The sequence below is a fragment of the Pteronotus mesoamericanus genome, unplaced genomic scaffold (assembly GCF_021234165.1).
Source record: "Pteronotus mesoamericanus isolate MK-2021 breed Mesoamerican mustached bat unplaced genomic scaffold, CSHL_Meso_final contig_65, whole genome shotgun sequence".
NCBI lineage: Eukaryota > Metazoa > Chordata > Mammalia > Chiroptera > Mormoopidae > Pteronotus > Pteronotus mesoamericanus.
The window spans coordinates 2,046,867-2,158,830 of record NW_026555228.1 but is presented as its reverse complement, the minus strand read 5'-3'; the positions used below and the strand labels follow the sequence as shown (position 1 = coordinate 2,158,830).

At 56.9% G+C, this 111,964-nt stretch overlaps 1 protein-coding gene across 2 annotated transcripts; it reads right to left on the bottom strand.

Moving 5' to 3' along the window:
• Positions 1-6,616: 6,616 nt before the first annotated feature.
• On the bottom strand, positions 6,617-111,604 carry SHROOM2 (shroom family member 2). Of its 2 annotated transcripts, none has more exons than XM_054581041.1 (11): positions 111,440-111,604; positions 61,110-61,261; positions 49,027-49,158; positions 43,918-46,228; positions 42,306-42,403; positions 19,739-20,110; positions 19,280-19,642; positions 16,064-16,591; positions 14,563-14,734; positions 10,757-11,029; positions 6,617-9,169 (listed from the first exon to the last, which is right to left on the bottom strand). In XM_054581041.1, exons 1-11 carry the CDS (start codon positions 111,602-111,604, stop codon positions 8,903-8,905), a joined length of 4,833 nt encoding a protein of 1,610 aa, XP_054437016.1. In that variant the 3' UTR covers positions 6,617-8,902. The 2 variants fall into 2 exon arrangements, with proteins under 2 accessions (XP_054437016.1, XP_054437017.1); XM_054581042.1 differs by having other exon boundaries at positions 19,280-19,644; positions 19,756-20,110.
• Between the last annotated feature and the right edge of the window lie 360 nt (positions 111,605-111,964).

Below are 111,964 nucleotides of genomic sequence, written 5' to 3'. Positions count from 1 at the left end.
CTCTGTGCCAAGTTAGAAAGACATTTGAACTGGGCTAGAGGGATTACGGACTTTTTAAGCTATTTGCATTGTGAACAATTGCGTGCACACAGAAAAGCGCACAAAATCTAAGTGTACAACAAATACTCCACGGATTTCGAAGGGTACTGTCACGCCGATCTAGATGTCCCAAACATCTGTGGGTCACTTACATACCAGCTGCAAGCTACATGTATCGAGCATTTTAAAATCCTTTAAGAAAATTTTGAAATAAGGAGGCCTGGTGACGTGAAAGGAAAGCCATTTTGTGGGTGTGACACTGTTTGCTCCAGGGCAGGACCACCCCAGAGAATCGTAAAGACAAGACGCTGTTCTGCTGTGGTGCGCAGACACCCACAGAGCATTTTTCGCCCACCCGGGCACGTTTCTACCCCTGCTGCACTGCGTTTCCTTTGTCAAAACAGCTTCATTGACACACAATCCACACATAGGAAAGCCAGCATTTGCACGTGTGCAATTCGGTGGTTTCTGCATAATCACAAGACTAGGCAACCGTCAGCAGAAGCAGCGAAAGCAGGGACTCAAAACAGGTATTTGCACACCCGTGTTCATAGCAGCGTTATTCACAATAGCCGAGAAGCGGGGACCTCCCCCTACGGTCCATCAAAAGATATAGGGGACAGAAAATGTGGTCTGTTTACACAGGGAGGAGTATTCAGCCATGAAAAGGAAGGAAATGGTCATACACGCCATGGCATGGGCAGACGAGGACGAGATTCTGTGGAGTGAGATAAGGCAGCAACACAGAGACAAATACGGTCTCACTCCTCCTACGTGAGGTGACCAGACCAAAGTCAGAGAGACAGAACGCAACAACGGTTGCCCGGGGCCGGGGAGGGGGCTGGGGAGGGGGCATTCGATGGGGACAGAATTTCCATTTGGGAAGAGGAGCAAGTTCTGGGGACGGCGGTAGCCGATCACTGTGAAGGTCCTGAATAACAGTCACCTGCGTGCTTTAAAAAATGGTCCATTTTTGTTACACCTGTTTTACCACACAGCACACACCGCGAGGGCGGCCACTGACCCAGGACCCATCTCCCAGCAGGTGGGCGCCTGAGCGGGAGGGCGCCTCGCCTGTGGGGCCAGCCCTACCTCTCCGGCAGGTCCTCCCCGCTGCCTCCTGGCTGTGGGCAGATCCGCTCCGCAGCCCCCCGGCTCGGACCTGGCACACGGCGCCGGGGACCGCTCCGCAGCCTTCTGGCCCGTTACCGCATTCCACCGCCCATTGTCCGCACCTTCCAGGTTCTCAGTTGCTAGGTCCCAAGGCCATGACAGCAGCCGCGCTGGTCGATGGCCACACTCCTGCCTTCTGCTCTCCACCGTGCCCCGGCCTGGTCTGTCGGCTTTCCAGGGCAGAGGGAGGCCCAGCGACAGCCCCGGAGTCCTTTCAGGGTCTGCTTGACCTGCTCCCTGTCTTCCCATCACGCTCTCTTTCCGCAGAAATGGTCTGTCACGTATCAGCTGGGTGTCATGACCGCTGAAAAAGCGCGAGGGCCGCGCGTCCATGCAGGCGTCAGCGGAAGTGGCACCCCACGGGGGACGTGCAGTGAGGCAAGACCAGGGGCGGGCGGCACGGGAGGAGAAGCACCCTTCACGTGCGGTGCACGACCTGCTGGTTGACTCTTGGGTCACCGCATTCTCGGAACGCGGTGCGCGTTTGCTAGGTAGGAGGGCCTGTCAGAGAACGCGACACGGTGACAAGCTGGCCTGCTAATCCTGGGGACAGTGGCAAAGGGGGTTTTTACAAGAAACGAGGCTGCCAAAGAGGCCCATGGGGTCAGCTAGACCGCCCTCAGGACTCCATTTTATACAGGGGTCCAAGTTCCCCCGGCATCTTCTGCTTGTACTTTCTAGGATGAGGAAGTCATTCTAAGCAAATGCATGGAGATGCGTACAGAAAGGGACATAAAAAAACACAACCCCATGAACTTCCCAACTGAGGTTACCACGGGGACAAACAGAAAAAGAACCTAAAAAACCCGTTTAGAGAACCCATTCGGCAAACCATTTTCTATCTTTATAATGATGTATGACACAGGAGTTCAGCGTTACATTGAAGAATAATTTGCGGGGGGAGGGGGAGTTTTTAACCATGTTAATAAAAAGCAGCTTTCAAAAATATGATATCATATAATCCTGTTTCTTAAAAAAAAAAAAAGGAAGGGCGAAGGAGGGAGGAAGGGAGGGAGGGGGTGGGGAGAGCAAAAGACGGCGGCGAGAGCAGATCCGTGATGCATCGCATCGCATCGCGGGGCCGCGGGGCCGCGGGGCCGCGGGGCCCCGGGCCCCGCACCCTGGAGTCTCAGCGCCCTCACCTGATGGAGTGAAAACAGCCACGGCTGGGAGGCATGGCGGAGCGCCCGTGCAGGGCCTGAGAGGCGTCACTGCCCCGAGTGGGAGCTGGCGCTGCTCTGGGGCTGCGGGCAGCGCACAGCACGCAGCGGGCAAGGTGGGGCTGCAGGAGAGGGCTCGGGGTTGCGGCAGGAGGAGACCGGCCGTCGAATGCCGGCTGCGTTGTCACCGGTAGGTGGCTCCACGCAGAGAGTCCGCGATGCCCAGTATGTGCCTGGCATACAACTGTGGGATAAATACATGACTCGTTCTGGACACACATGCACAAGCATGTGTGTGTGCATGTTTTCTATCATGCCCGAAGTGTATTTGGATAAAAATGTACACAAGGTTAAGTGTAAAGGCCACGGTCTTACATGCAGACAGACATGGGGCACCTCCCTCCACCTGGGTCGGGGCCAGGAGCCCCTTGTGCTCAACACCCAGGGCCCCACGTGGACACCAGGATTTGCCACCCTTGGAACCGTGTCTGTCAAGATATGCTGGCATTTGAGGTGTTAAATCTGTAAATGCTGGGTGGGCGCGCTCCAAGCTCAAATGTGTTTGGGAAGCCCCGAAGGGAAAGGTTAAAATAGAGTCCTCACCAGACGACATGTTTATTGACTTTGGAGAGTGGGAAAGGGAGGGAGACAGAGAGAGAAGGCCGATGCGGAAGAGAAACAGTAATTGGTGGCCTCCCATACGTGCCCCAACCGGGGATTGAATTCGCAACCCAGGCTCATGCCCTGACTAGGAATGAAACCCATGACCTTTCGGTTCACAGGATGACACTTCAACCAACCGAGCCACCCAGCTGGGGAAGATGGGGTTCTTCACAGCAGGTTTCCTGGGCAACCCTCCCATGCTCTGAAAACCCCTTGGAGAGAAATACAGTAAGTCATCAACAGGTTCTCAGAAACGGCAACTCTGAGCAAAAGAACGTCTAACAAAACCCATTTCCCCAACTGCCACCGGCTGGACATAGACAAAAGTTCCTACAACATAGTTCTGGTCACAAAAATATCACCGAACTTCTAAACAAAGAGCCCAAACACTCCTAAATGACACCCTGAAATAAATGGCCGCTCCCCACGCACATTGAAGAAAGGTAAGTAAATACGAGCACAGGAATGATTTTTGGTTTTCCAACCCCCTGATGCCAGGTGAGGACTGGGGTGGCCACAGCCCCTTGCAGCAGCTCAGGGCGTCGGGCGGGACCCCCCTGGACAGCTGCCCTCTCTTCGCAGGGCGCCTCACCCCCACAATGACTGCGACCAGGCACACAGCACATGGCGCCACGGGCATGGCTCTGGGATGACCAGAGAAAACCCACACAGACGGGGGAAGACAGCAGCTCGGCGCACAGACCACGGACTGTTTAATCTCATTAACGCTATAATGAAACAACGTCATTTGAGGACCTGCCCCACACAGGCTCACGGGCCCTGGGATTAGAAATACGCCCAAGCCTGACCCACACTATGTGATGAGTCACACTTCACGGGATTCTCCTGTTGCTAAAATACTGGAACTCTTTTTTAAAGATTTTTTAAATTTATTTTTAGAGCGAGGGGAAGGTAGGGAGAGAGAGAGAGAAACATTGATGTTAGAGAGAAATGTCAGTCGGCTACCTCCCTCGCGGGCTACCTCCTTCACGTGCCGCGACAGGCGACCCAAGGCCACAACCCAGGCACGGGCCCTGACCAGGAATCGAACCGGCGACCTCTCGCTTTGCAGGATGACGAGCCACACCAGCCAGGCCGTAGTGGAACTCTGCTTTCAAGCTCCTCGGAAGATCCCAGGTGACCACGCTAGAGTTATGACGGTATTGGAGAAAGGACTCTTTGCAAGAGGCCAAAAGAAGTGTCGTTAAAACAGAAAAAAAACCAAACTTTTTTAAACTTTTCATTCTGACATAATTTCAGACATCCAAAAGAAGTTGCCAAAAGCGCAAAGACCTCCACACGTTCTTCCCCCAGGCTTCCCAAGTAGAAAGAACGTACATGACCCCAGGACAATGGCTAAAACCCACACGTTAAGGCCGCCACAGTGGCGGGACCCACAGGCCTGATTCTGATCACCCATCACCTGGTGCCGCCCTTCTGCCCGGGACTCGGCCGGGAGCAGGTGTCCCACAGCTGGCAGACGCCTCCGTTTCCTCCCATTTTGAACTGCACTTTGCTTTCTCTGCCATCGCCTTGGCCCCCTTCAAGAGAACCAGCCAGTTTTTGTTTTTAAAGAACTGACCTCACTTGGGGTTTGTGTGATGTATTCTTGGCGAGATCGTCCCCGCACGGAGCGCCTAGGTCCAGGGTCCCTGTCTCATTCCTGGGGCCGCCAAGTGTGCTGACGCCGCCTCTTAGCGTGGCTGCGTCACGCTGTTCGGTTGAGGCTTATACTCGGGTTTAAACTGGCCGTGGGTTTACAGGGCAGCTCCCAGGCTTCAGCTCTGGGGCCACTCGCAGCCTGGTCCTTCCCAGGTCCTGGCAGGGCCAGCGATGTGCGGGCGCCACCCTATGCTTTGGGGAAACGTTCCAGAGACAGTGACGTCACGCCTTCGCCTACATCCCGTCTCGTCTCCCCCCGCCCCCGCCGACTTCTCCCTCGCCCTCTCTCCCTCGCCCTCTCTCCGTGGCGCTAGAACCGCCACGGCACTTCAGGGTGGGGCGGAGGCGTCGCAGAGTGCAGAGAACACAGCCGGCCAGGGTTCGGGGGCACGGTTCTGCAGGTCCCTGTGCGTGCGGGGACGGTAGGGGGAAAGACGCAGAATGTAACAGAATAAACACACGGGGGCCTGGTTTCCTCTCTTTCAATGGGATGTGCAGAAACGGACTCTGTGCTGGGGAGGGGCGGGCCCGACCGGCAACAGCACAGCAAGCGGGACTCAACGTGGAGCAGGCGACGAGTCTGCACGTCCTACACGGGCCCCCATCCCCAGCTTGGCGGGTCCCAAACAAGTGTGACGGCCCACGCCCCAGCGCAGACGACCCTCCCTCAGCCCGAGCACGCAGGGGCTCGGGGACAGCACCCTGCACAGCGCTGTCCATGGGTCATGGGACGCGGGGCCACAGGACTGTGCAGCCCAACGTCACAGCCCTTGGGACTAAGCCGATCCCTTCGGAACTGAAAGAAGCCGAGCTCAGGTGGCCTTGCTGAGCCAAAACCAGCACAAAAATGTGTGTGTTCTCTGTCCACTACTTAAATATGTAATTTGCATTCATTTCTTCCCATTCTAAAAAGGCACTCTTCTCCCTAATGTTGAATGATTTTTATTAAAAAGAATCCGTGCCTCTCCACCACGTAAGCTTTGGGCCCCACAGACACGCTCTGTAGCAAGCACTTCTAACCGCCCCCCGAAACAAGGGCAGCCACCCTCTCTCGGGAGGGCAGGGCGTCCGGGGGCAGGGCAACCCAGGCTGCATGCCGAAATGGAAGGATACAGGCTTACACTTTCTGGCCTGGTTCTGAGCGCCTGCTCACATAGCAGCTTGCGAGATCTCAGCATAGCTCTTCTCCAAATACAAACGGGGAGACTGAGGTTTGGCAAGGCGAAGCCACAAAGGACGGAGGAGACTCTGCCCCAGGAACTTGGGTTCCGGGTCAGGATCCTTTCCTCCGCCCGGTACGAGCAGGCCCGTGCGCAGGATGGAGGCTATGGATGCCCCTACTTCCTCCCTGCAGCCGCCTTTGGCCATGTGACTGGACAGTTCCTTGCATGAAACGGGTTCAGCCCATCCCGCCCCTTCGGGCCTCGGGCTCGGCAGGGGACGTGCTTCGGCTATGGAAGCTCAACAGGTGCGGTGTGACGGGAGCAGAGGCCTGAAAGGCACCTCTGTCCCTAGTCCTGTTTCCGTGTGTAGCTGCCACTGACATGTCCCGGCCAGGAGACAGATGCCAGGCACCTGTGGGGCAGAACATGCTGACTTACACATTCACAAGCTCAGGCAGCACTTCGCCCGGGACGCTGACCTCACAGCTGGTCATTACACAGCATCCCTGTGGCAACAGGTCACCTACGTCACCCTTGTGCCTGATGCTTCCAGACAGCGCACAGATCGGCCTTACGTATCAACTGACATCCACAGAGACACACGGGTCATCCATCCTACACTCACTCCATGGTTAGGGATCCGCCCACTGGGGAGGGCTTTCCGAGGGTTCAACCATGCGGTCGTCACGTCAGTAAATCAGAGACACGTGCCACGCACGCTGAGACACTATTTATTTCGTTAGAGTCAAGCAGGACGATGTGTTTTGAGGTACGTGTCGGGCGTGACACCTGTACACATTTTCCACAGTGAACCGCAGGCGCTGGGCCTGCCTGAAATGAGAGCATTCAACAGCGGAGCGGTAACACAGGCTCGGGAGGCTGCCCCCGGCCCCCCACCCCCGAGAACACCAAGGGCCAACAGTAGCACCAGACGGGTTTTCTAGGCAACAACATAGCTCTATACAATGGGACGTATATACATGGACTCGCTGGAATGTTTGGGTCCCCGCTACCCGGACACAGAGGAGGCTGCAAACAGGGGAACACCACTACATATTGCTACATGTGAGAAAGTGCTCGGGAGACATCAACGGCGGGGTACAGACACACACATCCTGTTATTCACATTGGACCAATACATCATCAAAACCAGCACAATACTGTAGCAGAGGGGAAGGAATCACAGATAAAACTTGTCTAAATTAAAAACCAAACACACGGAGACACGTGTGGTCGTCTCCCCGGGGAGGGAGGCGGAGGGAGGCCCGCTCCACGGGCAGGTTGTTCAAGACATGGAGCTCAACTCAGTAGGAATGACGACGTGGGAAAAGGCGTTTGTCTTTCCGGAGCAGATCGGCTGCCCGAGAGGGGCTTATTGCCTGCGCAAGCAGAGCTCACGCGTTCGGACCCCTCTGTGCAGCACAAGGACATCGGCACAGCCGTCCGGCTCACCCTCCCTGGCTCCTGGAGCACGGACGAGCGTCCTAAGACTTTGCCGTGTGAGTGTGCGTGTTGATAAGGCGGTGGTCCCTCCTGACCAAGAGACATCTCCCCTGCTGCAGGCAAACTCCTTTTATGGCAGTAAGGGCAGTTGGGTCCTGACACAATCCCTCCCTCCAGCAAATGTCCAAATGTGGCCTTGCTATGAACTCAGCCGACGGGCTCTCCCACCACGAGCCATGCATGTGATGACACGGGCATCCGTGAAAACACGCACCGGCTCTACAATGATTTAGGGAAAAGCCGGTACGTTATAGTCAAGCCGTTGGCGGTTCCCCATCCTTCTCCTGCGCTTACTTGCCAGGCAGATCCTCTTTGGTGAACTCTTTTGCCCACTTTTCCACGGGGCTGTTTTTATCTGACAGTAGCCTTTTACAGAGTTCTCTACATATTCTGGAGATAGCTCCTTTCTCTCGTCTATGATTTGCCAATATTTTCTGCCAGCCTGTGACGTGTCAACTAGAAATTGACAGCATTGACGGCGTTTAAAAAAAAAAAAAAAGGGAATAGACTCTCCTTAGAGTCTTGCCGTTTCAACCCATAAAGAGGGCACAGAGCCTGTAAAGTCGGTGGCTGAGTGGAACAGTCAACGGGACCTTGGAAAGCTGGAGGCAGCGTCCTTCCAGGAAGCGGATGGGAGCCTTCACCGCCTGCTGGCCGATTTCGAGAGGCAAAAACAGGAAAGTAGGCAGTTACCCTAAACAACCATATGCACACCAAATAAGCATTCTGGGGAACAAGGAATTTAAGAACGATCCCATCGGTCTCGTGAGACAAATATCTAGCAAGCACAAGACAACCAGACACACGTTTCACGCTGCAGGAAAACATCCGCCCCGTGCCGCCAGGGCCAGTGAACTTGAAGGCATCTGCTCTGTGCACGTGTGTTACAGCATGCTCACAATTCCCGCTGCGAGCTTAGGATGAAGGAACCCAGCAGACAGGTTATGCATTTCACAGTTGGTTTTTAACCATGTGGGAAGTCATTCACCTTTACAAAACGTTAATAAATTATCATCATCATCATCACGGTGTTTGCTAGGTCGGGGGACATCATTACATAACAGAGACAGTGAATGCGAACGCCGTTGGAGGGACGCGGGTCAAACAGGGCGGCCCATGGCGCGGACGGGTCACAAGAGGAGACGTGGGCCGGGGTGTGGCCTCTTGGGCACCCTGCGGGCCCACTCAGTTGCTTCCCGCCGGGCTGGTTCAGCCGCTGCGACAGGAGGCAGGACCCAGGGACCCCTGCCGAGGCCCCCTTCCCTGCGCTGCAGGCGTGGAGCCCAAGGTCTCCTGCCCCGCAGCCCGGTGCCGCGCCTGTTCCCCTGAGGAGGAGAGCGGAGGACAGGGGGCCCCGCGGCTCAGCCTTCACAAGGGAAACCAGCGACGTCCACACAGCCGCCCAGACCCGCGCCGGAGCCGTTGCTGTCCTCACAGCCGTTCCGCGACGAGAAGGCTCCGGCCTCGGGACGGAGAGGCAGGCCGGGGCTCCACCGGCACCCCGGGGACCGCGGCGCCGAGGCGCCGGGGACGAGCCCGTCACTTGCCCCTGTCGGGCTGCAGGCTGTCCACCAAGCACCTGAGCTGCTCCTCGCCGAGGTGGATCTTGTCCTCCAGCTCCCGCTGCTCGATGATGAGGGCCGCCTTCATCTTCACGAAGTACTCGTAGTCCGCCAGGCTCTCGTCGCTCAGGTAGCTGGCCAGGATGTCCAGCACCACGCGCTCCCTGCGGTCCAAGTTCTCCTTCAGCTCCTTGGCGTCCTCGTGTTGCTGGATGAGGACCCGCTGCTTCTCCAGCAGCGATGGCTGTGGGCAGAAGGACACACGGGCTGGGAAGGGCGGGGTGAAAGCAGGGCCAACCCCAGGCTGCTGCCACGCGGCCCCGCCGGGCTCCGCACGGAGTTCCAGGGAATGTGCTCAGAGCGAGCGCAGGGGGCGGCAGCCCCACCGGGCCCCACCCTGCTCTCGGACCTCTCCCACCGGCTCGGCTCCCCATGGCTACCGGAGACCGCCCCCGCCCGCCCAAGAGTGAGCGAGACTCTAAAAACGACAGAATTCAGACACGCACCGAAGGTGCAGAGGATGCAGGGATCCTACCTGAGTCCAGGGCCTTCCCGTGAGGCTACGGTGGCAAAAGGAATAGATTGTAATGAAATCCCAGGACAGGATTTCTAAACGCTCCGGCAGGAGAAGCCGCCTGCGGGCAGCCTTGCAGTCAGGATGCAGGAGGGAGCGGGGCACCGAACAGCAGGCTCAGGGCTGCTGGGGGCGGGGAGATTCTCTCCCTCCTTACAAGGGTCCTGCTCTGGGCACACAGACGACCCCATTCCCAAATCGGGGCACTCACGCTCACCCTCTGGGCCCACAGAACACGTGCCTCGGTCCCCTACGGCCCCCAAGGTTCATGAGCGCAGACAAAGGAAGCCATGGATGCAATTCCAATGTCAGCGGTGGGTGGGGGTGGGAGGCGGGGAGGAGTCCTAGGAATTCTGTCCTCAGTGTGACTTTCCTGTTTTCCCTTGGCTGGTACATAGGCTCGCTGCCACCTGGCCACTTTGCGGCTGGGCTGCGGACGGTTCGCCGCGGCCCCGTGCCAGCGCCCAGGAGGTGGGCGCGCTTCGCAGCACCCGACACAGCAGGCGCCCGGTGAGGGCCAGGTGTTCTCGTGCCAACAGACGTGGCTCCGGCCGTGCAGCTTCGGGGCAGTGCCCCCGACCACACGCCGGGCCACGGCGCGCCGCCCTCTCCTTCCCTAGGGACATCTGCACCTCAGGTCCTCGCGAAACAAAGGTGCCATGTACTAAGATGGAAAGAGGAGAGGCCATGCCAATGAACTCCAAGCCGAAAGGAAGGAGGTTGTAATGGATCCTAAAAATGCAGTTCAGGCTAAAACAGAGTGGGCTCCCCGGTGACTAAACGCCGCAGACAACATGCAGACGACTTCATGGGTGTGCCCGAGAGCTCACTGCCTATCTGGAGACAAGGAGAAAGCGTTCTAAAACCTCACTCCGCGTCTCCTAACTCGTTGGCCCGTCTGTCCCTGAAAACCCGGGCGGCCAAGCCCACACGGAGGGGCTCGTGGGATCCCGGCCACATCGGAGACCTGGCCACCGACAGGCGCCCCCATGTGGCAGGGGGAGGTGCGAGGGAGGCCGTGGGACACGGCTTCGCGGACGACAGCCCGTGTGCACGGAGGGATGCCGTGAGGGGAGGACCGCGGGCCCTCTCTATCCCAGGAGGAGCGGGCCCGCCCCGTTCCAATCGCACCCTGCACTACGAGGGGCGCAGGCTGCTGTGCGCGGCGTCCGGGCATCCCGCAACACCTCCAGGACGGCCGTCCCAGGCCGGCCCCCGCCCCGCCCCGCCCTCCGGATCCGCCGCGGTCACACGTACCCGATCGCCAGGAGACGTGCTGTCGTCCAAGTTGTTGAGGGCGTTCTCCACCCGGGCCAGGCGACCGGACAGGGACAGCAGGAGGTTCACCACTTTGTCCAGGTCCCCGATGAACATCCGGAACTTGTCGAACTCGTTGGGCTTGCACACGCCCTTGGCCAGGGCCTCCACCTCGTCCCCGAGCGCGTTGTTGGCCTGGATGTCCTCCAGCAGCGTCTCGCGGGCTTCCCGCAGCACCTGCAGCTTGCGGCTGATGCTGTCGATGAGCTCCTGCTGCGGGGCACAGGGCACAGGCACACACTTCAGGGGCGCCGCACCCCGCCCTCTAGCTGCTGCGGGAGGAGGGGGCCCCCACGCAGGGGCTTCCGCAGCATCACATCACAGGCGGGGTAAAGAGCAGGGGAGGATCATGACTGCCGTGAAATCACCACCGCTTAACTTAGAAATAAAATCAACCTCTTCTCGTCCTCTCCACGTGGTATCAGCTTAGAGAGAAGTTGATCCCTCTGGGTTATTCACACTAAAAACCTCATTCCAGCCTGAATCTTGGCAGAAATTCTCAGGATCTGTGTGAAACTCTGTGCTTCCTATTCTGGGAGTTCCAATTTCAAGGTTTACACGGATAGAGGGGATTGAGACTTACGTCCAGGACGGAATCCCATTATTAAAAAGTATCCTCTACCTGCGACTAGCAATTAAAAATCGAGACAAGCCCTAGACACGTGGCTCACTTTGTTGGAGCATCGTCCTGTACACCAAAAAAGGTTGCAGGTTCAATTCCCAGTCGGGGTGTGTACAGGAGGCAACAGATGGATCTTTCTCTCTCACATCGATGTTTCTCTCCCTCTCTTTCTCTAAAAAAGAATCAATAAACATATCCTCTCTCCCATTCTGTCTAAAAAAGAAATATCAATAAACCCATCTTTGGGTGATTCAGAAATAAATATAAAGGGACATCAATGAACTTAAAAGTCTTTTAGAATAATCTGGTTCCAACGTGACCAAAAATACAAATAACGGACTGATTTTTTCATGTGGTAAAATAGATATAACATAAAACTTGCCATCTTACCCACTTTTAAAAAGGGGCATTATGTACGTTCACGTAAACACCACCACCACCGTCCACCTCGAGAAATTTTTCATCCTCCCAAACACGCACTCGGACCTTTAAACACTCACTCCTCCTCCTCCCTTCCTGCCAGGCTTTTATGTGATTAACTTTCAAAGAGCAAAAATAAAAACTAAAATGTCTAAGACCTTTAAATCAGCCATCACGCCAACGTGAAGCAGCACCGTACGGTCTGATTTGACCCGCCTCCTCCGTCATCGTGGTCGAGAAAAAGGACAGGAATGGCTCCAAAAGAGAACAGTGGGCGACTTCGCCCCAGAGTGCACCGGAACGAGACAAAAGGGTCCCGGAGCCACTCGGCCCGGCCAAGGCACCTGAAAGAAACTCTTCTTTTTTACTGCCTTGTGCCAAAGAGCTACTGTTTCCTAGATTAAAAGCAATTTTGTTTTCCGTGCGGTCCACAGCATTTCCCTCGGACAGCGCCGGCCTCTCTCATTTGCAAGCACTCCGTGGTGCGTCTGAACCACCTACGATACCCGCGGACTTTCACCATAACCCTTTGCAAAGGCCTTGTCAAAAAAATCAATCAGTATTTTTTATGAAAGGCCTTTTGAAGGCGTAGGGAGAACAGTCACAGAATGCCGTTCCCTCCTTTTTTCCTCCATGTAGTGACTATGCTTCACGAAAGGTGCCTGGAATGAAGAGTAAGTACCATATTTTGCTGTGTATAATGCAGGTCTTTTTTACCCAATTTTTGAGGGGGGGGGAAATAAGGATGCACATTATCCAGGGGTAGTACTAATTTTGTGGCTCTATAAATGTTTTTAATTCTTTTATTTATACTTAATGTGTTAAAAGTGTAACTCTAGAAAGCAATAACGGTATCTGTATGTTCCAAAACAAACATTAAAATTCCTTTATAATACCAAAAAAGAAAGGACCTATATAATAAGTAAATAAGTAATTGACTTAAAAAATTAAAATGAAAGATTCCCCCACCCCGCCCCGAAAGTTTGGGCCAAAAACGTGGGTGCATGTTATACACAGCAAAATACGGCACATGCTCTTCTTGGAGAGTCATGTGCGTGGGCAATTTCTTCACCCCCGTGTGCTAAGTCCTTCCGGTAAAACACAGGTAGTTGCCTAGACGTCACAGGTCAGGTGTGCGGACAAGCCGTGAAGATTTAAAGCTAATTAATACAGTGGTCGTGGCGTTGGCCCAGATGCCAACAGTGCTGTGTGTAGCGTGACCACAAGGCCACCAGCTATGGACTCCTTGACCTCACCTCCCATCCCCGCTCCCTGTCTCCTCCGCTCTGCCCGCTGGTCTCGGCTGCTTCTCCGACACCCCACGAGGCCCCACCCCAGGCCCTGTGCACTTGCCGGTCCTCCTCCCTGGCACGGGCAGACCCCCAGAGGGCCGCCCCTCCATTCCCGCAGGATCCTGCGCAACGAGCGCCTCATCTGCGCCCTTCTACGCTCCCGCGGCTGTGTCTCCTTCTCGTCCTTCACCCTGTTTCAGTTTGCTCACCGCCTGACCCATCAACAGCTGGCAAACTCTCTGTAAAGGGCCAGAGGGTAGATATTCTAGACTTTACAGGCCAACGATTCAACTCTGCCGCTCTGCTTCAAAAGCCACCCGACCAGATGCACATGAAGGCGCACGGCTGTGTTTCAGTGCAGGTTCATGTACGAAGCAGGTGGTGGGCCGGGTTGACTGACCTCATGTTGGACATTTCTTTAAAAGTTTCTTTTAACTGATTGACTTTAGAGAGAGGAGAGGAGAAAGAAACATCGATATATTGCTCCGTTTATTCCTGCACTCACTGACTGGTTCGTGGATGTGCCCTGACTGGGAATCAAACCTGCAACTCTGGCACTGCAGGATGACAGTCTAACCCACTGAGCTCCCGGCCAGGGCCTGTGTTTCTTCGTGTACGTGTTGGCTGTGTCCACCTACCTGAAGGAAGGGCTCAGTACTGTTTTTTTCTACCGCCACACCCCCAAGTGTCTGGGGGCTTCTGGGGGTTGATCAAATGACGCTTTTTGGTGAGGCACGCACTTTACATTCCACTGCCAGGGCCAGGGTCCTCTGGTTACAGATATTTGAACTTGGTGTTCAAGGAGGGCGCGTGACTCTCCGAAGGGCACAGTTATTTCCCTGGATTTCAATCAGGTTACAAGGGACCCAGCAGATGAACTTAAAATGGAGGAGAAAGGGGTCTACTTAGTTAGTTTTTGTTTAAATCCTCACCCAAGGACACTTTTTCATTGCTTTTAGAGAGAGCGCTGGTGGTGGTGGAGGGAGACAGACCGACAGACAGACACACATCCACGTAACAGAGCAACACTGACTGGCTGCCTCTTGTAGGCTCCCCGACCAGGGACCGAGCCTGCAAACGAGGCACGCGCCCTGATCGGGAATCGAGCTCCCAACCTTTTGGCCCATGGGACAATGCTTTAACCGACGGAGCCAAGGCCCAATTCGCCACTGGATCTCATCTCGTCAGGATACCAAAGAGACCCTGGTGGGAAGGACTGGTTTTGTAGCGGAAGACGAGGCACAAGGGCTTAACACGACTGGCCTGCTGGGATCGCCCCGCCCACAAGCCAAGCCCAGACGCCCCCTGCACACGGCGCAGGGCCTGTGCAGGCGGTGGAGGTGCCTGCCAGCCCACCCCTGGCCCCCTGCCTGCCTCCGAGCGCGTTCCCGTTTGGGGTTCCCCTTTTCTACCTTCTTCACAGACAGGTCATGGTCCAAGTCACTCCCCGAATCCTCTTCGGGCTCCTGCTGCTCTTGCAGATCCTTCATCTTAATCAGCAGCTCCGCCTTGGGGGCCGACGTGCTGTAGTAGGTGGAATTGGTGGCCAGGAACACAGCCGCCGGCCCGCTCGGCTCTTCTCTCCTGGGTAAAAACGTCAGCGCGCCAGTTAGCCGCGATCCTTCGCTCAGACCCGCCGCCCGCCCAGCAACCTGGGCCACCATGGATGGACACCCACCACAGCAGTGACACAGCCAAAACAGGAAGCAGGTGGCAAGATTGGAACTACACATACCTGGCCAGGCGGGTGCTCCTCCAATCTAAGGCATATGGTTTCTTTTTTTAAGATTTCATTTACTTAGTTTTCGAGAGGGGAACGGAGGGAGGAGGAAAGGGGAAAAAAAACCCACACACCGATGTGTGGTTGCCTCTCGACTGCCCCCTGCTGGGGACCTGGTGCACAACCCAGGCCTGTGCCCTGACTGGGAACCGAACTAGCGACCCTTTGGTTTGCAGGCCGGCGCTCAGTCCACTGAGCCACACCAGGCAGGGCAGGCACATAGTTAAGAGCAGGGAAACGCCATCAGCCAGGATGTGTACACATCTGCGCATGGAAGGGAAGAGGACAGACAGATGGTTTTCCCCCGCAGCATCCGAGGCCCACAAGCACAGCGCGAGGGCCGCCATCTGTGAGCACGCACGCTGCACCCTTCTATGAGTGGCCCCATTGGCTCTCTCCTGCTCTGTGTCTCGTCGGCTGCTCTGCCCTGGGACTCCAGGCCACTGTCGCGAGGAGACGGTGAACGTCCCTCAAGTACAGACGGGCCCACGTGCACCTCTGAGGGCAAACGACTGCATGAGGGGCTGAGAGTGGTGTGCGCAAAGCCAACGAACACTAGTGCCCTCCCCCGATGCACACGCAGCTGCCTCCGCTCTCTGATAAGCATGTCTGCCCAAGTGTGTGCCTCTGCTCCTCCTGGGACAGGTGCCCCAGCGTCTGCACTGTGCCACTGAGGAAGGTCGCTCTGTGGCAGCGATGTTTAGCAGCCTCCCGGGTCTCCCCCCAGGGACAAGGAAACATGTATCCAGACATCGCCACCCGTCCCCTGGAGGAAGACCGCGACCCCGCGGAGAACCGCTGTGCTCGGAGAAAGGCGCCCCGCGGGCACCGGGGAAAACTGCCCCGGCCTCGAGCCGAGAAAGCCCAGACCCTGCAAGGCATCTTGTCTGCGCCACACCCCAAAAGTCATCATGCCCCGGAATGGGGTCCCAAAGGCCTGCCCTGCTCTTTCAGGAGGGTCACAGGCAGATAAAACGGGCGACGCATCGGGCTCGTCCTTAGGAACACCCGTCCCCCACAAAACCAACCAGGAAAATACACAGACACCTTGGCCTCCCCTCGCCCTCTTAAGCCGAACAGGTGCCGGCGGGACGGCACAGCCCGACGTGGTAGGGAGGGCGGCGCCTACTCACTTCTCCTCTGCAGTCCTGGGCGAGGGGACTTTGGGGAGCAGCTTCCTGCGCTGCTGAGCTTCCTCCAGGAGGTGCTCATCGGTAGGGAAGATGCCCTCCATGAGGTCCCGGGTGGTCTTGATCTTCACGCTGGGGTCCAGGATGTCGGCCAGAGACTTATCCTTCCCCACGATCTCCCGGGCCAGCTCCTCCGACTTCAGGTCCTCGGCCGTGCGCTCCCTGGCCTTCACGTAGCTGAGGGCGGGCGGGGAGGCCCGGCCGTCGGGCACCCCGGACGGGCCAGGAGGCTGGGCGCGGGGTTCGGGCTCAGGGCCCGGGCGGCTGTACAGGCAGAAGCGCGAGTAGGACTGCTCCGACGTGCTCAGTGTCTTGATCTGGTCCCGCTCCAGCCCGCTGGGCAGCGCGGGCGGCTCGGCGGTGGCGGCGCGGGCCAGGCCCTGGCGGCTCTCCTTCTCGGGCTGGCTCTCCGAGTGCACTATCTTGATGGGCACCATCTTCACCGTGGTGTTGTCAATCAGACGCTCGATCCTGCCGAGAGAAGAGCCAGCAGCTGAGTGCGCCCGGGCCGGACCCCGCCCGAGAGGAGAGAGGCTGGAGGGTGCCCCTCCACCTGCATGCCACATGCCCCTGCCCAACACCCGAGGCTGCTCCGGGCACGGCGTGGCGTACCCGTCCGGTAAGGGCCTTGCAGGAAACATGGGATGGGCATGCGGCTTCTGGGTTTTCTGAAATCATTCACTAAGCACACATTTTCCCCTTTTTTTGGAATCCTCACCCAAGGATGTGTTTACTGATTGTAGAGGGAGGAAATGAGAGAGAGAGAGAGAGAGAGAGAGAGAGCAGTCGGTTTCCTCCCATACACACCCTGACCGGGGATCGAACCCACAGCCTAGGTATGTGCCCTGATGGGAAAAGAACCTGCAACCCTGTTGCCTGGGAGGGCGCTCCAACCAACTGAGCCATCCTTCCAGGGCTACACTTTTCCTTAAAAAAAAAAAAACAAAGAAAAGAAAAAAGTGTCTTATTAGAAAAGCTGGAGAGGTACCTGGAACACCCACAGGAAAGAGAAAACAGAAATAAAGAGTGTGGCCCATAGAACAGGGCTGCGTTCCGGGACACCCCGAGTGGCAGCTGGCGTCCCCAGCCGCACCTCGTGGGACCACACACCCCAGGAAGCCCCACAGAGGCCAGTCACCGGGACGAAAAGCTGCTCCCAGTCTTTGTAAAGGAGCTAATGGAGACAGAGAGCCCTCTAGTGGTTCCCGGGAAAGAAGCAGCGGGGGAGGGGGGGAACAAGCCAAAACCACAACCTAACCTCCCAATCTCGTTCTAGTTCAGTGCGCTGCACCTCACTTCTACCACGTGACCCTGACAGCCCTAGTTTTATCGAGCACAAGGGGGCGCCCGAGGCTATAAAGTCAATGCTGTTCTCACCCTTTACCTCGCGGATGCATCTGTGTGCATTTATTTATAAGGGAGTGGTGTGCACGCTGAAATGGAACAACTGTATTCTCTTCTTCTGCCTTGGACACCATTAATAGCAGACGTGTTTAATACAGGTCTTCATATACTGTCCTTTTAACACCACTTTCCTGAACAAATTTTAAAAGCCTAATGTGGCAGTCCTGGCTGGGTGGCTCAGTTGGTTCGAGAATCCACCCATGCACCAAAAGGCAATCCCCAGTGAGCGCACACAGGTTGCGGGTTCAATCCCTGGTTGGGGCACGTGCAGGAGGCAACCGATGGCTGTTTTGCTCCCCCGCCCTCTAAAATCAATAAACATACCCTTGGGTGAGAATTGAAAAAGAAAAAAGAAAGGCTAACAATGCAGAAAACACCATTTAGCTTTGCTCAACTTTAGAGGGACGATTCTGGCACGTTACCCAAGCGACAACAAACAAGAGCCCCTCTTCCCTCCTCTCACTCCACGGGTCCTGAGGCTGACTGCCCGTTACGACCTCCTCAGCCTGCCTGCTCCTTTCCGCATAGGCGCACCAACGCGACTTCCAACGAAGGACCAAGTCCCGGGGGAACACGCAAGGCAGAGAGGACGGCCACAGGCGGACCGACTTCCCAACAAAGCGCCTGCCCCTGGTCATTTGTAAGCACGGAAAACTGTCCCGACTGCCACACAAAGGGTTTAAGAAACGTACGCTTTGAAATGAACAGAGGAGGAGGAGGGGGCCTTACCGCACGCCAGCAGAGTTCATCAAATCCTGACCGAAAGGCACCGGGAAGGGCGGAGCCCAGCGGCCTCCGCAGGACTCAGCGGCTCTCAGAGGGCACTCCCTGCAGGTAAGCCCCCTGCCGCCCAGAGGCCAGCCTCCGCATCACATGGTGCATCCCGCTCCGTGGTGCACACAGGCCCTCCCGGTGCCGGCCGGCTGGCCGGCCTGCCTGCCCGCCCGCCACTCCGGCTCCGGCACGCTGCACGACCCACTCAGGAGACTCATCCAACACAACGCTCGAGGTGACTGACGGCAACCTTCCTGCCCAAAGGACCCCAGCGGCCCTCCTGGCTCCCGCTCGCCCACGTGGCCACACCCAGAAACAGGCTTCAGGAAGACACCCCAGGACAGGTCAAACCCCAGGGACCCAAATCCTTCCCCCACTCAGTTCAGAATGAGGCGGAAACTCTCCACTTCTTCCATTTCTCACTTCTTGAAAGGCACGCCGACAGGAGGGGTCAAAACGTCAATGGTCAGAGCCCTGGACTGGCTGGTCCTGCCCCCACCCCCCACATCCGGCATTTACCAGGATCTCCACGGGCACTGCCGACAACGGTGTGCCTGAAATTCTGGCACCAGTGCCAGGCAATGAAAGCAATGTCTCTCCTGCTTTCAGCCAAGGCGGCTGCCAGCTTAGCTTTCTCCCATGAAAAGGTCCAGACAAAAGGGAGCATGGAAGGATCGGACAGTACGAAACACACCGGTTTTGTGACAACAGATTCTGATTACGAACATCAAATGCTCAAAGAGACACAACCTTGCTCTGTAGAGGCCTGGGGCTACTGCAGACACAGGATTGGAGGCTTGAGTGAAGGGGACGCGGGAGGGTTTATGACCCCCTTCACAGCCGTGCGGGGCAGGGCAGGTCCCCAAGATGTTCGAGCCACTGCTGCCGTGGTTTGCCTCCACGTCAGTCCCCGGGGCCACCCGGAAACCCAGCGTCTGGGGCAGATGTGAGGCTCCACGCACCCACCGCCCAGGACGGTACCTGGTTGAGCTGTCGTCCTGGATGAGCAGGGGAGGTTTGTCCGTCAGCTTCTGGGGGGCGAACTGAGGAGAAGGGGAACGAGAGGTCTCCATGGCAGACGTCTGCGGGGGCCGGACCTTGGAAGGGAGCAGGGCTTCCCGCGGAGGACAGGCTGGACGCTCCTCTACATGCTGTTCGCCCTGCTCCCCGGGGGCCTGAGGGGCGTCTGCGAGCTGGGCGCCGCTCGGTCTCTCCGCCGAGGCTCGGGGGCTGCGGGAGAGGGACAGGCGGTCCACGCACACCTCTAGGGCCTCAGGTGATGGCTGGGGAAGGGGCCGGCCAGTCGCAGCCAGGTGATTGGCCACAGGTGTGCCCGCAGGTGCACGCAGGTGAATGGCCGCAGGTGTGCCCACAGGTGCAGCGAGGTGACCAGCTGCAGGTGCGCTCAAGTGAATGGCTGCAGGTGTGCCTGGGAGGGCGGCACTGGCTGGTCCCCTGAAATGCCTGGGCTCGCGCTTTGGTGGCGGTGGCCTCTGCGGCACAGGTCTTTTACCGAGGGGTGTGGCACTCACAGGCCGCGGCTCCGGCCCTCGAACGTGTGGGGCCGAGGGGCCGCTCTGCGCTGGGGCTCCTGGGCCCAGTGGCGGCGGCGGCGGCGGCGGCAGCGGCGGGTGTGCAGGCGTGTGGTTCTCTGAGTATCTGTAATCGCACGGTAGGGTCCCGGCTCTGCTGCGGCCCCCGTGGGGCACCTCTGGAGCTTCTGGGGCGTGAGACGCCCCCGGGCCCTGGGCCGGGTGCCGTGGGTCCCGCTGTGCTGCTGGGCTACCTTCGGGGCACTGGGCATCTGCTTGTCTAGAGGGAGAACGAACACAGGTGAGCACCCAAGTCCCAAAAGCACTGTGAGGAATTAAACCCGTGGGCACTCCCACGCCCCCGCCCCTACGGCACCTCCCAATCAATACAAGGTCACACGCTGGGCACCCTCCGGCCGCATGTTGGCACGTCCTGCAACTGGATGTGAGGTATGAAAAACACACACACCCATGTTAGATGCAGACACACGTGCATGGACACACAAACTGCATTTGGGGGCAAAGACCGCCATTTACACAAACCTTTTAGAAAACAGAAAACAATGTTTGTGAAAATTCGCAGACACAGCTCTATTCAGAAATCTTTATTTCACGTTGCAACAAGGTTTTTGGGTGGTTTATTTCAAGAAATTGCCATATGCAAAGGGAAAGGACTTTCTAAGGTAGGCTGCAAATTAATGTGTTGATAAAAGCATTAAAATCAGTAGTGTATTAGCAAAAATGAAAAAAGAATTGGTTTTGTAACCTTCAATGACTTAATGATATTTTCATATTCTTACCCATTTCCATATCCATGACCCGCTTCTGTCTTTCCATGATAGGCACATATGCATGCATGCATGCTTCACCCACATGCTTATCTCTGCCAAAGCTGAAGGTCGCAGCCTAACAGCTATGAAATTTTCAACCAATCAGCTGGCTACACATTTGCCAACATTCTGCCTCTTGCAATGTGACAGAGCAATAAAATAGGCCTCTGACCAACTATCCCAATAAAGGCAAGAAGGGTTTTCCGTCCGGAAGGCGAGCTGAGTTGTTAAAAGACATCTTAGGCACCGCAGCAGACAGAGAACCAGGGCGTAACGCACCACCAGGCTGGGACACGTTGCCCTGACCACAGGCGCCCTCTTGTGGCCCAGCGGTGAGCCTGCCGCCTGGGACACGCCTCCTGGCCTGGGCGGGACAGGTGTCCCAACTAGGCCACAGCACGGCCTGTCAGGTAAGTGCCCGGTCGCTGTCCCTCTTGCAATGTCCTCAGGAGAAAAGTCCCCGTGAGGTTCAGGGGATACTCGAGAGCAGAAGCCAGACATCACGCCCGAGGCCATCCACTGCCCCTCGTCAGCCAGCAGGGGCTGCTCTCCCCGCCCGGCGCTATCCCAGGACCGGCACAGGACCGTGCCCCAAGCCAGGCGCTGGGATTCCTCAGCCTCTCACAGACGACAGCACATCTCACGTCCCGCTGGGGCCCCCGGAGAACAGGCGTGGCCCCCTGCTTCCAGGAAACGGACGATCCCACGTCTCCTTAGAAAACATGCCATGACAAAAGGGGCAAGTCTATGAGCTTCAGAAAATACTAGATTTTAAAAAATGTGTTTTAGGCACACACGAAGACAAACTAAAAGTTACCGAAATAAGTTGCGCATAGCAGCAAGTGGCTTAGAGAAAACGCACAGCCCTGCGGCCAGCACACCATGGAGGCGCAGCAAGGCCCTGCGGCCCCCTCCTCCGAAGGCGCGGAGCCTCCCCAGGCAGTAAAACCGAGCTCACGACGACTCAGCAACGCCTGCCCGATACCTCACTCCAAAGACGCGACGGACACTGGAACCTCTTTTTTTTTTTTTCTTCTGCTAAAAACACTCTTGCTCCCCTCCCCCGAGAAAACCACCTGGTGCCTGCCATTTCATAAGTACCCACCACACCACAGATATGCAGAATGAAATCAGCGACAATTTACTGGTCAAATCTTAGCGCCTCTGGCCGCCTGCAGCCACTGTTGGATGCGTGAATTAAAAAGGAGGTCTACAGGCAATGTGCCCTTCAGGGGAGAGACTGGGAGACCTGGCCGGGTGGGGGAGGCGACTCGCCTGCGGCAGCAAAGCCCCACTGGGAAGTAAAGAATAACCCAGAGCCCAACAACTGCTGCCCAGGGCGGGCTCCTTCCTGGCGCAGTCACGGGCACCCTGTGCAGGACACGAGGGCCTGCTGGTCCCCAGGGGGTGGCATGCTGGTCCCCAGGGGGTGCGTGCTGGCAGTAACGGCTCATTCTCGAGGTGCACGTCCCGGCGCTCCAGCCCCACACCTCCTTAGTGACATTCCCTCACACGCAGCAATTTCGGGACCAACTCTGCCCCCACCTTCTATTTTTTTCTTCACGTCCCCGCAAAGCCCTCAAACCGGTAACTGGTTTTTGTGGTCCCAGGGGATAAGAATCCAGGAAATCAGGGTCACCCAAAAAAGAAGCCATCGTGGGACTTGGGGGTTCTGCTGCGGTCGTGTTCTGCGAGGTTCCCAGTGACTGCTCTGTACGTAGTCTGTGTCTGTGTCACATGTTGTGTCTGTGTTGTATGTGTGTATCTGTGCATGCGTGTGTATATATAAACACGCACACGTCTATGTTCACTGCAGTGTTGTTTACAATCACCAAGATCCCAGGAAGCAGCCCGAGTGCCCATCTGTAGATGAGAGGATCAAAAAGCCGTGGTGCAGTTGCGCCACGGGAGACGCCGCGACCCTGTAGAAAGAGAAGGAAATCTCACGCTCTGCGGCGGCGCGGGGGGTCCTGGAGCGCAGTGTGCTCAGTAAAAGAAGTCCGTCAGAGGAAGACAAGCACCATATGATCCACGCATATGTGGACTCCCATCAACAGAATGCACTAACAAAATAGAAACAGACTCAGATGCACGGAACAGGCTGGCAGCTGTCCAAGGGGACAATGTTTGGGATTTGGCTGAAAAATGTGAAGGGATGAAGCAAAAAAAACAAAACAAAACAACCCCCCCCCCCCAAACACCCAGCGTGGTGATTACCAAAGAGAAGCAGGGGACGGGGGGTGGGGATAAATGGTGATGAAATGTGAGTTGACTTAAGGGGGTGAACACACAATACAACATACAAATGACATATGATAGAACTGGACACCTGACACTGATACAATTTTATTATCCATATACCCCAATAAATGCAGTTAATAAGTAAAACATACGTGTGTGTATGTGTGTGTGTGTGTATTTCCCCCATCCCCAAGGAAAAAGTCAAGGGTGATGACAAGATTCAGAGAAAGCAAAAGCCAAAAAATAAGATGACTTAGGACGGGCAGCAAAAGCAACTCAGCGGCTCCCCGCGCAGGCTCCGGGGCGCGCACCCAGCCGAGCCAGGCCACACAGGCAAATGTCACAAAGGAGCTGCATCCAGGACCCCGGAAATTAGTATTCAAGTCAGGTGCCTGTTCATGCTCATGCAGAACGTGCTAATGACATGCTACCAAGGAGCCACCTGCCTGTGCCGCTCCATTTGAAGGGCTGGCAATGCAAGCGGGCTCCACGCCCGGCTCCCCGAGACCCCCCCGGCGCGGACACGTCGGGGGCGGCGGCCTGCACTGCCTAACCCTGGCCTCGCTGCTCTCACTGGACCAGCCGCGACTGCGGAAACGTGGAGGCGAGCGCTCTGCTCTGGGACCAAAGAGTTCAGCGAACCCAGAGGAGAAGCCACGGTAAACAGGACAGGAACCAAAGCGAAGCAAACAAAAGTTTACGTGTGTGTGTGTGTCTCTTTCCCTCTCACATGCTCCCGAAATCCTGTCCACCCGCGGTCGTCCAAACCTGCCCTGACGATCTCGGCAGGGAGACAGCCACCCCGTGCCTGAGTGTGGACGTCACGCCTGGGAGGTGCCGGTTTTCTGTCCAGATCCCATCAGCTCGTCACGAGCCCCATGAGGTCACCAGGCTCACGTCACTGGGTCTCTGTTTTGCTCCATGTCTGCCCCTCCGGGTCCTCGTCACCGGGCCGTTGGTCCCCAGCCCTGCGGTCGCCCCCTGTAGGTCGCCCTGAGCACACACAGGCCATCGCTCTCCCGTTACTGCACTGTGGCCGCACCGTGAGCGCCTCTCCGGAGGACGACAGAGCATGGGCCACCTCCTTCCCAGCCTCACGGGCCAACGTTTCTTCCGTGCACTGTGCACGGCGGCCCCTGACGTCCGTGAGACACACAAGTGCGTCGGCTTCTTTCGGTCCCTGTGGGGAAGGGCAAGGACGGAAGCTGCACGTTTCCGAGATGCAGCCACTCAGGTTCTTAGCGAAAGCACCTTGCATGGGCGCATTCCCGATGTAGCGACGCTTTATGGATGGGCTGATTTTTAAAAACTTTTTGGACGGCTCTGTCCTCGCTGCGACTGTGTAAACCGGATCACCAATGATCTTCCGTTCACAGGGAGGAAAATTTCCGACTCTCGGAAGACTGAAGTCACACACACCAGACGGCTGTCCTGTGCAAAGCGCTTTGGCGTCGAGGGGAACAGGACACCTGGCTCGTTTCGATGCGTGTCCCGGTGTGGCGGAGACGTCTAGCGCCTGAGGCCGCTGGAAAACACAAGCTCCCGTCCGACTGACGTGGGGTTTTGTTAGGCAGCCACGCGCCACGACGGCATCCCACACCAGCGGCGTGACGTCAGGCCTCACGGAGCGCCCCTCCCTCGCCCGCTGGGGCGAGTCACGCCCCCACCCCCATAAAGATGGCCGTGCGAGGTAGAGGCACATCAGACACCCTTGGCCTGGCAGGATCTGCGTGGGGCTCCTACCAGCGGGTACCCGGGGAAGGGCCAGCCCGCGGTGGCGCGGACCGGAACCCAGGTCTCCATGCTGCCAACAGCGTGCCCACCCCCCACGTGCTTCCCTCCCACTCGGAAGAACCCCTGCCCTAACCGGGGCAACATTTTTACTTTTACATGTTGGTATGAAAGCTTCATAAGCAAGACAAGTTCCACCGAGTATGTGAGAGAACACGCAGTCCAGCCCCAAGTCTCCATGATGGAGAGCCAACTGTCTTGTGTTCACAGCCCCTCGTGTGACCTCGGGCCCCCCTGCCCTGCCCAGCTTTCCTCAAGGGCACCCCCACGGAAAGTACACTTGAGAGCTTCAGACACACAAATGCAAGCTCTCCGGGGACGCGCTCCGTCAGAAAGGCCGGCCTGGGCGGGGCCGGGGAGAACACCTCTCTCAGAGAAAGCCTTCCAAGCCATCAAGACGGCTCGCCCGCAATGGCAGTGTGCTCTGGGCAACCTCGCCTCCTCCCGGCCCTGTCGCCGGCTCGCCCACGCATGGGGCTGTGAATTCAAAAAGCTACTCCTGATTCTTCGGCTTCCACGTCCCTTCCAAATGAGATTATCATCGCCAGGAAAAAATGGTGAGCTTCAGCCACTGCCTGTACCAGGCCTGGAGGGACCGATCGTACTCCTAAGCCCAGAAAGGCGCCTTGAACCCCGGGCCCACGGATGGGGGCCTCAGCCTGTGTTTGCGGACCCCTCGGTCTAGAAGGCAAGGCACAGGTGAGGTTTTTTAAAAAAAAAATGCAAGCATGTAGTTGCTCGTTTTGATAAGCACTCTGAAGAGGAGCAGAGAACAGGAGAGACTATTTAACAGCCAGGGGTGGGTGGAATGAGTTTTGAAACCTGTTTGCAACTTTTCTGCTTTCCTTTCAGCCACTAGAGGGAGCACTGGCCTCTTGTAACTGGGCAGGTGTGAAGCACAGAGGGGCTGCAAACACCACGTTATTGCAGGTCATGACAATCAGAGGGAACAATCAGATGCGAGTCACCGTAAAAATGATTATTTTTTGTATGGCAGACATGCATTTACCTCTGCCATGGTTTTAGGAGCATCCGCGTTGCGTAGTTTCCCTTAGGTATGGTATGCTGTTGACGAAAACGCGAAAGCTACAAATATTAGGGTACAGCTCACAAGCAATATTAGAATTCGGGTTCAACTTAATTCCGCTTCCTGTACCTACACGCTCTGCTTCTGAGCCACGTTTGGGGTTTTGTTGGTTTTTTTTTTTTTTCTTTCTTTAAAAGATGTGTTTGAATTTTAAGAAATCTAGCTATGGATCTAGAAGGTTTTCTTTCACATGATCAAATATTGTTCAACTTGCTCCCTCCCCACAGCCCACAGCAAGATACCACCGACGTCCTGTAAAACTCACGGGTTTGCCTGCGGTGCCTGAGGAGCCCGGGGGAGCGTCCAGACCGGTGTGTCTGGTCCCACAGTCACGGCCGAGTCCAGGGCTCACGATGCTCTCCACGGCCGTCACCGTGTCCCTGCCTCAAACTCTTCTAAGCGGCTCAACGTTCTCATTTCGTGCGAGGATGAAAACCCGCTGCTTTTCCTGAGCCCTCCGGTGACCCAGCACCACCGCCACGTACGCTGATGATGTTGGGCACTGAACGCCTGTGTCCCCCCTCCCCAAGTTCTTCGCCTGGTCAATCCTAACGCCCGATGGGACCGTATCAGGCGGGGAGGTGCTCTGGGAGGTCACGAGGGTGGAGCCCCATGAATGCCGCCAGGGCTCTTATAAAAGAGACCCCGCAGAGCTTGTTCTCTCCCCCCATCCCCCGGCCGCCACCACGGGAGGACACAGTGAGAAGACGGCCCGGGGAGAACCCGGTGGCGGGTCCCGCCAGGGACCAAACTGCCTGGCCCCTTGACCTGGGACTTCCAAACGGCAGGAGTGTGAGAAATGCAAGTCTGTTGTTTAAGCCCCTAATTGACGGCCATTGGTTGTGTCCCGTTTCCCCCCCCAGAGGATAGCCCCCTTCCAGGGAGGTCCTCTCTGTACCTGGTTTGATTCTGCAGGCTCCCTGGTCCCTAAGCACACGATGAGAGACCCATGACCAGTGCGGCAATACGACAATGGCACCTCAGGAACTGTCCCCTGAGAAGGGAGGCCTTCTGATTCCATGCTCACAGAAACGGAGGGGCCACCAAGCGAAGAAGCACCGTAGAAGGCATGTGTGCCGGGGCAGAAAGCCCTGGCCAAGGACACGCCCTCCACAGGCGGCGCGTAGCCTGGCCTCCACGCCGGGGTCCCCTCTTCCAATTCAACATCACGCGCTGGCGAGGGCTGCAGAGAGGCACAGAACTGGCGGGTGTAATTAGGTTTATTTCCCCAGGAAGGGCCGTCAGAAGGAACTCAATTTTTCCATAAAGCAATGACCCTATGAAAATATGGAGTGGTTTGTTGGGCAGCCCTTTACTCTTCTTGGTGTGTTTATATCGGTGGTTACAGGACCTCGAGTGATTCTGACACAGTGACACCCTGAACGTTCACATGCTTTCAGATGGCTCCCCGGAGGGAAGCACACTAGGCACCCTCAGCCGAGGATTACACTAGCGTCTCTACCAATTAACTAAAAATCCTTGGTTTCAGATTTCTTCCTTTAAAAATTTTTTTTCATCCTCATCCGAGGATATTATTTTTTAATTGATTTTAGAGAGAAAGGGAGAGAGGAGAGGGGGGTGGGGGAGGCAAACAGACCGATGTGAGAAACATCCATCTGTTGCCTCCCATGTGTGTCCGGACCGGGGATTGAACTGACAACCTTCTGGTACCGAGAGGACGCTCTAACCAACTGAGCCACCCAGCAAGGGCAGGCGTCTTCCTTTTTATCACAATTGCATGTAACCCCAAGTTGTGCAAAGCACACCTCTTGGGTTATTGTCTGACTACTGTCACTCAGATGAACCGTATTTGGAAAGGACTTATTGATCCAATAGACTCTAGATATTTATTGTACATGAAAATTAACTCTATATGCTCTACTACTACATGGCTATAACATGTATATCTGTGATATGTACGTATACATATGCATGCACGTGTGTGTAAATGTTAAATATGTATTTTTTTTAAAAGACTTTACTTATTTCTAGAGAGAAGGGAATGGAGGGAAAAAGAGAGGGAGAGAAACATCAAAGTGCAAGAGAAACATCAATCGGTTGCCTCTCTCATGCCCCCATTTGGGGACCGGGCCCGCAACCCAGGCATGTGCCCTGACCAGGAATCGAACTGGCAGCCTTTCACTTCGCGGGACAACGCCCAACCCACTGAGCCACAGCAGTCAGGACTAAATGTTCAACGTCTTACTAGAATTTCCAGGCTTCCCATCTGTAATGGCCTCCAAGTCTGTTTAAGGGCCCACTGGCTAGATGTTTTCCAAGAAAACCATTAAATAAGAAATGTCATGCCAGTCACACCCACGCGAGCTGCACTGTGAGCGGCTGACTTTAGGGGACGTCGGCACAGCACACAGCCGTGGGGTCACCGTCAAGGCACGGCCCCTGCCTCCCAACACCCCGCTGGCAGAAGAGGGGTCTGCTGCCAGCAGCTCATCTGATGTGTAAGGGCATCTCCAAGAGACTCCGTGTGTGCCTCGTCGATTTACGTCTGCACTCAGGCGTGCTGACAGCAGAGGAGTCAAACAGCACCCCCTATGGGCTGGATGAGATTTTTAAAACAGATTTTCTTTATTATTTTTAGAGAGATGGGGGAAAGGAGGGAGAAAGAGAGGGAGAGAAACATCCATGTGTGGTTACCTCTTGCACACCCCCCACTGGGGGCCTGGCCCACAACCCAGGCCTGTGCCCTGACTGGGGATCGAACTGGCGACCCTTTGGTTCATGGGCCAGCGCTCAATCCACTGAGCCACACCGGCCAGGGCCAGACGTGTGATTTTTTTTTTTTTTTTTTTTTTTGGTTAAGGAGAATTCAAGCCCTGTCTTCTGTCCCAGGCAATCAAAAATCATTATGGCCCAAGAAGCCTCAGGACTCATTTCATCTAAATTCTTCGTTTTATGAAGGAAAGGAGGGCCGCATGCAAGCAGCCTTGGGACCCGTGTGCCCGGTCACTCAGCCCGGCTGGGGGTTCCCGTTCTGCAGCCCCGGGAAGTCCACGCTGGAATCCCGCCCCCCCTGCACGGCTGGCACCGCGGACCCAAGACGTGTGAGTTAATGAGAACCGGCTCTGCCGGGAGCGCGCGGCAGGTCTGCATGCGGGCCAGGCTTCGCTGCAGGACCTGTCACGGCGGACGGGGCCGGGGGTGTCTCAGGAGCCCGCCGGATTCAAGACCAACCGCACTGCATGGGAGGGTCACTCCGCACACAAGCAGCCATGGGACCCCAGTCCAAAAGGCCAGTCTGCTGGTTGCCAAACGAGCCTGGTGCCCCTGTTGGGAGGCCCAAGGCACCTATGTCAAAAGGCTTTGTCAACTTGAAGGCACGAACACAAAGGATTCTGTCAATATGATTTCAAGGTGGGAAAGTGGGGTGACGCTCGAATCCCGGCACACATGCAGGGGTGCGTCTGGGTCTCCTAGAAATGCCCTGAGCACCCACCCCCCTGCAGGCAAAGCTGGCCCGAACATACGGGCGTCCTGGGACAGGGCAAAGGCGGCTGGAACGGTGGGCACAAAGCGCCAGCCCTGGTTCCAAACGCGTCCCCACCTGGGTCGTCTTCAGTGCGAACGCCCAGGAGACGTCAAGCCTTACAGCCGGTGGCCGGCCGGTAGGGGCGCTCTACATACAGGCCACACGGGATGTCCGCTTCCCAGCCTGCCACATTCAAGGGTGGACTTTGGGAGGGCGGGCCGGCCCTGCCAGGAAAGCGGCAGTGCGAGCGCACTCGCTGGGCGCATGGGCCACGGCAGCGGGGCCATGGACGCCCAGGGACAACGGCCGCCGTGTGCGTCTGCTTCCTGCGCGGACCAGGGAGGATGCTGCCCCCAAGTATTTTTCGCTAAGGGGTGTGCGCGCGTGCGAGAGAGAGAGAGAGAGAGAGAGAGAGAGAAAGAGGTGTAAAATTCCTCCACTTGCATGACAAAACCATACAGCTGCCCCTCTCTCTACCATCCATGAAAATACTTTCCTGCAGCACAACTGTAAAAACCAAAATATGTCTAGAATATGCCCTCCAAGATCCTGCTTTGCCAAGAAAAAGAAATATGCCGGCCATGGATCAACTCTGTGCCCAGCCTGCAGCTGTCTTCTGTGACATGGGAAGATGCCATTTCTCTTCCACCTGTCCGGCCCGTGCGCAGACAATGTGTTTAATTACAAACGCTGCTAGGTGGGCGTCGGAACACCTTTCTCGCAACTGCTTTGCCTTCTCACCTCTCCCCTGGCATGAGCAGCCCACGTGCATTTCACAATGCCCCCGGGCCGTGCGAGCCAGCACATGCGGGGCCCGTGTGTGCAGGCGTGTGCACACAGACCTCTGCAGCAGTCTGCCTGGCGCACGGCATGCTCCCTCCACACACACTGCAGCACGCGTGGGCCGAGACACTGGCATCTACAGAAATGTGGCCCAAAGTCATAATAACCTGACTGTTTTATCAGACTACAAAAGGGGGAAAAAAATCAAATGAAATGACAGCCCATAAATAGCCCATGCGGCGTGCCTCTCCCTGCCAGTCACACCAAGGAGAGCCAAACCCAAGAACCGGAAAACGCTCGGAACCAGAACCCATTTCCCCACTTACATTTTCCACCGCAGGGAGCCGGCTGTGTGGGAATCTACCCACAGAGCATTTTCCCTTCACGACCGAACATGCACACCGCGTTTCATTTTCTTCCCCCCTCATTTCGATGCGGCTGACTCACCATTTCCTTCCCAGAGCCACATTCAATGCCTCCTCAGCTGTAAAAAACGCTCCTGTCTTGCTGCCGTGCAAAGGCAAAAGGCAGAAAGCGAGGCAGAGCGGGTCCTCCCGCACGCCAGGCGAGGCGCCCGCAGCCAGCCTCCTGGGCCACCCGCCCCCTCCGCGGGGAGGAGGCTCTGCACCTCTCGCACCAGCACGGCCCCGCAGAGCAAAGCCCCGGACACCCCAGCGCGAGCGCAGAGAGGCGCTGCTTTCGCGTCCCAGCGCCACAGCACGGCTGCAAAGCTGCAGGGATCTAGCTCCGCGCACCCGGGCAGCGCAGGCGCGGGCGCGCTCCGTGCGCAGAGCGCGCGCCAGCGCCCGCAATCTGCACCCCGATGTGCACGATCTTTCATCTTCAGGTGGAACAATAGCCAGGAGAACGTGCGCAGAGGTCCCCCGGTCTCCCCGCCCGCACGGCGAGCTGACAGCCCGCTGCTGCAGACAGGAGAACAAAAGAGGCACTGCAAGCGCAAAATACAGCGGCGACTGACACCCGGCTGTCTTACCGGCCCTCTGCGCCCTACACCGGGCGCGGCGCTTCCTTCAGGGACCCGCCGCAGCCCGGTGTGTCAACTGCCCGCCGCAGAGTCTCCAAGCCCTGCTGCCCGCGGCCGGCCTGCCTGTGCCTGCCGCCTCGTGACAGGCAGGTTCACGCAGGCTCCGGCGGCGCGCAGCTCCGTGACTCCGCCGCCCTTGGATGGCACATTCCTGGCCGGCCGGCTCCCGACCTCGCGCGGGGGGACGCTCCCACCGCTCTTTCGCTCCCGAGGCTCCCTCGCTGAACGCCCCACCCCCCGCAGGCTTGCCCTTTTACCCCCTCCCGCCCCCGGGCTTGGGTGCCCTCCCTTCTATCAGGCACGGCTTTGGCTATTAGCTACACGGGGTCATCACGTAACGTGTGTCGGGCACAGCTCAGCCCCACGACCCTCATACAGTGCGATGGAGTCAGGAAGTTTAAAAAAGAAACGTTCCCAAGCGCATTTCACAGCTCTGTGTGCATGCAGCCCCCGGTTTATGACACACTCATCAGGAATGTTATCCAGCAAACAAGGAACAAAGTCTCTCTGGAAGTTTTACTGTGGGCAAAGCATTCAGCGGAGCAGACAAAGAAGGGGCAGGCTGACCCGGACCCACGCCGTCTGTGCCCTCACAAGGCTCCGTATTGAGAAGTCCCTGCGTGCCCCCCCCCCCCCCCCCCCGATGCCGCTGACAGCTCAGGGCCCCCGTCCTCCCAGGAAGGGCCTGTCCCCCCAGGGTCCCCAACAGCCCCTTTCCACCCGGGACGCCCCTCCCCCTGAGCCCTGCACTTAACCCCCGGCATGGACTTTCCCTTTCCGACCTGCTTCTGTTACGGCCTGGTCTCAAATCACAGCGCTTACTTCTGACCCCTGCTCACGGGCCCCCAATGCACATGCCACCTTGCAGTTTCTCTGGCACGACTGCTATTTTAGGAGCAGTCCTTTTTCATGTGTTCTCCCCCCCCCCCACGCGCACACCCCTACATGGCCCTACGCTGCGCTGCTGCATTGATATTATATCCATGAACCGTTTGCATAAGCCCTCGAGGAAGGCTGCTCGGGGTACCGCGTCAACCAGGCACACGCGTTAGGAGCCGGCTTACGGGCCCCGATACAATCACGTGGAGAGAGAAGATAGCGGTTTCAACCTCTGTCTTTGACTCGGAAGCCCACAACCTTTCTACTACTTCTCCTTCCTTCCCTTTCCTTTTCTTTCCTTGCTTCCTGTCAGCACTGGCCTCCTCTTGGGCGCTACAAGACGCCCCAGGCTCATTCTGTAGGTCCGTCGCCCCCGCCCTCGACGCGGTCTGGTTCCTTTCGCGGGAGCAGCCTATTCGAATCCAAGAGCTGGGCGCAACGGGTGCTTGGGGAATCCATTCTTAACGAAGGCCCTCCCCCCCCAAGTTCTTTCTGAAGAGAAAGCACTTTTATGTTTCTTGGAGGTAGGTCTTCAATGATCAGGACCTGTAAGATGCTCGAATGCTTCCACAGCGACTGGACGTCGTAAATACGTATAATCCATTGGCTACAAATCTGCCTTTCACTGGCGCAGAGCGTTTGTGCCCGTGAAAAATCCCACCAGGGAGGGGCCGGAACGAAACAAGCTCCCTAGCACCTGTGCCTTCCACAAGAACGCTCCCTCCGAGCCTCCCAGGCAGTCTCTCAGCCAAGCCTCGAACCTGCCCCAGTCTCTCCACCGGAATGGGGCCCGGGCTAGGACGCCCCCCCCCCGCCCACTGTCAGTACAGGCGAGAACCCCTCGCAGCATCCTGAACGCCCCTTCACCCTCACACCTCGGTCAAGCCCCGGCTGCCGCTTCCTGCGCGCACAAGACAAACTCCCAAAGCTAACCCACCAAATGCCAGACCATTAAAATGCGAATCGCAAAAAGCGGACTTCCGGTTGCAAGGGAAGCAGAAAAGAGGCATCTATGGAAACGTCGGGAAGGTCCCACTTTCCTAATCCGGGAACGAGTCCGCGCCCTGCACACCGCCGCCCTCTGCCCTCGCCCGCATCGCGGGGCCGGCCAGCCTGGGCGGCGGACTGTCCCTGGCTGCGTCCACGCTACGGCCGCGGCGCTACACGGCCCAACAAGAACAATGTCCCTCAAAGCCAACACAGGGACCGTCTGTCCTCCTCAGACTTCAGCCATGCACACTCTCGCTTTCAATCGTAAAATTTTTTTAAATGTATTTCTTTATTCCTGGTGTTCACTAGGCTTTTTAAAAGCTGGCAGATAGTTTACACACACTGATCCAGAGGGTGTATACGTTCCAAGATCCCCCGTGGATGCCAGAGACCGCGGACAGCACCGAACCCCATCCCTCCTGCGTTTTCCCTAATCGTACACCTCTTTCCACTTCAAGGAAACCCTTCCCGGCTTCTCTGTGGCAGATCGAAATTGCCAGCATCGTTACTCCTGCACGTTCGAGCCCCAATTACATAACATCAGGGCGACTTCGACCGGAGCACTGCGGTCGATCTCAAGCTGAGACGGGTACGGGACGACCGGTGGGCGGAGAGCGTTCACAGTGTGACTACACTGGACACAGCCGAGTCACAAGGACGTAAGCCAGTCACATCCTTAGCGCATCGGAACAGAGGGACGTGAGGTTTCATCACACTCCTTGGGACAGCGCACACTCTTTATAACTTACAAACTGCTGACGTGTGGAAGTTCTGACTTAATATTTTGGGGCTGCCGCTGGCCACAGAATTCACCTTCTGAAAGCGTACGATTCCAGAGTGGTAGTATGTTCACAGTCTGCACAACCATGACGGCTTTGTGACCCCAGAACATTTCCATATCCGCCCGCAGTCAACCCCTTCCTTCCCGGCAACCGCTCATGTACTTTCTGTCTGCGTGCATGTGCCCATTCTGGGTATTATAGACACGTGGAATCGTGCAGTGCATGGCTTAGTGTCTACTCTATTGTACTGTTAAACATGTCTTCATGGGAGATATTTATTTGCCTGACTTTTATACTCATTAGAGGACACGTCACAAAACAGTTTGTAAGGGACATGTGCGCACGGTGACAGCATCGATGCTCCTTGGGGGCATCGGGTGGGATGCGGGACGCCCGAGGCCCCTAGTCCGTGGCCGACGCTGCCAGCACCGGGCGGCAGGCGCACTTGGCTGTCCTCATCGTTCAAGAAGGCCGCCGGTTTAAGTCAAAAATTAAAAAAAACAAATAAAGGGAGGGGGGCCCGGCTTCGCTGAGAAGGAGCCGTGACTCTGCGACCCCGGCCGCGGCGGGGGGACTTTTGGGGGGCGTTCCCATGGTTCCTGCGTGCCGCAAAACGACGCGTCGCTCCTCTTTCGGCTGATAGGACACAGGGCTCTCCTTGGCTTGTCACCCCGATGTCTTGTCTCTTGTACAGAGCAAGAGCTTGGTTTACGTGGGACAACCTGGACTTACTCTCTCCTCCCACCAGGGAGGACGACGTAATCACCACTGACAAGGGGACACGCCCCTACACACACACCCCCCTCCCCCACCACGGTGTGGTCCTGCACATCACCAAAAAAATCGAACTTGTAAGGACAACAGGCTGCAAGTGCTATGTTTGAGAAAACCTGGGAAAGGCGTACTACTTGTCAGGTACGTGCTGTCTCCATGCGTCCTTCCTCTTCCTCCTGCGCCTTCCTTTCCTCCGACTCCTGAGGCTGGTGCAGGTGGTGGGGAGCTCGGGTCGGGGCGTGGGAGGACATGGGGCTGCCTGGGGAGGGGGCGGTGCGGAAAAGGGCACCGGCACACAAAGCGCCCCTGGCGGTCACGTGCTCCCCCGTGCCCTCGGGGGGTATGTAGAGGTCTGCAGACACTTAGAGACAGGTGGATGCATTGACGATTGCTTCCGAGAGAGAGGCGACTCAGAACGGGTCTTCTTTTTCATGTCAAACGTGTGGGCCTCCAGACAACTGAGGAGTTGCATCCGGGCCTGAGACTAGCTATACAAGGAACCACCGCGGAACACAGAGGGTGTGCGGGGTGGACTCGGTCGGCCAAGCGTCCACTTCGCCCGCCTGCATTAGTAAGCACCTCGAACCACATGCACAGGGGGTCATTCTGAGTGAAACGTGGAAAAGAAACCCGTTTCAGGAGTGACCGCTGCACAGATACAGAGTTTCCTACTGGGAAGAAGAGAATGTTCTGGAACGCGCTAGGAGTGACGGTTGCGTAACGCAGGGAAGAATGAAACGTTGCTGAGCTCGCTGCACCCACTCAATTGGTAAATTGTACATGATGTGGATCCAGCCACAATGTAAAAACAAATAATGTTTTAACAACCCACTTCAAAAAAAAAAAAAGCAAGCCACGTCGAATAACTTAAAAATTAAAGCAAGTCATGGGGAGCAAAGCGGGGGCATCTGGAATAGTGTCGACAATGAAAAGCAAGTGCAACAAAATTAAACCAAGTCATGTACACGGCCTCCCTGCCCACGCATGTCAGAATCCCCCCGGAAGTCCCACTTCCCCGCCCCGTCCGCACCAATCTCACGGTTCAGTGTGGGTCCACGTTTCCCCCTTCCCTCAGCTTCCGCATTTCACGTAGGGAGTGCGCCAGCCTCCTCTGCGGCCTGCCTTCCTCCTCCTTCCCCTGGTCTAGCTTTCCCCGGTCTAGCCCCAAGCCCCAGAACCCTCCAACCGCAGCCTGGGAGAGCTGCCTCCCAAATAAGGTGAAGCCACAAGACCACACCAGCGAGTCAGCAACCCTGCGGTCGCCGGTCCTGACTCTGCGTTTCCTAAAGCCACGTGGGGAAAAACACAAGGAGAAAACAGAGGTACCAACGAAGAGGTAAAATCAAGCCAACACCCTGCCCCGTAGCTCAGCTGGTGAGAGCAGTGTCCTGATGTGCCCAGGTTGCGGGTTCAATGCCTGGTCAAGGGGCAAAGTTTCTCTCTGTCTCTCTTTCTAAAAAATCAATTTAAAAAATTATACACATATAAATTAATATACACGTGTGAATATATAAATTAATATCTATGTATACACACACACACATAAAACACAAGGCAGCAGAGCCAGGTACAGAGTTTTCCTGCTGGCTGCTGTTTCTCATTTTTTTTAAAAATTTTTTAAAGATTTTATTTCTTTCTTTCTAGAGAGGGGAAGGGATGGAGAAGGAAATGGAGAGAAGCATCCGTGTGTGGTTGCTTCTCAAGCGCCCACTCCTGGGGACCTGGCCCGAAACCCAGGCCTGTGCCCTACAGTAGGAATTGAACCAGCGACCTTTTGGTTCGCAGGCCGCCAAGGAACCCACTGAGCCACACAGGCCCGGGCTGTTTCTCGTTCCTGAGATGACAGCGGTTCTACCTGCAAGCACTCCATGCACACAGGCTGCTGTGGGAGGAAGCCAGGCCTGAACAAGCCTGAATTTCGCCTGGTTACCCCAGCTTCCTAATGACTCAGCAAGCCGAGCAGTTCAGAACGGAAAGCTTCCATTGCCCCTCCCGTAATTGCAGGGCCGGAGAAGTACACGCCCTCAAAGCCAGGAACTAGGCAGAACTCGGCTGGCAAGTATCTTCCCTTCCCTGAAGTCTACTCCTACAGGAATGACCAGTCTTCACACTAACCTCTGTCCTCCAAACTCACCTCTCAGGGAAACACCCAGGAAGGTGACCCTCGGGGGGCATTCGCTTGCTTATAAACATGAAAGGTCGTCTTCCCTCAAGAGCCTGATTTCACCCAGTTTCCGCAGTGTGGCTGCAATTGGGAGTCGGGACGTAGGGTCATCCTCGCCCTCAGAACACACCCCTGCAGCCCAGCGCCAGCCCCTCACACGGGCCGGGCGCAAGCGGCTGGAAGGCGGTGAACTAGAGGGGACCCGCCACGCCTCCCGCCACTGGCTGCACCCCCGGGTCCCCTTTCCGCTCCTGCTCCGGTGCCTCGCAGAACACAGTCCTCATCCCAGGCGCTCCGAGTGGCGCAGCAACAGTCCAACGTGGAGCAGCTCAGCTTTCTTACAAGGTTTCCATACCCTACTGGGAAACACGCCCGTGTGTATTTTGAGATGGTCGCGTCTTCATTCTAAATGCTATCCCAGCACAGAAAGACAAGGAGAGCCCACTTCGCGTCCGGCCAGGCATTCTACCATCTAAATGGAGCTTCAGCCCTGCAAGGGGGCCAACAGGGCATCGCTCTTCAGCGCCACCTCCAAGGACTGACTTGAGGAACCGTGGCTGGGAGGCTTCCGTTCATCCACCAACCCCTCCTTCCGCCCACCCGCCCATCCCTCCGTGCACCCACCCATCTCTGCACGCGGCCACCTGACAGCCGGTCCAGCCTCCAGTGCACCGCGCTGCTCACACGGGGCCCCTCCCGAGCTCAGCAGGCCCACCCGCTGCTGGCTGCTGGGCAGCCCCCCCGGGGAAGGCTCTCAGCATCCCAACGGCGACTGCGTGAAGACTCCAGGCCCTGAGGGAGCATGAGCTGGGCTTCCGGAAAGGAGAGAAAGAAAGGCGGCTGTGAGTTCCAAGCCCGGGGATAGGGAGGGAGAGGGACCGAGACCACGAGAGAGAAGACGGGGCATGCGGACCCTCGCAGGTCTGAGTGAGGACCGCGCGTTATTCCAAGGGGGGCTGCCGTTCCACGTGCCTGAAGAACTCTCCAGAGAGGTTCTGCCGGACTGCCGGCCTCCCGGGGCACGCGTGTGCGGCAGCCCCCTTCCCGGAATGCTACATGCCCGCGCATCACACGTGACCTCATCCGCTCCTGGTGGAACGCTACTTCCCGAGAGCCGACGCAGCACCCAGAACTGGTGAGCAAAAGGTATGAGGCACAGGCGGAGACATCTGTCCCAGCGCTATGGACTAACTGTGCTTCCCTCCTTCCGCCCGCCCCCCGATCCTCATGGAGAAGCCGGGATCCCAAGGACCTCAGAATGGGACGTATTTGGAGATGGGTCTTTGAAGAGCTGATTAAGGTAAAATGAGGTGATCAGGGAGGGCTCCACTCCCAGGGGACTGGTGTCCTCGTGAGGAGAGAGCAGGACACAGACACACACAGCGGGAACGGCCAGGGGAGGTCCCAGGGAGGGGCTGTACGTCGCAGAGAGAGGCCTCAGCAGGAGGCCAACCTGGCAACACCTTGGTCTCGGACTCTGACCCCCGCGACAAGATAAAATTCTGCTGCGGATGGCAAGCTGTGTCTGCCACTTTGTTACGGCCGCTGGAGCAGGCTGAGCAAACGGCGACCCCAGCTGTCGGGGTGCCCCGAGGCAGCGGGGAGATGGGTGCTGACCCTGGAAACGCAGTGGGAGCTGGTGGGCTAGGGGCAAGGTGCCGGGGCACCGGGGCTGCTGGGCGCGTTCCCTGAGCTCCATCACCAGCTGTCCTGCTCCCCACGGCCAGGCCCGAAGGGAGCCCATCGTCCCCGTCCAAGGCCCTGAAGCACCACGAGGCTTTTTACAAAAGCTGTGCATTGGCGTCTGCCCTTCCCACCTGCACTGCCAAGTCCTCTGCAGGCAGAACCTCTGTCCTGCTGGTCTCATAAGGAAAGGACACGGAATCTTGAACCCCATGAAAATATTCTCAGACTGCATGACCAAAGCATCTTATCTTCCTTTTGAATCCTCACCCCAGCGTATGCTTTTTACTGATTTTTAAAGAGAGAGGAAGGGAGAGAGAGAAAAAGATATCGATGTGTGAGAGAGAAAGAGAAACATCGATCCGTACGTGCCCCGACGAGGGATGAACCCACAACCTGCGCACGCATGTGCCGTCACCGGGAATTGAACCTGTAACCTTTTGGCGTACGGGGCGATGCTCCAACCAGCTGAGCCACCCAGCCAGGACCAAATAATCGTATCTTTTCGTGAGATCACTTTTTTATTGTGACTCTATTACAGTTGTCCCAGCTTACCTGCCCCCCACCCCTTGTCCTCCTCCACGCAGGCCCCGCCCCCTCAGTCCAGTCCCACTCTGACGTCCAGGTCCATGGGTCATTCATACATGGTCTTCGATTAGTTCCTTTCCCTTCTTCATTCTCCCCCTGCCCCCTCCCCTCTGGTCACGATCAGTCTGTTCTACGTTTCCATGCCTCTGGGTTTATTTTGTTCAGTAGTTTATTTTGTTGAATACATCCACTTACAGGTAAGATCCTATGGTACTTGTCTTTCACCGCCTGGCTTATCTCGCTTGGCATAATGCTCTCCAGTTCCACCCACGCTGTCGCGAAGGGTAAGAGCTCTTTCTTTCTTTCTGCCGCATGGTATTCCATTGGATAAATATACCACAGTTTGTTGACCCGCTCATTTACTGACGGGTACTTAGGCTGTTTCCAGCACTGGGCTATTGTAAATTGTGCTGCTATGAACACTGGGGTGCATAGGTTCTTGTCAATTGGTGTTTTGGGATTCTTAGGGTATAGTCCCAGCCATGGAATGGCTGGGTCATAAGGCAGTTGCATGTTCAGCTTTTTGAGGAAACTCCACACTGCTTTCCACAGCGGCTGCCCCAGTCTGCATTCCCGCCCACAGTGCACTAGGGGTCCCTTTTCTCCACAGCCTCGCCAGCACTTGTTGATTTTTTATGACAGCCATTCTGACCCGTGCGAAATACGATCTCATTGTGTCTTTTTTTTTTTTTAATTGTATGTATTTATTTTTAGAGGGTAAGGGAAAAAGAGAGGGAAAGAAACATTAATGTGTAGCTGCCTCTCATGGGCCTCCTACTGGGGACCTGGCCCACAACCCAGGCCTGTGCCCTGACTGGGAATTGAACTGGCGACCCTTTGGTTCGCTGGCTGGCACTCAATCCACTGAGCCACACGAGCCAGGGCTCACTGTGGTTTTAATTTGCATCTCTCTGATGGCTAGTGAAGCTGACCACCCTTGTCACGTGTCCCTGTGTGCACTGGATCAACAGGAAGTTCCATTTTTAATTTTCTAAGGCAATTCTATACCATTTTCTGCAGCGGCTGCCCCAGTCTGCATTCCCACCCACAACATACTAGGGTTCCCTTTTCTCCACAGCCTTGCCAGCACTTGCTGTTTGTTGATTTGTTAGTGATGGCCTTTCTGACCAGTGGGAAGTGGTATCTCATGGTGGCTTTAACTTGCATCTCCGTGATGGCTAGTGATATTGAGCATCTTTTCATTTGCCTCTGGGCCCTCTGTATGTCCTTCCTGGAGAAGTGTCTGTTCAGGTCCTATGCCTATTTTTTAACTAGACTGTTGGTCTTCCTGGTGTGGGGTCATATGAGTTCTTTATGTGTTTTGGAGATCCAACCCTCGTCCGATGTATCACTAGCAAACACGTTCTCCCATACGGTCGGTTCCCTTTTCATTTTGTTGATGGTTTCTTTAGCGCTGCAGAAGCTGTTTAATTTGATGCAGACCCATTTGTCGATTCCTTCCTTCACTTCCTTTGCCCAAATAATCTTATCTTAATGCTCTTCTCTCATCCCAACAAAGTACAACAAAACTTTTTATAATGACACACTGCGTGTCACATCTTCTATGTATCTAATTTACAGCCTTTATACAGACCTGCTTACGTTACTTTCAACTTATGTGAGATAATACTTGAGTATCTGAAATCTTTGTATTTATAGTTTGTTTTTTACTGCGAGTAAAAGATCGTCCTTTGCCTGAATTTTCATTTCTTTCACTATGAAATTTAATGTTTCCAGGGCACCATTTCTTGCCAACGCTTCAGAAAAGAAACCTTCTCTGAAAAAAGCTGGAAACCGCTTTCCAATGTGCCTATGCAGAATGTCCCTGAGGCTTGCCACGCTTTAAAAAACACCCACAATCCTGAAAATGACTGGGTTTGTAGCTCAAAAGCGGAACGCTCCTGGAGCTAATTTCGGCAGAGCAGCTGCACAGTCTGCCTGAAGACACGGCCACGATGCATGGAGCGCGCCCCCCCCCCCCGCCCTCTCGCCCCTGGCACCAGCGATAGAGCTGCTCACAACGCCCCAGAGAGACATCATGGCTGTGACCTGAAGGCCAAGCGCCGCAGGAGCCCTCCGCAGCTTCAGTTACACGCTCACGGCATGAGAGCAGAAGCCAAGCCAGGGCCGCGGGTGCAGGGCCCCCGAGCAGCCGCGGCAGCGCCCACGGCGCGCCCTCCCAGCACGGCCTGGGAGCGGGCCCTGAAGAGAGCCCAGCTGGCGCCCGGCTCTGACGCGCTGCGAACCCGCAGGAATAAAGCTATAATGGCGCTCTCCTCGCCCTCTGGAGGTGTACTGTGCCTCAGGCCTCCCCCCTCACCCGGGGCTTCGGGGTTGCAGCCGTGCACCACGCTCGGTCGCTCGCTCGCTTCCCGCACGCACACCCCCGGACCACCACGCTCACACGGACCCCCCTCGTGGGAGGCTGGGGCCCTCCGTTTCAAGGCGAATGAAGTCGAACCCCGTTCCATACACCTCTCAGAAGCTAACATTTTCCTTGGTTACTGCTGCACGGGAACCTGCAACTTGGAGGTTACTGCCTACACTGACTACCGCACCTGTGACCAGAGATTCTCCACGTGTGTGAAAAACGCGCACGCAGAAGTCCTAGTGCATATGTTTATTCCCACCCCTCCATCAAGACCTTTAAATAGGCTTATGCAACAGCTGCTGCAGGAACCTATCCTTTCTCCTCCGCTGTCCTCTGGTACGAAGGGCAAGACCACACTGTGTATTTAATGTGAGTTCCCTCCTCATGACAGTGAACAGCTCCGCCTGCAGCACTTCACAGTTGTGGCGCACGCCGCCCCTCACACCACCATCCACATTGTTACAGGTGCTCCAATCTTCCCTTGGGGAGCCAGTGGCCTTGAGGCCTCTGATAAAGCTCAAAACTAACTCATTCAGTGCGCCCCATTTAGAGAAGCTCGCCCTGTTCCTTTCAGACTGACAACCCTCGGAGGCAGCGCGGATTCGGAGACCGCGCCCCAGCAGCCCAGCTGGTACGCGGTTACGAACGCCCCCTTCCGCGGGCATCCTGGGTGAAAGCATCTCATTTGCCTGCTTGACGCTGGGTTTCTGCTGACAAAAAGAGCCTTCCTCCTGTCCAGAAAACACAGCAGCCATTTTCAGAACTAAAAATACCGCGATGGCATCAGAAGGCTTCGCCGCCCTGAGGACCCCTCCCTAGGCCGCCTGTGGGGTCGCAGCCGTGCCGAGACGTGGGGTGGGGGTCGGGCACCCGGGGACACTGGCATGTCCTGTTAGCAGCCCCTTTGGGTTTCCCCGTTAACCGTGAAGGAACCTACCCCCGCAAGCCTTCTGGATAACCCCCATCCCAAAGGCGCCTACCTTGGGGCGGGACACCGCTCCTCGGCCTGGGCTGCAGACACAGGTCTTCTCTGCGCACCAGGGTCCTCTGTGTGTCGCCGCGGCTCGAGGGGAGCTTCCTGTCAAGGGCAGCAGAGGAACGTACAAGTCACCAGGCTGCCTTCTTCAAGGCATCTGTTATTATGAACCCTGTCATTGTGGCCTCGCCCCACGAGCAGGGGCCACGGGGACAGTGACGCAGCCTGGGCCTCGTACCCGCCCCCGGCACGGGGCTGGCAAGTTCAGCTCTCCCAAGGGCCGCACCAGAACCCCTCAGCCAGACCCTGCGCCCACGGCACGAGGTCTGGAAAGCCGTGGGGCGCTGTCGGCTCCAAAAAAACAAAACCAAACCAAACCAAAACCAAAACCAAAAGCCCAAATCAAATGCAACTGAGCTGCCGAACGGCTCGCTACAGCAAAGCCTCGAGTCCCGGGACGGGCCCGCATCTGGGATTCCTGTCTCCTGGCAGAGCAAGCGTGGGACTCTCAGCGGTCGTGCTGCACAGGCCACAGGCCACAGGTCACAGGCCACAGGCCACAGGCCAGGGCCCCGGCGGGGCAGGACACCACGCTCCCAGAGCCCACGGGCCTTCCGGAACCCGGACTCCACGGGGACAGGCCTGTCTCTCTCACGCACACACACCCAGAGTGCTGCATGTTATTAATTTTGCTGCTGGTTCTTTTTAAGAGACCGCAGCTGGGGCTGCTGCAGGAAATTCCTGAGCATACAGAAATGGGGGTTCAAGAGGCCAAAAAAGCAGAGACGGGGGAGAGACGCTATCGACGTGGAAGTACAGACACACGTATGGAGCCTTCAGGACAACCTTGACCAACAAAAGTCGGACCTTAAAAAGGCTGCGATGCTGTACAGTGTAATGTGGTGTTTTTAAATTACATTGGCCTGAAGCAACCTTTAAAAATATTTGCCAAAAAAAAAACACAAAACCCAAAAAACCCCTAAAAAGAACAGATACTGAAAATATTAAATGACATCCACGTTTGAAAAGTGGCTCCTGTTCGTTTTGTTAAGCCTTGATGTAACACACCAGTTTTCACTTCCGAGGACAACTTACCGTTTTCCGGTTTCCTCCCAGGTCTTCATTTTGTTATTAAGAAGTGGGGAAAACCTAACAGGGGCAAAGGAGACAGCGGAAGCGAGGGATGGCAACAACGGGGCTGGGGACTCGCGGCGAAATGTCGGCACCTGAAATTGGCATCCGCCTGGCCGGGTGGCTCGGCTGGTTGGAGCATCGTCCCGTGCACCCAAATAGGTTGCAGGTTTGATCCCCGGTTGAGGCGCATACAGGAGGCAACCGACCGATATTCCTCTCTCCCCTGCCGCCCCTTCCTCCCTCTAAAACCAGTAAATACATATCCTCAGAAGAGGACGAGAAAACATTTTTGTGAGCGTTCCGACGTCACCCCGGGCCCCTTGCGCACAAGTTCACGGTGGAAGAACCAGAGCACATCAATGCTCCCGTGACTGGGGACAGGCCATGGCGATGCTGGGCTGTACTTTTTTGGGTGGGGGGTGCCCTCACGGGCCTTCAGACAGTGATGGGGCGACTCTAGCCGAGCGGAGCGTGCCACTTACCTGCTTGTAGAGCTCCGTGGATGGCGATGACCGCGACCGCTCGTGCACGTGCTGTAGCCTCTCCTCGGGACCCAGGCCCGCGTCCAGGATGTCATCGGCCGAGTGGTACCGCCCCGCGGCCCTGGCTTCCGGGACCCTCCTCTGCGTCCTCCAAGAGGCCTGGTACTCCGCGAAGGTGCCGAGCCTCTGGGGCGCTTCCGACGCCCCCGGCCTTGCCGCCTTCCTGGGTCCGCCAGCGTTTTCTCCGAAGGAGGTGGCGCGGGCCCTCTCCTGGGGACCCTGGTCCCCACGGGCTCCGGCCCACGGCCTGTCCGACCTCTCCTTCGGGCCTCCGGGGAGTGCGTGCCTCGGGCCGGCCCTCTGTGGAACCGGCCTGCTGGTTTCCTCAAAAAACTTCCACCTGTCGGCGAAGGTCCCCACAGTGTCCTCAGGGTGCGGGCGGGGGCGGCCCCCCGCCGAGAGCCCCACCTCATTCATCTTCTCCGGCTCTGAGTACGACTTCAGTTTCTGCTCCATTGTGAACCGCCTGCGGCCCCCGATCCGGGCCACGTGGGGCACACCCCCTCCGGCCGAGGGCGGCCTGGCAGGGCCTGCCTCGCAGGCGTGCGGCGTGGGTTCTGGGCGGTGGTTCCCGGCCCTGGGTTCTGGTGACCCAGCGTAACGGTCCGCCGGGCTGGGGTCCAGGTCGCGGCGCTTAAACGACGTGGCCCGCAGGACGCGGGCTTGGGCCTCCTTCAGGTGGTCCTTATAGGTGCCCGGGAAGGACGGTTCTGGGGTGGCGGCCCCTCGCCCGCCGCTGGTGTCCCCCTCAGCCTCGTCGGGCCCCGCCAGGGTGACGGTGCTCTTGCTCTTCTGTAGGTTGGCTCGCCGCTGCTGGATCTCGTTCCGCAGGGTGGTGGCGAACCGGTCGCTCCTCCGCGTGGGTTTGCCCACCTGGGCATCAAAGGGCGGGGGCCTCTCGGAGCCCCCCTCCTGGCCGTCTGCCGGCCGCCGGGTCCCCTCCTGGGTCAGCGAGTGCAACATGGGCGTTTTGTGAGCAGAGATCTTGCCGCTTTCCCCACCGGCCCATCGGAGGCCGTCGGCGACTGGCTGAACGCTGGCTCGGTCCCCGTGGCCGCCCCGCTGCAGATCTTCCATCCCCGAGGAGTGGCCCCCGACTCCTCTGTCCCCTGGGGCACCCCTCTCCCCGTGCTGGGGGAGGTGACCGCGGGGTTTCTGGCCGGCCAGGTGTGGGGCGGGACAGTCCAAGGCACCCAGAGGCGAGCCGCAGCGCCAGTGGCCGTCACGGACCTGTGACACCTGAGGGTTGCCCTGCAGCCCCTGTCGCGCGCTCACGGAACGGGAGTGGCTCTGCCGGTCGGTGGCGCCGGGCCACCTGGCCTGAGAGAGGCTGTCGTCCTGCCAGTGCTGGGCGGGAGCCTCCGGACGAGCCCCGGCGAGGGCCCCCGGGCCCTCGTGGAAGAAGGGGCTCTCGTCGCTGTCCTGGCGCGGGTGCTGGCAGCCGTGGCAGGACGGCGGGCAACGCACGTCGCTGCTGGACAGAGAGGCCTGGAGCCGGCTGGGGGCCCCGTGGCAGGCGGACGGCCAGCCGCCGTCCAGCTGCGCCTCCGCGGCACAGCCCGAGCTCCCCGGGCTCCTGCCGTCCCCGGGGCGCGCCGGCCTCCGCGGCGGGTCGGCGGGCTCTGCCCTCCAGTCGCCGCGGGGCTGAGCCCGCATCGGGGCCGCTTCTGAGAACGGAGGGCCCTGCGCCTTCTCGTGGCTCTTGGTGGCCGCGAAGCTATCGCTGCGCAGAGGGGGAGGCGGCGGGGGAGGGGACGCAGGGGCTTTCTTCTTATCAGGGACATACCAGACGGGCCCGAAGCTGGACCTCCCCGACGTGGGCAGCTTGGGCTCGGGCCCGTCCTCCGGCCTGGGGCTGCTGCGGCTGCCGCTGTCACCGGGCACCCTGGGTACAAAGTGCCCCGGCCTGTCCTCCGGGCCCTGAGGGTCCTGCCGGCCGCCGGCCGGCCGCGAGGCCTCCCACAGGCCCACTTTGTAGAGGATGTTCTCCGTGGACGAGGCGTCGGCCTTGGGCAACGTGTGGTCGGGCGTGCTGCAGCTGGTGGAGAAGGAGCCGTAGGCCGAGTCCCGCTTGCCTGGGCCGCCCAGGCGGTCGATGCTGCTGTTGGACTTGGCGGCGGAGAGGCGGCCGGAGGGGTAGGGCTGGGAGGGCGGGTCCAGGCTGTCCACGCTGCCCAGCGAGCTGAAGTGGCCCGAGCCGCGCTGCAGGCTGGTCTGCTCCCACGCGCCCGACAGGTCCTGGGAGGACGCGCTGGGGACGAGAAGAACCACAGGGACAGCGCATTTTAGAGGCGTGTCCACAAAGGGAAGACCGCCACCGCGCGGCGAACGCAGCTGGCCCCCCAGGGGCGCCTCGGTGCCCGGCGGCGACAAGGCTCCCTGGAGGGAGGCGGGGGGGCACCCAGAGGGCCTGGAACGTGACCATGGCCCACCCGGGGTTCTCGCACCTCAAAGGGCGGCAGCACGCGGGCTGCCACCGGGTCCTAAAAGCACCTTCCCGTGCTGGTAGTCCCGTTCGGGACAGCGCTGGGCAACCCGAAGCCCGTGAGCTTCACACGGTTTTTAGGTTTTCTAATGGTTGCGGGTCGGGCGGGCCCTGTGGGATCCAAACAATATTATTTCATGACCCACGGAAATGATAGGAAGTTCCAGTCCCCACGGTCGCAAAGCCAGCCTGGTGGTAACAGTCACTGCTGCTCTGCAGCACGGTGCCAGGCTCCTTGTGAGCGACAGGTGAGGGGCCGAAAAGCGGAAGTTCAGAGCCTCCCAGTCCCAAACCCAGTATTAAAGTAGCAACAGCACACTGTCAACTCACGGCCTGTGCAGCGCCGGGCGGGGGACTCCGGCGACGGACTTTACCGGTGCCACCCAAGGCCGCCGGGCGCAGCTGCCTGACGAAACCCCGCGGTTCCCTGAACACCGCAAATGCAGGGCCTGACTAGGGTGCGGTCTACGGGGAGGACGGGCAAACTCGGGTGCAGCACAAGCACCGCGATCCACGGTTAACTCAGAAATGAACGCCGCCGCGAGGTCGTAACCGGGCAGCGGTGAGGCCTGCAGCTCTCAATGGTGAAACTGTATCCGGGCACGCGAAAGGCTTTCCTTGGAGCTCAACACAGCTGGCACGTTCGTGCTTCAAGGTTCAAACAGAACAAGGCAAACAAGCAAGCAAGCAAGCAAGCCCCCCGCCCCCCCGGGCTCCGGGAGGATGCGGAGGTCCCCGATGAGAACGGAAACCGCGTGAGCAGGAAGAGTAACGGAGTGCAGGGTTCTGGCTCTGCCGCCTGAGGGGGGTGGTTTGCGTTCCCCTCCCTTTCCTGCAGGGACAACCTGGGACCCTTCGCCGAAAGGGAGCCTGTCCTCTCCACCCGCCCACCCACCGTCCTGACCTGACTTTTCCAGGGGCTCCTACGTCCAAGGACATAAACAACGGGGAAGAGCTGCCTGCACGCAGACGTGGCCGCACGCCTGTTTCTCCGCTCTGGAAACCACCCACTGTGGGCGTAACGCAGACCCTAGAACGCGGGGTCGGCTCCCTCAGGAATTACACGGCCCGCTTCCCACTGCGGTTTGCCCACTCGGCTGACTGTGCGGTTTTCAGAAGCGCCCCGGGCTCCCGTGGCCGCCCTCTCCTGCCGCGTTCAGGAGCGCCTGCTGCGTCTGCACACACGGCCCTCACTGCACCTGAGCCCGCTGCAGTTCGGCAGCGGGCGGGTGCCACCAGCCCCAAACGGATCTGGACCTGCGCGTGGGAGCTCCACACACACATGCATGCAGGCACACACGTGTACAGACACGCATGCACATATAGACATACTCCGATGCACACATAACACGTGTGTGCACAATATGCATGCACATTCACAGGCATGCAACAGGAGCAAACAGATACACGTGTGTACAGATGTGTGTGCACTCACACATGCCTAAACAAATGCAGATAACACATGTACAGATGTGCATGCACTAGTATGTGCCTGTACACACATGTATAAACAAATGCACACATTGGTACACGTGGGCAGACATGCATGCACACTCATACATGCACTAACATGCATACGCAAACGCAGGTACACCTGTATACAATGTGTGTGCGCTTGCACATGTACACACGTGTGCATAAACAGATACATGTGTACACCAATCGGCATGCACTCACACGTGTGCACATATGCATAAAGGTGCACCTAGGTGTGTGCGCGCACACACAGACCGCCATACTCATACGTGTGTGCACACAGGCATACACACATGCATGCACAGACATAGAGGTGCGCATGCACACACAGAAGAGGCACAGCATGACTATCGTTGTGACGGTGCTCCTTCTAACAGGACACTAGGGAGGACCCTGGCTACTCCGCTGAGGGGCCAGCGCCCTGTGACGAGCAGCAGCCTCTTGCAGCACCACCGCCCGGGGGACCGTCCCCTGCTCGCCGGGCATTAGCCTTCTCACCCTGATGTGCGGTGCCAGGGAGGCCAGGACACCCAGCAGCTCCTGCCCCCAACCCACGGAGGCCACCTCCTCTGTTTCCCACTTCGTGAGGAGCCACTGGCGGGCCCAAGAGTGGTCACCACCCGGGCCTGGGGGCTCTGAAGCCCCTGGCTTCCCCGCCTCCACAGGGGCACCTGGGGGAGCTTTGGCGCAACACACCTGCTCAACCCACCTCACTCCAGCCTTCCCATCCCCAGGTAAACACCTCCAACGCAGGGTGTGGCTGTGGGCACGGGGTGGCTCCCAACCAGCAGCTCCGCTGGCCCAAGGCCTTCAGCCCCAGGCTGTTGATGCACCCATCAAACCAGGGAAATGCAAAGCCCACTGTCCGTCCTTGCTCTTGGTGCTCCAGGGTTTGTTTCCAAGTTCCGCACCCCTGCCTGTACGGTGCACGGATTTAGAGAGTCCTACCCGCCACGGGGTGTCACTCAATGGCCCATTCTCATTTGCAAAATGACATCAGTGACAGCCAGGCAGACACCGGCGCGAGGGGCGTCAGGGCCGCGCGCAGAGCCTGACGCTGCCCCTGCCAGCGGGAAGCGCGCGCCTACCTGGCGTGGTGGCGGCCGTGCCAGGAGGGGCAGGCGCCGGCGGAGGCCAGCTGACAGGCGGCCGTCTCGGGGTGGCTGTCGGAGAACTTGGTGGCGTGCCAGGAGTGGGGCCTCCAGCTCAGCTCGTTCCTCCTGAAAGAGAGAGCAGGAGACTCAGGGACGTCACGTGCACCCAGCTGCTTCTGCTTGGCTCTGGGCACGGACGCTCTGCGTAAACTTCTCTTACCCCAGAGCAGAGTGCTGATCGCAGACTCCCAGCGCGGAGCCGGCCCTTATTCTTCTAATGTATTCTAGCTACGGAAACCTTGCCCTTCCCTCCCACGCTAACATCGCAGACAGAACCTCCTAGCTTTCCTGTTTCGGCACAGCTTTGCACGGGCCCTGGCCCTCCTTGCGACCAAGCACCAGGGCTGCAGAAAAGCAGGCAGCGTCCCCAGCACGGCTGGGTCCCCGTTTAGACGGCTTCTGTTTATTTACTGACCGGACTAAGTGTGGCTATGTTGCAGTTAACCAAGGTGAGCCGACATACACGGCTCTAAGCCTGTCGGGCTGTCTGGGATGTGAACCACAGGCCCCATCCCGGGGTTCGGGGTGCTCTTGTTCCTCAGGTCCAGCCTGGGGCTTCTGAACGTGGTATGAGCCTGCCCCACCCTTCACGCCTCAGTCCCTACCATCCCATGGGTGGCCTGTTTGTTTTCTGGCCACACCTTCCCAGGTGTGGCAGGTGTGGCCAGGTGTGGCCGTGTGCCCAGGTGGCTCTCCCTCCAGCTGCCGTGGGAACCTAATGGAGCCTGCAGGCACCCAGCACTTCGAGGCGTCAGTTTAGGACGGCAGCATGAGCTTCCCAGTGCCCAGCAGGCAGCCCGAGGGCAGAGCCTCTCCAGGTCCTTCGGGGGGATCACGCCTTCTCCCCAGCCGGCAAGAGCATTAAAGGACATCAGGCAATAAAGGACGTTCGAGGGAAAACCAAAAAGCACTTCGAACGTAAACCGCCTGACAACTCCGGTCATTGACGAGGGAAATACCAATGCGCTGACTTGATAGTTTTCCATGAGCTAAACGGAAAGGGAAACATAAAGCAGACGAACACGTCACACCGCAGAGGTGAAGGGGTGGCAGACCCAAGGCTGGACCTTGTGGCATCTCCCGAGATCCTCGCAAGGAAGGTCCTGGCCACGGGCAGTGCATTCTCAGGCGGCTTTCTCCGCACTAGGATATCCACACCTGCGTTCACCTTCCTTCAGAGTTAGTTAATGAAGGCAATCGGTGAAGCTGGTGGAAACAGAAGGCAAAGGGACGAGACGGCTTGCGGGGAGAAAATGCCTTACAGCTGGGCCAGGGCTGGGGCGACTGATCCGGGGCTGCAGGGGAAATGTCGTTCTTCCCGTTACAAAGCTCACGCACAGACCCATGTGTCTGTTCAAGACGACACCGCGGCCCTGGCCGGGTGGCTCCGTTGGTCCAAGCGTCGTCCCATGTACCAAAAGGCTGTGGGTTCGATCCCCCGTCAGGGCGCATCCAGAAGGCAATGCAAAATAATGTGTTTGTCTCTCACATCCATGTTTGTCTTTCTCCCTTTCTCCGTCTCTAAAAATCAATAAACAGATCCTTGGGTGATGCTTTTTTTAAAAAGTACTTTTATTTATTCATTTTCAGACAGCGGAGAAGGGAGGGAGACAGAGGGAGAGAAACATCCCTGTGTGGTTGCCTCTCACGTGCCCCCCCACCAGGGACCTGCCCCACAGCCCAGGCCTATGCCCTGACTGGGAATCGAACCAGCGACCCCTTGGTTCCCAGGCCAGCGCTCAATCCACTCAGCCACACCAACCAGGTCATTTTTAAAGAATTAAAAAATAATAAATAAAAGAAGGCATCGATCAACAGTTACAGTGCTAATCACAGCTATTTTTTTTTAAAAAAAGAGTCAACAAAGGAAAACCCAACGGGAAGGGTTAGACCTACCAGACATAACTGAGGATGCCACATGCCCTGGGGAACAGTGAAATTTCCCTAAAAGATATGCGTTTTTGTCAACTGCTCTGAACGCCCTAGCACAGAACGAAGGCATCTGGGGACTGGCGAAGACGTCCGCCGCTCTGTGGGCCAAGACCCCTGAGGCCTGAAAGGGCCGGACTTATGCTGAGAAGAGACAGAAGGCCCCTCAGCAAGTGCGGGCCGGTCTCTGTCACCATCCTGTGACATGCGGGAGAGGAAAGCTCCGGGGACAGAGAGGTCTGGTGCCACCTAGCGTTCTCACACACTCATCGCCCCTCGGTCAGTTTCACAGCCGCTGATGTGGCAGGTTTAGGACCCTTCTGTCCCCAACACTGAGGTGTTTCTTCCCACACACACCAGTCGGGTGGCTTTAAACCCCCAGTCCCTGGAGATGCGGGGGCTGGGAGGAGCACACACGTGGGCCACACGACATGCCAGGCGGGGGCGGGGCGGGAGCCCTGCCACGTCACGGAGCTGCGAGCACCGGACAGGAACGGACGCACCGGGCTAGTGCCGCAAACCGCAACGGAACCGGTCATGCCCTCGGTCTGGCCAGGCCAGGCCCTTCCACGGCTGGGAGACACACCCCCGTGGGGACTATCCAAGAGGAATGGATGGATGGATGGATGGATGGATGGACAGGTGCATGAGAGGGAGGGCCACTCCCGAGACAGGCAGACCAAAGGCTGGGGCAGCGGCAGGTCAGTCCCTCCAGCCCCGGAGGGAGGCGAGCACAGCTCGACCCAGACACCAGGTAACGGGACGAGTCCACAGCCACGCCCCTCGGGCACCCGGTCATCTCCGTGTCTCCGTGAGTCTTATTCCAATGGCTGCTGAGGCCTGTAATCTTACTGTCAAAAACAGGGAACACCTAAAAGCTGAGAGGCCCACCCTGGCTGCGCCGTCCAGGCAGTCGGAGCATCCTCCCCGTACGCCGAGGTTGAGGGTGCTACCCCCGGGCGGGGCTCAGCAGATAAATGCCCGCATAAGCAGAACAACAAACAAATGTTTCTCTCTCTCTCTCTTCTCCCCCTCACATCAACAAAAAAGAAATTTCTGAATGAAAACAAATTAAGAGGCCAGTAAGACGACAACAGGGAATCCCCCGTGACTCAGGGACCACCGAGAACACGTCCCTCTGCGAGAACACGTCCCTGTGCGAGAACATGTCCCTCTGCGAGAACACGTCCCTGTGCGCGGTTCCCTCTGGGTGTGTTTCCATGGCGGGCACTGTCCTGCATCCATTGGGGGTCGCCCTCGGCCGGCCGCCCGAGGGCCGTGCGAGCGTCCTCCCAGCCCCTGGCCGCTCTTCCAAAACGCACCCGTTCATCAGCACGGAGGATCCTGTCACCGAATCACCAAAAAGCCACGGCACTGACTGCATGTTAGGTATTCCCGCGTTCCAGGGAAAACGACGCGTTCTCAGGAGGGCGCGCCCGGCACCTCGCCCACAAACGGCACACCAAAGCGAATCTCCATCCACGTCAATTGTCAGAAATAACGGTAAGGGGGTCAAACATACGGTGAGGGAAGATGGGACACTCTGGTCAGTGGGCGCGCGATGCCACAGACAGATGAGCGATCACAGAATTGGACCCTTGACACCGATAAAGTTGAATTAACCCACGTCACCCCCATGCATTTACTGTAAAAACAGGAATCTTCTATGCTAGTCTTTTTTTGTTTTCTGGAAGGACGGGGTTAGATCTCAGATCCGTAACAATGCCAGGGTGACACTCAAGAGTCAAGGACACCCGGTCCAGACGTGAAAATGCGTTTTAAACAAAATTCATTGGAAAGTGTTTCAATGAAATAGGTATCATTCACATAAAGACCAGAGCTTCCCCTCCAAAAAATAAAGATAAAACACCCCACGAGCGCTGGGTTATTCTCCTAGCCTTTTCGAAGGAGGCCGACAGGCACAGCCTCACAAAAGAAACAAGGGCTACATGAGTCCCATGAACCCGGGGGCTATGACAGTCTCCGACCGGCCGGCTGGGAGGCCACGGCGGTGAACAGGGGGGGCGGGGAAGCCTGCCAGGGCTCCGCACAGGGCAATGCAGGGGGGCCCCAGGGCTTAGGGAGGGGAGATGGTGCAGGGGGCCTGGACAGGCCATCTGTCTACTGCCTGAAAGACGGGTGTCCCTGCACCTCGCTCTGGCCAGCTCTCCTCCTCCCTCCAGAGCCTTAGCTGCTGCTCCCGGTTCCCACAGACGGAAGCTCGCGCTCCAGGTCCCTGGGCACCTGGCCCCGGGTTCTCAGGGCGCCCCCGGGCACAGCACCCCAGGCACGGGCTTGGACAGCCGGAAGGCTGGCGCATACCCCTGGTTGTCCAGACACTAGTCCCGCCCTCCCTTTTGCTGCACCATCTCTGGGACTGCCACCGTGCATCTGCCCTTGGGTCTTGAACCTGGCGCAGCCTTGGAAGAAGGGCTCGATGATCTGGTCCTCAGGAAAGACGGCGGGAGGCGAGCATCCTTCCTCCCCTCTGCCGGGCGCCATGCCGCCGGGCCCCGGGGCGCCGGGCGCAGCAGAGGGAGCCTAACCATGTGCCCGCAGTGCTTCTAAGGCACGGGACACACAGGCACACACACAGGGCAGAGCACCGGATAAATCACTCTGTGAATTCAGCCCAAGGCAGCTTCCACCCCAGCAGCCTGTTGGGGGGCTCTCTAAGGCAGAGCGTTTTCCCCCCAACAGTGGTCAGACAGGACGACGCTGTGGGCAGTGCGGTCCTGGATCCAGCCTACAGGCCTATGCAATGGGGGTCACGCAGTCCCTGCCTCGACCCGTAAGGAGAAGTCAAGAGAGATGCCAGTTCCCAAACGACCACGTCATCAGCGGACGCAAGTCATCAACACTGCCTTTCAAACGAGCACGCGGGCCAGCAGCATCCCCACGGGACGAAAGCAGTGGAGTTCCTTGGGCCTCAGGCCCCCTTTAGCAGAAAAGACCGCGTGGAAATGTCACGAGACGGGCCCAGGCAGAATGGGAGCGCAGCCAAGAGATTGTGGTTTGTCCCGTTCACTTTTACACGCTTCCCGTCCAGAAACCTGTTCATGTGAGGAAAAAAGCAGCCAAGACGATCTTACCCGCACCAGCAGCACTAAAAAGGCTTTGTCCAAACCCACGGTGTTCACAGCACTAACTGGGCTCAAGGCCACCGACACGCCTCCCGGCAACGTTGCGAAGGAGCGGGGTGTTTGCAGAGAGGCGCAAGATGCTCAAACGTGCGTGCCGCCGTTACTGTAACTAATTTTAAGAAGCCGTAAGGGCTAGCGGCAGGGCTGCGAGTCTTAGCTCTTTATAAGAACAAAGGAAAGAAAACAAGTGGACCGCTTTCTGCATGTCTTATGAGATTACACACCAGCAATGTTTTCAAAGTAACTTTTACAAACACCGCTTGCATGCCTTGCCGTGAAAAACATCTTTTGACCCGTCTCGACTTGACTTAAAATATGAAACATCTCCCATAATTAGAAGTTCGTCTCATTAAGTGCTTACGCCCTCCATGAGGTCTAAAACTGAACACAAGCAACTTTTTCCAAAATAGAAAACAATTCTGACCTACACAGTTCTTTTTCCTCCCGATGTTACTAAGACCTGTAGTGTTCTCATCCCAAGAAAAATATTTATCACTCTGCGCAGGGACAGACATTCACTAGACTCATTGAGACCATTTTGCAATATGTACATAGAGCGACTCATTATGTTCTACACCTGAAACTAATTATATGTCAATTATATCTCAATGAAAACCAATAATGGAAAACAGCCCAAACACGTCAGGGTGTCTATCCAGCATAAATCCCCAGCTTTACTCTGTTTTATCAAGAAAATAGGCGTGAGAGCAACTGACCATCATCTCCAAAATGCTTGAAATACAAACGTGCCCCGGACACTTGGACAAGTGATCTCTGACCAGCCCCCCCCCCAGCCCCGTCCCCAAGCACCCGAACCTCCCTTCAGAACGCACACTGTTTCCACCCCCAGGACGCGCGCACCAATGGCGTGGAGGGTATGGGAGAGACACCGCCTGCCACCGTCCTAGCCGTCGCTGTGCTCCAGCCGCTGCGCCGCACTGAGCTGCTTCCAGAACGTGAGGGGTGGGCCCCACGCACAGCTGCCTGCTCAGGAGAGCACCGCGGAGCCGGGCACGGGGCACACGGTGCTGGCGTGGGGGAGAAGTCGCTGCAACCTGAGGACACCAGACACTCACGCCTGCTGTAAGACACATGCTCCTAGCAAGCCCCGTGGCTGCCCCACGATCCGGCCCCCCTTTCTCAAGCGCATCACCAGCCACAACGTCTGCCCGACCCCACGGCTCAGCAGAGCCCCTCCTCGCCAGGGGTGTTAATCAGCTCCTGAACACAAGCTTGGCGGGGGTGTAATCAGGCACAGAAGGGCTTTGCAGGGGCCAGCAAAGACGCAGGAAATGACATGCATTAACCCTCTCGATAATTTGGCCCTGGCCACGCTGCTGGCTGCACCGCTGGTTCAAGAGCAAGATTGTAAAAAAAGAGTGAGATTCCCAGTGAAGTGGCAGGCAGAAGCATTGTAAACAAAACTAAAGTTACCATATGAATTCAGAAGAAAGACGGAAATCCTTGTTTATCAGCTTTACAAAATAATGTGTGAAGGGCTACTTAAAAGAAATTTTGCCCAAGGCATTTAAAACTGTCCTATCTAGGAGCTGAATGTGCGGGCGATTTGCCTCTGAAGTGAGAGAAGTGCGGGGAGGGGGGGCGGGGGGGGGTCCTCGGAGACAGCCCTCACCACAGGGACACAAGGCCGCGGGCCTCTCGCCCCTCCCCCGCAAGGGGCTTACCCCCTGGGCCACGAATCAGCAAAGGCTGCAGGCGACCCAGTTTCTGGTCTTACCCTTTTCCAAGCACATCTGCTGAAGGCAGCAGTCCAACTGCCGGCCAAAATCGCTGCCCAGGGCATCTGGGAGGATACAGGGCGCCCGGATCCACTGCAGAGCTGCCCAGCGGGGTCCCCAGGGGGCTGTGGCCTGCACACCCAGCAGAAAAGGGCAGGTGACAACCGCAGAGAGGGACGAAGAAAAGGCTGCCCTGTGCGCCCTGAACTTTCCTGCCAGGGCACCCCCCTGGCCAGGCAGAGATGGAGCAGCAAAGCGCCAGGGAGGCGAGGCAGGGCAAGGCAAGGGCGTCCTGCTCAGCCCCTCCTGCTGGGCAGACCGGTGATCCGCCGCTAGGGTGGCCATCCCTCTCCCCGACCCCCAGCCGCCTCACAGCCTCAGACACGGCCTAAGCACCCCGGCAGGAAACCTCTGTGCACTGGGTGGGGTTCCTGGTACAAAGCTTTGTTACCAGCTGACAAGGCACCGGGGAATGAAGTGCTCGCTCCTTTCTCTGGGAAAGACGCTTTGCTGGGGGGGCGTCGTGGGGGGCGGCGATCCTGTGTCTCCTAACGCATCACTCCCCCAGCCTGGCTCCCAAATGACGACAAGGTAGGCACTGCCCAGCCCTCCTGAAACCAGATGCCCAGGCTCCTCGGAGGCTCCCGGACACCAGCAAGCGCGATCCTATCCCGCCTGCTCGGCCCCTGCTCCCCACGCCCGGGGAATACCAACCAGCCTGCGGAGCGGGAGACAGAGACAGGCGGCTGTCCCGGGCCGGGGGGCAGGGCGTGGACCCCGACTCCCATTCTGTTTAAAGGGACCGAGGGCGTATTTTATACGGAGGTGCACACAGCTCTTCCCAGAACAGGCACACGTGCCCTGGCCACCCTCACGCTCAGAACTCTCACCCTACTTCCGTGTTATCAGAAGGCCACGCTGTCTTTGGGAGCCTCGAGTAGGCAGGTGTTTGAATCGGATTCAACACGGCTCATTTATGACTGGGCCACAGTTTTGGGTAAGGGTACATATGATACATCTGTGTTGGTGGCTTGCTCGATGAATTATTTACACAGTGCTTTTTTATAAAGGTGCCGATTTTTCAAAGAGCACACAAGCCATTTGGGAGTTTTATGTAAAATGCTAGAAAATGCTTATAACCTAGGCCCTGGCCGGGTAGTTGAGTTGGTTAGAGAGCATCGTCCAATATGCTAAGGTTGCGGGTTCGATCCGTGAACAGGGCACATACAAGAATTAAGCAATGACTGCATAAGTCAGTAGAACAACAAATCTCTCTCTCTCTCCGCCCACCCCTCCCTCTTTCCAAAGTCAATGAATCAACAAAAAGAAAACGCTAACTAACCTATGAGACACAGTCAGATGAGCAGTTGCCTGGGGGTGGAACAGAAGTGCAGGCAGATTTAAGGGGAGATTTAAATGAGACACAGCAGGAGGCGAGTCCCCAAGGTCAGAGAAACCACTTTGAAAGCACTCGGGGTGCATCTGTAGTAAGGAAAATGATAAAAGTTGGTTTGGAGTTTCAGCATCATGAGAATGCACATCTGGAGGATCCCAGCTTTGCTGCCTGCCAGCGACAGGTCCTGATACTAACTCATGAACCTAATTAACCAGTGTGGATAATTTCATTCCCATTTCCAAGCAAAGCGCCGTTTCAGACTTTTCCCCTACTCGGCAAAAATGACACCTCCATAGATTATAAAAAAATAACGCAAAATTATTTTTAAAAATTTTAAACACCTCAGTGGGTTCTGGAACAGGTGTTTGGGAAAACAAGAGAACAAACTGCTCAGTTGGCTTTTATGTCTTGTTATAGATATCACTCAAAATACTAACAAGATCTAAACCACAGACTCATTTCTCTGCAGGCTGCCTTCAAAGGAGCCGGAGGATGCGGGACGCAAAGGGGAGTCTACACCAAGCGCTGGCAGCCCTTCAGGGCAACGCCTGAGCCCTCAAGTCCAAGGGCGTCGCAGCTCGGTCGGCTGGCAGCCCCACAGCCTCCTCCCCTGCCTCCCACCCCCTGATTTTGTGCTCGGCACTGAACCCAGATGGTCTACATTTACACGCTTCAGTGTCTTCCTCTAGTTCAAAACCACGCTTCTAAACATAGGGAATGCTGCTCAACTTTATACCCAATGACAGAAGTGCCCATTGAAGCCATAAAACGAGTTTTTTTCACCTGTCACATTCACAAAGAGAACCAAACATCACAGAAAACAGGAGGTTGCCCTGGCTGGTGTGGCTCAGCGGACTGAGTGCCCGCCTACAAACTGAGAGGTTACCGGTTTGATTCCCAGTCAGGGCACAGGCCTGGGCTGTGGGCCAGGTCCCCAGGAGGGGGCTTGCGAGATGTCTCTCTCTCTCTCTCTCTCTCTCTCTCTCTCTCTCACACACACACACGTTTCTTTCCGTCTCTTTCTCCCTCCCTTCCCTTCTCTTTAAAAATACATATAGCCTTTAAAAGAATAAAAATAAACGAAGTTACTCTTAGAATCAATTGTAGCAGGCATTCCAACATCCACTCCGAAGAGTCGCTCTTTTTCTTGATCACAGTGCAATAAAGAAGCCTCCGGTGGGGGCTGCTCAACACAGAATGTGATGCCACACTGACGGCTTCTGGGACCAGGCCTCCTGGTGACTCCTATGGGCACAGGCGCCCCGAGCCCCAAACGCTTCTCCCCCTCAAAAATGCAAGGAGCCCTGGCTGCGCAGCTCAGTCCCTTGGAGCATCATCCCGTACACCCAAAGGTTGCAGGTTCGATCCCTGCTCAGGGTGCATACAGGAAGCAACCCATCGATGTTTCTCGCTCTCTCCCCCACCTTCTCTTTCTCTCTCTTTCTCCCCCTTCCTCTGTCTCTAAAAGTCAGTTTAAAATAAATAAGTAAATAAATAAATACTAGGGATTTTAAAACAAAAATGCAGGAAGCTTGATATTTTATGCTATAGCAAAACACACACACTCCTAAACAGTAAACTTTTAACAAGGGTAAACATGGGAAACTTGTTATGTGTATTTTACCACAATTAAAAATTAACCCTTTTTTAAAAAGGGGCCAGAGCTATCAATGCATGTATAGGTTCCACTCCATTGGACTTCACAAGCAACCGCTGGCAGCATTTCTACGTGCGGATGTCTCTAATTCCTCCCCGTAACCTCCCTCTGCTGAATGTCTACAATCCCAGAAACAAGATTCTGCGTCTCCTCTCTGCCTTGGAACCGCACTGCCAAACTGCTCACGGGAAAGGCTGTCTACTATGCAGCCTCCTCTGCATCCTATCAAATAAATCCTTGTTGTCCCACAATCTCGCCAGCAGGAGGCGCTGCTGCTCTATGAGATCACTTGCGAATCAAAACCTCCTTTTTAAATGTCGATTCCTAAACCTCTTTTCACATGCTTGCTTCCTACTTACACTTCTCACGTTAGGAACTGCCAATCTGTGGCTCCAATTCTGTTCTTTACGTCTACGACTACCACGCCAACTTTGTTGTTGTTATACACCTGCTCTTTGGACCCTAGAATAAGACCTGCCATCGCCCAACATTTTGCTTGACCTTATTAGCTGCAGCGGTGGGGAGATTCTTGTGTCCTGATTCTGTCCCCCAGGTGTCAACGGCTCCGTCTGTGTTATTGGCCGTGGCCGACCGGGGCTGGGCAGTGTCTCACGGACAGGGGGTCCTGAACAAACGCCTGGGTGTCAGGATCCCAATCAGATCCCCTGTGAGGTGCGTCCGGGTGCCGTGCAAGTTGATCTGATTCAAAAAACCCAAGTGCTGTATTCGCTCTTGTGCACCAAGCTCTATTGTAAGCAACCCCATGTTGGCCTACGGCAACAACTAAGCTGCCACCTTCCCTGCCGAAGAGACAACTTTGTCCCCACAGGCTCCGTGTTTGGGGGGCTCTGGCAGCGCGACCACAGAGACAAGAGGGGAGAGAGAAGAAGAGGGGCCCTCAATCAGACTGGGGGTTGGAGAACGCTCCCCAGAGATGGTTTGTAACTCCTCTTACCTCTGAGGCCCATCCTCCCTTACTTACCTCCTCATCGCCGTCACCCTACCTGAACGCCACGGCTACCTCGCCACACTGGGACACCTGTCCTGCGTGAGGAGGCTTAATGAGGTGACCACAAAGGGGTAATTACACGCTACAGCCACACCTCTAATGCGCCATCCTCCCCGAAGCACTCCCCAAAGGCCATTCTGCGACTTTATCTTTCTGATTTACAAGGAGGAAATAAGAGAGCCTATACCCCTTAGAAATGAGTTTGGTAAAGTAATTTGGCCAAGAATGAAAGTTTTCCCTTTTTTGTGTATGAACCAGCTCCTTAAATGCTGTTTTGGTCGCCCCCTCCCCCCCAAAAAAATGTCCTTTGGGAATTTGTCCTCTGGTCTGCATTACAAAAAAATTATATCTATATCTATATAGAGATATATATCTATCTATTTTAAAGGAAGTGCTTGGGTCAATTTATTTTTTTTTAATTCACAGTCAACTTTCGAAAGACTGCAGTAATTCTGCTAAAAAAAAAAAAAGAAAAAAAGAAAAGAAAAGCTATGTTTTCCTGGGAAGTAGCCAACTACAAAGTGCACGGTGAAGACGTGTTTCTCCATGAAAGCAAGTCGCAAGTACCTCTGTGGAGTTCAGGAACACTGGCGCAGCTCCTGTGCATAGAAGCATCAAGGCCTTCATTTCCCTTGCGAACCTCCAAATCATCCCAACGTCTCCCAACGACCTAATTTCTCAGAGCCGGCCGCTCGCTCCCCCTCAGACCGCGGCGCGGCTCTGGGGACGCCCGGGAGCACCTTCCCGTCTACCTGCAGCAGCGCTCCTGTCAGCACAAGCCCCGAACCCCAGTTCCCTGCCACCTTGCGGGGGCCACAGGCAACCGCATGTCACTTCATCGGGAACAAAAGCCCAGCTTTTCTGTCTGTCTGTGCCAAGAAAATAATCCACACATCGCTAAACAAAGACACAGCGAGGCAGATTCATTTAAGAAATCAAATGAACCATCAGTCGCCACAAAAGGAATCTTTTAAAATATTTAATGCTTAATTCATCCTTGGCTGAGAGAGAATGACCTCATGTGCATGCACGCGTGCAGACGCATGTGCGCGCGCAACCGCCCACGCACACAATTGAAGTCCAAGTCAGGCTGGCCACCGCCGTCCCGTGTCTGGGTAAACGCGGCACGAGGTCCAGGTCTTACCTTTTTACCACCAGCTTCAGGGTCTTGTGGGACCCCTTCACCAGGCAAATGGCTTCCTGTCGAAACCCTGAGAGTCCGATGTCATTGATGCCCACGATCTCGTCTCCGGCCAGCAGCTTGTCCACCGCTGCCGCTTTACTTCCTTCTTCAATCTGCAACAAAGAAGCGTGTCCAGTGAGCTGCCCGAACTGGCGAAGCCGGCGCCCAAGGCTCGCCCAGGAATACAACATGCCGCCCGCCCACAGGTCCGACGCCTGACCCCGGAGGCTGCACAGTCCCCGCGCAGGTTCGGTCACCGCTGAGACGCGGGCCGCCATTCACTGAGGCAACGGGGAAGGGCACGCAACACTCACACCACACAAGCAAGCACAGCGGATCCAAACACCCTGACCCGCCGTCCAAATCTCCCTTATCCAAACAATAGCGACGCATCATTTTTATGGCTTACTAATGATTTCTCGTGCTTTAATCCTGTACCTGGTTCCATGATTTCTGAAACGGCTTCACTGAGATCTAACTCCAACACCGTGCCATTCACCCGTATCAATATCCAATATGTTCACAGACGTGAGCATCTGTCAGCACCATCGACATTAGGACATGTCGCTAACCCGAAAGAAACTGCAGACCTATGAACGGTGCCTTCCTGACGACGCCGCACCCCCCCACCCCCACCAACCACTGTCTACTCTCAGTGTCTGTGGCTTTGTCGGCCCTGGGCCTCGCCCATAAAACAAATGATACAATGTTGCATTTTGTATGGGGCTTCTTTCCTGCACAACCTTTGTGCTTTCAAGGTTCACCCCTATGGAGCGTGTGCCCGCTTCATTCCCTTCTCTGGTGGAACCATATTCCCTTGTTTAATACTCCTTGATACAGAATACGACGTTTTCTTCACCCGTTTGCCAGGCGGTGGAATCTGAGTTGTCTGTAGAGTCTGGCTACCTGCAGCTATGAACACTGGCGTACAAGTTTCTGGGTACGGGCCTGCGTTTCCCTCGGGTATAGGTCTAGCAGTGGAATGGCTGGGTCACACAGGCACTTTGGGGACGTGCCAGGCTGCCTTCGAAAGCCCCTCCCTCACCTTCCACTCCGTACCAGCACATGCAGGTGCCAATTTCCCCCATCTCTGCACCTTCCTATTATTACCTGGTTTCTTCAACCACAGTCCTTACGAGACCATTAGGCCAGGCTGTGTGTATTAAGATATTTCCTACTCAGTGCAAAACACGCATGCATGGATATGTACTGATGGATTTCCTGGAGGCTGGACTGTTACCCATTCTGAGAAATCTTGACCTTTAAATCCGCCACCTCGTTTTTCCTATATCATAGTAATCCAATTCAGTATCAATAGACCCGGCCTGTTTTCTGTGCTTGTACTTGGCAAGCGACAGCCCACGCACCTAATCCAGCCAGCTGCCCTCTTGTTTTTCGGGGTGGAGGCAAGGCAGTAAATAAAATTTTATCAGAATACAACAACATCCATCTGTTTACATACTGCTACAGGGCAGAAATGAGAAGTTTGGCCCAGAAAGCCAAAAATATTTACTACTTGGCTGGTTCCAAAAAAAACTTTGCCAACCCCTGTTTTGTACCCAAAAGCCATTATCTTTACAAACTGCTAGGAAAACTTGTGAACAAAATGAACGGTCATGAGCACAGCAGCGTCCAGTGTGCCAAGTTCACGGTGCCCCCCCACCCCCGACTGGACACCATGGCTGACCACACAGCTCGTTCAAGCCTGCACAGGCCGCTGAAACCATCGGTTTCCCTCTGAGAGTTCGTGAGCTGGAAACTAAGCCACCGACGCCGCCTTGCTTCCGAAACCTCACATTTCCCCCAAATCCCCGCCTAGGTCCGAGGACAGCAGACCTCTTGGGTACTAACGCCACCATGCACTGCATACCAACACCATCGATGAAACCGACAGCTCACGCACGCAGGAAGCCAGCTGGTTCGGCGAACAGCGGCTTTCAGAAGTCTGGGCAAGCGCATCCCAACGTAGTAATAATAGGTAGATTGGGAATGAATTTCCCCTCACCCGAGATGACCCCTGAGCCCCGCAGAGCCAAGGCGTCGGCTCCATGGGACAGAGGGGTCCCGGTTTACCATGCCCGGTGGGAGAGGCCAGGGGGCCGTCCACGGGGAGAGCTCTGTGAGCAGCTGCCCAGGGAAGGGTTGCCTACACAGTGAGTGACCCCTGGCAGGAAGTAGGGAAACACGGGGGAGCTGGGGAGAGCGCAGGAGGCCGCCAGGACAGAGGACAGAGCCAGACAGATGAGCACCAAGGACAGACCCTGGGGACCCCCACATTTAGAGGTCTGGTTGGGTGGGTGGGTGGGGGACCGGCCAAAAGTCCAGCAGGTGGAGAGAGGCTGGGTCTTGAAGGACACAGCTTGCACCTGGAAGACATGTAAAGGCCCGTGGACCAGCACTTCTCAAGCTACACCGTGCAGACCAGTCCCCCGAGGCGTCCGTGAAAACGCAGCCTCCGGTCCAGCAGGTGCAGGGGGGGCCATGCCAGCTCCCAGGAGCATCGGGGTCACAGACAGGGACGGGCCATGAGCAGCGAGCACTAGATGACCGGGACCCACGCGCGCCCTCCTTCGGGGGTGGCCGGTCAAGGACACTGTCAGGGAGCTTGTGGCCCTGCATGGGCCTTGACAGCATGCAGCTTCTGGAGAGGCAGCAGAATGCATGAGGGACAGGGGCATGTAGGGACAGCTGCCCTTCTGTGAACAGGGACCATGCTCCCCAGCGCCCCTCTACCCTTCCCCCACCTGGCGCCCTTCCCAAGAAAACGGGCCTGGGTTTGGGACAGGAAGTCGCTGGCTTGTGTTCCTCCCCTTTCGGCTTCCTCACCAAGAGAAAAGTACGTCTTTGATTTTTCCTGTGCTCCTGGGGAAAAGTCGTCGGTAAAAGAAAAAGGAGCTTTGGAAACCTCCCTTCTACCCTGTTTGCTTCATCCCATGTCTCGCCTTAGGTAGCACCGATCACACTTGAACTTGGTGAAAAACGAACCCAAACTTGGCGTGTGCTTCCCGGGGTGAGGGCTCTGCCAGCAGGGACTCTGCATCGCGCACGGCCGCGGACAGCGGTGCCAATGTGGCCGTCGCCTGGACACTGCAAAGCGAAGCCTGCACTTGGCCTTGGAACTGCTCCAGGCAGCAGCGGTCAGGAACTATTCTCAGGCTCCCTTGCTGACTCCGAAAACGTCCTCTTCAAAAAGGTGGGCGTACAGGGCCACACAATCATCGCAGGTCCACGCGGTCGGCCTGGGGGCTGCGCTGTGCCCGCGTGGGCCCAGGGCCCCTCGTGGCCACACCAGCCCACAGAGGCCGGTTGCAGTTATTCACCGCATTCGGGATGGAAAACCTGCTCTTTCGGTCCCAGACAGAGTTAAACGGCCCACAACGTACAGAAGACCTTATTGTTCATATGGAAATGTTTTCTCTGGAAACCGCCCAGGAGAAGGAAAAAGAAAAAAAGAAAAAAACAAAAACAAAACAGAGTTGATGAAAGGGTTTTTGGAACCCAGTTTTCATATTTCATTGAATACATGTTAATCAGGAATGAAGACACAGAGCCCCGGCTGGTGGCGCTCCGTGGGTTGGAGTGTCGTCCCAGACACAAGAAGGTTGGGGGTTCGATTCCTGCTCAGGGCACATATCTGCGCTGTGGGTTTCACCCCAGGTCCAGGTGTGGATAGGAGGCAACTGATCAATGTTTCTTTCTCACACAGATGCGTCTCTGTCTCTTTCCCTTCCTCTTTCTCTAAAAATCAATAAACATTTTAAAAATTTAAAATAAGATAAAAATGAAGTTTAAAAAAAGAATGATAGACCTAGAAAGGGAACAAAGCACCTTTATTCTAGCAGGGGACGAAGCTCATCGTACAGGAACTGTGCCCTGTCTCGGGCTGGGACGGACGCGGGGGACGAACAGCCTTCATGGGGAGCGAGGGCCCGTGAAAGACCAGCACAGGTCGGGGAAGACATCCCAGAGTGGGGATCAGACGCGGGACGCCTGGGCTGCCTGAGGATGGTCAGGCGGGCGGGGCGCAAACCTCTCACCTGGCCGGGTCTGAGAATAAGGGCAGAAGGCGGACCGGCAGGAACTTGACCTTGAGTCAGAATCTCGATCATATTCTGTAGGCGGCGGGGGCCTGGAGAAGGCAGGCCTGGAAGTAGGGGAGCCGCCGTATCATGCAAGCAGAGACATCTAGCGGGGAGTTTCGCAGGCGCACACACAGTGAATTTCTCCGGCCTCAGAACAGAACGGGAAGGAAGTGGATCCTGCCAGGGACCGACCGCCTTTGCACTGGACAGACACAAGGTCTCAGACCAACGCAGGGCAGAGAAAAGGAACATAAGCGAGGAGTCGAGGCCGGGGAGGACCAATGAGGCAGTTGGAAGGCAAAGCAAAGAGCCCGCGGACGGACGGTGCGCACCTTGACCCTGAGTGATGTGCCAAATCCCAGTGACCGGAGATCCCAGCGAAAAGAGGAGGAACAACTGTTAAGTCCAATATCGTATTTCAAAGCCCGCCAGTCAGGCCCGCCCTGTGCCAGCGACGACCATCCGGAGCCTGCCTCACTTTCCAGACAGTAAGACGGGTGCGTGAGGAAGCCAAGCCTCCTGGGAGCCAGTCACCGCAGGCGCATCAGCTCCGAGCCTGCTTCCCCGCGGCACCTTCCTCGCCCCCCTTGGACGCAGCTGCGGCAGAAAGGAAAGGGGACTCTTGCAGGAGGGGACCATGCTGTGAAACAACCTGGGAGCATCTCCCGTGAAAGACAAGCCCGTCGAAAACGGAACACCTGCAGCCAGACGTGTGGAGACACTAACGAACGACAATTGCCGGCCCCTCGCAGGGGCGATGGCCGCCGGACCGCCCTGGTTCCAGCACAAACGTGTCCGGGGGGGCAACCCTTGGCACCCACCAAAGGCTAACAGGCTGAAAGGAGCCAAAGATCCACCTGCAGAAAACACACTAAACCCAGAAAGCGTTGGCCTCAGGGCCCTGTCTCCTTTGTTTTTTTTTGTACTTCACCTGAGGATTTATTGATCTCAGAGAGAGAGAGGAAGAGATGGAGAGAGGAAGAAAAGGGGGCAGGGGGGAGATACACACTGATGTGAGAGAGAAATGTCCATCGGTGACCTCCCACACAGGCGGCAACCCGGGATCGAACCCGAAACCTTGTATGTGCCCTGACCAGGGACAGCCCCAGACCTCGGGGTGCACACGACGACGCTGCAGCCAACGGAACCACGCAGCCAGGACTCCTTGTACAACCCACAGGAATATTTCCCCAACTGCTTTGGAAGTGCGCGCTGTACGTAGCTCCAGGAACGAGTGTCTAAGGAGGAGGGAATCTGCCTCATCTCATCTGAAGCATAAATGTGTCCCCCTAGCCCCTGCAATGAAATCGTTTGCTCTTTGCTTATTGTTTTGGTACAACCAGAGAAGGATGGGCTATTGAATCCCGGGACTCTGGGGGTCCTGGGACGGGGGTGGGGGCAGGGGGGCCAGCCCAGCATTGCAGGCTGCAGGGAGCTGTTACGCCGACCACCCAAAGCACAGCGAAGAGCACTCCGGAGTCCCAGCCTGCATTCGCCACGTCTGGAACACGTACAATTACCTCTGTTTCCACGTGGTTTTCAGTACTTTTCCTGATGAAAACGCTGCTGGATACTCCCTCTCCCTGTCCCAGGGCACAAGCGTCCAGTGTCCCTCACGCCTTCACTAACATGCCACGGAAATCAAAATGGGGGCACGTCGTGTCCTGATATTAAAGCGTGAGTGCGTCGCACTGCTTCAGGAAGAGCTCACCGGCGCGGGACGACATCGGCGCTCCACCCCCTCCAGCAGGGGTGTCCAACCCGCGGCCGGGGGGCCACGTGCGCCCAGGATGGCCACGAGTGCGGCCCAACACGAAGTTATAAATTTCCCTAAAACATGAGGAGATTTTTTTAGTGTGATTACATGTCGCAATGTATTTAACGTGTGGCCCCAGACAACTCCTCTTCTTCCAGGGTGGCCCAGGGGCGTGAACAGGCTGGACGCGCCTACAGGGCGCTGCCCTGTGGTACCTCGGAAACGCGCTGCGGCGGCTCTTCAGAAAAGAATCACACCACCATGCCTTTGCACACTGTCGGCCTGTACGACGGTCAGAATTCTGCTCACGTGCAAAAGCCCGTGCTCCGAGCCTCCGAACCACCCGCAAAACCTCAACCACAGCAGAAAACGTCCTCTCCTCATGGTTGACCACCAAAAACAATATCAGAAAGCAAGAAAAACGAGAGGACAGTATTTTTTGAAAACCAGTAAAATACACGGAAATCCACCCAGAGGAGCGAGTCTGTATGTAGCCCGGTGCTAACCAACAGCCGCTGTGCCCTAAGAGCCTTGCAGGCCGCTTCCAGGCCCTAAAGCCCGGGTGGGAGAGGGGGCCCTAGGCCAAGGCAGGCAGAAGTGGCCCAGCCGCCCAGCCGGCTGGGGAAAGGGCCAGGAGAGCGAGCTGCAGGGGGCGGTGCTGGCTGGGCAACCGGCGGCACCTGGGCAAACGGGCCACGTGGCCACCATACACGTCAGTGGAACACTCTGGGGGAGACGAGGACAAGGTCTGCAGGCTGTGGAGGCTGCTACGTGCAACCAGGAGTCAACAGAGACACTCAGGAGGGCTGAGTGCTCTGGAAGCGATCATGAGGGACGGTGGCGGCAGCGGCGGCAGCAGGGACCTGGCCCTGGGCACTCAGGAGCAGAGGCTCTGAGGCTCAGAGTCCAGGGCCGCTGGACCGGAACCGAGGAGGCGCCTTTGCAAGAGCCAACAGCCCGCGGGGGGCAGGCTGAGGCCCAGGGGGCGGCGTCTCCGCAGACGCAGGGCAGGCCCAGGGCCTCAGGGCTCTGCACAATCCGTGGAAGGGCCGGTTGTGCACGGTAATACTCCGGGGGCATTTTGACGCCACCCCTGTCGGAGGAGCGACAATCCAGAACCAGAAAGATGTGCAAACAACACACTCCACAGCCCTCGCTGCCCTACGCCGCCAGGCGGGTGCGGGGCTTCGAGCGTTGCTCCCCGGCCGAGCACCCTGCAGCAGTAGAAGGCGCTGGCGGGCCGCTGGCAGGGCAGGGGCGTCCAATGGCAACCTGCGTTCCTGGCAGCCACCGCGCGGAACGGCACGGCCCCGCCCCAAGGCAACTCCTTGGCAAATGCCACCGGCATGGCCACGGGCGCCTTCCTGGGGAGTTTAACAGCCCCGCCTCGGGTGGCCTCCCAGGAGGTCCGTGGGCCTGCCAGCCAGCCGCCCAGGCGCGCCCCTGCGGGCACCCCAGCTAGCGGCCCCACCGAGCCTCCCGCCTGCCAGCTGGTCTGTGCACTGGGTGAACGTCTCTGCTGCCTGGCCGCACAGCAGGAGGCTGAATCTCCAAGGGGGGTGGTTGCAGCCAGCGTGATCTCTAGCCTTCTCTATGGTAGGGCTTAGTAGTTAATAATTACTCAACCCCAATGCGGTGGTCAGCGGTCATCTGTTAATAGTTAATCTCTTGCATCAGGGGCCAGCACAGTCTTCCGGAAGAGCCACACAGCCATAAATATTGCAGGCTTTGCAGGGCCTCGGATCTCGGGGGCGAGTGCTCAACCTTGCCCGACAGACAAGACTTGAGCAAAGCGCTGGGTGGGTGTTTGGGCCAGTTTGCTGACTCCTGCTTTGTATCAGGCGTCTCCAGTTCAAGTTCACTGTGTAGTTTCTACCTCCTAACTGGGCCCTGATGGGTATAAATTCTATGTGGCAAGTGCCGTCACAGAGATACTCGCGGGGCCCTGGCGGCAGAGGGGAGGGAGTGACAGAAACACAGGGCGCTGGACGTGGCGGGAGGAGGGGCTGAGTCCGGGGGAGGCTTCAGAAAGAGGCGGCTATCAAAAAATGCTGATAACAGTTGCTTGTCTTACGTCCCAGGACAATCAAGAGAATACATGTGAGACCATTATGAAAGTATGTTGTGAACTGTCAAGCACTGTGCAAGTCGACTGACAAATCATTTTGTTTATGTTATAATTTGTTAGTGTCCGAACCAGAAGTACCGCCCACGCCAAGCTGTATGCCTCTCGAGTTCAGGGACAAATGATCCCTATTCTTGCAACATGAGGAAACTAGAAACTTGAGCGGTAAAGGAAGACAGCTTCATGTACAAAAAGCCAAGCTATTTAGGCAGACTGGTTTTTAAGTCCTTTTATACAACACTATTGGCAAGGGGGAAAAAAATCCCAAAGCTCAACTATTTTAGATGTCCTTATTCTTTATTTTCAACAGCAAGTTTCTTTTTCCCCTTGTTTAGCTACTCTAGCATTACAGAAAACTTCTAAACCGCAGAAAGTTACAATTTATAAAGGGGGTGTTTTGTAAAAGCCCTGCCTAAGTGGATTATGTGGAAGCCAGGCCACATTTCCGCCATAAAAACATGATTTAAGTGGTAGTTAAGTTCTCAGGCTGAGACAGAAATGCATCTTTAAAATGTGTCATGGTTTAAATAGTTGGGATTGCAATCCAGCGCAAGCCTGCACTTCCCCGGACGGCCCTTTGAACGTGTACACCGTGCAAGGTCGAGTGCTCGGCGCGTCTCATGGGGCCTCGTGGTTCAACGGGACAACGGCGTCCAGGACTCCCACCTGGATGGCTCTCTGTTAAGACAGAAGCACCTGCCCAGGTTGCGGTGGAGAAATACGGAGCAGTAGTATCCTATTGTTTGGCTTGCCCATGTTTTATCACAGCGGACATGTGAGTGCCTTCTGGTTTTCGGCTCTTACGGATGATGCTGGTAGGGGCACTCTCGTGGGGGCCTTTTGGTTAACAGGGGACACGTCGCTGACGGTAGCTTGTTATTCGGTCTGTTTTCCCAAGGGGTCCTGTTAATCAATGTATGCATCTGCCTAGTATCAATATCTACATCTGTCCAGTATACAGGCGTTGCCGTTACTGGAAGCAGCCCAAGTGCCCATCGACAGATGAGAAGAGAAAGGAAACATGGCATATACGTATTGTGCAATGAAATAGTCTTTAAAAAATTTTTTAAATTAATTTTTAGACAGAAACATCAATTTGTTGTTCCACTGACTGCTGCATGCATCGGTTGATTCTTGTACGTGCCCTGACCGGGGTCAAACCCTCAACCTTGCAGTGTCGGGGTGACGCTCTAACCAGCAGAGCTACCGGGCCAGGGCGCCGCAGCAACACGACTGGCACCCGGGACCAGGCGACCCTTTGTTGTGGGGAGTCCCCAGCACTGTGCGCGGTTTATCAGCAGCACCCTGGCCTCCGCCCACCAGATGCCAGAAGCGCTCCCTATCTGCACGCTGTAATAACCACAACCGTCTCCCGGCAGTACCCCATACGCCCAGGAGGACCGAAAATATGCCCCCTTCTTAGTTGAGAACCACTGTTTCAGAAAAACGGTCACGCCTCTGGGACGCGCGACAGAGCACAAGACCCCTGTAATGTCCATTTCCACCCTGGCCCCCACGGCACGAAGCACCCGCCCCGCTGCGTCTGTCTCCAGCGAGGCCCGCCGGCGGCCCGCGCTGCACCAGCCCCGGCATTACCATGCAAAACAGGCCCTGAGGCTCTGGACGCCATCCGCCTGTCCCTGCACCCCCATCCCAACAAAGCAGCCTTTCTCCCCAGAGAAAAGGGTCTTTCTTGCCTGCAGGCCTCGTGGACAGGGTGCCCTCTATTCCGCCCCAACCCCATGTTTGACTCAGCACACACTCCGCCTGGCTCGACTCTGCTCATCCCTGGGGACGCCGGAGCAGGGCCCCGCCGGCCCCGCGAGACCGGCCCCCTGCCCTGGCCTCCCGACCCCGGGTCCCTCCCGCTCCGTGAGTCCCAGAGCCAGGCCACGAGCACCTCTCGCAGCAGAACGCCGAAAGGGTGCCACTGCTGCTTCCGGGCCGATGCCCATGGGTCTCCCGGCGCGGCAGGCGACATCTCTGCGAAAGAATCAGCTAGGGCAGCAGAGGCCCTGCCTGCAGCCCCACTCTCGTCCTGGGACCGTGGAAGGGACCGCCTCCACCGTCCTGCGCTGCCCTGTTCTTTGGTCCTACCCTTGGCCAAAAAGTCCGTTACGTTTTCTCCATAAAATAAAAGACACGCTTTTCATTTTCACCAACAATTTTATTGATTTGGATGCTTGGAGTGTGTCAGCTAACTCCCGCGACTGGCTCCTACTGGAGAGAGACGCCCGGGCTGCTCCTAAACATCTTCTAACGCATAAGACAGCCCCACAGCAAAGTGTTCTGTGGCCAACACGTCCATGGTACCAAGAAACTTCATAAACTACTTTTGACATGTTTGACCATCACAGCACCTTCTCCATACACAACACACATCTTTTTTTTTTGGCCATTTCAGGTGTTTTACCATTCTTAAAATAGTAAAGCATAATATGCCTAAAATGTTGTGGATTTTCTCCCATCTTTAATATTAAAACGGCTGCACAAAGTCACCACTTTCAAGTGTTTTTCTTTATTTTTTTAACGCCACCTGATGCATACAATCTAATAAAATTGTGTAGAATGAAGTTCAACACAACCAAGTGCTACTGGAGCCATCGTACGGAAAAGATGAAACAAGCTTTTTGGCCGTCAGGGCCAAGCCCGCAGCGGCTCCCCCCGCACCCGGCCCCCGCCTGGGAACACAGACCCGCCGCCCCTCGGAGACTTTCTGGAAACCAGCAGTGGGAACATGTTAAGCGCCGGTTCAGGCAGACAGTAAGGGGCATGACTTCATTTTGCAGTTTTCAAAGTGAAAAAGCGGTCTGACAGAGATCAGCCGATAGGCGACGAAGAAACAGGAACAGGAACTGCCGGACAGGAGAACAAAGTGTCCCTGCTTTTCAGGAGCCGGGGCTGTTTATTTTTAATGGCTGTTCCCAGCCTGCTGGTATTTCAAAGAGACAGCCGCTTGTTCCCTCCGATAACGCCACCCCACAGCCACTGCGTGAGGCGGCGGCAGCAGCGACAGCGGCGGCAGCAGCAGCAGGCTACGCCGAGGGCCGCTTCGCCCTGTCTCTCTGGGCCACACAAGTCCCCTTCATCATCGTCTTCTTGGGTAAAATACGGGCCATCTCACTGACCGCCACCAGGGCTAGCTTTCTTTTCAAAAGTCTCTTTTCAGGGATGTTGCTGGAGCCCAGAGGTCTGTATCTCCCCAACACTGACCTGCTGCAATCCTAACCCACCATGGGGCAGTCCGAGGAGGCGGGGCCTGCGCACGGTGACCAGGTCTTGTGCAGAGCCCTCCTCTGTGGGGCTGGTGTTCTTGCAAAGGAGGCTCAAGGAGACCACGGCCTTGCAGCCTGTAGGAGCGTGAGAAAGACACGCTTCTGGTTTCCAAGCGTTTTGCTCCAGCAGCCCAGGCCGACATAGGCGGACATCGAAAACACTGCTGAGGACACAGGAAGGGGCAGTATACACAGAAGACCTCAAGAGCGTCCCCTGGGAACGTGTCCCCTGCAAAAGTGCAGCCCCTACCCAGAGCCGGCCGCCAGTCGCCCCATGTCAATCAGCACCCCCGCATGGGGAGGCCTTCCGAGTTTTTAAAGAGGCTGAAAATCTGGACTTTTATGGCCACTCCCTTCCTTTGTCCCCAAAGGTTGGCAATTCTTTGCTTTTGTTTTTAAATTCTCGTCCAAGGCTGTTTTATTAATTTAACAGAGAGAGGAAGGGGGAGACAGAGAGGGAGGGTGTGGGAGAGAAACATCGACGTGAGACATATCGACGCGCCCTGACCGGGGATCAAACCCGCAACCCAGGCGTGTGCCCTGACAGGGAATCGAACCCACAACCTTTTGGTGCATGGGCCAATGTTCCAACCACTGGCCACCCAGCCACTGCACCCTTTGCTTTTAAGTCTAGGAGAGACCAAAGTCCAATCATGTCAGAAGGCCACCCACGAGTCACTCCAAGGGCGGCCTGGGTTTGGGTAATTCCCGACCTGCTGTCTGCCGTACACACTTCCTCATCCATGTGAGGACCCACAGTGCCACGTGGGAGCCCTACCCACCAAGACGCCGGGCTTCTCAAGGTCCCTGCAATCCCTCTTTGTCCGTGACCTTGCAGAGAGGCCGACCTTCAGGTCTCCTCTCCGCCTCTCCAGACAAGAACTCTCCTGGGGCTCTGTGCAAGCACCAAGTTCTCCCCGCTCACAGGCGGCGTCTCTCCAAAGCAGTGCCCTCCCACCGGGACGAGCATGTCACCTTGGCTGGTGGCAGCCAGCCCTGTTCTCCCCGGACCTGGAACCTACCCGCCCTGCCCCACCTGCGCCCCCCCAACAGAGCCCTGTGGCCCCCAGGCAGGTGTGGCCCAGACGTCCTGACAGCAGGCGGGAGCAGGCGCCCGCTGGGGGCTCGGAGGGCAGCCCCGGCCTCGGCATCGAAGGGGCAGAAACCTCTGGAGCCACCGTGTCCCTTTCCTCTGGCTGTGAACAAAGACACGTGCCCACAAAAGCAGCAGGTGCTCGGCAGCCGAGAGCAAGAGACGGAAAGCGTCCCAGAGCTGGGACGTGAGAGCCGCCAGCGGGGACCGGAGCCAGGCGGGGCCTGGGCTGGGCACGGGGGCAGCAGCCAGCTCGGGCCTCGGGGCCCGGCCCGGGGCCCGGCCCGGAACACCAGAGCAGCTCACCCCAGCCAGCGCTGCTTCAGGATCTGTCGTGATTCCTTACAAATCCCCATCGTTCCCCCCGTAATGTCTGTCCCTTCTAAAACACCAACCCCAAACAGAGTTAGTTCCAAACAGCAAACCTTTGTGAGCTTTGTTAGAACTTAAGAACGATGATTGAGGAGGAGCGTGTATTACCATGTCTGAGAAACAGGCTAAGAAAACCTACGTATTGCTGCAGGTATGTCTTTATTCAACACCGATGCACAGGGCATCTGCCTGAAAAACCTACCAGCTATGAATGCGTCACCACGTTTCTGCCCATCGAATGCTGCCCTCCTTGCTGAGTGGTAGAAAGGGCAAACTTCTTTTAAAAAAGTCCTCACCCCACAGTATGTTTATTGATTTTAGAGAAGGGTGGGGGAGGGGGAGGAAGAGAAACGTTCATCGGTTGCCTCCCGTTGGTCCTGAGTGGGGGTTGAATCCACAACCGTATGCCAACCAACGGAGCCACCTGGCCACAGCGAGAAAGCACTTTGCAGTGACATCACAGTGCAGGGGAGTGAGGGTTGGATACTTGCAAAATCCAAACAGTTTTAATGCAACGGCACTCCAGGAAAGCAGGTTTTTTGGTACATTAAACACATTCCTTGTCCCATGGGTAGTCTTATCTCTGTACCACGAATTGAAGCTAGAATTAAACCAAAATAGCCAGGTTATTATCTAAGTTGTAACCCTTCTCTGTCTCAGAGAAAGAAAAGAAAAGAAAAGAAAAGAAAAGAAAAGAAAAGAAAAGAAAAGAAAAGAAAAGAAAAAAAACAACGCTGAGCATTCACACCTCTCCAAACGCTAGGAGGCCCCCCAAGGAAGCCTTTGCTGACTTTCCACAGACAAGAGCTCCACTCCTTAGAGTCATGTTCATTTCTCCCGAGCTCATTCACAGCTTCGGGGAAAAACGAGAACAGTCTCAAGTCTTTAAAATAAAAAGACTCCAAACGGCCGAATTCTCCTCACACCGCTGCGCCGGGGCCACCGCCAAGGCAGGGCACGTTCAGGAGGCTTCTGGCGGGGCTTTGGGGCTGCACCCTTTGACCAGAGGGGGACTCTGCTGTCCCCAAGTGGAGGACTGGACTACGGCCGCCATTTTGGCAGCTGGCCTCCTTCCCCCGCCGGTGCCCCGTTCCGTCCTTTTCAGGACAGAACCTGATGCAAAACACACACTTATCTTTTAGAACGGACGTGGAAATATTTCAGATTCCTAATTACTGGGTTCCAGAAAAGGGAGGCGGCGGCGCTCTGCCAGGACAGACTCTGAAAACACTTTTGCCCAAGGATTCTGCAGAGAGAGTCCGGTGAAGGATTCCACGCATAGCTCAAATACCAACACGAGGAACTGCGCCCCCCCAACCCGCCAAAAAAAAGAAAAAGAAAAAAAAAACCCTATTGACAAATTTTGACATTGAGGGCACAATTCTAAGATAAGAAAAGGTACCTTTTAATGGTCTCCCTTAAAAAGAGGCCCTGGGCCATTTCAGGACCAAGCATGGCATTGTTTGACATGAAACCCAGTAAAGTGACTTGTACTATTTACCTGGGATCAAAGCCGTCCAGGAGGGTCCAGGAGGGTCCGGCAGCAGCCGAGAACCAGGTTAACCCTAAAAGCACCAGGCGACTGAACAGCCGGAGGACATGCCCTCCCACAGAGGTTTTCCTTAAAAGGTGTGGAGTGTTTTCACGAGTCGATTTTTGCTTTTTTTTTTCGCTTTTGTTTTTTTTTAAGACTGTCTGTTCTATTCCCTCTTCTGGGTGTAGGTTTTAAGGGTGTTTCTCCACATGAAAATCCACCCATGTTTAATACTTACAACGTAAGCACTTTTTAAAAAAACTTTTTTAAACTCTTGAGAGAGGGGAACAGCGACTTGTTACAGTTCCACTTCCTCACACGCTCATTGGCTGCTTCTTCTATGCGCCCTGACCAGGCATCGAACCCGCAACCTTGGTGTAGTGGGACAACGCTCTGACCCACAGAGCTGACCAGCCAGGGCCGCGGAAACTTTTTAAACATCAAAGAGAGTTTGAGAATAGTCAGGGCAGAACTGATGATAAAGACATGGAGGCCCAGCAAAGGTCAATGGTTTGCTCATCGTGCGTGTTGGTACCTGCGGGGAAAGCCGCAATGCGGTTCCTTCAGCCCCTGGCACCCAGCTGGTGCGTTCCGGTCCACAGGTGGTGTGGTCCTAACACCTGCCTCACCCCAAACCCACCCTACTCCCTCTCCGGCTCCCAGACCGGCTTGTGCACACCGAGCCCTGCTCTCCCCGCCTGGGGGCAGAACTGCCAGCCTCCATGCAGGGCAGGGCGCGCATGCACCTGCTGGGAGGCGAGAGGCTCGCAGCCAGCAGGGGGAGCAAGGACGAGCCGAGCCGCCCCGCCCCCCGCCCCGTGCGGGGCCTGCTGTGGACTCCTCAGGAAGCCCAGGCTTTGGACCACCGGGTCCCGCCTGGAACCGTCCGGGGACCACGGCAGCAGTTCCTGGTGTTGGGCTTGGCAGCCTTTTTCTCGCCGCAAAAGGAAGGGTGTTGCGGGGCTTCAAGTTGCTTCAAGCCAAAGCTTCCCGTCTTGCAGTCCCGGAGGCTGCAAGTCTGAAATTCGGGTGTGCGCCCTCGGAAAGCTCGAGGGGCAGGCCGGTCCTTGCCTCTCCCAGCGTCTGCTGGCTGCAGGCGCTCCCTGGCCTATGGAGGCATCTCATCCGCGCTCCCCTGTGCGACTGTGCTGGAATGTCCCACTGCTTGTTGTCACTGGGGCACGGCCCCCCCTCACCCAGTGTGGCCTCATCTTAACCTGGCCACATCTGCAAAGACCCTCTTTCCAAATGAAGTCACAGTCACAGGCGCAAGGAGTTAGGACTTGCACATCTCTTTGCAGGGCACCCAATTCAGCCGACACCAGCGGGTAGGAAATGTTTCTGAGATATAATCGACGTGCAGAAAATGGGTCACATCGCCCTGGCTGGGTGGCTCCGTTGGTGAGACTGTCGTCCTGAGACACCAAGGTTGCGGGTTTGAGCTCCAGGGAGGGGCATGCACAGGGATCAACCACTGAGGGCATGAGTCAGTGGAACCACCAGTTGAGCTTTCTGTCTGCCTCTCTCCCCTTTCCCTTCTCTCCTGAAAAATCTATTAAAAACCTTTCGCAGCTCCAATTCCAGTCATCACCCTTTTCGCGGGCCTAATTCTGGAGTCTTCAACTGCAATACATGCAGATTGCGCGCTCATAAGGTGGGAGGCGTGTGCCCGGGGGGACGGGGTGTAAAAGCAAGTTTGGGGCAGCCTCACCCCAGTAGAGATTCAAGGCAGCAGCACAAGAACCAGCCTTCAGATGCCACCGAGAACCTCTCCCAGAGGAGGCAGATGTCCGCTGGACAACGCCGGCGGGCGGGACGGGCATCGGCGGGTAGCACACTTGGCACCCACGACAGGGCCAGCGCTGAGAGGTGGGGGGAGCATCCTTCTTAAGAGCAGAGCGTGGAAAATTCTTTTTTTAAAAGTCTTGTGAGTGCGAAGTGCCAATGAATCAAAGCGTCGGCTGGATGTGCTGCCGGGGGTGGGGTAGTGTCGGGTTCTTGCAGACGATCACGTAGCCTCTTCACTGCCCATGGAGGACGCAAAGGGCCGCGGTGGCTCAGCCCGCTGGCCGGCCCGCCCTCCGGTGCCACACACCTCCGTCCACCTCAAGCAGGCCCTCTGGTCTTGCATTACCTGGTGGTCGCTCCCTGGGCCGGAGGGAGCGACCACCAGGTAACGCAGACTGGACTCACGGGATGAAACAGACTCCAGGCACCTGGGGGGCCTCCCCGGCCCAGCGTTCCAGTCCAGGCTGGGCAGGTAAGAAGCAGCAGTTGCACTGCAGAATAAGGTGTTGACCTTTGTCTCTTTCTAAAAGCAGAAGCTAAAGAACACCACGGTGTACCAGAAAGAGGAAGCGGCAGTGTTTGGAGGCGTAGAGGACACAGGACTCGCCTGCCTTTGCACCGTTCTGAGTACGCCCGGGACGACGTTTACTGCCCACCCCCCCCGGGAACCCCCGCGGGGACGGGCAGGAGCGCGCGCACGTCAGCGGCGCCCACAGTGGCTTCTCCCTGTGCGCCTGCCAGGCAGAGGGGCCCCAGGAACCACGGGGTTCCCAAGACGAAGCGGGTGCACCCCCGGGAGGTGGGCAACCAGGGGAACAGCAAGACCCCCAGCCGTCCCAGGAGCTGCCAGGGCAGAAGAGGAACAGCGGGAAGTCGGCCACGACTCGGGCAGAACCGGTCAGTCAGGACGCCTGGCACGGCGGGGCTCCTGCCCCACCGCGTCCCACCCGCCCTCCCAGACACCGCAGCCTTCGGGGCCTCAGGCACAGAAGGCCGGCCCAGGATCCGTCCACCGCGGAGCAGTACGAACGCCGCCTTCGTACACATCCTGCACAGGTCTCCAGGCGCCCAGGGCCCAGGGTCACGCACTGCACGATTGCAATTATGCAACAGTCTCGCAACACAACAATTACGGAGAGGACTGCCAGGAATCATAGCGAGGCGTGGCAGAAACAGGCTGGTGTGGCTATAAAGGGGCCCCACCCCGATCCCTCCTTGGGGGGGGACAGAAACCCTGTATATACTGCGCCGCGTCCATGTCCCCGCGTGACACTGTTATGAGGCTTTTGCAAGGTGTTACGACTGGAGCAACAGCGCAAAGGCATGGCACCTGTCCAGCTCATTTAATGGCACATTGTTTCACTGAGCTTCACAGACGCTGCCTTTTTTTTTTTTTTTCTTTTTAAAATCAAAGTCGAGACCCACCCCCCACCCCCGCCCCGCCCCCTGACAAGAAAGGATCACAACTCGTTTTATTGTGATATTTTTATTGCGGCGGTCTGGAAGGCAACCCGCCGTATCTCTGCGGCGTCCGTACATGCCTACAGCAGCACACGAATCTTCAGTCACCTCCAAATAAATGCCTGTGTTTAAAAAAAAAAAAAACCGACAAAAACAAAACGCGCGAGACTGGCAAGGAACGGCTCATGCAGTTGGCGCCGAGGTTAACACAGCATGTAGACACGACACCAGAGGCAGGCTGCACGACTGCTAGCGAGGACAACCAGACTGTAAAACAAAACGGAGGTGTCATTCCTCTTTCAGGACGGGCCAAGGCTGCCCCGCGGACTTCTCAGGGAGAGCCCGCTTTCTACACTGGACCTTGATCAGTCAGTCTCCTGATAAAAATTGTCCCCTCCTTGTTTCTCTATGTCCCTTGTGCCACCGCTCAGTCAGCTCGCGCACTCACACAGCACCAAACCCTGTGTCTGATACCCTACTCTTGTCCGGCAGAGCGGGCCGAGGGCCCTGGGCACCCTTCAAGCCAATGTCGCTTCCGAGCACAATCTCGTAATGAAAACAAAGCCCCCACCAAGGGCGGGCCAGCACATGGACGTCCAAGGGCTGCGACGTCGAACTCCTTGCCGTGGGGTTTAAACGGCTACCTGGTTCGCCAAGCTTTGTTCTCCACGATCGGCCCCGTGTCATGGACACCATGGTGAAGCCAAGACAAGCACAGAATAAAAACAGTTAACAGCCTTAAGACACCAAAATAACACCTCCAAGGTGTTATTCTGGCAACGAATCACCTTTCAGAAGTGGCAGATTTAGCCCTGCCCAGGTGGCTCGGCTGGCTGGCGCATACCTTTGCCCACCTCTCCAAGTACCAAAGGCTGCGGGTGCACTTCCTGGTCAGGGTACACACCTAGCTTGTGGGTTTGGCCCTGGTCAGGATGCATAGGGCAGGCAGCTGATCAATGTTTCTGTCTGTCTCCCTTTGTCTCTCTAAACTCAGTAAACATATCTCGGGCGAGGATTAAAAAGGGGCAAGTTAGGTGTCTTGGAGTCGGGATTGCATTTCTCAGTCATGCCGGCCCCCCGCCCCCGGCCCAAATCAGCATCAGCAGACAGACCTGCACAGCCCCGCAGTGAGCCAAACATGAAATGACATGAGAGCCAGACGCCGCCGGCCTGCAGGACCCCTCACCCCCCTGGCCGATGCTACTGAAACGGTTACAACGTGGCTGGGAAAGTGAAGTGTCCGGGAGGCAGACGCCCACCACAGGGGAGCCAGGCCCCGGCTGGGAGGCAGCGCAGATGCCAAATCCACGCTCAAAGGGGCCACCAGCAGGTCAAAGCCACGAACACTTTTCAAAAGTCCCCTTAAAACAATAAAGAAAAACCAGTGAACTTCGGCCAAGAAAATAAATGAACAATGGCTGCCATCAGCCACACAACGGTCCTCACAAACGTAACAGTGAGTGGGGGAAAAATAAAAAAGTCAATGCCAGAAAGTCTATTTATTCCATGGACAGAAAGGTCACACCGAGGCCAATGCACGGTGTGACAATTCAGGACAGGTGTTACTGACATCTTCATGGAGAGGCTGGGGGGGGCCACTGGGAGGCCAGGTAGGCCGTGCACAGCTCTGTTCCACTTCGCCAACTGCGCCCTGGGTGACGCCCCTACAGCCGTCCCACGGCACGGCCTCCAGCTGTTCAAGTCGTTGCTGAGTCACTCTCCTGACTGCCGGTTATACTTCATTATAAAAATATAGTATAGATGGAGGCGAGGCGTACATTTAACTGGCCTGAGCCCTTCCCTGAGATTCATAAAAGAACCACTGCTGTCCTTTCACAGGTGTACATCCATATTCACCCCCTCCTCTTTAAGAAACAAGCCGCTAAATACAGCGTCGTTAATGTATAGGAAATCCCTACAGAGTTCAACCGAGGTTTGAGGATTTTTCGACAAGACGCCCAACTCCGAGGCGGTTTTCGGAGCTCCTGGACGAAGCCGGGGGCACTGGCTCCAGAACACGGCCCAGAAACGTCTGGGAGTCCCAGCTGCGCCCGTCCTCGGCCCAGGGGTCTGCCACGGTTCACCGCTCACCTCGACTGCAGAAGGAACCAAAGCTCTGAAAAGTACCTCGGCTGCTTCAGTGCCCCCAAGACCAGGGGGTTCCTGAAAGCCTGGAATGTGTGTGTGGCCGATAAGACAATGACAAGAGGACGGATGGAGGGAGTGAGTCTGAAAACCCGGACTGGCCCCCGGAAGGGATGTAGCAGCTGTCACCTGTGTGCCAGTCAGCAGCGAGGCCCGCCCAGGGGTGCACACAGCCCAGGGAAGGTGGCGGCTAGGCGAGCGTGTCCCAAGGCACTAGGTGCAGCCTGAGTGTGCACAGCACGCACACCCAGAAATAGACACCAGGCCGCGCGACGTGACCCAACATGGCTCCCCGTGCGGTTGGAGGCAGAGGGCACCGCCGCTGGGGAAGAGCAGAGAACACTCCAGGGCAAGGGGGCTTCAGGGGCGGCGTTCACCAACGGGGGACGTGCAGGATGCTAACGTGCAGGGGGCTGATGGGCGGGATCGCCGGGAGGGACCCAGAGGGGCGGAGGTCACAGGGGGTCCTGCCACGCGGGAGCCCACAGGGTGACTTAGTGGGTGCACAGGCCTGAGCTGGGGAAATGCTCCAGCCAGTCCGCACAGGCTGGGCCGAGGCGGGAAGTGGTCCCTTTTGGCCTCGATTATTTTTAAGAGTCGATGGCCCCTGAAGGAGAAGCCGTCCCAGTACCTGGAGCAGGAGACCAGCGTGAACGCAGCAGGGCCCTCGGACGCGCCCACATCCCCTGCAGGAGCAAGAAGGAACAGGGTGGGGAGGAGGCGCCGAGCCCCCTGGGACGTGGCAGGGCGGCAGAGGACACCGCGCCCACGGGACGCCCCTGAGAGGCCGCCGCTACCTGGGCAGAGCAGGGCAGGCCGAGTGGGGCCGCAGAGGCTGGGCCACCAAGCCTAGCTGCAGGGGGCCGGGACGGCAGCCAGGCCCAGGCGGGACGGCAGCCAGGCCCAGGCACAGCGGCCCTCAGGCAGCAACAGGACCGTGCAGGCCGGCCCCTCCCGGAGGCCGAGCCCAGTGTGGAGGCGGGGCGGCAGCGCCCGGGCTGGGGGCCGTGCCAGGCTGGGAGGGGCCGGCAAAGGCAGAAAGCCGGCCAGCGCTCACGGCCCCACAAGGTCCAGCCCCCGGCCTCTCAGCCTTTTGACTCCCAAAGCTTCCACCTCCCCCAGGCATCTCTAGATTTCGGGTGAAGAGGCACGTGCCTGGTGGGTCCTCTAAGGAGCACCCAGCAGGACGGAGGCTTCAAAGGAAAAAGTAGGAGACTATTTCCGAGAAAGCATTCTGCATCCCACACGGACGTCCAGATAAATTCCTTTAACTAACAACGTCTCCATCCTTCAGTAGAACAGTAAGTTAAGAGGGCAATGGGTCTGCATTCCCTCCGTTTACGTGGCTTTAACGAGAATGGAGAGAAAGGAAGCGTGGGGAGTCATTAACCAGAGAACGGTACAACACAGAGCGCTTGTTAATGGGGTTGCCAGACGCCACACGCACACCGCGCAGCGTCAGGGTGCCCAAACACAAAAGCTTCACTTCGGTGGCCCAGCACAGGGACCGCCGCAACCGCTTCACACACAGCGCATTCTGAACACCTGCTGAACAGCTCCCGCAACGCCAGCCTCCACTGCTTCTGCTCCGCGCTAGGCTGCGTGGCTTTGGGCGAGAAACGGCGAACAGGAACCCTGAGGGTGAAGGACAATTCGGTGAGCCCGTCTGCGGCGCACAGCACAGCAACGCAATAACCAGCTCCAGGTCTTCCACCTGCTCCACGACCTTCTCGGGCAGCCTTTCCTCGTTCCCTTCGAAGAATTCAACGTGGCCCAGCTTTTTACCAGTTATAATGCAAGACAAGTGGAGAAGGGGGTGTTAAACACACCAAAAGGCATGCACAATCATTCATACATTTTGTGCATCGTAAGAACCTTTGCATGTATATTACTTTACCATATTCAGTGCCATGAAGGATCTGAAGAATTTTTAAAATTTTTTGGATTGATTTCAGAGAGGAAGGGGGAGAGAGACACTGATTCATGATTCCCCTTACTGATGCACTCACTGGTCGATTCCTCTAGCAGCCCTGACCAGGGATCGAACCCGAAACCCTGGCCTATCAGGATGACGCTCTAACCTCCTGAGCACCTGGCCAGGGCTGGATCCGAAGAATTTTTAAAAGAGGAACAAATCTTTGTCGTCCAGAAACACTCGTTGGAAAAGCCAAGTATTTTGCCAAGCAGGTTGGGTACAACATTCATGCACAGAACAGTTTTAAATTATGTAAAAATACAAAGTGGGTGAGGGGAGCTCACCCACATTCCACCTCTTTTCTCTTTTCCTCACTGTCACATCTGCAACGTTAAATTATAAGCACTTTTCATCATGTACCATCCTGACCAACAGCAGCTATAAGTGCTGCAGAACAGCCGTGGCCCGAATCAGTTCACAGAATTCTCAGGACACTTTCACTGCGCGACCAGGGATGCCAGAAGCTGCCAGAAGCGGCCAGAAGCGGCCAGAAGCAGCCAAGGCTCAGCTCTGGCCCTGCGGTGAAAGCGTCAGCTTGCTATCACACCCTCTCCAGAATCTCAGATAGGAATCAAGGGCGTGGCCTCCCAGGGGACTTCCCCCCCCCCCCCACATGGTGGTTGGTTCTGAGCTGTCAGGTCACAGGGCCACAGGGCGGCCAGCAGTTTCAATTGTGGTTGGGAAAGACTCTCTCTGCGGAGCCTGCTTGCTGGAGGGTCGGGGGATGGGGCAGCAGAAACGTCTGGGCAGGCCTGATCACAAACAGGGTTTCCTTTCTGGCCAGATTCCGCCGGAACACAGGTGACGAGAGAAGGCGACCAACCAACCACGAGAACACACGGCACTCACACCGTAGGGGACCGGCAGCCTGCCACCTGGTCGCTATAGAAACCCAACCCCAGCTGGACCCCAGGGCGCACAAGAGCTAGCACACCCACAAGGAAGTGACAGAAATAATTAATATTCGGAGCCACCTGACACTCCCCAGGGACAGCTATCTCAACACCGAGAGCCCCCTCCTGAAATTTCAGTCAAGAAAAGTGACTCCGAGCCTGAAGGCCTGCGGTCTCCGATGTCCCCCAAGGGAAGCCCGACGGACCGCGGCCCCTTCACGGTGGCTCCGGACAAAGCATGCCAGGCCCTCTTCCCCCGCCATGTGCAAGTGTTTTCCAAGCTCAGCCGAAGCCGGAAGGCGGGGTCTTAGAAGTCCCCTGCTTTCCCTTGGCTTACCTCTGGAGGGCTTAGGTTTGGACTTGCCGTAAATTTTTAAGAAGCCGCAAAGGATTTACTACGATGAAGGGCTCCCTCATCCCCATATCTTCATGCAAAGTGCTCTGACCCCTTCTTTCTCAGTAGACCAGACTGGGTCTATGTTGTGGGGTTTGAAAGTCCCCACAGGCCGCCACCCATCATACAATGCACGGGCAGCAGGCACTGCAGAGCTGTTTCCAGCCACCGACGCCTGCTCACTCCCTGGGGAAGTGGCCAGGGCCACCCCGTCTCGCTCTCCTACCGACCAACCATGACCCCTGTCACCCAGTGGCCTGATCCGGGACCTGGGCACAGGCGTCACCCGCCCCCCATCCTAGGCGGGGAGGACCGCGGCACGGCTCACGGAAGACGCCCCCAGCCACGGAAGACCTGGGGGGCCCTGCCGCTGTGACCCCACGAAGGAGGAGCGGAGGCCCAGGAACCCGGGGCGGCCAGTGCCCGGCCCCCCCTTGCCGGCTCCTGCCCACCAAGGACACAGCCACACAGACAAGCACCCCGCGACCCTCGGGCAGGCACCCCGCCAGCACCCGTCCTCGTGAAACAGCGTTTTCCTCGTTCGTTCCACATGCTGCCCTTGCAGGGGGGGGCAAGAGAGGAGGTGCGCGCCCCCGCCCCTCCCCCGCATTGTATCGGAACAAAACCTGAGCAGAGGACATGCCTCCCCTGCAGAGGCGCGGGCCCTCCCACCCGGCTGTCAGCTTGATGAAGACGGGGCTTTCTCTCCACGCTGCAAGAATCTGGTTACTTCCTGAGGTCAGGCAGACAGCCGACATGAAACACATTTTTCAAATATTTGGTTTATTAGCTTTTTCTAGCAATCTTATGCTATTAAAAAAAAGAGAGAGAGAAGAAGAAACCACCATGCCTGCTTACGAAGGATGGAATTGATAAAGACCGGCACAACCTGTCTCCACCACCGGACCCGGCCACCTCCACGGGTGTCCACAGGCGGGGGGACCCATGCACACGGACGGGCAGCAGGGCACCGGAACACACTGGCGCGCGTCAGCTCATGGGCGAGCGGACACAGCGATGGAGAGGCACCCACGGCGGCGCAGGACCCACAGAAAGGAGCCAAGCGCCGACCCGCTATGGCGTGGGTGGACCTCGATTTGAACACAGGATGTTGAGTCGAAGAAACCAGACACCGAAGGCCAGGGCGTGGCTCCACGCAGGCGAGGTGTCCAGCGCAGGCAAACCCACAGGGACAGAGGCAGACCGCAGTGCCCCGCCTGGGGTGGGATGCCGAGGGGCGGCCCAGTGGGTTCAAGGGGCCTTTGGGCGGTGATGGACGTGGCCCCAAATGGGATGGCCGTGGTGGGGGCACAGCTCGGAATCCACCGAGTCACGGAATGGGACCCTCAAAGTGGCGGAATTTTTCAAAATGAGTTGGGTGCGGGTGCGGGCCCGGGCCGGGCAGCTCCGTCGAGAGTCGTTCTGATACGCAGAGCGTGCGGGTTCGACCCCCGAGTCAGGGCATGTACAGGAAGCAACCAGTGAATGCATCAACAAGTAGAACAAAAAATCGATATTTCTCTCTCTCTCCAATCAATTTTAAAAAAGAATTTCATGTCCTTTATTCAAAGCACAACATTCAGTGGATTAGGGAGGACCGTATCCCACAGGCCGCGGAAGGTGTTGCCCAAACTTGGTGAATGTTATAGACTGGAAATCCTATCCCTGCCTCATGCTGTGATAGAAGGCGGGGGCGGGGGCGGGGGGGGGGCAGGGGGAGGTGCGGGGCAGGAGGACGGGGAGGGAGAGAGACAGGAACAAAGGCGGAGGCCAGCCAGGGAGGGCAGGTGCCCACAGGTGCAGAGGCGGGGCTCCCCGACGGCCTGGCCGACCTCCAGCTCCCATCTGCCAGGCACCGTCTAAGCGTCAGGCCAGACCGGACGTCCCGCCGATGGCAGAGCAAATGCTGCAAGGTGGCGTCTCCCACCCCCGTTCACAGACCAGCCAGCGGAGGCTGCCGGCAGTTACCTGTGTTACCTGAGCTGCCTGTCAGGTCCAAGGAGTGGAAGGAAGGAATGGGGTCTGGGAGGGGGACGGGGGAAGCGGACGGCAGGCAGGGGGTGAGGGGTTGGGTACGCGGAGGGGAGAGGGAGGGAAGGAAGGGGACTGACAGACTCATTCCCAGTAAGTGAGGCTGGGCCCAGGAGGAGGGGGACGGGGACACGGGAGCGGGGGACGGGGCGGGCAGGCAGGCAGACTCACTCCCAGAGACTGCTCAGCGCAGACAGCCACCGCCATCCAAGCACATCACACCATCGCCCTGCCCCCCCGGCCCCCACCCCGTCCCACCAGGGACTGCGGGTCCTCAAGCCACCACAAGCGTGAGGTCTGCGTTCACCTGAGGTCACCTGTCCAATGTCCTGACTCCCGGGAAATCTGAAATGAAAACATGAGGTCCCTATATTTACAGTAAACACAGGTACTGTGTCCTTCCCAGATCCGTGAGCTGTTTCCAGGGCGAACGGGATATAAGACCTACTTTCCCTGGTGACCAAGGTGCCTGAGTCTGTGGGTGGTGCGACTAATCCGGGTAAACCGAGATGACCTTGACCTGCTCAGGGTAAACCGAGATGACCTTGACCGGCTCAGGGTGAACGGAGATGCCCTGGACCGGCTCCGTCGCACAGCCTGGCAGGGCGCCTTCTAACGCCCTGTCCTGGTCCTGCCTCGGCCGCTGCCCTGACCGTTCAGAGCCAGCCCAGGGGCGGACGCCTGTGGGCTCCGTGTCCGCAGCCAGGCCAGACGGGGCGCCTCGCCAACACCCCCTTGCTCCCCAGACGGCCCAGGTCTGCGGCAGGAGAGCTGGGCCCGAGGGCAGCACGTCTGCTGCGCCGCGTGTCTGCGTGGGGCCCATCTGCTCATCTCTGACGAGAAAACGCCCACGCGCTCAGCGCTCCGGCCTGGGGCGCCCTGTTCCTCCTGGACGTGCGTGGCCTAACTTCGCAAAGAGGCTCCGGGGGAGTTTCGGAGGCCACCCCGGTCACCCGGGAATTTGCAGTCACAGGGAAGTCAGGGTGGAAAGCATCCCGCCGGGACACAGAAGAGAGGCTGCTCTGGGCCCCTGTCACAGCCAAGGGTGGGCCCTGGGACTCCACCCCATCTGCTTTCCTCTCCTTGGACTCCTTCCGGGTCCACAACACCTGGTCCTGTCCACCCGCCTGCGCCTTCCCTGCCCCCCGAGGATTTCTCTACCCACCAGCACCCTTCCCACCAAACTGGACCCCCAGCCCAGAGCTCGCTCCCCAACACCCGACAGAGGGTGCGTCCCACGGTGTCCTTTGCGCCGTCATTTCTGGAGACGGAAAGACAGACAGCGCAGCAGTGCAGGCCACCACGCGGACGGCGCCAAGCGCTGCACACGACCCCAGTCCCGAAACAGCGCGGCTAAACAGACAGGCAGCCGAGGGCCAGGGGTGCCGGACAGGCAGGAGAAACCCGGCGGGTGAATGCGCAGGAAGGAACGGTCCCCGAGGGGCTGGCTGTGCAGAGGAGCCACGGGGATCAGCTCGTGGGAACAAGAGGACGTGGGGTCTCAGAACAGAGGGGACAGCTGTCCTTTCTATTTAGGTGACAATATTTCTGGGGACAATATTGCAGGGACCAATGCTGACAGGAGAGAAGCTGCAGTCCAGGTAGGAGGCGGGTAAAGGACGAGGGGGGGGACTAAATATTTTATTTTTAAAATATCAAAATTTCGTTCTGTACGTAGTGGCAATGACTGTCCTGCTGCACAAGAAGTTTGAAAAAAAAAAAAATCAAATGGTTTCAGGGCTCAAAAGAAATGAACCGCTGAATGGTACATTTAGAAATGGTTAAAATAGTCCTTTAATTGTATGCTATGCATCTTCTACCACAATAAGGGAGTCTGTTTCTTAAATCTTAAAGAAAAAAATTAAAAAACAAAACACACACAGTACGAAGCCATGGAGGAATCTTAACGAGCATTTGTCAGTGAGAGAAGCCAGTACGAAAAGGGTACACAGACTGTCTGATTCCAACTCCAGGACGTTCTGGAAAAGGCAAACCTCGGCAGAGAGTGCAAACACAAGCGTCTGCCCGGAGCGGGAGGACGGGAGGGGGACAGGCGGACCACAGTGGGGTCAGGGCAGGGAAACGGCTCCGTGCCACCCTGCAACGGCAGGTACCTGTGCCCACGCCCCGAGGACGCACGACACCAGGCCTGGCCCCAAGGACGCTGCGGGCTGCGGGCTGCGGGCGACGGGCCGGCATCCGTTCCGGTTCGTCCTGAGACACGAACGTCCCGCGGGGAGGAACGCTGCTGCTGCTGACGATGGCGGAGGCTGCCGGGCGGGGCGGCGGTGGGGGTGGGGGGTGCGGAAGTGTCTGGGAAACCTCCGGACCTTCCTCTCAATGTTACTGTAAATCTAAAACTTCCATTAAAAAAAAAAAAAAAGACTTAAAAAAAATGCACCCTGTAATTGCATATTTCCAGCCCACAAATTTGTCCTTGGAAAAAATGCTACACAATAAAGAGACACGGTAATAAGCCTGCATTTATTTCATGTGCATCCCCGAAAGCCAATGCTAGGGATGACTTGGGTTTATGACTCTTTGGAAGAACTGTATAATTTTGCACCATTCACATCAACCTTTTTTTTTTTTTTAAAGCACAGCCCTGAAAAGACCTTCTTTCAGGCATCCTGAGATTCTTCCCAACGCTATGTTGCCATAAACCAGCTATGTGACCCTGGGGCGCGTCCTTTACATCCCTGGACTTCAGTGTCTTTCGCAAGACAGTAGCCTCAGGTATGCAGATAACACATGAAGAGAACAGCTCTGGCTGGGGAGTCACCTTAAGAAATGAGACCTCCCAGGCAGGAAAAATGCAAGGACGCTACATAGCTGGCAGAGGACAGGACAAGGTTTGTGCAAGCAAAAGCAAGCTGGAGCAAGAGGACGGGGGAGGGGCGGACACCCAAGGTCATTGGCAGCAACATCAGGTACTTTATAAAGAGCTTGCCCGCGACCCCTGCTTCCTCTCCTCCGGGTCCAGCGCCCGGCCACAGCCAACACATGCTGAGCCGTCCACCCCGCTTTTAGAGCTGGGCGCACTGACGGCTCGCATCACTGCGCCGTGTACACGCTAGACCAGAGCGAGGGACCACGCACACTCCTGCGGAAGGGGACGGGCCCAGGGCGCAGGTCCTCCACTCAGCGCCGCGGACACGCTGGGTCTTTGGGGCGCGGCGGCCCTGTGCACCGCGGGATGGTCAGCAGCATCCCTGGCCGCCCCCCCACTGGAGGCTGGTAGCCACCCACACCCCGAACTTGCGGCCACCAAATGCATCTGCAGACACTGCCGAACGTCTGGCTGTGCGGAAGGACCCTGGTCAGAAGTAAAGCCGGCAGGGAAGGACACAGCAGGTCCATGGGGCTGGGGCAGGGGGGACCCAGGCGCTCCCTCTCCCGCCCGGCCTGACGCATCGGAGACTTCCCAGCTGGGTGCGTCCACGCAGCCGCCTCCCCACTAAGGGTGTGGATTTGGGCTTTGGTTTTTGCCACCCACACAGCTCTGGCTGCCCCCGGTCCTCGGTTCCGATAGCCAGACGCACAAACGACCTTGCTCGTGGCTGTCTTCACGGGGAGCCTTCCCTGAGGCTCCCTGACTACGTGCTTCCAGTCAGGAGGTGTCCATGAGGTCGTCGGAGGGAGACGCTGGAAGCGCACAGAGTCCCAAGAGATTCCAGCAACAACCACGTGCCAGCCCAACACCGCTCACTCTTGGAACCATTCTCGCTCATCCTGGAGCAGGGGAATTCCAGACGCATTGAGAAGACACGGAACAGAATGCTCCGACGACAGCCAGAAAGTGGCCAGACGGGCGTGCCTTCCAACACGGGGCAGGGGTCACCGGCGCTGCAGGAGCGCCCACCGCCTGGTGAGGCCCACCTGTCACGGCGAGGCTCAGGGGCTGCCAGGGGCCCACATAAGGGTGCTGGGGAGGCTCCCCAGGAGGCTGCGGCTTTGTCCAGGCGCGGGTTTCCCAGTAAACAGTGTGGAGGATCGCCCACCCCTTCTGGGCCAGAACTACCAGAAGCCACTTGCTCTCCAGCAGCAGGGAAACAGTCCCTGGGGCCCAGGCAGCTCCCCCCTCCCACCTGGTCTCCCCCCCCGCCCCCCGCCGCAAGGGCAAGGCCGCGTGGAAAGGCTCCCATCTGGCCCGCTTCTGCTTCGAGAACCGGGGCAGATAAGCCTGCAACCTCTGTCTGACCCATGACGAGGTGGATTTCCACCACAGCCCAGACGCAAAACAGACACCTCCAGTACAGGACACTTTGACCTTGACGAGGGGAACACCTGGTGGATGAGCGAACCAGGTGTCACCAGAGCGCGGAGCAGGGCCCCACAGTGCTGTGTGCACTTCCGTGTCCGCCCGGCCCCACACTGACCTGCAGGGCGTACGGCCACACCTGCTGGCTTCTCCAGATAGCGAGGGAGGGCGCGAAGCTGGCCCACTCCCCCTCGGCGGTCACTTCTGAACAAAGGGCTTGCTCACCCCGGGGGCTGCCTGCGCCCCCAGCCCGCCCCACGACCTGCACGTGTGCTCTGGCTACCGCGCGTTCTCAGAGGCTGATCAGGGAGGCACGGGCTGGCCCCGCAGCCCCAGCCCCGCAGGGGGTCGGGGGGGTGTCCTTCTTGTGTCCTGTTAGCCTGATTGTGGTCACTGAAGAAAAGCAGACAGACAGGTGGCTAGCCTGCCTCCTCCGGGGCAAGCCCTCATGAGCATTGGGCCAGCCACGGGGCACGTGCAATAATCCCCAATGGAGGCTCTGGGGCCCTTACCCAATGACCCTCAAGGACACGAGGTTGGAAGGTCTCCCAGCTGAGCCTGATGCTGAATCATCGCTCGAAGTCTGGGGCCTTGCTTTTCTCCCACACAGGATAAGGACTCTCGGTCCCTACCCCCACTAGAATGCTCTCAGAGCGCATCTGGGTAACTTTGTTGCAACAAATAGGTGTGCACTTTTTCCCAGCTGAATCATACTTCCTATCTGGCCGCCCACAATCTCTTCGCGTGTGCGTCGCGCTCAGCCAACAGGAATTGCTCAACCCTGACGTCCTCTGCCCGCTCTTCTCCTATAGGAAGAACATCTTGCACTAGGACTGGCTCCCCATCTTTCGCCCGAGGACCCCCCACATGCCCTTGTCCGCTTAAGGCCTAAAAGGGACGCAAAGGGCACGGAGCCAGCCGCCTGCCGTCTGCCCACACGGTGGCCCTGCCACCGCCTCCCCCAGTGCGTACAGCGACGGGGCGGCCCTGACCATTGTCACCACTGACCCGGGCGTCAGCTCCTGACCCAACGAGCCGGTCACACCTCCTGCGAGGACCCTGGGAGAGCAGGGAACCTGAGGAGGTTTGCCGGGAACACCCTACCCAGCCCCAGGCGTGCACGGCTGCGACGCTTCTACAAACACTCCAGCTACGACTCACGCCACACCCCGGGCGCTGTTTTTTCCCCCAAGTTCAGGCATGAAAAACCGCTCCGCGAGTCGAAGGGACTGTCCGCGGCCAGGGCACAGGGAGGGGCGCCCACCTGGTTCTCTGCCTCGTCATTCTGGGGTCTCCATGCTACCCGTCCCTGAGGGTTTCTGTTGGTTTGCCTGTTCAAAGGGACGCAATTGTCACTTTGCCACTGGTAAAAAGGTACGAGTATGTGCACACACACGGGCACAGGGGTCCTGAGCGTGGGGCTCCGCGGGCTGCGCATCACGTCACTGGTTCGATTCCTGGCCGGGGCACAGGCCTGGGGTGCGGGTTCAGCCCCTGGCTGAGGAGCTTGCGAGAGCCAAATGACCTATGCTTCTCTCTCAGGTCGCTGTTTCTCTCCCTCTCTTCCTCACCTCCCCCCTTCCCCGCTCTCTAAAAATAAGTAAAATCTTTTAAAATAAAGAAATAGTTAAAAACCCAAGCACTACAGTTGTGCATGAAGTCGAAAGGGAAAGAAACCCCCTCCCACCCCAAACACATACAACATTCCACAAGGTCCACATAAGCGTCTTTTAAAAAGCTAAACATCTAATGCCAAGTGCGGGCCACACCCTTCCATACCTCATTTCATGTGCTCCTGCCAACTCTGGAAGCGGACGCAGTCAAGGTGAACTTGGGGTGCAGGGCCTTAGGAAGCCAGCAGCCCCACGCCCCAGAGCCCCGGGCAGCTGGTGGGCCTGCGTGCACCGCTCTGCCTCTACCCGCGCCCCAGGGCGGACTGAGACACCCCCGCCTCGGCTGCCAACACCTGGAACACGTGCAACAAGGATGATCCCCACACCGTACGCGTGAAACACCTGCGCTTCCACAGAGCCGGCGTGAGCAGCGGACGAGATGCAGTAGATACAGCTGAGGCTCCCCAGCGTGGACCCCTCATCGGCATGCCCTGGAGGGGCCGCCCCGTTAAGCTCTGGTAAGCTCTCCGAGGACGCGGCTGCTGCCTCGCAGACCCCACGTGGAGAATCCCTGCTGCAAAGCAGTGCACCCAGCACCCGCAGCCTGCAGCTGGTCACGCCCCCCCCCCTCCGCTCTCTTTCGGCTTCAAATTCCCCAACGCAGTCCCGGCACAGAGGCCGCCCCCTTTCCTTCTCGTGACCCGTGGCCAGCCGGGCCCAAGCAAAGCCAGGCCCTGCTCCCTGCCCTAAAGGAACCAGCGTGGCCTCCTGGAGCTCCAAACACACACCTGTTCAGGGTCCCCTCTGGCCAGGGAAACTGCGTTGTTGTCGTTTTTCTTGAGCTTTGCAGGTGAACCCTTGGGGCCTGGCTCTAAACAAACATGAGTTCAGGCAAAAAGGTAAACCCCTGATTCTCCACCTGGGCCGCACCTTTGAAATCTCGTGGTGCGATTTGGAATCCCAGGCACCTGGACCCCCCGCCCCCGCCCCAGCTCCTGACGTAGGCGGTCTGCCACGCAGCCAGGCAGCGAGAGCTTTCAAAGCGCAGCACGCCCGCCGCCCCGGGGATTCAAAGGTGCACCTGGGGTTCCATACAGTGCGGGGGAGGGGCAGGACGAAACGTCACCCCTTGTCGTCTATGTCCCCCAAACCCACAGTGACAGACGTCTCCCGGAGTCACTTTCTCCTGCGGTTTCCAAGCTGCACACGGGCCCCTAAGCTCAGCAGGTGACATTGTGAAGAATTTGTGCCTTTGGCCAACTGTTCCCAAATCTTGCTCCTTCTGCGAGGAGTGAGCAGGCAACAGTAATCCGTCGTTGTTATTCTTAAATGATCGATAACAGCCAAAGTACTTTCTTCAGAAGAGAGATTTTAAAAAGTGCAGTGAGAGCTCCCCACGATAGGTTATTTGCGATAAACTTCTGATGTTCCAATAGCTTCCGTTATTCATCTGGGTCACCCAACGCTAGCAGTGATGCATAAGGCTAGGTTTCCTCACGAACAGCATGGCTTTAATGACAACTGTGTGCAAAACGAACGTGAAAAGGCACCCTTGACTTTGACCAAGGTCGCCGCAGAGTGCATGCAGGGAGTACCTCAAACATGTCAGGCGCTGGTCAGGGACTTCGGGACGCGGATCCCCAGGGGCCTGTGGCCCCCATGCCAAGCCCTGGAGTTGCCTGCAGGGGAAGCTCACGCTGAAGAGCCAGCACAGCGGCAGGGCGCCCAACGTCAAGGCGGGATCGCCCGGAGAGCTTAGGGCACAGCCGGCGGTTCTGGGCCCTGGTAGAACTGCCGCCTGAGGGACCCTCCCCCAGGTTCAAGGTCTCCGGGGGACTGGGATGTGCAGCCAGGGAGGCTGAGCTCCGAGAGGTAAGAGCTCGTCCTTTTTCTCCCTGAAACACTCCCTCCCGGCCTGGGGGATCACGCACCCAGCTGGAGCACGCGGTGCCGAATAAAGAATAAAGGCCAGGGACCGTGCGCCTCGCAAGGGCTGCACGCGCACGCTGTTCTTCAGAACCGCGCTCCTGAACACTGAGCTGGACCCGGGGGCGTCTCTGTCACCAACACGAGGAGGAGGAGAAGGAACGAGGGGCGTGACGGCAACGCCTGCCCGTTCGTTTTCCCACCGCCCCCCCCCCGCCCCCGTGGAGGTTTGGGACCGGAATGCCGGAAGGTTCCCACCGTTTTCTCAGAGCCCCAAAAGCGAACATGGAGATTTCATGGTGTCATGGGACGGCGTGCACACACACTGTTTCCGCGAAGCGAGGACTCGGGGCGACGGGGTGCCCCCCCCGGGGAGGCCCAGGGGCGATCGCCGCGGCGCGGGGGGGGGGCCTCGCACGCATCCCCCACGCGCGCTCCCCGGCGGTGCCGAGGGCAGGCTACGGGTCTGTTCTCGCCCACGACCCTCCCTGGGGCCCCAACGGCCCTTGCTCTGACAGCCGCGCGTCCTGCCCACGGCGGCGTCGCCTGGCCCGCCCACGGCCCGCCCCTCATCCCCCAATACCCGCCAGCTGCCCCTTCCCCGCCAGGCCCACCTGCGCTCCCTCCCACAAGCCCCTGCCTTTTCCGTAACCGAGTGTACCCACAATTACCCCCCCTTTTTTTTAAATTTGGAAATTTTTTTTAAGATTGTATTTATTTTCAGAGAGAGAGAAAGGAAGGAGGAAGAGAAACATCCCTGTGTGGTTGTGTCTCGAGGGCTCCTTCCTGCGGGCCTGGCCCGCACCCCAGGCATGAGCCCTGACCAGGAATCAACCCGGCGACCCTTTGGTTCGCAGGCCGGCACGCAGTCCTGAGCCAGGTCAGCCAGGGCCCCCTTTCTCTTCTGTAACTTACGTACCCACAATTCCCCTCTCGGGACACCCTGTGATTCCCACAATTCCCCGCTCTCCCATAATCCTGGGGCATGCCCAATGCCCCGTCTCTCAGCGGCTCTTCTCTTCCCCCCAATCCCGTGCACAGGGGAACAGTGGGGTGATGGGAAGGAAAGAGAGAACTGGGGAAAGTACAGGGGATCATGAGAGTAAACCAACGTGGGATGGAGAAGGGATCGTGGGAGAAAGGAACTGGGGGGACACTAAGGGTTTACAGGAAAAACAGGGGCTTGTGGTGAGTACCGGCTATCATGGCGGAGAAGTGGAATTCTGGGAAGGACGAGGGCTCACGGGAGTGGTAGTGGGACTGGGGGGCTGAGCAGGTGTCCTGAGGAGCTTTACGGGAAGGACACGGGGCACCGGAGGGAAACGGATTGTGGGAGGACACAAGGAATTATGGGAACGATGGGCAGCTGTGGGAGAGACGGGCCATGCTTGCAGACACAAGGAATTATGGGAACGATGGGCAGCTGTGGGAGAGACGGACCACGGTTGCAGACACAAGGAATTATGGGAACGATGGGCAGCTGTGGGAGAGACAGGCCATGCTTGCAGACACAAGGAATTATGGGAACGATGGGCAGCTGTGGGAGAGACGGGCCATGCTTGCAGACACAAGGAATTATGGGAACGATGGGCAGCTGTGGGAGAGACGGGCAACGGTTGCAGACACAAGGAATTATGGGAACGATGGGCAGCTGTGGGAGAGACGGGCCATGCTTGCAGACACAAGGAATTATGGGAACGATGGGCAGCTGTGGGAGAGACGGGCCATGCTTGCAGACACAAGGAATTATGGGAACGATGGGCAGCTGTGGGAGAGACAGGCCATGCTTGTAGACACAAGGAATTATGGGAACGATGGGCCGCTGTGGGACACATGGGCAACGGTTGCAGACACAAGGAATTATGGGAACGATGGGCAGCTGTGGGAGAGACAGGCCATGCTTGCAGACACAAGGAATTATGGGAACGATGGGCAGCTGTGGGAGAGACAGGCCATGCTTGCAGACACAAGGAATTATGGGAACGACGGGCAGCTGTGGGAGAGACGGGCAACGGTTGCAGACACAAGGAATTATGGGAACGATGGGCAGCTGTGGGGAGACAGGCCATGGTTGCAGACACAAGGAATTATGGGAACAATGGTGGCCGGCACAGCTGGGAATCACAGGAACTGTAGGCAAGGACTAACCACACAACAAAACACAGTCGCCGCCCGGGAGAGAGTCCCGGGGCAGTCACCCCCGTGAAGGAATTGGGCTGAAAATACAGTCCTTGGGATTTCTTTTGGGGTCTTTTTTTGAACCACTAACAACCTACTTTTTCTCTTTAGTGTTAACCTGCTAAGAGAATTTTTTAAAACTTGAATTTGTAGAGAGAGTCTTCTAAGCTGTTGGAAGCATACAGTATTACTCCATAAACTCTGCAGTTTGAAATGCAGGGGTTATTTGTCCCCAGCGTCGCTGGAAGCAGGGTGAACTTTCACCCAGGAGAAATCTCGGCGGCCACGACTCCGTGACCTCTGACCTCGCTACATTCCATTCAGGAAGCGAAACTGCTGCGCGGCCCGACCTCCTCCCCAGCCCTGAGAGGCTGAAGACCACGGCCGTCCTGCGAGCTCAGGGGTACGTGGGGGGGACGTGGACTGCACTCCTCAAGTGCTGAACCGTCCTGGGGCTCCCTGCAAGGAGAAAACAGCGGCCACATTCGGCGGCCCGGCCCAGCTCAGACTGGGCACAGTTCAAAGGGCAGAATGCTCAGGTGCTGGGGTCTCCGCCGCCGCCGCAGTGTGGGGCATCGATTGGCCGCCACCCACAGCGCGCCCGCAGCCTTCCCTGCTGAGCCCAGACCGGCCCTGGTTCTGCAGGGCTGAGGGAAGCTGTCCGCCAAGTGTTCAGCTGCGTTCTTCCTAGCGGGTGGCAGGACCAAAGGATGATCTCTAGCTTGATGTAGGCCTTCTATGGTTTTCATTACTAGAAATCAATGGCCCTTTAATGTTTAAACAGTTGAACTGCCCTGAATGGTGTGGCTCAGTAGACCAAGCGCCAGCCTGCGAACCCAAAGATCACTGGTTCAATTCCCCATCCGGGCACATGCCTGCAATCAATGTATCTTTCACACAGATGTTTCCCTCCCCTCTCTCTAAAAATAAATTACATTTGAAAAAAAGTGTTTTAAACAGCTGAACTAAAAACATTTGAGGGGAAGCTGTACTAACCTCCTTCACCTAAAACCTAAATGCTGCCTCTCCATCTAAATCTGAAACACGACTTCACAGGTCCTACCAAAACCAAAACAAAGCAATAAACAAGAGCGTCTCTGTACCATCCCCCGCTTTCTGAGGAGAGCAACGCATCCCTGATGAAGTTTTCATGGCACGCCACACAATTTTACGTGAACTGAAGGCACGAGTACAAAAATAAAATGCTATGGCTTACGAAAACAATTCAAATACAATCTTGGGATGATTAAGAATAACAAGACATGTTTGAGAACTCAGAAAAGACGTATTCGATTACACAACAGGTTCTTATTCTAGAGTGCAGTTAATTTGGCAAGAGCCACCGAACCAGAATGCTGACGAATCTGTGAAAATCAGGTGACTCATTTGATGAGTTACAGTTTCGTGGTGATTCATACACTTCTATGGAGATACAGCTCGGGGCTGCATGACAAGGCCAAGCCCGGCCTTCAATGCTGCTATTGTAAGTGGGGCCCCGGGACTGCTCAATATTCCCTGTGTCTCCCTATCAGCCTGAACTGGAAATCACTTTCCTCCCCGGGAAGCCTGCAGGTCATTTCTCTACCTGCTCTGTCTACCTTCCCTGAGAGCAGTGAGCCCAACATGCACACGCACGCTCTCCGTAAACGGTTCGTTGGCGGCCCTCCAGCTTCCTTGCCACTTCTTCGCCTACTGAAATCACAGTGAAGACGCTGACTCTCCATCCGGCACGGCAGGCTGCATGTTACTTTTTTTAAAGAAGGGAAAAGACTCTAACCTTCCCTTCCAGAGAAGCCCAGCCGGCGTCTCCCCTGCATCTGCGTGGGATGTCTTTATCTGCCTCCTTTTCAAAGGGCTTCCTTTAGAAGCAGAAAGACAGAGCACAGAAAACACACCCTGAGGAGCAAAGCAAGCCACGAGGTTGCCAGGAACCGGGGCAGGACAGATGCCCTGGGGAGCAGCCCCAGCACACCTGCTCCATGTGCCCTGAGCAGACCTGCCAAGACAGCACCTGCCCGTTGTCCAAACGCAGCTGGGCCTTGAGAGGTCCAGGGATGCACTGGACGCACCTGTTCCCTCCACAGGCCCTTCCGGAGGCGCCGCCCACAGTGTAGGAGGTGGGCCCCCCCCCCCCATCCCTGCTCAGCCCTGAACGCCACAGGGTGGGCGGCATGGGAGAGGCAGCAGCACCTGCAGCCACACACCTAGGCCCCACCCACCAGCCGGAACGCGGCTCCCCCAGCCCAAGGGGCCTCCCTGCTGCCGGGCTCCTTCTCCCTGAGGGCCAGGCACCGCCTGTTCCCGCAGGCTGTCTGCCTGGGGGTGTGGCCCAGCACCCACACAGGCGGATCCCTGTGCCCGCCTGCGGGCCATCGAGGAGCTGCCCAGAGGACAGGATCTGCGAGGGGCCTCCCTGGTCGGCCAGGTCTTTGCCGTTCATGAACACGGCTGAGTGTCTAAACCCCTTGCCTTTTATCCAATAGCAGCTGTAGGTGCTACCACTCACTCTTACAATTCACCACTTCGAGGGGTCAGCTCAGGGGTTTTCGGGATACTTAGCATTGTGCGGCCAGCACCACTAATTCCAGAACAGCATCATCACCCAAAATACCCTGTGCCCATTAGGGGGTTCTTCCCCCCGCCTCCCCCCACCCCCCGCAACCACCAGTCTGCCACCTGTCCCTCCGCGCTTGCCTTTGCCGGACGGCTGCCATCCAGGGGATCTTACAGCACGTTCTCGACCGGTTTTCATTTCAAATACTAACCATGAGCTGGCGCATGTGCTGGTGGCTACAGCGATGGCAGAAGGCCATGATTTTTTTCTCTTTTTTCTTTTAATTTTTAAAATTGATTTTACTGAGAGAGGAAGGGGGCAAGAGAGCGAGCGTGCGCAACATCAATGTGAGACAAGAACATCAATCCATTGCCTGCCATACCCAGCCCCCCCAGGGACGGAACCTGCAACCTTTTGGTGTCCAGAACGGTGTCCAAGAGGACGCTCCAACCAGCTGAGCCACCCAGCCTGGGCTATAGGAGCCGCATTTTTAAAATCAAAAACAAATATATGAAATTAATTTTAATAAAAGACTTTATTTCTTTAAGCCAAAAGGGCCAAAATATTACCAGGTCAACAGGTAATCCATCTAAAGGAATGACGAACGACATACTCTATGACATCCCTCTTTCTTTTCAGCCTAAGCCTAAAACCCAGTGTGTGCTTTCACTTGCCATTCGTCTCCTTTTGGATACGCCACAGTTCAAGTGCTCAAGAGTCACATGGGACTAGTGGGTAGCAAAGGGGCAGGACAGGCCCAAAGGATCCAGGTGGGAGAGAGCCCGCGCGAGATGAGGCTGAGAAACAGGAGCTGAAAGACCAAGAGCCATCTACACCCAGTGGGTGAGCCTTCACCGAGGTCACGACTCCTGACACGGAGGGCCAGCCAGGGCGTGCAGCCTCAAGGAGCGTGGGGCCCCTGCGTGGCTGGACGTCTGCAGGGATCTGCCACCCGGGGACCCGGAGGAGGCTGCCCGTTGAAGACCATCGCGACTGCCCACCCACGCAACAATGCAGACAGGCTCTCGCAGGGATGAGAAAGAAGCCACAAAATGCAAGACGGTTGTCAGGCTCCAAAGCACTCGGGGATCCGCTGGCCGTGGAAGGTCAGGGAGAGAGATGTAGGATGAGTCCAGGTTCGGGGGTAAAGCTGCGGGCAGGAGTAGGAACGCAAGAGAACCGAAGGAGGTGAGGCCGATGGGTGAATGGGCCGCATGCGGGTCCCCCGAGTTTGCGCGGGGAGGGGGAGGGGGCCGGGGCTGGGGAGCGCACTCGGAGGTTCCACAGTGGCTGCGTCCACCCAGTCCTTCCAGGGAGCACATGGGACCACACGGACGCAAGAAACAAGACATAAGAGGGGCACCTTAGAGACACCAACACCGCGCAAAGGGAAAGAGGCTGGGAGCGCCACGTGTGCAAAACAGCGGGTTTCCGGGGGGCAGAGACGCTGCTTTCCGACGGCCATCCCAGGAGGGGCCGTCTCGGAATGACATCCTGGGAAAGCAAAGCCAGCTCCTGACCCAGGGCACAAGAAGGAGCCCCTCAGGCACCAGCAGACAAGACCGTGACACTCCACAACCAGGCACCGCACTGTGCAGGTCTAATGGCTTTGCTCCAGGACACCACCCACTGAAAACGCGGAGGGAACCGGAAACGGCAGCCCCTCCCCCAGCCTGTAAACCCTGGTGGCATCAGCTGTGTCAGATTTTTGCGGCTAAAGGCACACAGAATAAATCTGCTTCACGCAGCAGCAGGCCTATCTTTACAAGCCCAGATGTTTCCGTACCAAGCTTTCATTCAAGATTCACAGCATGTCAACATGAGGGGAAACGAAAAGAAAGCCGCACGTACCGTCAAAAGCACACATTGTTTACACACTGACATTCTTGACCAATGGAAAGGACGCAGTTTTCCAGAAGTTACAGTTGTTTTTTATAGGCCTGTCTATGGAAAGCTAAGGGCAAAAACTCAATGTAGTCAACAGGACTAAACATGTTGTTTTTTAAATTCGAAATGGCATACACAAAACTAAGCTTCCTTTAAGCGATCAGCTGATTTCAAAGTGTCAACACTGTAATTCTTCTTCTTATTTGAATATTTTTATTTTAGAGGAGAAGGGAGAGAGAAACATCAACCAGTGGCCTTCCACAGGCACCCTAACTAGGGACAAAGCCCACAACCCAGGCTTGTGTGCTGACCCGGAATCGAACCAGGGACATTTCAGTTTTCAGGACAATGCCCAACCAACTGAGCCACACTGGCCGGGGACAGCAATGTAATTCTTAAAAAAAGTATCTTCACCGTGGCTGGGTAGCTCAGGTGGTTAAAGCATCATCCCAGTATGCCAAGGTTGTGGGTTCAATCCCCAGTCAGGGCACATACAAGAGTCAACCAATGATGTATAAATAAGTGGAACAGCAAATCGATGTCTCTCTCTCCAATTAGTATTAAAAAAGAGAGCCCTGGCTGGTATGGTTCAGTGGACTGAGAGCCGGCCTGAGAACCAGAGGGTCGTTGGTTCAATTCCCAGTGAGGGCACAGGGAATCCAGGCCAGGTCCCCAGTAAGGGGCACATGAGAGGCAACCACACATGGATACTTCTTCTCTATCTCTCTCCCCTTCTCTTCCCCTCTGTCTAAAGATTTAAAAAAATAAAATCTTTAAAAAACACATCAATAAAAAAAAGAATTACCCTGAAGCAATTAACAATTAGATCTATTTGTAATATATAGTACAAAGCAAAGAATTCCACAGTGAGGGCAGGGAGGAGAGGACTATAGCTGTACTGCTAGAAATAATACTATTACATGTTTTGGTCAATCTTTTCCTTTATTTTCGCTTTTTTCCAAGATGGTGTGAATGTTTCCACAACAAGAAAAAAACAGTATCATCATGCTTACCAATTTGCCAGGCTGCATACAATTAGCCCAGATAAATATCATGGTGTTGACAAATTTACGAACATCCGCACAATTAACGCAGACAGGCGCAGAATTTCCTCAGCTTCAGCGTTTTCAAGCAACAGGCAAAGAAGTGCCTTCACCTCCTGCCAGTCCCAGGCCCCAGGCTCCGGCCCCCTGGTCTCCCACGCTCAGGTCCCCAACACCATCCCCTCTGCGTCCTGAGGCCACTGGGACACTACCCACCCTCAGCTCCCTTTCTCTGAGGATCTAACTCAGGTGTCTAATGTTCTGTTCCCCAAGGGGGAAACAGTCTGCCAGAAAACATTAGTTCATTCATCTGATAAAGGCAGCCTCATCCCTGAGCACTGAACGCGTAAGCCTCATAGGCAGCATCTTCTGCCCTCCAACCGCGGCAGCGAAGCGAAGGGCAATTCGACCAGGAAGGTCCTGTCCCCAGCCATCAGGCTGGCAGCCAGCCTCCTAGCTCGGGCCTGGCCCAGGGCGCTCTGCCCGCCGCCCCGCCTCTCCGCCGCAGCCCGGCAGTCGTTCCACGGAGGGCGGAACAAACCGAAACCAGGTGAAATCGAGCCGGGAGCCGAGAGGAGACGCTAAGGGGGAAAGAGGCCAAACGTCTGGGCGAGCAGAGCTCTTTCTCGGGGACCAGCTATGGGATGGTTCCTTCCACCAAGTCAACAGGCACTGCGCCCTGCGTGGGTGCGTGAGGACGTTAACCACGGCCCGTGCAGCCTCTCAAAGCCAGGGGTCCTGTCCAAAGCAGAACTGGTTTCCCTCTAGATTTCATTCATCCGAACAGCCGAACTCTTAGAGCGAATCATGCAAAAAATGTGCCCAAGCTGCTGGGAGGGTCCTCGTGTCCTGAGCCGTGGTCTGCTGTCATTCAGGGACCCGGTCAAGGGGCTGTCTGGGACCCTCTTCGTTGCAGACCACCAGGGGCGGGCACAGCAGGGCAGGCTCTCACCGGCAAACCTCACGCCCAGTTTCATGGGATTGGGCACAGCGGTCACATGGCCAGTCCTAACTGCAAGGGAAGCTGGGAAATGTAGTCCAGCAGTGTGTCCAGAAGGACGAAGAAAGGGGGCAAGACGTCTTCCCTGCGGCGGGGGTCCAACTCTATGCCTGGGAGGCCTTCTACCATTTAACCTGATTTGAATTGATCTGGAAGAGCTATCCTGAATATTATAAAAAGAAGCAGCATTATTATAAAAAATAATTGGGGGTGGGGGTAGAAAGGAGGAAAGGATCTCTTCCATGGGCTGTCAATAGCCCCGTGAATATACTCGTGTGCACAACAGATGTATTTTAATTAAATGCTTTCTTTCAAGTCCATAGTAAATGGTCAAAATCAGTAACAGAATCTCTAGGAGACACATGAAAATGCTGCCATACAGAAATCCAGCCTAAATTCTTTCCAGAGTACTATAATTTGGTGGCTTAATGCATGAACATTATTTACAGTTTCCCAGATTCTTAATGAAGCAGAATTATACAGGGAAGTGGGGGAGGGAGAGGAGAGAAGAAATAGAATTCACTAGAGCTAGCTTTACATATAACCTCATTTAATCTCCACATCAGTATACTCAAAAGGGAATCATTCTCGTTTGACAGCCTGCAGGATTAAGGATTAGAAAGGGTTAAGGACAAAGGGCAAGATCCAGCTACGTTTACAACCACTGCCACTTCTCAGGAGTGAGAACCTTCCCTCCAAACTGGAACCACAAACCGGAACCACCGTGGCCAGAGTACGGGACAGGTGACCGTTGTCTCCTCCCTGAACAAAGTGGGGCTCCTCTGAACTGCCAGAGGCCCCCGAAACCTCACGTCACCTTTCAGAGCTGCTGACGCCAGAAACTTTTTTCAGTAGAGGGAGACGTTACTGACAACAGCGTGGGCAGCCCCGAAGAAACATGCGGAGCCACGGCCTCCAAGGAGCCCCAGGGAGGCACTCACGTGCCCGCATGGCTGCCAGGGACAACTGCGCCGCCCACTCCTAACGCCCTGCGGCAGGGAGGCCACTAGACACGGCGGACAGCCCCCAGCAGGGGAGAGAGACGCCCGAACAAGCAAGCAGCAGCAGAACTCAGCACCTCAATCTACGCAGAAAGCATATTTCAAAAACAACTAAATATCCTCAACGATAACAAAGAACACCCGTGACACAAGATCATTCTGTTATTGAGGAACATTGCCGAAGTACAGAAACTTTGAAAAGTGTACAAAGCTGAGAGCACGAATTTAAAATTCAGTGGAAAAATCGGAAGATAAAGTAGCACAAAATTCCCCAAGAAGAACAAAGACCACCCCCACCCCCGCCAACAAATGAAAAAATCAGATTTAAAAAAATGAGAGCCAGGTCCAAGGGTCAAGAAACAGAAAGAGCTGTCCTTTGTCCCGCAACCAGCCACCTGCAGGGCGCCTGCGGACAACTGTCTCCGACTGAATCTTCCACGCTGGGCAACACATTTATTGTTGACGTCAAATAACGACATTTTCAAGCACCAAAGGTCTCAAAAGACTACCTACCCCCTGTGTATGTCAAAGGATTAAAAACTAAATGCTAAATATTAATTCAGGGGTCCTCAAAGGGGGTGATTTTTCTCCCCTAGGGACATCTGGCAATGCTTGGAGACATGTCTGGTTGTCACAATTAGGTTTGGGGGCGCTACTGGCACCTAGTGGGTGGAGGCCAGGGATGCTGCTCAACATCCTACAGTGCACGGACCCCACCCACAAAAAATTATGGGGTCAAAAGTGTCAACAGCACTGAGGTTGAAAAAGCCTCTTCTAACCCAAATGATAATAACGTAAGTATACTTTGGGGGTGTGGGGTCCCAAGAAAGGGGCCTGGGTAGTTGGGAGAAAGCTGGTGTTGAGGGGTGGGAGGCTACGTGGTAGCCTGCCATAGGGGGAAGTCACTAGCTACCCCCGGAGGGAACAAACCAAAGTAGCAACAGTCCAGAAGGTGGGCAAATGCCAGCAGAAATCGGCTACAAAGTTTCAGTGGTTGTCTCTAGGGAACAGGAAATGAGCTGGTATGCTAACAACAAGCCTGAGGGATTGTCTGATTGTTTCCACTGCCCTGGGTACCCCTCTGATAAAAACAAAAACAAAACTCAGAAAGATACACTAACATTTGGTCCCTCTCCTTCTATGAATAAGTAAAAATGTTGCTCTGAAATCTCTCAGACCCTCCCCGGCCTGGGCTCTGGGGGACCTTCACATTTTGCCTTTGATCTGAAAATCTTAGTCCCTTTTGCCCAAAAGAAAGATAATCTGCAAAACTTTCCCTCCCATTCCCATCCACCGGAGGCGGCTGACATTCCCTACAACTAAATACCACAGAGATTATAAAAATGAAAACCAAAAAAAAAAGAGAGAAAAAAACAACCCAGCTCAGGTAAAAAGTGATAGGTTTGCTTTGCACTTCAGAACATCCTGGCTTTCCAGAGCCACCAGATTTGTTTGCACCTAAAAGAGGCTTAGGCCAATCACTTTCTTAATGAAGCTCTAGTGTTCTGCTAAGTAAGCTATATTCTCTCAGAAGAGAAGCTCTAACATTCACAGGGTTGAACAGAACCAGCTGAATCTACCACAGGACAACACAAATATCTGCTCCAAGAAGGTAACGGAAACAATTCTTCCAGAATATACGTCCTGCGTTGGGCACTGGCAATATTTTAAAGACACCCAAGAGCCCTGACGCGTGGGGCTCAGTGGACTGAGCATTGTCCCACAACGTGAAGGTTGCCAGTTCAAGTCCCAGTTAGGGCACTTGCCTAGGTTGCAGGTTAGGTTCCTGGTCAGGGTGTGAACAAGAGGCAACCCACTGATGTTTTTCCCCCGCTCTCTTTCTCCCTCCCTTCCCCCACTTCTTAAATAAATAAACAAATAAGTAAATTTTATCCCATTAAAAAAAGAGAAAAAAAGACCAAACAGCGCAGCATGCACCCGTGAGCTCGTTCCCAATCCTTCATGCGGGTGAAAGGTCAGCTCGGGAGACGGTCTTGTGGAATTTCTGCTCCACGGGCCGCCTCCCGCCTGGCGACAGGGTTTGAAAGGAAAAGAAGAAAGACCTGAATAAAATGTCTGTTCGGCCTTCAAATCCTTAAATGATCCTGCCGAATGTTTACCCTGTGCCCAGCGTCCAAGAAAAGCTCGGCGGAGCCCGGAAGCAACCCACAAGCCTGGTTTATTTGCGAGCTGAGACAAAACAACCTTGGCCCGAGGACAACCTCCCAGCGCCTTCCACACTGAAGCCTCCCGCAAGCAGGCAGACATTCCTCTGGCCACGAGACAGGCAGGTGAGTTCAGAAACCCCAGCTCTGCGAGCCGGGGGGAAGCGCTCCTTCCCCGCCCCTTGGGCCATCCCGGTATTCTCCATTTCCCTCCCCGGCAAACTCGCTTTGGCGACTCTTAGGACATGGGAAGAGACACTCAGAACTGAACCCCGAAGAGCCCATTCGTCATCGTAGAGAAGCGGATGTGCGGCCCAGGATGGCAGCCCTTTTCTTTCACACGGCACAAGGCTCTGCATTTCTAGATGAGTCACTGTCGACGCCAAAGGCTTCTCCACCAGTGGAACCCCAAGGCCCCAGGCCCCAGGCCCCAGGCCCCAGGCCCCGGATGGGGCCGGAGGCTGCCTGGCGGTTTCCCACCCTGCACCCAGCCCCCTGCGCAGCAGCTGGGGCAGCGCGCCCGGCCAAGGCAGGTGCGGGCTGGGGCAGGGCCGCAGACACACAGAGGCTTCCGTGCCGACTGGCAAGGCCGGTCTGGCAACCGAAAGGGTCTCTCAGCACAGGAAGAAAACTCGCCTTTTCTTTTTTCGTAACTCTTCCATACAAATGGGCCTCACACGCATCCGGCTGTGGCCGAGACTGCAGCACCCACAGCACCGGGGCTGGCTGCACGGCGGGGGCCCGGCCCTCGCCGCCGCCGCTTCTGTCCGCCGGGCCCCGCAGAAGCAGCAGCAACCCCGGGGCAGCATCTCACGGGGGGCGCCCCACCCAGAAAGGCGGCCGAACCCCGGAGAGGCTGCGCTCCCTCAGCCCGAGCCCCAGCTCAGCGCAACAGACCCTTCATTCTCCAAGCCATCACTGATCACTGATAAGGACGTGGATCTTGGGGGGGCAAATATCGGTGCATTGGGACAACCTGTCCCGATCAATCAGGGCCCCCAGGTCACCCAGGGCGGCACGGCCCCGTACAGGGAAGCTCCTTCTCAAACCTGCAAGGACAGTACGTCGCGAGCCACTGCCTCCCACTGTACCCGCCACGGAGGCCCTTCCGCGATCCGCTGCCTGGAGATCTGGCCGTGACTGACCCAGCGCATGGGCTCCCGGGCTGTGTGACCGCCCCCCACCCCATACCCTGACCCCCTTCCATCCGCCTGCAGTATGCAAACTGTGAAGGATGGAAGGACCTTGTCTCCCATGCAGTGAAGCGTTCCCACAATTGGAAGCCTCTGGGAAGGTGAGGCAGGTTGGAGGGCATCCCAACCCACAGCTCCCCCACCCGCTCCAGGGCGGCTCCGCGTCCCCCAAAGGCGCCCTGAAATCGGAAGCCGCCAGGCCCCTCTGAGGGCTCCAACGAAGGCTCTGGCACCCTCAGAGGGGACTCTGGGAACGGCTGGAAGGAGAGGCCGGGGCTTCATTCCTTCCCCTTGACCGGCATTCCTGAGGCCGCAGGGGGCCGGCTGACACCCAGCTGGGGCACTGAATGCTGCCTGGACTCCTGGCCCCTCCGGTGACAGTTTAGAAATCACCCCGCCCCCCCAACACACACGCATTCCTCCCCACCACAGAAGACGGCCTTTGCCGAGGGGACGGGAAGAGGAATAGGCTGAGGTAGCCTGTTCTGTGGCATGTGTACTTACAGGTCCGGAGAGGTCCTCCTGCGAGGGCAGTCCCGGAAATACAAACAGGCCAGAGGCTCGGCAGGACAGGGACGTGGCTGGGCCCCCTACTGCCCGCCAGCCCCAAGACAGCAGCAAGGACAAGCGGGTGCTGCCTTTCCTGGCCCTAGGACAAGGGCCCCTGCCGCGGCGGCCTGGGGGCACTTCGCGCAGAGGCTTCCGATTCCAAGGAGGCCACCCCAGGCCCTTCACACCGGACCCAGAGAAAGCCTGTCCTTCCCCAGCAGCCAGCCCCCTGCGCTCATAAAACAGCGCTGCGCAGTTCCTGCTCGGTTTCCTCGTTCCAGCTACAAAAGTGCAGAGGAAGCAAGTATCTGTTTGTGTTTTACTAGGTAAATAAAGCCTTTTATCACGGCTGCAGCCTGAGACGAGAACAGGCCTCTCCGCGATCCCTGGCCGCGCCAGGGGCCTCCAACCACAACCAGGAGATCCTATGAGGCCAGTGTCTTCAGAGAGAGTGAGTCACGGGCTTTAAAAGCGGTATCCTCCCCCACAGCCAAGGTGGAAGGTACACGCTTAACACGGCAAGGGCGACTGCGCAGCCGGGGGACATGGGGCAGTCCGGAGATGTCTTCTCTGCTGTCACAGCGGGAGAGGGGGTGCCCACGGGGAGAGGCCAGGGGTGCCGCTCACCATCCGCACGCCAAGGATTACCCAGCCCCGCATTCAACAGGCTCAGGGTTCAAAGCCTGGCGTCCAACGGACGAGACAAGAGCCATCCCATATGGCAATGCAACCGATTTCACCCAGGAGCAGACGGCACTGCCTGGGCAGACGACAGGAACATCCGAGGTCACGACCTGGTCCTCAAGGTCCTTCTGAGGACCTGCCAGGACTGTGTGGCCTCAGGGCACATCTATAAGCTGGGCTACGCCACCTCTCGTCTGCAGGTGGGGGAAGGGAGCAGCCTGCAGGGCGCGCCTCCCCGTTCGGTTTTATTTTTAAGGTTTTATTTATTGACCTCTAGCAAAAGGGGAAGGGAGGGAAAAGAGGGAAAGAAACATTAACGTGCAAGTAAAACATCCATCGGTTGCGTCTCACGCACCGCCAACCAGGGCAGCTGGCCGACAACCCAGCAACGCGCCCCAACCAGGAACCAACCCGGGACCGGCGAGGCGAACCTTCTGTCTGCGGGATGACACACAACCTGCGGAGCCACACCAGTCAGGGTTGACGACAAACTTTTGTAAAGCAAAACTTCGTGAGCCCTGGTCGGCTGCCTCACTTGGTTGGAGCATCGTTCCATATACCAAAAGGTTTCGGGTTCCATTCCCAGTTGGGGCACATACCCACGTCACAGGTTCAATCCCAGTCGGGGCACGTGAGAGGCAACCGATCGATGTTTCCCTCTCACACCTCTCTCCCCCCCTCACCCCCCCACCCCCGGTCTCTCTCCCTTCCTCCCTGTAAAATCAATAAACATATCCTTGGGTGCCGGTTTTAAAAAAATGCGCAAAATCCGTGAGAAGAATTACTATCTAATGAGCCCTGAAGATTTTCCTGTAGCTATAGGGAAAGAGTCGAAGCTCGGATTAATCCAAATTCCGGAGGTGAAACCATTGTCCCCAGTCTTCATCACAGACAAAGTCCATTTGCTTTCTGGAACTGGTTACAAGCGGCCGCACGTTCCTTCATCCTCTTCGACTGACGTGAGTGTTACTTACCAGCGGCTGAACGGTCAGCAAGCATCCCTAATACACGACCCAGGAGAGAAGACAGGTATGAGAGAGCACGCTGGCGACCCCACGTGGGGGTTCGCGTGTGAGTGAGCACTGGGGTGAGCACCGGCAGGCACGCGCGGGAGCTCAGAGAGGAGCCCCACGCTGCTGCGAGTCCTCTCCATCCGAGGCAAGGAAGCCGCACACCTCCACGAGGCAGCTATAAAAAGCAGGCAGCCGGGCCCTGGCCGGGCAGCTCTGTTCGCTGGGTGCCGTCCCACAAAGCGAAGGGTCCCCGGTTCGACTCCCGGTCACGGTACATGCCTGGGCTGTGGGTTCAATCCCTGACCAGGGCTCATACAAAAGGCAACTGATCCATGTTTCTCTCTCACATCCATGTGTCCCCTCCCCTCCCCTCGCTCTAAAAATAAAGTCTTTAAAAGAAAAAGAACTTGGGGTACCTGTGCGAAGGAGAAGGTGCCTTGGGGTCCCTTTATCTAGTTTCTGGTCAACCAACCTTTTTTTTTTTTTTTTGAGAGAGAGAGAGAGAGAGAGAGAGAGAAACTCCAAGTTGTTGCTCCACGTATTTATGCATTCCTTGCTTGATTCTTGAACATGCCGTGACCGGGGATCGAACCTGCAACCTTGGTTTATGGGCACGACGCTGTAACCAAGGGAGCCACCCAGCCAGGGCTAGAACAGCTAAATTTTAAAGGGACTTCCATCTCTCTCACACCATGTAAGACCAAAAAGCCAGACTTCACCTGAAACGATGTTTTACAACTACTTGCATATGGTATAAAGGCACATCGGCAAAAGACACAGGGGTGGGGCCAAAGTAGGTTTCCAGTAGTGAGTGCACAAAACAGAATTTATTCTCGTATTAATTATGGTTATTTTGCACACCGAAAAACGGCAACCCTCCTTTTCCCGCATCCTGTAGGTTGAATCACATGTGCATCTTTTCTTCCCAGGAACCCCTGAAATGGTAAAGGTCTGAGTAGTTTACCCAGTACCTTTTCACCTTTCACCATCAGAAAGGCCGCGTAACACCTTTCTTAAAAGGCACAGGCCGTAGACGCTTTACCCCACCAGTAACCAGGAAAAGTGGTCCCGCGGGCAAAGCGTCCTGTGCCAGGCCTACACACCATGTCTCCACAGAGCCCGGCTCAAGATTAAGTCAGGCTCCACCTACCCAAGCCTCCCCTCACCGGCCCGAGTTCGGGAAGGAGAAACAGGAGAGAAAAGGCCGAGGAGAGAAGTGTGGTGTCTCCTTTCTTTTCTGAATGACAAAGCCACACGACTTCCCCAATTCATTCACCGGAGGGGTGGGTCAGCAGTCGCCAGATTTCTTCCTGCCCTGGCGACGCAGGAAAGCAGAGAAGACCGGTAGGTCACCTTCAAAGGCTTCCAGGAGCCAAGAATTTTTACATTGTAAAGGGACCTTTGTCCCTACCAATGACCCGGCCCAACCCTTCCCCAAGAAGCCGACCAATCCACACTTTTCCCCGAAGAAACCTGGACGATAGATGGGTTGGTGGCGTGTTTTTACAGACTGGTACAGGTTCGGCTGGACCATTTCGGGGGGCGGGGGGGGGGGGTTCTGTTTCAACACCAGGAAATTCAGTCCTAAAGGAGCGCCTCTGAGCCTCACGCCCCACGCTCGCCACACACACTCGCACTGAGACACATCAGGAATTCCTTCTCGTTGGAGCCCAACGGCACTTTGACAAAGGCGGCTGAAAACTTTCGGCACGTCCGCGCGGCTCTGCAGAGCGCCACGGAACTGGAAGCCGAAGTCAGTAAATATTGATGGGCTGATGGGAATCGAGACGCGGGGCGGGCAGCAGCGGCGGCCCTGCGCCTCCCGGGGAGCAGCGCACAGGTCCGAGGGGTGCAGAACGCAGGGGTTCCCAGAGGCCGACACGGCGGGGCGGCTGTGCCCACCCCTGGGCACGCGGGAGCGTCTCGGCCCGACCTCTGGACAGCCCCACAGGTGCGGGCCGCCGCCGCTGGCGAGACCCAGAGTGACAAGAGACCCTGCCGGGCCCCTTCCCGGAGGGGGAGGGGAGGGGACCCGGAACAGAAGCCATTTAAACTCTGCGAGGCTCCGGGAGCCAGCGGGGCTGGAAGCCGCCGCTGCGCGGCGGGAGTGGCGCCCGGACCACACACCTCCGCGAGTGCCGGAGCCCAGCTCGCCACCGGGGAGCCCAGCACACGCGCGCCCGGGGGCCGGGGGCCGGGGGCCGGGGGCGCGATCGTGCCGCTTCCTCCGGCGCCCCCACCCCCTCCGCGACCCCGCCCGCCTGCGGGCTGTCACCGTGCGGGTCCCGCGGTCGCCTTACCTTGGTGATGACCAGCGGCTCGCCGTGCTCGCGGCCGCCCTTCAGGGTGAAGCCCCACGGGGCGCCGCCGTTCAACTGCACCTCCACCAGGCGCCCGCCGTCGGCCGTCCGCGCCTCGGCCTCGGCCAGGCGCTCGGGCCGCGCGCGGGGCTCGGCGCCCTCCATGGCGCGGGACGCGCGGGCTGCGCGGCCCCTCAGCCCCCCGGGCCCACCCGGCCCGCGCCCATGCACTCGGGGAGCCCCGGCTGGCCGAGGGCGAAGAGGCTCCGGAGGCCCGCCCTGCCTCCGGCCACTGGCGAACTTGCGCTGCAACTTGAGAGGAAAGTGCCGGCCGGGCCGGGAGGCAGCCGGGAGGGCAGGCGGCGGGGAGGGCGGGCCCGGAGGGGGCGGGCCGGCGGCGGGGCGGGGCGGGGCGCGGGGCGGCGGGCCGGGGCGCGGGGGGCTCGCGCGGCCGGGCGGGCAGGGGGCGGGGCGCGCTCGGGCCCGGCGAGGTGCCCGCGCGGGGGGCGGGGCGGAGAGACGCTC

Coding starts and splice junctions, on each gene's coding strand:
- SHROOM2 (XM_054581041.1), bottom strand. CDS start 111,604: ATGGAGGGCGCCGAGCCCCGCGCGCGGCCCGAGCGCCTGGCCGAGGCC. Junction 46,229..49,026: donor CACGGCCGCCACCACGCCAG/GTAGGCGCGCGC, acceptor TCTCGTCCCCAG/CGCGTCCTCCCAGGACCTGT. Junction 42,404..43,917: donor CCACGGAGCTCTACAAGCAG/GTAAGTGGCACG, acceptor TGCCCTTGACAG/GAAGCTCCCCTCGAGCCGCG.